At 43.2% G+C, this 130,196-nt stretch overlaps 6 protein-coding genes and 2 long non-coding RNA genes across 12 annotated transcripts; all 8 read left to right on the top strand.

Annotated features, from left to right (window-relative positions):
* The first annotated feature begins 11,383 nt into the window (after positions 1-11,383).
* Positions 11,384-19,213, top strand: LOC142391553 (protein NLRC3-like). Of its 3 annotated transcripts, none has more exons than XM_075477403.1 (8): positions 11,384-11,606; positions 15,004-15,114; positions 15,199-15,303; positions 15,382-15,492; positions 15,976-16,107; positions 16,576-16,654; positions 16,817-17,024; positions 17,172-19,213. In XM_075477403.1, the coding sequence occupies exons 2-8, from the start codon at positions 15,047-15,049 to the stop codon at positions 19,007-19,009; spliced, it is 2,541 nt and encodes an 846-aa protein (XP_075333518.1). In that variant the 5' UTR covers positions 11,384-11,606; positions 15,004-15,046; the 3' UTR covers positions 19,010-19,213. The 3 variants fall into 3 exon arrangements, with proteins under 3 accessions (XP_075333518.1, XP_075333517.1, XP_075333519.1); XM_075477402.1 differs by having other exon boundaries at positions 11,384-11,791; XM_075477404.1 differs by lacking the exons at positions 15,004-15,114; positions 15,199-15,303; positions 15,382-15,492.
* Positions 19,214-19,886: 673 nt separating this feature from the next.
* Positions 19,887-35,211, top strand: LOC142391187 (uncharacterized). Its single transcript, XM_075476964.1, has 8 exons — positions 19,887-19,918; positions 20,410-20,583; positions 21,488-21,661; positions 22,564-22,737; positions 26,194-26,637; positions 33,321-33,482; positions 33,706-33,752; positions 33,879-35,211. Exons 1-5 carry the CDS (start codon positions 19,887-19,889, stop codon positions 26,438-26,440), a joined length of 801 nt encoding a protein of 266 aa, XP_075333079.1. The 3' UTR covers positions 26,441-26,637; positions 33,321-33,482; positions 33,706-33,752; positions 33,879-35,211.
* Positions 35,212-45,877: 10,666 nt separating this feature from the next.
* On the top strand, positions 45,878-47,334 carry LOC142391572 (uncharacterized). The gene is made up of 3 exons (XR_012770587.1): positions 45,878-45,968; positions 47,017-47,127; positions 47,212-47,334. It is a non-coding gene; the product is annotated as an uncharacterized LOC142391572 (long non-coding RNA).
* Positions 47,335-51,334: 4,000 nt separating this feature from the next.
* On the top strand, positions 51,335-67,266 carry LOC142391186 (protein NLRC3-like). Its single transcript, XM_075476962.1, has 9 exons — positions 51,335-51,372; positions 52,473-52,551; positions 52,714-52,921; positions 53,069-54,866; positions 55,860-56,033; positions 64,604-64,849; positions 65,716-65,899; positions 66,017-66,417; positions 67,248-67,266. Exons 1-9 carry the CDS (start codon positions 51,335-51,337, stop codon positions 67,264-67,266), a joined length of 3,147 nt encoding a protein of 1,048 aa, XP_075333077.1.
* A 15,850-nt stretch (positions 67,267-83,116) lies between these two features.
* LOC142391555 (NLR family CARD domain-containing protein 3-like) lies at positions 83,117-107,623 on the top strand. Of its 2 annotated transcripts, XM_075477408.1 has the most exons (9): positions 83,117-83,303; positions 83,611-83,699; positions 84,683-84,793; positions 84,878-85,018; positions 85,097-85,222; positions 86,185-86,263; positions 86,426-86,633; positions 104,974-106,750; positions 106,850-107,623. In XM_075477408.1, exons 7-9 carry the CDS (start codon positions 86,597-86,599, stop codon positions 107,067-107,069), a joined length of 2,034 nt encoding a protein of 677 aa, XP_075333523.1. In that variant the 5' UTR covers positions 83,117-83,303; positions 83,611-83,699; positions 84,683-84,793; positions 84,878-85,018; positions 85,097-85,222; positions 86,185-86,263; positions 86,426-86,596; the 3' UTR covers positions 107,070-107,623. The 2 variants fall into 2 exon arrangements, with proteins under 2 accessions (XP_075333523.1, XP_075333524.1); XM_075477409.1 differs by lacking the exon at positions 83,117-83,303 and having other exon boundaries at positions 83,556-83,699.
* On the top strand, positions 86,710-88,866 carry LOC142391944 (protein NLRC3-like). The gene is made up of 2 exons (XM_075478139.1): positions 86,710-88,062; positions 88,102-88,866. The coding sequence occupies exons 1-2, from the start codon at positions 86,710-86,712 to the stop codon at positions 88,864-88,866; spliced, it is 2,118 nt and encodes a 705-aa protein (XP_075334254.1).
* Positions 99,578-103,092, top strand: LOC142391573 (uncharacterized). The gene is made up of 4 exons (XR_012770588.1): positions 99,578-99,694; positions 102,600-102,710; positions 102,795-102,887; positions 102,969-103,092. It is a non-coding gene; the product is annotated as an uncharacterized LOC142391573 (long non-coding RNA).
* Positions 107,624-119,811: 12,188 nt separating the features above from the next.
* LOC142391554 (uncharacterized) lies at positions 119,812-126,393 on the top strand. 2 transcript variants are annotated; one of them, XM_075477407.1, is made up of 16 exons: positions 119,812-119,873; positions 120,101-120,330; positions 120,769-120,852; positions 121,109-121,501; positions 121,582-121,683; positions 122,039-122,271; positions 122,378-122,556; positions 123,076-123,169; positions 123,364-123,711; positions 124,003-124,120; positions 124,213-124,304; positions 124,470-124,592; positions 124,670-124,771; positions 124,924-125,091; positions 125,521-125,697; positions 125,814-126,393. In XM_075477407.1, the coding sequence occupies exons 2-13, from the start codon at positions 120,126-120,128 to the stop codon at positions 124,742-124,744; spliced, it is 2,046 nt and encodes a 681-aa protein (XP_075333522.1). In that variant the 5' UTR covers positions 119,812-119,873; positions 120,101-120,125; the 3' UTR covers positions 124,745-124,771; positions 124,924-125,091; positions 125,521-125,697; positions 125,814-126,393. The 2 variants fall into 2 exon arrangements, with proteins under 2 accessions (XP_075333522.1, XP_075333521.1); XM_075477406.1 differs by lacking the exons at positions 124,924-125,091; positions 125,521-125,697; positions 125,814-126,393 and having other exon boundaries at positions 124,470-124,763.
* The last annotated feature ends 3,803 nt before the right edge of the window (positions 126,394-130,196 follow it).

The following is a 130,196-nucleotide window of genomic DNA, read 5'->3' as shown; positions in this document are numbered from 1 at the left end:
CAGTCATTTCAGTGATGCGTCCCTCAGGTTCAGCCTCGGTGAACACCTTTACTTTCTCTCACAGCCTGCTGTGTTTCTCACTGACTGATTCCATCTGAGTTATGAAGCCAAAGCAGGAAACCCTGAAAAGATGTGAAAAACATCTGGATTGCACTGATGTGTGTGTTTAGAAAGCCTGAACTTCTAAAGGTCCATGTGGTGACCATGTGTTCTGATGGTGTTGTATGAGTTTTATAAACTCTGAGGTGTCAAACAGAAGCTGTGAACATTACAAGCGGCTCTGCTGCCATTCCTCCAGAAACACTTCCGCTGCTCCGACTTCAGGAGCCAGTAGGAGCTCTGTCCGTCTCTGACGTCACGAGCAATAACCAATGGGAGAGTTTGGAACAAGCCCCGCCCCCTGATTGGCTGCTCCTGCCGGGCTGAAGCACAGAGATGAACCCAGAGAGCAGAGCAGCCTCGTTCCCTCTGTTAAAGACACCTTTATGTCCACTGAATCCAGTCTGAGGAGAACTCTGAAATGTTCCAGCTAACAGGAAAGTTGTCCACAAGAACCAACACAAGAGGCTCCATGTTTTTAAGGGTTAGCTACAGCAGAAAGTTTCAGCGCTTTGGAGGAGCAGACAGGAGTCCAGCAGCTGAGGAGTGAACCCCAAAAAACCCATTCAACACGCCTAAAAGGCAACCTACAGAAACTCAAGTGTCCGCTACATTTGGGATGTTTCCTCTGCTGTACTTAGTGTCGAGCAGCCGCTTAAAGCAGCAACTGACGCCTTCGCTCTCAGCCACCAGACTCCATTGAGAAAACCCCTCATTTTAGCTCCCCGGACACCGCAGTCGTTGGTCCGTTTGTGGGACTCTGGTGTTTCACATGTTGGGTAAAACTCCAGAGTCCCACATTAACAGGAAAACTACCCACTGAGGCAGCTGCAGACCAACGACCAAAGCGGAACTTTGGAAGGTGAAACAGCTGGTTTCCTCTACAGTCTGCTAACCGCGGCCAGAACCACTAAATGAACAAATATATGGGTGAAAATTGTGGAAGTTTAGCCGTAAAGGGATCCAGACTAACCCCTCCATGCAGCCGCTGTGTTTTTATATCGTTTTATTTCACTTTAGTAAAACACGGAATGTTTTTTGTCAGCATTTTACATCAAATTACTTCTCTGTGTGTAATATAACCGAATTATCAATAAATCTCTTTCTTATTGAAATATTCTTCTGCTTTTCTTGTTTGAATCCAGACCAACTCTGACATACTGACACAAATGTGGTCCGTTACGTCCACGTTAACACTAAATAAATCTTCAGGAAGTCATTTTCCGGCTTCAGCTCTGCACCGGCCTATAAAATCCTGATTTTACAGCAGCGACGTTGTCCAATAAGATCAACATCAAAGTCAGTTAAAGAGCACGTCTGTGCGGTTAATTCGGCTTCATTCCCATGGAAAATGATCCCTGAGAGAGAAAGTTATGAGCGATGTTACGTTGGAACTACTGCCGGCTGCTGTTCTACTTCTTCTTCTTCTTCTTCTGTCAGCGGCGGTTACTCAGCAGCTTGTAGGCGCATTACCGCCACCTGCCGGACTGGAGTGTGCATCAGGATGGCGACTCTCTCCAAGCCCTCCTAATTAATCTCTGCTCTCTTCCCAAATCTAAAAGCAGATCCATCGCCTCTATCAGCCGAGCTTCTCTGTAACATCTCTCCATCAGCCGGTTGCTCTTTTGGAGTTTTTAGCGGCTGCCTTTCTGCTTGATATTTGGGACATTCTAAAAACACACGGCCCACCGTCTCCTGCTGTCCACACTGCTCACAGCCACCTGTGGCACGCTCATTCATCACCTTTAACCCTGTATGACCGTCATGTGACCTCAGTGAAACCAATCAGTGATCAGCACCAACACCTGAACTCATTCAGCTCTGATTCTTCACAATGTGGAGAAATGTTCCCAAAAGTGAAGTTCTCAGTTTAGAGAAGGAGCCTCCTGCTTTTCTGAGTTCACGAACTTTTCTGCCAGCACAGTCAGACAGTAAAAAGCTCCTTTTTTCCTCTTTATTTCGTCTTGTTGGCAGTCTTTACACCGCAGTTCCACATGCGTGCTGCTCAGTGTTGCATCTTCACTGTGCTTCTCTTTTTATTCAGTTCCACGTGCCGTGCTGTTAAAGTCTGACATCAGGACGACGCTGAAGTTGGCATCCGATTCGCCAGCCTCCGATTCGCGCATTAAAGGGGTGGGCATAAAGGGCCATTTCACTGCTTTTTTGCATTTTGATCGACCAAAACAAGGTCCTATATGGAAACTACAAAAGTTACACTGCTCAAATCTGGATGGAATTATTCTAAAGAGGCTATAGATTCATTAAAATCTTGTTTGGGATTTGTGAAACCTTTTTCTGATTTGTGAAACTACAGAACAGGGCCATTTCACTTCTTTTTTGTTATTCTGATCACCCTGAACTGGGTCCTGTATGGAAACTACATTACTTAGACAGCTCAAATCTTGATATAATTATTCTAAAGAGGCTATAGATTCATTAAAACCTTGTTTGGGATTTGTGAAACCTTTTTCTGATTTGTGAAAATACAGAACAGGGCCATTTCACTGCTTTTTTGTTATTCTGATCACCCTGAACTGGGTCCTGTATGGAAACTACATTACTTAGACAGCTCAAATCTTGATATAATTATTCTAAAGAGGCTATAGATTCATTAAAACCTTGTTTGGGATTTGTGAAACCTTTTTCTGATTTGTGAAAATGCAGAATAGGGCCATTTGACTGCTTTTTTGGAATTCTGATCACCCTGAACTTGGTCCTGTATGGAAACTACATTACTTAGACTGCTCAAATCTGGATGGAATTATTCTAAAGAGGCTATAGATTCATTAAAACCTTGTTTGGGATTTGTGAAACCTTTTTCTGATTTGTGAAAATAAAGAACAGGGCCATTTCACTGCTTTTTTGGTATTCTGATCACCCTGAACTGGGTCCTGTATGGAAACTATATTACTTAGACAGCTCAAATCTTGATATAATTATTCTAAAGAGGCTATAGATTCATTAAAACCTTGTTTGGGATTTGTGAAACCTTTTTCTGATTTGTGAAAATACAGAACAGGGCCATTTCACTGCTTTTTTGTTATTCTGATCACCCTGAACTGGGTCCTGTATGGAAACTACATTACTTAGACTGCTCAAATCTGGATGGAATTATTCTAAAGAGGCTATAGATTCATTAAAACCTTGTTTGGGATTTGTGAAACCTTTTTCTGATTTGTGAAAATACAGAACAGGGCCATTTCACTGCTTTTTTGGTATTCAATTCAATTCAATTCAATTCAAAAATACTTTATTTATCCCAGAGGGAAATTAAATGTTGATGTAGCTCAATTAAATCAAAGAGTTATTATAGATGCTGATGGCTGTGGGCAGGAAAGATTTCCTGTAGCGGTCCGTTTTGCATCCAAACTGAAGAAGCCTTTGACTGAAGAGACTCTGTTTTCCGATAACAGTCTCATGGAGAGGATGTTCAGGGTTGTCCATTATTCTCTTGATTTTATGCAAAATCCTTCTTTGCATTATTGTCTCCAGAGGTTCCACAGTCGTCCCCAGAACAGAACCAGCCTTCTTTATCAGGTTGTTGAGTCTTTTTAGGTCCCTGGTTCTGATGCTGCTGCCCCAACAGATGACACAAGAGGAAATGACGCTCTCAACAACAGACTTGTAGAAGATCTGCAACATCTTGTTGCAAACCTTGAAGGACCTTAGCTTCCTCAAGAAGTACAGTCTGCTCTGTCCTTTCTTGTAGATTGCTTCACTGTTGTGTCTCCAGTCCAGTCTGTTGTCCACATGAACACCAAGGTATTTATATTCCTCAACCACCTCCACTTCTTCTCCCATGATGGAAACAGGGTTTGATCTGACCTTGTTTCTCCTGAAATCTACAATCATCTCCTTTGTTTTGTTAACATTCAAGATGAGATGATTGTTCCCACACCATGCCACAAAGCGTTCCACCAGCTCTCTGTACTCAGCTTCTTGTCCATCTCTGATACACCCGACCACTGCAGAGTCATCTGAATATTTCTGTAGATGACAGGAGTCTGACTTGTACTGGAAGTCTGAAGTGTACAGAGTGAAAAGGAATGGTGAGAGTACAGTCCCTTGTGGTGCTCCTGTGCTGCTGATCACCTGGTTAGACACACAATTCTTCAGTCTGACAAACTGTGGTCTGTTTGTCAGGTAGTCATTAATCCAGGTGATTGTTGAGGCCTCCACCTGAGTCTTCTGGAGTTTCAGACTAAGCAGATCAGGCTGGATTGTGTTAAATGCACTGGAGAAATCAAAGAACATGATCCTCACAGTGCTGCCTGCTTTGTCCAGATGACAGTGGGTTTGTTGAAGCAGGTGTATGATAGCGTCTTCAACTCCAACTCCATGGCGATAAGCAAACTGCAGGGGGTCCTGATATGTGCTGGTTTGCTTACACAGGTGGGTCAACAGGAGTCTCTCCAGGACCTTCATGATGTGGGATGTCAGGGCAACAGGTCTGTAGTCATTGATATCTGAAGGGTGGGTTTTCTTTGGTACCGGAACCAGACAGGATGTCTTCCACAACAGTGGTACCTTCTCTTGGGTCAAGCTAAGGTTGAAAAGGTGTTGCAGAATCCCACAGAGCTGCTCTGCACAGGCCTTCAGGACTCGGGGGCTGACACCATCTGGACCTGCAGCCTTGTTCCGGTTCAGTCTTTCCAACTGCCTCTTCACCTGACTTCTAGAAACAGAAAAGTGGGAGGGGGAGGCAAAGGGGACAGCAGCATCTCCTGATTGGGTTGATGACAAACTAGTGGAAGCAGAAGAATCCATGACTGAGGTGGAGGTGGAGATGTTACAGGAAAGCTGTGGGTCAGAGGAGGGTGGGATGTCTCTTTGGCTGGGAACAGGAGGGGAGGATGGTGAGCTTGTTCCTGAACTGAACCTGTTGAAGAATGTGTTCAGCTCATTTGCTCTGTCCAGACTTCCATCCATCCGATCCTCCCTCTGCTTGAGGCCTGTGATCTTCTTCATTCCTGACCACACATCTCTGATATTGTTCCTCTGCAGTTTACTCTCAAGCTTCTTTCTATACACCTCCTTGCTCTCTCTGATCTTGACTTTGAGCTGCTTCTGTATACTCCTCAGTAACTCCCTGTCTCGCTCCCTAAAGGCTCTTTTTTTCCTGTTCAATAGTTCCTTTAGCTCACTGGTGATCCAGGGTTTGTTATTAGGGAAGCATCTCACTGTTCTGGTGGGGATGGTGTTGTCCACACAGAAGTTTATATAGTCAGTCACACACTCAGTCATGGCATTAATGTCCTCTCCATGTGGCTTACAAAGAGAAATCCAATCGGTTGCATCAAAACAACCCTGTAAGGCTTCTTCAGCTTCCTCTGACCACTTTCTAACAGTCCTTTTTGTGACAGGTAGTCTCTGGACAAGGGGTTTATACGCTGAACAGAGAAAAACAAGGTTGTGATCTGATTTTCCCAGGGGAGGTCTTGATTTGGAAATGTATGAATCCTTGACATTTGTGTAAAACAAATCCAATGTCTTGTTTTCTCTGGTAGAGCAGCTGACAAACTGTTGAAAAGTTGGCAGTGTAGCAGAGAGTGAGGCATGATTAAAATCACCAGATATTGCCACAAAAGAATTGGGGTGTTGAGTCTGTATCTTAGCAACAACGGAACTGATGACATCACATGCAGTGTCGGCAACAGCTGAGGGTGGAATGTAAACAGCCACCAAAACAACACTGGTGAACTCTCTTGGCAAATAATATGGACGAAAACTTACTGCCAATAGTTCAATGTCAGGACTGCAGAGACGACTCTTCACAGTAACATGTCCTGGGTGACACCATCTGTTGTTGACAAGCACTGCCAATCCACCCCCTTTCCTTTTCCTGCTACTCTTTATATCTCGATCTGCTCGTACAGTCAGGAAGCCCGGCAGAGAGACGCTGGAGTCGGGTATATGATCCTGTAGCCATGTCTCAGTAAAACACATAATGCTACATTCCCGATATTCTTGCTGAGTCCTTATCAAGGCTAAAAGTTCATCCAACTTGTTAGCTAACGATCTTACATTTCCCATTTCCCCATTCTGATCACCCTGAACTGGGTCCTGTATGGAAACTACATTAGACTGCTCAAATCTGGATAGAATTATTCTAAAGAGGCTATAGATTCATTAAAACCTTGTTTGGGATTTGTGAAACCTTTTTCTGATTTGTGAAAATGCAGAATAGGGCCATTTCACTGCTTTTTTGGAATTCTGATCACCCTGAACTGGGTCCTGTATGGAAACTACATTACTTAGACTGCTCAAATCTGGATGGAATTATTCTAAAGAGGCTATAGATTCATTAAAACCTTGTTTGGGATTTGTGAAACCTTTTTTCTGATTTGTGAAAAGAAAGAACAGGGCCATTTCACTGCTTTTTTGGTATTCTGATCACCCTGAACTGGGTCCTGTATGGAAACTACATTAGACTGCTCAAATCTGGATAGTATTATTCTAAAGAGGCTATAGATTCATTAAAACCTTGTTTGGGATTTGTGAAACCTTTTTCTGATTTGTGAAAATAAAGAACAGGGCCATTTCACTGCTTTTTTGTTATTCTGATCACCCTGAACTGGGTCCTGTATGGAAACTACATTACTTAGACTGCTCAAATCTGGATGGAATTATTCTAAAGAGGCTATAGATTCATTAAAACCTTGTTTGGGATTTGTGAAACCTTTTTCTGATTTGTGAAAATGCAGAATAGGGCCATTTCACTGCTTTTTTGGAATTCTGATCACCCTGAACTGGGTCCTGTATGGAAACTACATTACTTAGACTGCTCAAATCTGGATGGAATTATTCTAAAGAGGCTATAGATTCATTAAAACCTTGTTTGGGATTTGTGAAACCTTTTTCTGATTTGTGAAAAGAAAGAACAGGGCCATTTCACTGCTTTTTTGGTATTCTGATCACCCTGAACTGGGTCCTGTATGGAAACTACATTACTTAGACTGCTCAAATCTGGATAGAATTATTCTAAAGAGGGTACAGAGTCTTTAAAACACATTTTATTATTTGTGAAAACTTTATTTGGTCATTGAAAATTCAAAAAGTTCCTCTGAGCTTTCTTTCTTCTTTTCATTTGGACCATCCAAAACCAGAACCTGTATGAAAAATGATTAAATATGGGTTTAATCATTGATCACATGATATAAATGACATCAAACACACTTTAGAATTTGTGAAACCTTTCTTTGTCCCAAAATTCACAGGAGTCCTCGCCTCTCCATGTTCATTTTAATTTCCATGAGGATCTCCTGTCTTTCACTACATAGGAAAAAGAAAAAGTTCATGCATTTTACGTCACTAACTACTTACAAGAGTCTTCTTCACTTGTTGACTTTATTATCATGTTCTTTTATCTAGAAACAATGACTTCTCTCACCTTTCTTCCATCTGCCCGTGGTCAACCTCTGCCACCGATTCAATCCGTTTCATTTTTCTGACTACTTCCAGAGCCTTTATTGTTGCCTGCATCAGACATCCCATAGTCCAACCATTAATATGCCCTATTCTGTATTGGATGCTTTGATGAAATCTGCATCACACATTTATTGCTGTCATCTCATGAATCTTTCCACTAACATGTGCTATCATTTCAGACCCTGCTTGTCTTCTCCTGCTCCCATCATAGTCATCTTACCTCCCATCTGAGTGCAGACAGGACCTTCTTCATGCCATTATTAACACTATCTTAGATACTGTACCACAACTTCCTGATTATATCGTCTATCAAACCCGTAGTATTTTGCCATTATGTGTTATGTACACTGATGAATTGGATATTAAACATTACATTTTGCTGTTAGAGTTCACCCTATACCAGACAATTTGTGAATGTAAGGTTGAAATACATTTACTTAATCAAGATTTGTCTTTCTGGAATGTTGAAGATGTCTTTTGGGTTAAACTATTTCTTCATATCTTCAAGTGGTTGCCAGTGAGAAATAAACTTCTTGTTAAGTTGTTGTAATATAGATAGAACAGTGTGTAGTTTGGTCAGTTAAAAATGTGTAGTGTTGTTGTGGCTCTAGAGTAGAGTAAAATAAATTACAATGGGAAAATGGGCTATTGTAATGAAGGTAATCTTCATTACTGACTTTTGGTCTTTGAGGTCACATGAGTAGTATTTTTAATAATGTGGCATAAATAAATTGTCAAATGTTTTATTGAATGTGTATATTAACAACAGGTGGGTGTGCAGGTCCTGTGTTGCCCTCAGCGGGGAGTGAGGGGGGACCAGGCCTGTAAAGGGAAACATCCAGTCAGTTAGTAGCCTGAAATGCTCTGTGATAAGGATACGTGTAGCTAAAGGATGTGATAAACTGTGAGGTGACTATGCTGTTTGGAATTGTGAATTCTGAAATTTGTGTGTAAAGTCATTCACCAATGTCTCCTCTCCAGGGTGCTCAGTCAAAAGAGTCCCTACATTCAGTCTGCAGCGTTTGAAGGTTCCGGGTCGTACCATGTGCTGATTAGTGTAGCGAGTAGTGCACCAGAATCAGTTAGGGGAAGTCTTTGGTAGATTTGGTACTTTTGTTTAGACATGCTAGGAATTGATTGATTTTATGATAGAGGGTAAATGTATTTTAAGGTTTTTGTGTGTTGTTGTTATGGGGATGTGTAATGGGAGGAGCAGAATCCCCTAGGGGTTTGGTTGGTGGAACCAGAGTAGGATATAAGGCTGCCAGTTGGACCACGTGAGAGAGTTGGTCCTGTTACTACGAATGCTGCTAGGACCACAGTGCTCCTGGTCCGCAGTATGTGTCCATGTTAAAGTGTATGATTGATGTAAATGTTGGTGAATAAAACACCCGGTTGGTTCATCACTACCTCTGCCTCAAGTCTCCTACCTTGCGTATCCAGCTGCTACATGGCCATCCTAACAGATACGTATGTCCATGTACAGTATTCTAAATCATGTAAGCACAACCTAATGATTACTGTTGGTCTTAACCACCCATTATTTTACATTAAATTTGTCAAATAAAATTAATTTTTATTTTCTTGACGTGTCTTGTAAAATGGCAACTGGAAACAAACTTTAGCCAAATAGACAGTTTTTAATCTCATTATTACAATGGCAGGTTATCACATTCACAAATAGGCTAAAGGGCTGCAAGGCAAAGACAATGTTGAACAGTTGTTTTACAGACATCTAAGATAGTGTTAACAATGGGATGAAGAAGGTTCTGTCTGCACTCAGATGGGAGGTAAGATGACTATGATGGGAGCAGGAGAAGACAAGCAGGGTCTGAAATGATAGCACATGTTAGTGGAAAGATTCATGAGATGACAGCAATAAATGTGTGATGCAGATTTCATCAAAGCATCCAATACAGAATAGGGCATATTAATGGTTGGACTATGGGATGTCTGATGCAGGCAACAATAAAGGCTCTGGAAGTAGTCAGAAAAATGAAACGGATTGAATCGGTGGCAGAGGTTGACCACGGGCAGATGGAAGAAAGGTGAGAGAAGTCATTGTTTCTAGATAAAAGAACATGATAATAAAGTCAACAAGTGAAGAAGACTCTTGTAAGTAGTTAGTGACGTAAAATGCATGAACTTTTTCTTTTTCCTATGTAGTGAAAGACAGGAGATCCTCATGGAAATTAAAATGAACATGGAGAGGCGAGGACTCCTGTGAATTTTGGGACAAAGAAAGGTTTCACAAATTCTAAAGTGTGTTTGATATCATTTATATCATGTGATCAATGATTAAACCCATATTTAATCATTTTTCATACAGGTTCTGGTTTTGGATGGTCCAAATGAAAAGAAGAAAGAAAGCTCAGAGGAACTTTTTGAATTTTCAATGACCAAATAAAGTTTTCACAAATAATAAAATGTGTTTTAAAGACTCTGTACCCTCTTTAGAATAATTCTATCCAGATTTGAGCTGTCTAAGTAATGTAGTTTCCATACAGGACCCAGTTCAGGGTGATCAGAATAACAAAAAAGCAGTGAAATGGCCCTGTTCTGTATTTTCACAAATCAGAAAAAGGTTTCACAAATCCCAAACAAGGTTTTAATGAATCTATAGCCTCTTTAGAATAATTCCATCCAGATTTGAGCTGTCTAAGTAATGTAGTTTCCATACAGGACCCAGTTCAGGGTGATCAAAATACCAAAAAAGCAGTGAAATGGCCCTGTTCTGTATTTTCACAAATCAGAAAAAGGTTTCACAAATCCCAAACAAGATTTTAATGAATCTACAACCTCTTTAGAATAATTCCATCCAGATTTGATCAGTGTAACTTTTGTAGTTTCCATACAGGACCTTGTTTTGGTCGATCAAAATGCAAAAAAAGCAGTGAAATGGCCCTGTTCTGTATTTTCACAAATCAGAAAAAGGTTTCACAAATCCCAAACAAGGTTTTAATGAATCTATAGCCTCTTTAGAATAATTCCATCCAGATTTGAGCTGTCTAAGTAATGTAGTTTCCATACAGGACCCAGTTCAGGGTGATCAGAATACCAAAAAAGCAGTGAAATGGCCCTGTTCTGTATTTTCACAAATCAGAAAAAGGTTTCACAAATCCCAAACAAGATTTTAATGAATCTACAACCTCTTTAGAATAATTCCATCCAGATTTGATCAGTGTAACTTTTGTAGTTTCCATACAGGACCTTGTTTTGGTCGATCAAAATGCAAAAAAAGCAGTGAAATGGCCCTGTTCTGTATTTTCACAAATCAGAAAAAGGTTTCACAAATCCCAAACAAGGTTTTAATGAATCTATAGCCTCTTTAGAATAATTCTATCCAGATTTGAGCAGTCTAAGTACTGTAGTTTCCATACAGGACCCAGTTCAGGGTGATCAGAATTCCAAAAAAGCAGTGAATGGCCCTGTTCTGCATTTTCACAAATCAGAAAAAGGTTTCACAAATCCCAAACAAGGTTTTAATGAATCTATAGCCTCTTTAGAATAATTCCATCCAGATTTGAGCTGTCTAAGTAATGTAGTTTCCATACAGGACCCAGTTCAGGGTGATCAGAATACCAAAAAAGCAGTGAATGGCCCTGTTCTGTATTTTCACAAATCAGAAAAAGGTTTCACAAATCCCAAACAAGATTTTAATGAATTTACAACCTCTTTAGAATAATTCCATCCAGATTTGATCAGTGTAACTTTTGTAGTTTCCATACAGGACCTTGTTTTGGTCGATCAAAATGCAAAAAAAGCAGTGAAATTGCCCTTTATGCCCACCCCTTTAATGCGCGAATCGGAGGCTGGCGAATCGGATGCCAACTTCAGCGTCGTGACATCAGGGAGCTTTGATCACCAGCATCAGATCTACCAGAGAAACTGTTGGACATGGAAACACATTTTTCATCTGACTTCAATAAATCCTGTTCTGGAGGAGCAGACAGGGAGAATAAAGTGGAACTGACCTTTCACTGGATCAGAACTCCCTCTCTGGGTGTTTCCTCTCAGTTTAGTTTCACTTCCCATCCCGTTGTGGCGCAGCTGCTTTTCTCCGCGTGAAGCTCCTGAAGGTAATTCCAGCTGTTTTGAATGTGTGACGCGTTAACATCAGCGGTGGGCAGGTCAGTTCCGGCAGAAATTTGCGCTCCAAACTTCACGGTACCGGACTCTCAGCTGGAACCGTGAAGTTGGGACGGAGGAGGCAGCCGCTCGGCTCGGCTCGGCTCGGCCTGTCCGCCATGTTGTCACTTCCAGGGTAAGTCCTGAACGAAACTGTTAAAGTTGACATAACTTCGGGCCTTCAACAGTTGGACTGCTCAGATCGGGACAGAATTGTTGTGATGAGGCTGTAGTAGATCCATTAATACCCGGATGATGGGCAGCACGACATGTTCGTGGAAAGACTCATGAGGTGACAGCGAAACAATTCTCAGCAACGCAGATCTCATGAAAACATCCAGTGCAGAACAGGGCTGATGAATGGTTGGACTATGGGATGTCTAATTGTTAGCTTTTAGAGGGGAAACAGGCGGAGGCTTGCATTTAGTCTCTACGAGTCATGGGCAGTGGCGGTTCCAGAACAAATTTATCAGGGGGGTGCCAGGGTGGGGCCGGGGTTTTTTTTCATGGGGCCCCAGAACAAAAAAAGATATGAAGTGAATTTATTTGGAGCACAAACAAAATGAATTGAACATTTAACAATAAAACATAGAAACGAATTTGAAAGCAAAGACTTCACCTACTGCAAATCTGCAGAATAAACCTTTAAAGAGCAGCTTGGCTGGAAGCTGCGTCTCCTGTCCCCCGTTCATGTGGTCGGATATGTCCTCAGACTGGGCTGCACTGGTGGGTCATCCGTGCACCTGCTGATACCTGAAAAGACACGAATGTAGAGTGTAGCAGCCTGGGTCCTATTTGGGTTTACTGATATTTGGATAGCTATTTGAGTTTACATGTTGAAATATGATTTACGTTAATTGTAATAAAAAAGGAGCTATTTACAGTATTTATAGACAGATAATTCATTTAATAAGTTAACAGTTTAATTCAGGTCATTTATGTGTGCATTATTTAAAAAGGTTAAAAATTGCGAACATTGCCTTTGATTTGTTGTTAATCTCAGGAGAGTTTGGTTACCGGAGTCATTATGGTCAGGCGGCTTAGAGTGGAGCCACACAGTTTTTTTTTTACCTTTCTCTCTCTCTCTCTCTCTCTCTCTCTGTCACTTTCTTTTTTTTTTCTCCCACCTTTTTTATTTTTCTCATATTGGATCATTGCTGTACCATTCTTTATGTTTTTTGGAAGTAAATTGAGGAACAAAAGAGGATCTTGTGGAGTTTTTATTTTGTCGTAGATGTGGATGACGAGAGAGAAGAGCGTCAAGCTAATGGCTTCATTAAGGAACCTACATAGAGTAAACATGAGGGTGTAACTGAGAACAATATTAATTGATCCCCCATCTGAGCCGTCCAACTGCAGTAGTTTCCATCCAGGACCTCGTGCAGAGCCATCAGCATGAAAAAGAGCAGTGAAATGGCCCTTTATGCCCATCCCTTTAATTGCTGAATGGGAAGCCAACTCCAGCGCCGCTGACGTCCGTCAGCAGGAATGATTTTATTGTTTGATCCACACAGTTTGACAGGAAGATGAAGTTCATCTCACTGAGCACATGTGTGTTTTCACAGAGCAGGGGCCTCGTGTACAAAGCGTGCGTAGCGTACACACAAAAAAGTGGCGTACGCACCTTTTCACGTTAACGATCAGCTGTATCAAGAGCGAAAAGACCGTGGAAATGTGCGGTGCCTCACGCCAACTTCAGGGCTGGCGTACGCACTTTTCTACAGCTGTTGATTCTTTGGCGACACTTAGAGGTGATGTTGGGAAACTGTCATAATAAATAAATGTGAAAACAATTAGTCCTCAGACTGTGATGTGCACATCTGAGACACATGAACAATTAATACTGATAAACAATTAATACACCCATGTGTCTCCATTTACACGAGTGGATATAAAAGCAGCTCAAAGTGGTGCAATGCATACCATTAAAAACAATGGCTGCTTTAGCAGTATTAGAAGACTTTGCAAATGGTGCAATTCGAAGAGAGCGCGTGTGAACATGATGGCGACTGGCTCATCAGCTGCTTTAGGTTACCGAGGGCAATCCTCCTGGAACTGTGCAGAGCTGCGGCCGGCGTTGGAGCGCAACACAGGGAGGAGCCGTGCGCTGCCTGTGCTCACATGTGATGTGCACACTGGGGTTCCTATAGCAACCGGAGCATTCCAGAGGGAGCTGGCCAACCGATTGGGACTGTGCCAGTCTACCCTGAGCTGAGCCATGCCAGCCGCGTGGGACAGAATTATCCGCATCTCAGCCACGTATATCAAATTCCCAACAGGCCAACATTAAAGCTCAATTTGCAGCGAGAGCCGGTTTTGTAATCGGAGCTATCGACTGCACACACATTGCTATAAAAGCGCAATCACATGATGAATTTGTATGTTAACAGGAAACAGTCGGTCACCCCCCCACCCGCCTGTTTTGGCCACACTGCAGCGGTAGGCAGCCAGTCTCCGCTTCACATCCACCTTAATGTCGGACCACTTCTTCTTCACCTCCACCTTAATGTCGGACCACTTCTTCTTCACCTCTGCTTGTGAGGCTTCTCAGACCCCACAGCATTAACAGCCTCAGGCTCTCCCAACCACTCCTCTTGTGTTTGCTGCTTATGCCGGAGGACAGCGTGCCAAAGAACACATTTTAGCAGGCCTTCACTTCAGAAAGTAGCACCTCCATCTCGCTTTCCGTGAAGTTCTTCTTTTTTCCCGTCTTATTCATTCTTTTTTCTTTATTTTCTGATCGTGCAGAGAGGGGAATCGCAGGTGCAGGGCTCATTTAAATATGATTTGCGTATTTAAGTCGGGGCGTGGACAGGGAGGAGTCGGGTGCTCCGACATGTGCGCTCAGTTCCACGTTGATTGGGATGTACAAACGAAATGTGCTTGGATTGATGCGTGCGCACAGATTCGTACATCCGACGTTGGAGGGCATTTGGGTTTGAGCGTACGCCATGTTTCAGGAGGAAATCCACGCAAGTCTTTGTACATGAGGCCCCTGGACTTTAACTTTAAGTTTCAGACTGAGAATGTGAAGCTGACATCCTGCAGCGGTTTGGTTAGCTGCCATGTTGGATTCCTGCTTCCTCTGAGGCTCTTCTGTGTGTACTGACCCTGAATTCTAACTTCTAACTGGTGGATCGGGTTTCAGCGCTCAGACTGTGGGATCAGCCTCTAACATCTCCCCCTTAAAGCTGAATGTTGAACATATGTGTCCACTGCGTGTTAAAACAACACATTTCTGACGAGTTTATACTGAAACACGATTTTCTTATCAGAGCACAAGATCTGACACATGGAGAGGAGGATGTGAGCTGCTGTGCAGATTAATGATCTGTGTTTCCACTGCAGAAGAAGGTAGAAAGTGTGTGTGAGCTGATGTGAGTTCAGCAGCATGGATCAGAGTGAGGACACTAAAACCTCTCTGTGTGGGGAACATGAGAGCCAGAGCAAAGCTCAGAGGTGAGGTGACCATCTCTAACTGTCCATGACTCTTCTCCATGTCCCAGCTCAGCGCTCACATCACCAAACCTCCTTTATTCACAGGAACCAACCAGAGCCTGATCCTGAACCAAGCTGTGTGTCCTTTAAGAGCGACCGGTCAAAGGATTTCTTTTTCAATTTCAAAAGAATCTTTTCATCTGACAAAAAGTAAAATACATGATTAAGATATTTAACTTAAAATGCATTCAGCTTTGACATCATTGAGCTGAAATGTTTTTCTATCAGAATCCATCAGACACTGAAACCTGAACCAGAACCCAGCTGTGTGTCCTTTAAGAGCGACCGGTCGAAGGATTTCTTCTTTGATTTCAAACAGAATGTTCCACCAGCCCAGCAGTGAGTAGCTGTCAGTATTCAGTGGAGGCTGCATCATGTTTCAGATGATAACCAGTTTCCAGCTGAATTACTTGAGACTTGTTGATGTCTCTGATGAACTAATGAGCTGCATCATGTGTGTGATGTGATGTTTTAGTTCAGTCCTGCAGCTCTTTATTAAAACAAAGGAAGAATATTACTGAATATCTGCCACTGATGTGGCTTTTTCACAGGATGCTGATTATGTAGTGAACAGGGCGGCTGATGCAGAAATATTATGTTCTCACACGTTGTGTTTAATGACGTCAGTTTAAAATTAGCTTCTGAAGCAACACCCCAATCATGCAGGTAATTGATCTGTTATTAATTATCTCCAAAGAAACCTTGTTAAAACTAACATTGTTCCACAGCAGCCACACTGACTCTCTGACAGGCCGTCTCACTGTAGACTCAAACACCATCACTGATACTTTAGTTTGAATGAAACAAGTGTTTCTCTGTCAGGATCCATCAGAGACTCAGACCTGGACCTGAACCTGGAGCTGAGCCTGAACCCAGCTGTGTGTCCATGAAGAGTGACCGGTCGATGGGTCGTCCTGTTAACTTCAAATCAGCCCAACATCCGTCCCCTCAGAGGTGAGCCGAGTGTAAATGCTGTAACAGAGTAAAATGCAGCAGAGTCAGTTTGAACAGTTTTTACTCCAACATGTGTTTAATGTGAGCTCAGCTCTGCTTCACATCCATTTCTATGTTCATATGTGAAGCGGTGTGTGTTGGATGTTTTCCACCAACACAGCAGTCGTCCAATAACCAGAAGGTCGGTGGTTCGGTTCCCACTCATAAAAAGTTTGGTGAACTAACAGCTGGAGGGGTGTCCACCTCCTTGCCACAGCTGAGGTGCTCTTGAGCAAGGCAGTGTACCCCCATGCTCCCCGGTGCTGTGATTCCAGTGTATATGGCATCTGTCTCTATGAATGTGTGACCCTGTGTGTGTTCAACAGGTGCCAACCTGGATGGGTTAAAAGCAGAGGAGAAATTCTGTGTATATTCCCTGTAATGTAGATAAAAATAAATCTAATCTTAATCTTCATGATTCCTCCACAGAGTGGACCAGCAGAGCTCAGAGGGTCCCAGTGGTCCGTCTGCCCAGCAGCATCAAACACAGCTGGACTCCATATTTATGGTCTGTACATGCACAACAACTACTTTCCCATCTGTTCTGCTCACAGCCATCTCCATGCTGCACTCTGTAGACCAGTGGGTTGTCAGTGTGTCCAACATGGATCTGATGTTTGGCTCCATGGTTTCAGTCTGATTGGCTCATTCATATAGTTTTCTGTTCCAGCTGCTGGAGGACAACATGCTCACTTTTGTGAAGGAGGAGCTGAAGAAGATGCAGAAGGTTCTGAGTCCAGATTACCCAGAATGCTTAGAGAGTCAGAGGGAGGGTGAGGATGAAGAGCGTTGGAGCAGCAGAGAGGCATTAGTGAAGATCACAGTTCACTTCCTGAGGAGAATGAAGCAGGAGGAGCTGGCTGACCGTCTGCAGAGCAGTAAGAGGATTTCTCTAAAGGTTTAACCTGCTGGATAAATGACACATTTTCTGATGTCTCAGCACACAGAACAGCAGATGTTCAGATACTCATTCTTTACAGGGTTGAAATGTCTGTTTACTGATGTTATTTCTTGTCTTCATTCAGAACTTGTTGCAGCAGTTTGTGGACGTAAAGTTAAATCTGCCCTGAAGAAGAAGTTCCAGTGTGTGTTTGAGGGGATTCCTAAAGCAGGAAAGCCAACCCTTCTGAATCAGATCTACACAGAGCTCTACATCACAGAGGGAGGGAGCGGAGAGGTCAATGATGAACATGAGGTCAGACAGATTGAAGCAGCATCCAGGAAAGCAGGCAGAGCAGAAACATCCATCAGACAAGAAGACATCTTTAAAGGCCCACCTGGAAGAGATGAACCAATCAGAACAGTGATGACAAAGGGAGTGGCTGGCATTGGGAAAACAGTCTTAACACAGAAGTTCACTCTGGACTGGGCTGAAGGCAAAGCCAACCAGGACATCCACTTCATGTTTCCATTCACTTTCAGAGAGCTGAATGTGCTGAAAGAGAGAAAGTTCAGCTTGGTGGAACTTGTTCATCACTTCTTTACTGAGACCAAAGCAGCAGGAATCTGCAGCTTTGAACAGTTCCAGGTTGTGTTCATCTTTGACGGTCTGGATGAGTGTCGACTTCCTCTGGACTTCCACAGCAAGGAGCCCCTGACTGATGCTACAGAGCCCACCTCAGTGGATGTGCTGCTGACAAACCTCATCAGGGGGAAGCTGCTTCCCTCTGCTCGCCTCTGGATAACCACACGACCTGCAGCAGCCAATCAGATCCCTCCTGGCTGTGTTGGCATGGAGACAGAGGTCAGAGGGTTCACTGACCCACAGAAGGAGGAGTACTTCAGGAAGAGATTCAGAGATGAGGAGCAGGCCAGCAGGATCATCTCCCACATCCAGACATCCCGAAGCCTCCACATCATGTGCCACATCCCAGTCTTCTGCTGGATCACTGCTACAGTTCTGGAGGATGTGTTGGAAACCAGAGAGGGAGCAGAGCTGCCCAGCACCCTGACTGAGATGTACATCCACTTCCTGGTGGTTCAGGCCAAAGTGAAGAAGCTCAAGTATGATGGAGGAGCTGAGACAGATCCACACTGGAGTCCAGAGAGCAGGAAGATGATTGAGTCTCTGGGAAAACTGGCTTTTGAGCAGCTGCAGAAAGGAAACCTGATCTTCTATGAATCAGACCTGACAGAGTGTGGCATCGATATCTCAGCAGCCTCAGTGTACTCAGGAGTGTTCACACAGATCTTTAGAGAGGAGAGAAGGCTGTACCAGGAGAAGGTGTTCTGCTTCATCCATCTGAGTGTTCAGGAGTTTCTGGCTGCTCTTCATGTGCATCTGACCTTCATCAACTCTGGACTCAACTTGATGGGAAAAGATGAACGACCCAAGAGGCCTAAAGATGAAGATGAAGAACAAGAAGTAACAACCTACAAATGGTTTATATCAAGCAAAGAGACTCTCTTCTACCAGAGTGCTGTGAACAAGGCCTTAGAGAGTCCAAATGGACACCTGGACCTGTTCCTCCGCTTCCTCCTGGGTCTTTCCCTGCAGACCAATCAGAAGTTCCTACGAGGCCTGCTGACACAGACAGGAAGTAGCTCACAGACCAATCAGGAAACAGTTTATTACATCAAGGAGAAGATCAGTGAGAATCTGTCTGCAGAGAGAAGCATCAATCTGTTCCACTGTCTGAATGAACTGAATGATCGTTCTCTGGTGGAGGAGATCCAACAGGCCCTGAGTTCAGGAAGTCTCTCCACAGATAAACTGTCTCCTGATCAGTGGTCAGCTCTGGTCTTCATCTTACTGTCATCAGGAAAACATCTGGATGAGTTTGACCTGAAGAAGTACTCTGCTTCAGAGGAGGCTCTTCTGAGGCTGCTGCCAGTGGTCAAAGCCTCCAACAAAGCTCTGTGAGTACAAACACAGATATATTTCTTTATAAATACATTGTTTACTTATTAACTGGAGAAAAACAGCAGAATCAGCGTTAAACTCAGTTTCAAATGAACTTCAGTTTATTTATGAAGTGTCAGTTCACAACAAAATATCATCTTACAAGTGATGTGAGATGATACTTTGTTGGAAATAGAAACTCAGCAGTTCCTCTGAGGAAGAACTTGGTGGCAGTCATTTATCAATTTTATAATTAATTTGTTTAAAGCTGCAGTCGGCAAGTTTTCAAAATTGCGAGTCTAAAGTCGGAAAATTCGAACTGATACAACTTTCAGGTCCCTCCCCCAACCTCTAACAAGCTCCGAATCGCCCCCCAAACCCCTCCCCCTCTGTGGACGAGGTTGTGCACGTGAGTTCACACCAGTGTGAGCGCACACAAGCTGGGGCAGACTCACGCTCAGCAGCGTGTGCACAAGCTGTGATTGACAGGTAGGATTCCTCCACCCTAACTTGATTGGTTAAAAACAGCCGGGAGCGCTCGGTTTTTGCAAGCATGATTACAGGCTTCAGAGGGAGCTACAGAATTCGTTATTTTTCCTAAACAGCCTATTTAATATTCTACTTCCAGAATCCCATGACAGTTCAAGCTAATATGACTAAAAAAAAGTTGCCGACTGCCGCTTTAATGGATTAATTAATAATTTTATTTGCTCCCATCTTATTAGTTACAGTAGTTATCTGGCTTAACTAACTCTAACAATAAGTCAATAAAGCTTCTCTGACTCTGGATATGTTGTTTTTATCTGATGTTTCCTCCCCAGACTCGTCAGACTCACACTGACTGCATGTGTTCAGTACGTCCTGAAGTGTAGATTTAGTTTTACTGTCTGTTTTGAACATGAGAAACTTTAACAAAGTAACCAAAATTCAGTTTGTGCTTTTTAACTTACTCTTCTGTGGAAACGTTTTAAGTCTTGAGTCTAAGAAAGAGAAAAACATGTTGTCATTCATGTAGTAATTTCTTGGTAGAAAGGTCCGTCAGTCCTACAGAAAGCATGTCAGTCTGCAGAGTGACAGACAAAGGCTGCAGCTACAGAGCCACAGCTGAGCTGGGCCAGACAACACTTTGGTGCTGGAGAAACAGCTGACTGTTAGTGTGAGAAGATGCTTTGCTCACATGGTGTTCTTTGCTGAGCTGATCTGATCACAGGATGAGCCAATAACAGCAGCAGATACATCTTTTAGTTTCTCCATCTACTGAGCTAAGACGGCACATGTAGACATCTTCCATCACACTTTAATGCCTTTAACAAATAAACAGAAACAAACAGGGAAACAGAATTCTTCCACTACTCAAATATGAATGTAGTTTGATTGATTAATAGATCAAGTTATTTCCTTCCATCTCATTCCCTCCTCAGACTGAGTGGCTGTAACCTCTCAGAGAGAAGCTGTGCAGCTCTGTCCTCAGCTCTCAGCTCCCAGTCCTCCAGCCTGACAGAACTGGGCCTGAGTAACAACAACCTGCAGGATTCAGGAGTGAAGCAGCTTTCTGATGGACTGAAGAGTCCAAACTGCAGACTGGAAACTCTCAGGTAAGGATTCATGAACTTTCCAGGTGAGAGCTGATATAATTCTGGGTTATTAGATGAAAAAGCAGCTTCCAGGTACTTTGATCAATGAAACAGGTTGATCTGTTCTGCCCTTTGATTATCTGGCTTAAATAACTCTGATAACACTGATAATGAAATATAACACACACAATTTAAAGAAAAATGCTAAAGTGCTCTTTTACTTTAACTCCTTTCCATTCCTGTAGATTTGTCCTAAAACACAGATCCATCACATACCCAAAGTAAACTACTTTACAGAAATATGAGCAGTTTTTTCCTTTAAAATAGTGCATAAAACCTTTAAATGTGGACACACTGCACTGGGGCAAAGGGATGATATTTGGTTGGTTATTTGGTTTGAGGTGAACCTCCTTTGTGAAGGCGGCTGTGAATTAGACAGATGTGTGGCGACAAAGCCACATCATCCTTTAGTGAATCAGAAGCTGAATTTATTTCCCAAACAGACAGAATCCTTCTAAGTGTTACTGGAAGTAAATAAGACATGTTTGAACTCATTGGAAAGTGTGATTTTTATAAATAGATGCCTTTAGGTGACTACAATCTGGATCTCCAAGTCCCAGCTCCTCACCAAGTCTGACTCTAACTTTTAATATGGCACAAAAAATAATATTTTACAGCTAGAAGCTCTTGAAAAACAGCTCCACACAGACAGCTGCATGTCTTCCTTCTGAACTGAAGTGTGGATTTATTTTAATGTCTGTTTTGTCATCTCTGAGGATGAGAAACTCTAAAAAACTGTTTAACTTCTTTTATTCTATAATTTTTTACTTTATTTCCACGGACAAATAAACTTAACCAAATGGGGAAGAATTCTATAAAGGTTATTTGATTGATTAATTAATTAATGTATTTTCTCCCTCCTCAGCCTGAGTGACTGTAACCTCTCAGAGAGAAGCTGTGCAGCTCTGTCCTCAGCTCTCAGCTCCCAGTCCTCCAGCCTGACAGAACTGGGCCTGAGTAACAACAACCTGCAGGATTCAGGAGTGAAGCAGCTTTCTGATGGACTGAAGAGTCCAAACTGCAGACTGGAAACTCTCAGGTAAGGATTCATGAACTTTCCAGGTGAGAGCTGATATAATTCTGGGTTATTAGATGAAAAAGCAGCTTCCAGGTACCTTGATCAATGAAACAGGTTGATCTGTTCTGCCCTTTGATTATCTGGCTTAAATAACTCTTATAACTCTGATAATGAAATATAACACACACAGTTTAAAGAAAAATACTTAAGTGCTCTTTTACTTTAACTCCTTTCCATTCCTGTAGATTTGTCCTAAAACACAGATCCATCACATACCCAAAGTAAACTACTTTACAGAAATATGAGCAGTGTTTTCCTTTAAAATAGTGCATAAAACCTTTAAATGTGGACACACTGCGCTGGGGCAAAGGGATGATATTTGGTTGGTTATTTGGTTTGAGGTGAACCTCCTTTGTGAAGGCGACTGTGAATTAGACAGATGTGTGGCCACAAAGCCACATCATCCTTTAGTGAATCAGAAGCTGAATTTATTTCCCAAACAGACAGAATCCTTCTAAGTGTTACTGGAAGTAAATAAGACATGTTTGAACTCATTGGAAAGTGTGATTTTTATAAATAGATGCCTTTGGGTGACTACAATCTGGATCTCCAAGTCCCAGCTCCTCACCAAGTCTGACTCTAACTTTTAATATGGCACAAAAAATAATATTTTACAGCTAGAAGCTCTTGAAAAACAGCTCCACACAGACAGCTGCATGTCTTCACTCTGAACTGAAGTGTGGATTTATTTTAATGTCTGTTTTGTCATGTCTGAGGATGAGAAACTCTAAAAAACTGTTTAACTTCTTTTATTCTATCATTTTTTAGTTTATTTCCACGGACAAATAAACAAAACCAAATGGGAAACAGAATTCTATAAAGGTTATTTGATTGATTAATTAATGTATTTTCTCCCTCCTCAGCCTGAGTGACTGTAACCTCTCAGAGAGAAGCTGTGCAGCTCTGTCCTCAGCTCTCAGCTCCCAGTCCTCCAGCCTGACAGAACTGGGCCTGAGTAACAACAACCTGCAGGATTCAGGAGTGAAGCAGCTTTCTGATGGACTGAAGAGTCCAAACTGCAGACTGGAAACTCTCAGGTAAGGACTGTATGAAAACAAGCTTTTCCAAACAACACTAAAGCTCCAGATAATGTTACCTGACTCCGCCCTCTGGTATTCGCATACCATCTGTGACGAGCCCACAACTGGCATGATTTCAAATGGGGCTATTTTTTCTAAAACTCGTGCATGTGATTGGATGAAGAATCTGTCCGTCATCTTGACTGACACGCCACTTCAGCCACTCCCAGTGACTCAACCCGTGACGTAGCTCAGAGCTTACCTGACTCCCGCCCTCTGGAGCATGAATGGGCGGCCATAACGCGGCCATTTCATCCAAAGTCCCACCCAGCGATTAATGACTGGCTCTGATTATTTTCTAATCGGACGAAACACATATGACTCCCAGGCTCCTCAGATGGTTGTGTGAGGAAAGGGAACGCCCCCGCGTGTAGTTGGTGAACGCAGCCAGATGACTTGAGTCAGGTTACAGATAATGTAGATGAGGATGAAATCACGTGTACGCTCAGCTGGGCTCAGATGGACCGAGGTGCTCTGTCGATGTTCCTTCTTGTTGTTTCTTTTAGTAAAAACAGTAAAGTGTAGGTGTATATTAATCCAGCTGAATTCCCAATAAAGCTGCTCTCATTCAAGGATTCACTGCATGAAAAGTGGGATTTTTGTCCCTGTAAACGCCCGAAAATCTCCCTAATTTTCGGCAGTTAACGACAATTTTCAGGCTGCGAATGTGGCGTTTGTCGGTGCCACAAATTGTCGGGAACGAACCATGCTCACGGCTCTAATTAGCATATGAATGCAGAAACCGCGCGCCTGGCGCTGAATGTCCTTACTCAGGATTGGATGAAACCACTACTTTTCAAACAAGTAAAATCACTCGTGATTGGTTGGCAGAGCTACCAGTAGGCAGGCTCAAATGTAAACCCCAATAATAAATTATATTTATTATAATATTTATATTTATTATTATATCTTTATTATTTAATATATATGCTATTATGCTGTATATCATTGTTCTCTTATGTAGGCTACTACACGACATGACTGAATTTATTGAGGCAAGGAACATTTACCAGAAACACGTTTATGCAAAGAAAGAGCTTTTTTTTTTTTTTTTTTTTTTTTTAAACACACACACAGGAGATCTTCCCACACAACATGTATGGGTAGCTGACAAAGAGTCAAAAATGAGTACCCAAAATCCTGGCTACAACTGTGTGAACTGCCACTCTGCAGCCTCGGAGCAGTAGGCGGCGTTCTGTGCGAGGGCTGGCCGTGTTGCAGACGCTTATGGTGGGTCGCTCTGTACTTCGGAGTCCCCTCCAATCGCGACTGCAACGTAGTACAGAGTTCGGAGAGGTCCTGGCTACGGAAGGAGGGAGAACGAACTATCCAGACAAACCCCGCCAACAGTGCAGTCTTCCTCGTCGGACATCAGGTCGACTGTGGCGGACTTCCAGAGTTCCTCCTCGGCCGCTACTAGCCCACTCTGTCTCGCTTCCAACAGCTGTAAAAAACAAATAAATAAAGGCAATCAGCACTGTGCTATGCACTGCGTATGGACACAACACATCTATCAATGCATCTGAAAAATAGTCAACACAAAAATCTTACCCCCTTTCTTCTCGACCTACTCCGAGCTAAAATCTTCGCAGCTTCCGCCTGCTCTGAAAGTCCTGGCTGGTTATATGGGAAACTCCGGCGTATGCTTTCAAAGTACGTCTTACAGGCCGCTGGAAAACAATTAAATGAGAGTGGAATGAATAAAAATCAAACGTAAGTCACAGTAACATCAAGCAAGGAAGGAGAACCAGTAAAAAAAAAAAAAAAAGTTACTTACACACAATTTCGTCATTATCAGCATTGTGTAAATCTGGACAAAAAAAGAAGTGACGGCCTCGTTGTGAGGAGAGTTTAGCCTGTGAAAACAAATTTAAGATCGGTATTTATTAACGTGTCCATTTCCTTATACAGAAGAATGAAAGCATATTATTTCAATCTTACCCTTGCTCCGGATCGTAACGCCTAGTATTGGTCTCCGAGTTGTGAAGCCGGCGTACGGTTTCCTGTAAATTACAAGACAAAAAATACACTTTAATAAAGAAACTTACACTGCTTCTGTTGTTCTTTTGCAAGGCTACTAGGCTACTTTTAGCTTGGGCTACCAACAAAGGCGTGGTTTTATAGTACTGTAACGACCCAGAATGAGGGTAAAAGCACACGGACTGGCTTGTTTCCTCCTCTCCCTTTCAGTCACTGGACCGCAGGTCATGCCACTCAGGTGTGGGCTGGTGATTGGGGAAGGGAGTGGGGGTGGGTCAGTCCGTGTGCAGGTTTGGTGTTCTCCTGGGGTTGGTTGCGGCGCAGGACAGAGAGAGTCGCGAGTGTTCGACAATTGCACTGCTTGTACTGACTGTAAACTTTAATAAAGAGCCGTTCGGCAACCGCCAGTCTAAGAGCCTCCGTGAGGTCATTACACTGGTGTCAGAAGTGATTTTCGGACGGTAGACGGCGTTCTGTCGGACTGGTTGTACACTGCTCTCGGATTAGCCTGTTAGCCGGAGCTAGTGGCGAAGCATGGATGTGAAGCGGAAAGTGCGGGTGAAAGACGAGGTGAGCGGAGAAGAGGAGAAAGACGGCGCCTACAGATGGTCGGCGGAGGCGGTCAGTGATTTCACGAGGGCTGCACAGGAGGCGAGAGACCGCGTAAGGGAGGCCACGGTGGAAATGGCTAACGCGGCCGGGCTGACCCCGACATCGGCGGTTCGCGCCACTTCTTCCCACGCCAGAGGCAGTCTGCAGGTAACTGATGTAAGCAGACGCGACTGCGCTCAGACTCCGTTGGTTGTTTCGTCGGTTAAGACACCCAGGTACGCTGGTAGGGCAGACTGGGAAGCTTTCCTGGCCCAGTTCGAGCTGTTGGCTCAGGCTGAAGGGTGGTCTGTAGAAAAGAAAGCCCTGAAGCTGGCTCTGAGCCTCACTGATGATGCGTTGTCCTGTCTTCTGCTGCTGAGCCCTAATGACAGACGTGATTATGGGGCTTTGGTGGGGGCTCTACAGAGACGTTTTGGACAGTGTTTACAACCAGAGCTCCTGCGTAATGAACTGAGTAACCGCGTCAGAAAACCTGGGGAGCCATTACGGGTTTTAGCCAACGACGTGGAGAGCCTGACACGGCGGGCGTATGCTCACATGCCCCCGAGTGTACAAAGCGAGCTTGCACGTGATCAGTTCATCAGAGCCCTCGCACCCACAGAGCTGCGTGTTCAGGTGCAACTGCTACACCCGCAGACCCTTCAGTCGGCCTTGGAGATGGCGGTGGAGAGAGAGAATGTGTGGGGTGTGGCTGGCGATGGTGGGACCTGTCAAGATAACAGCACACCTGCTGTGAGGGCTGCAGTAGGGAGCCACCTGTTGGAGGAGAAGCCGGCCTGGGTGAGTGAAGTGACTGAACTTTTGAGAGCTGTGTCATTACAGACGACACGCAGACTTCGCCCGGGACCCAGGGTCTGCTGGGGGTGTAGCCAGCCGGGACATTTGGTCAGAGAGTGCCCCAGCTCAGGCAGGTTGCCGGGAAACGGCTCGGGGCCCGCATAGCCGGGGATATGCGGACCCAGATTTCAGCCCCATCTGTACCAATGCAGCTACCCCTCTCGCTACCCCCTGGAGGTGCCCTTCATCACAGCCGGGGAAGCATGGCACCGCTTTCCCCAGAAGCAGATGACAACTCAGATGGGGGGATGGTCGTGGCGGTGGGACGTGCCGGTGCTGGAGACTCTTTTTATGTTCCTGTTACAGTTGAAGGGGTGCCCTGTGCAGCACTAGTGGATACGGGATCGACAGTGACTGTGGTGAGACCTGATGTGGTTCCAGAGGGGACCTGGCTCGAGCCCACTTTGGTACGTCTGCGCACAGTCACAGGTGAGCTGGCTCCTATGACTGGCAGGGCCGTGTTGTCTATGACTGTGGGGGGGAAATCGTTACGTCACACAGCATGGATAGCTGCAGTACAGGACCCATGTATTCTCGGTCTAGATTTTCTACGGGCTACAGGCTGTCAATTAGACTTGTTAAGGGGGACTGTGAGTTTTTACAAGGGGCCAGTTGTCCCTTTGTTCCCCAAGCTTAGTCAGGATGGGCACCCAGACAGGCTAGCAACTATGGCAGCAGAGACTGTTGTTGTCAACGCTCTCCCCGTGCTTTCCTCTATTGTGTCCCCTTTTCAGAGTGACAGTGGTCACGTTACCCCAGACAGGGATCTTTCCACACCGACCCCGCCCTTAGGGGCTCAGGTAGGAAAAGAGGGAATGGTGGCTGCAGTGAGAGAGATATGGAAGAAAAACTGTAGTTGCCTTGATCCACAGCAGCAGGAACAGTTATGGCAGCTGCTGCTGGAGTTTCAAGACTGTTTTGCCATGAGTGATGGGGAGGTGGGGAGGACTCATCTAGTGCAGCACGAGATCGACACGGGCGAGGCACAGCCTATCAAGTGCCGCCCACGTCGTCTTCCACTGGCACGTCAGCAGGCATGTGACGATGCTGTGGACGTGATGCTGCAGGCAGACCTCATTGAGCCTTCAGATAGTCCATGGGCAGCAGCCGTGGTCATGGTTCCTAAGAAGGTGACTGGCTGGCGGCTCTGCTCTGACTACAGGCCAGTGAATGGCGTAACAAAGAAGGACTCCTATCCCCTGCCTCGCATTGACGAGTCACTGGATCTGGTCTCAGGGTCCTCCTGGTTCTCATCCTTGGACCTCCGTAGCGGGTATTACCAGGTGCCCCTCGCCCCTGAGGCCAGACCTAAAACAGCGTTCTGCACTGGGCGGGGCTTATGGCAGTTCAAGGTCCTTTGCTTTGGACTGTGTAACGCTCCTGCCACCTTTGCCAGGCTGATGGACAGGGTGCTAGCTGGGGTGCCTCGTCAGCAGTGTGTGGTCTACCTGGATGACATCCTGGTGCATGGCAATTCCTTTGAGGCTGCCCTGGGGTCCTTGCGGCTGGTACTGTCGCGAATTAGAGCAGCTGGCCTGAAACTACATCCAGACAAGTGCCACTTCATGCAGCGGGAGGTGTACTTTCTTGGACACAAGGTGGGGGGGGAGGGTATCGGCACCGTGAAGGAGAAGGTGCAGGCTGTTACCGATTGGCCCACTCCCACTAATCAGAAACAGCTTAAGAGTTTTTTAGGCCTGGCGTCGTACTACCGGAGATTTGTTCGGGGTTTTGCCAGCACCGCTGCGCCCCTGTTCCAGCTAATACGAAAAGACAAAGACTTTTTGTGGACTGACTCATGTCAGGAGGCGTTCAGTAGTCTCCAGCGTGCTTTGTGTGAAGCCCCGGTGCTGGCTCCCGCTGATCCTGCTTTGCCTTTTATCCTAGACACAGATGCAAGCAGTGTGGGTGTTGGGGGAGTGTTGTCACAGGTGGGGCCAGAAGGTGAGCGTGTTGTCGCTTATTTCAGCCGGGCATTCAACAAGCATGAGAAGCGTTATTGTGTCACCCGCAGGGAGTTGTTGGCAGTGGTATTGTCAATCAGGCACTTCAAGTACTACCTGTGTGGTTTGGAGTTCACAGTGAGGACTGACCACTCCGCCCTGCAGTGGCTCATGACGTTTAAAGAGCCGGAAGGGCAGGTGGCCAGGTGGCTAGAGGAGCTCCAGGCCTTTAACTTCAAGGTGGAGCATAGGGCTGGGGTGCGTCACTCTAACGCGGATGCCCTCTCACGCCGGCCATGTGCAGCAGACAGGTGCCGGTTTTGTGAGAGGACAGAGGCGAGAGAGAGGGAGCTCCTGGAGGAGGAAACCGGGGCATCGGAGCAGTCTCGGGGAGAGCTGATGTGTCGGGCGCTACAGGCTGTAGACATGGCAGAGTGGAAGCAGCAACAGGAGCAGGATGTAGACCTGCAGCCTGTTCTGCAGTGGGTTGTGGCACGGCGGCGGCCGACGTGGGAAGAAGTGGCAGCATTCTCTGCCACAACCAAGGGACTGTGGTCCAAATTTGATGCGCTGCGGCTGGAGCAGGGCGTCCTGCAGAGGGCCTGGAAGGAGCCAGCAACGGGTGAGGATAGGTGGCAAGTGGTGGTCCCCAGAAGCCTGCGTGTAGACGTGCTTAGGGCCATGCACGGAGCGGCGGGGTCTGGGCATTTTGGGGTTGCAAAAACCCTCCGTCGCCTCCGACAGTGCTTCTACTAGGGGCGATGTAGGAGGGACGTAGAGGACTTCTGCCGTCAGTGTGACCCCTGCGTGGCCCGCAAAGGTCCCCCTGGCCGGTCACACGCTGCCCTCCAGCAGTTTTCAGTGGGTGGCCCGATGGAAAGAGTGGCAGTGGACATTGTGGGCCCTTTGCCGCGCTCTTCCAAGGGTAACCGCTATGTTCTCTCAGCCATCGACTACTTCACTCGGTGGCCAGAGGCATACCCGCTGGCTGACCAAGAGGCAGAAACAGTTGTGGATGCGCTGCTGGGAGGCATGTTCAGCCATTTTGGTGTGCCGGAGATCATACACTCCGACCAGGGCAGAAATTTTGAGTCCCGGGTGTTTGCTTCGATGTGTGAGCGGTTAGGTGCTCACAAGACTCGCACCACCCCCTTGTGACCACAGAGTGATGGGTTGGTAGAAAGATTCCACCGCACCTTGGGTCAGCAGCTGGCTATCCTCACATCGAAGCACCAGAAAGATTGGGATGATCATTTGCCCCTGGTGCTAATGGCGTGTCGGTCTGCAGTGCAAGAGACCACGTCTTGCACACCTGCTCTTCTTATGTTGGGGAGAGAGCTGCGCACCCCAGCCATGATGGCGTTTGGTCGGCCGCCAGATTCTGAAGACACACCCCCGGGTCTGGAGTATGCACGGAAACTCCAGGACCGCCTTGAGTCAGCGCATGCTTTTGCTCGGAAGCAACAGTTGAGTGCTGGTCTGAGGCAAAAGCGTAATTACGACGTAAGAACTCAGGGGAGGCATTTTCTGGCTGGGGAGCTGGTGTGGGTCTACAGCCCTCAGCGCAAGAAAGGTCGGTGCCCTAAACTTGACAGCCAGTGGGTGGGCCCTTGTAGAGTGCTAGAGAGGGTGGGAGAAGTCGTCTACCGGGTGCAGTTGCCGGCCAAGGGTAGAAAGGTGGTTCTCCACAGGGACAGACTGGCCCCCTACCGAGGGGTCGCTCTCGCACCTTCACAGACTACATCAGCAGCTCCGTCCCCGCAGGCTTCCCCACCTTCCCCTCCATCTTCCCTTTCCCCATCCCCATTACCAGCGGAAGCAACACCAGCCTGCTTGTCTCCAGCGCCCAACTGGGCTAGGCCGCAGAGACAGACGAGAGTTCCAATTCGGCTCAGGGACTTTGTGGGCCCCTTTGGCCGGGATTCTAGATAGGAGTGAGACCTCTTAGTCTTAGAGGGCAAGAATGGACCCTGGTCTCACTGGAAGGGCCGGTAGTCTACCCAGGCCTTCCTAGTTTAGAGACAAATTTGATTTTGTTATGGACTGGAAAATTTTTTTTTTTTTCCTGTTGCTTGTTAAAAAAAAAAAAAAAAAAAGCATTTATATGGAGAACTGTTTTGTTACTAACTGCATATTGTTGTTACTGTTGTATTTTTTTGTCGTCTCCTCCTGCATGTGGTCGTTGAACTAAATGGAGTTCCCATGTATGCACATTGTTGTTTATTCCTCGTGGGCGAGGAACTTTGTTTTGGGGGGGCAGTGTAATGACCCAGAATGAGGGTAAAAGCACACGGACTGGCTTGTTTCCTCCTCTCCCTGTCAGTCACTGGACCGCAGGTCATGCCACTCAGGTGTGGGCTGGTGATTGGGGAAGGGAGTGGGGGTGGGTCAGTCCGTGTGCAGGTTTGGTGTTCTCCTGGGGTTGGTTGCGGCGCAGGACAGAGAGAGTCGCGAGTGTTCGACAATTGCACTGCTTGTACTGACTGTAAACTTTAATAAAGAGCCGTTCTGCAACCGCCAGTCTAAGAGCCTCCGTGAGGTCATTACAGTACGTTTAGCTTAGCTAGCAGTCATCAAACATATTCTTACCGCAATCTTAGGATTGTGCACCCGTCTTCTTTTCTTGGAGTTAGCCTCTGGACAGCAACCTGGAGTTAACGGCACTGAACTGCTCGTTCATGCCACTAGCAACCCGACTCAACTGACGAGACAGTCCGCTGATGGCAACCAACAGTTTCTTGTGGTCGGTCTGCGGACTGGCTGGAAGTTGGTCGCGTTCAACCAGAGGAGTTGAGGCGGGAGAGCTAAATGCGAGACGCCGTCCAGCCATTGTAGCAAAAATCCTTACTAGCGTGTAGACAAGGCAGCAAAACCACAGGAACTGGAGATGAAGGTCTGAGAACTAGCTAGGTAGGATAATGTTTCTGTATATGCTAGTCGTGCAAGTAGCCGTGGCCATGACCTCTCACTTGATGAGGAGTAGAAGGCTCGTCGGGCTCCTCCAATCACATGTGAGGTTATTGTTGTACGGAAGGACTCGTGAGACAAGCTCGCCCTGGCTCGCGTCTATGATATAAAAAAGGTGTGCCTGTGAAACCCTTGTTTGTTGAAAGATGGAAGTCCCAAGAAGAAAAGACCTCGGCGCTTCTGTGAACATTGCAACTATGAACTCTCTCATTCATAGTATCATAACCACAGAAGGCGCTATTTCAAAAATGGAGTTTGGGAGAGAAAATCCAAAAGCATTCATTAATATTGTGGATGTTAATACATCCACTGTGCATTTAAGTAAGACCAAAGAAAAGGTCACTGTAGTCATGCCACTATGCACAGTGGTTGAGCTCTAGGATGACAGGGACAACAAGAAAGCAGACATTCCCAGCTGCACTCCCCCTCCAGGCAATTGCATTCCCACCCATAGCGTCTTATTCTTATGTGTAGCCTTAATTCTATTCTATTCTGTTGAGTGTTGTACTTTGAGAGCAAAGATTAACCAGAGTCAAATTCCTTGTTTGTTTACGCCAACCTGGCCAAAAAAGCTAATTCTGATTTTGTGTATCTTTTTTTTAAATAACATTTGCCATTGCTAATGACATACACAGTAGTTAATCTAGCATACTTTCATTAAATAAATCAATTCAAGCTAAATGTAATGTAAGAGTCTATAATTAGGCTATACTTAGCCTGATCTATTTGTACCAGAGATTTGACCTTTTAGAAAAATCTCACCTGGGATATAACTCCCCCTGCAACCCTGATTTGCATTTGTATAGCCTCCCCTAGAATTAGGAGCAGGGGGGTCATAGGGGGATGACTGCCAAGCCAGGCCCACGTCAATTTCCGGCAAATTCACGGCAGTTTTCTGCATTGCCTGCAAATTGCCGCAAACAGCCGTAAACCTGAAATTTCACGACAATCTACAGTGCCGCATACTGACGAAAATCCCACTTTTCATGCAGTGATTTTTCTGGGGTTTTTGTCACAGTTTGAAAGTGTGACTGAAAATCAGCCCATTAAGACTACATGTCTGCTGGTGGTCACTTAAAGCATGTAATAAAATCACCATTCAAGTAACTTAAAGACAACAGGTGTACAGTGAGTTCAGCTGTACTTACATGCAAGGGCGTAATAATGGTGTTGACATTGGTGGGGACATAATTTGCCACTCCACCACCACCTAAGGTTGAGGGACACCTCATTTGTGCGGGGGTCTGGGGGTCCTCCCCCAGAAATTTTTTTATTTCATAGATGCAATTTTCTGCATTTTAACCAATTCTGGGCTGAATAATGGCAAATCCCATATGATTCACAGCCCTCTGATTTGTTAAATGTAAACCATAGTGGCAAGATTGAGAATTGAAGTCACTCAAGTTTCTGGTGACTTCAACATCATCACAGGCCCAGGCAGACATTGCCACAGTAAGATGTTTTATTATTACACCCGTTTCTGAAATTTCAGGATCTGTAAGTTGATGAGTTTGGTGCGTTTTGTATAAAATATTAACTGATGAAGTTTTGAAAGTGCACACTGCAAATATAAGTGTGAAAAGTGTGAACAATAAAAGTGGAAATGTACAATTTTTTAAAAATGTAGTCGGATGACTACTTAGCATTAGCAACAAGCATTTATTAGCTCTGCACAGTTCCCACAAAAATAAAACACCAGCAGTCAAAAGATTAAGGTCCAGCAAACATTTATTAAAAATAAAGACATAAACTGTCACATGAAAAACACTTTTCCACGGCTCACTTTTTCCTGAAAAACTATTAAGTTTGTAGCTTTCAGCCTATTAACTAGCCAAATCTTGTATGAATGAGCCAAATGCATGGCGCCTCCGGTCAATGACGCAGACAAACTGCTGGCATATTTGTTTTATGTTAATGCTATTCAACCTGTCCTGGTGGATATGGCAGACAGCAGCATGGTTCAACCGTGCCTGCGTCATTGTTATCCCGAGGATATCCCCCAGGTTTTTCATTCACTGCTGCCATGTTTCCTCTCTGTTTGTCACAGATTGTTTATATTTTCTTCTCATTTTATCTGAAACTGTTACTGGAGCAAAATGATGAAAAGAATCTTTCTCTAAGAATGTTGTTACCATTGGATGACATTCAGCTTGAGTTTCAGAGCAGTTCTCTCAGAGTTTCTGTTGTTGTGTGTGTCTGCAGCCTGTCAGGCTGTCTGATCACAGAGGAAGGCTGTGCTTCTCTGGCTGAAGCTGTGACCTCCAACCCCTCCCATCTGAGAGAGCTGGACCTGAGCTACAACCATCCAGGAGCCTCAGGAGAGATGCTGCTGAGGGCTGCACTGAAGGATCCACACACACTCAGGTATGGAGAGGCCTGCTGCAGCCACACAATGTCTGAGGGAGGAAAAAAGAGTATGTTGGGTGGTCGATTCAGTTTGGACAGATCACTGCATATTAAAGGAACAGTCTGTCATTTTCAAGAGACATATTTTGGTCATCTGACCCTGATAGTAAAGATAAAGCCACCAGTGCCACGTTTGATGCTGAAAGAGACGGTGCTGCTCTGACCCCCCTCCTCCTTTCAGGGTGGAGCCTGCTGGAGAACGATGGCTGACACCAGGGCTGAGGAAGTGTGAGTGTGTTCTTCATCTGATTCATGGCATCCAGCCATCGTCGCACTGTCACATCACTCATTGATCAAAGTGAACAGATGATAGATCAATAACTGCAGCTGGACTGTGTTTGTTCTCTCCTTCAGATTCCTGTCAACTCACAATCGACACAAACACAGTGAGCAGAGACCTGAAACTGTCTGACAACAACAGGAAGGTGACACATGTGGAGGAGGTTCAGTCATATCCTGATCATCCAGACAGGTTTCATGTCAGTCCTCAGCTGCTGTGTAGAAATGTTCTGACTGGTCGCTGTTACTGGGAGGTCGAGTGGAGAGGAGAGGTTTATATATCAATGAGTTACAGAGGAATCAGGAGAGGAGGAGACAGTGTGTTTGGATGGAATGATCAGTCCTGGAGTCTGAGCTGCTCCGATGGAGGTTACTTTGTCTGGCACAATAAAAGAGGAACACCCATCTCCTCCTCCTCCTCCTCCTCCTCCTCCTCCTCCTCCTCCTCCTCCTCCTCCTCCTCCTCTTCCTCCTCTGTCTGTAACAGAGCAGCAGTGTATGTGGACCGTCCTGCTGGCACTCTGTCCTTCTACAGAGTCTCCTCTGACACACTGATCCACCTCCACACCTTCAGCACCACATTCACTGAAGAACCTCTGCATCCTGGATTTAGGTTCTGGTCACCTGGTTCCTGGTTGTCTCTGTGCTGAGTATACAGAGTGTCCTCCTGTCAGAGAATCCCTGCTGAACAGATAGTTCAGTCTGTTCATGTCTGTCTCTTCCACTCCTTGGAAACTTCTTCCTCTTCCAGTCCTTTAAAGATGGAAGCTGCCATTCTTCCAGGATGTTGTTTTTCTGTGTGTTTCCAGTCAAAGCTTCACACTGAGTATCAGCAGGTTGTGTTTCTCTGCAGCTGACTTCAACTGAGCCCATTCAGCTGAAGTCAGCTGCAGTTAGTTTGCTGCACATGTGACAAACTGTGACATCAGAGAGGAATCACTGAGCTGCCATCAGCCCAGATGGATTCCAACCTGCTGACAGATGTTCTCTGATTCTGCTCCAATGAGCAGAGGTCTGGTGAGCAGCCGGGGTTCATCCTGATGTTTCACACATTCACTTCCTGTTAGATGATGAAAGGACACCTGGACTGGAGCTGGTTCCTGATGGCAGAATGTTGCTGAATGTTGCTGTTGAACGCTCACAAAGAGGTCTGAAAGGATCCTTTACAAACAGCATGTGGACCTGAATAGTCCACAACATCTGCTTTGGACTGGAAATATTTACTGTTTACTGTGTGAAATATATAGTTTGCTATGATCACATGATTTAAAGTGAACTGATGTTGAAATCCCAGGGTTTTCATACATTCACATGTTTAATTTGTCCCTTTGTGTACATGTACAGACAGTAATAATACAGAAAGTAAATGTAATGCAGAACTAAATAAACACCAATCTTTATTGATTTATATAGAGAGTCATTTCTGAATAAAATGTGTGTTTAACTGTGTAGCTGGATACCCAAGCAGCTGTAATGTTGGAGTAAAAAAAGACATCCAACCAGGAACAGAATGTGAAATAAAGAGGCAGATGTGCAGGTTTCCAGCCCACAGAGGAGTCCCAGTCCAGCCGGCTGCTGCAAACAGTGAAATCCTCTTTGTAGCTGCCATCAGGAGTGAAAGTCCCGGCTTTGGGCTGGTTTGTTCAGTGAGGTTTTAAAGCCTCCGGGTCGGCATTCAGGCATCCCCGTGTTGGTGCTTATAGAAGTGACTGTAATGGGACGAGCTGCTGACACCACGATGAGTGAGAGAAAAGGTTTGGAGTTGGAATTTAATCAGAGGAGTCGGTTTCTGAATGGAAGTGTTTAAGAAAGCCATCATCCGAAGAAACATTTTAGGGTAAAAACTCAGAGAAGAATCAAATGTGCTCACAGTTTGCAGCAGAATAAGCAGTAAAAAAAATAATTGGGCCAATATGAAACGTTTCAATAACAACAATTAATTAAAGAAAAGTCACATTTCTGGTTTTACACAACTCAGAATATTTCAACACAGTTATGTACGTGTTCGGCACCTCGTGTGTCTTTGTCTGCTATTTGTTTCTGTTCATTCAGTCACATTTCAGTTCATCAAATATTAACACGATTTAGCTCAAATTTAAATTTCTGCCTCTGAACAGTATTAGTATTAGTAGTACAAGTATTTTATATTTATATTCCCACTTTCCTTCATATATTTCCACATTTATTTCCTTCATCTTTGACAGATCTGTCCTGTTTGTGGCAGTTCAGTAAAAATATGGAGTTTCTGCAGTCCGGGGGCTGAACTGACATCATGCAGTTTATCTTTACACCACAAGAGGGCGACACATCACCTTAAGTGAAGAGTCCCCTTCCTTCACAGTTCCAGCAGATATTAGTTACATTAGAGCCGAACTGAACATGGATCAATAACATTTATTAAGTCCTGATCACTGGAGGCGGCCTTGTTACCACATGGGTAGTGAGACAATCAATCTGGCAAAGACTGGTTGCCCCTGCAGCTCCTATAAAGCTGCCCCGAAGAGGGCAGATGAGAAGCAGGTGTGACAGCAGGAGCGATCCAGGGCTTCCAGGAAATCTGCTCAGACCCATTATTCAGCCTTTGAAATAATAAAGCTGAAATTTCCCTCAATTTCAGAAAAAACGGGACTACAATGCTGAAAACATTCAAACTGATAAAGTACAACAATCTTTACGAGAAGTTTCATCCTTAAAGGTTTTTACCAGTTACTGTGCAGGTTTGAAACTGCTCCTACTTTCCATCTTCACTGAGTAATGATGAGAAATGTGAGCTGTGGTAAAACTCCAGCATTAACTAAATATGACAGTGTTGTTAAAGTATTAATATGACTGCTCTCTTCCATCATAAAACCTCATTTTATAAAGATTTCCCACATTTCAATGTTCATCCTGACTGAGGGTGTAGTTACAGCTTTTGGCCACCAGAGGGAAGCACAGAGACAGATGCAAAGAGGTTGTTAAGTTAGCAGAGACGCAGTTAGATATCACTTCCGGTGAGGACATAAAATAAAAGCTTCCAAAATAATTGTAAGAGCTTTTTTTATGTTAGTGTTGATCCTATATTCATGTACATAATAACGTACTTTTCTTAAGAAATTTACTGTTTTTGTATGTAAAATATTCCCAGTTCACATATGTGATGTTGCTTGCTTTGTTTTTATCATTTAGAAGACATGAATCTTGACTCTAGTTTTCCTTTTCCTGCCTCAGCTCATGTCCCACCAGGGCTCTGAAGTGTTGAATGCAGGCAAGAGTGACATCCCAGGCCGCAGGAATGGGGTTCTTTCATTAATAATATTATTATTAGTGTTGTTGTTATTAATAACTGCTTAATAACTCAGACTCATGGGAGACGTGCTTGTTTCCTGCCGTTTCCAAGACCAAAAGGACCACGCGTGACTGTCCCGCCCAACGCGTGAGCCTTGAGAGCCCCGTGTCCCACACTCCAGAGACGCTCTGATCCGGGACCTGAAGGACAGCCTCGGCCTTGTTTCAGTATCAGATGTGAACGAGCCCAAATACAAGAACAGAGGCTGCAGGAAATAACTGAGTTTACCATAAAAATGTGGACAAATGAAAGTTTTGGCCTGATGGTGTTAGCAGAGAACAGCTCAAGCTGATTCAGAAGGAAACACAGATGTGTGCACAAAATATAAAATTTCCTTTCGTTCCAGGCTGATTTTGACCAACAGCAGCCACATCCTGAAGGAGCTAAAACATGATTTCAGCTCCACTGAGGTCAAAGGTCAGAGCAGATGATCTAAATGAAGTGTGTTGAAGGCTCTCCTGACTGCAGTTAAAGCAGAAAGTCCTCTTCAGATGTATTAATACTAAATCAGTTCCTGTCGCACATCTCTCTGGGTTTAGGGTGTTTTATTCGTACCTGAGACGGTAACCCCTGTGAAACCATCACAGGTTAAAGTTGGACTGTTCAGATTCAGTCCATTCTTGTCCTGATAGCATTTAGCTTTAGACTTTTTCTCATGTTTCATGTCTCATCTGTGTGGCTGTTTTCTCTTTTTGTTAACAACATGGATGCTTCTTTAGAGCAGTCTGAATGTTTGCTTTGGGACCAGTAACAGAAGGATGGACATTGTTTACATTCATACGGGACACAAAAGGCGTCTGATTCTGATCATTGTGCCAACACAGTTTCTGCAGTGCAGCACTAACTCTGTGTGGGGGTGTCAGCAGGGACCCCTTCAGGGACATTAGGTCAGACGAGCTCTGATGATGACCACATGAGGATTTCTGTCTCTGTATCTGCTGATGGAGAGGAGGCAAAGAGCCGCCGGCAGCGTTTGTCTTACTGGATGTTTCTGAGCGGCTGCAGCTTCTTCTTCTTCTCTGGAGCTCATATTCATGACGGCACCCTGTGACCATCATCCTGACGTTCACACTTCTGACTGCTGGCTTCAGCAGGAAATCATTTTGTTGTTGTGTGAAACAAAGAGAAGCCATAACTGTTGCATCAGTGCTGTGAGGAGGCTGATTTATTTCTGCTTCTCTGTATTTATTCTGGAGGTCGTCTCAGGGTAACGATGCAGCAGCTGAACACTCAGGAAAAAACAGGTTAAAACCACTTTAACTGTAAGAAAGGATCAGAAGGATGAGTTTTAGTTCAGTTTAGTTTACAGCCGAGTGACTCTGTGGCAGAAACAGAGCTGGATCTCAGAGGCCTTTTCTGTACGAGCCAGTTTACAGCAGAAACACTTTGATCTGCTGCTGAGGAGAAGAAATGTTCCAGCGTGTTCATGAGCAGCTGCTGATGGACTCATTCAGAAAGAGGCAGATCCCTGAAGCTTCCAGCTGTTGGCTTTCACACATCATTTCATCAGGTGTGACAGAAGTCACGAGTCAGCTTTTAAACAGCAGCAAACAGGTGTGCACGCTAACATTTAGAAATGCAAAATAAAAGAAGATATCAGACATTTCTCAGTGAAACTCTCATTCTGGAAGTCGGTGGTCAAACAACACTGAGAGTCTGCAGGCTTGTTGGCAGCTCTCAGCTAAATGCTGACAGCACTCAGTCTGCAGCAGGCCTCCAAAGACCTGAGAGTCCAGGCTCCAGTGCGGATCCTCTGGGACCAGACAGCCTGCAAATGGACAAATCAGTCATTTAATATGGTTTCTCTTTCCTTCTGAACAGGAAACCTTTTTCTCAGTCTCAGGAGCCGAATCCTGTTTGTTTCTGGCTTTGGACCGACTGACTCCACGATGGTGAGATCAGGACTGAGGCTCAGATCTGTGGCCAAGCAGTGTCCTTCATCACGTAGAGGTCTGATTATGATGCAATATGTCTGAGTGACCTCATATTCAAAGAGTCAAAACTGTCAAAACCACTGAAAAATAATAATTCCATTTTAAAAACAAGGTTTTTCAGGAGAGTTTGCAGCTTCTGCATCCTGTGCAGCAGAAAGGCTGAAAGCAGAAAGTTGTTGGAGCCTCAGAAGAGTCTTAATTCTACCTAAACACATGTTACAGTCGAGAAGTTCATCATGCATCATGTTTGTGTTCCACAGACCTTATTGTGTGTGTTTATTCATTCATATCTGCCATGAAGAAGCGCTGGGAAATGAAACGGGCGTTATTACTGCCCTCTAGCGGTTAAACCGCACAGCTACATCAATCAATTTCATGATTTAACCGGAAGTCAGATCACAGTACCATGGTACAGCGAGAACTATAAAGTCTGCTCTGTTTAAATTTACTGTCACATGAAGTAGCCACGTTTTAGCACCACATTCACTCATTCTCTACTTAACCTTTAAACTAAATATAACCGGAGCTAACAGAGATGCTAGCTAACTGCTGCTAACTAGCTAGCGTTAACTGTAGCTTAGTTTACACTTGAAGAAAAAACCTGCGCCTTTCGCACAAAGAGGCCACCAACTTATTTACATTCAGTCTCTCCTGAGTAAAACAAGTTTCAGCTGTTATCAGATCAAACAGCTTTATATTACGTCTGTTAAGTGCAGCACAGCATTAATAGCATTTTATTGTGAAAGGTCTCACCGGAAGTGTAAGTCATTTTTAATCTCTAGCTTTACCTTTCCTGTAGATACCATCTGTGGCCACTAGAGGGCAGAAACGCCCTGCTCACAGCATAAAGACTGAATCTGCAGACTGCAGCTGGCTGCCTTCATCATATGAACAAAATGACTTTGGAACAGATTTCCCTCCATTTCAGACACAACGGGACAACAATGCTGTCAGTAAAACATTCAAACTGACAAAGTACAACAATCTTTAGGAGAAGTTTTGTTTGAAACTGATCTATCTATCTATGACAGTGTTGTGAAAGTATTAATATGACTGCTCTCTTCCATCATAAAACTTAATTTTATAAAGATTTCCCTCATTTCAATGTAGTGATGGGATACTCGATTCCTTTTACTGACTCGAGTCACTCACTAAAGTGAATCGGGTTCTCGAGTCACTTGAATCAGTCACCCAGAGTGTGCACAGGAATGTACAAACAAGTTCCAAACCACGTCCCAAATCATTGTGAAAAAGGCTAAAAGTCCAGAAGTCTCCAAGGCCAAACATTTATTTTTCTTTCTTTCTCTCTAAATAAATTCTAATAACCCAAACAGCCAATAAATAAACATTCAGTGCTAAACAGTGCAAAATTATAATAAAATATATTAAACTGTTCACAAATAGAACATTTAAATAAGCTGAACTATAGTGCAAAGTAATAATATTCTAACATTCAACACTGCACCATTAGAATAAAATAATTATGTACAGAATGAAGGAACTCCCGCTTCCATCAAAATAAAGCCGAGAGGGAGAGAGAGCTGTGAGCTGTGAGTCGGGTAAAATAAATCATGGAAATATAACTACTGTTGGAGCTATTTATTCCTGATCTTCATTACTTTGAATTTTGTTCAAATGTATTCTTAGTTTACTTTATATTTTTGGGGAGTTATTAACAGAGTTTATTTGTAGGTTAATAATTGTTTGTTTTGTGTGTGGGGCGTTATTCAGACGCACTCAGCCCGAGCAGCAGAGCTCCTCAGCTGGCGTGTTACTCAGAAGATGACGTCATGAAGCTGCTGAATAAGGCTTCGGAGGTTTGGATGAGACCCAACGCTTGAAGTTTCCTTTCTTGCTGCCCTTGAGTTAACGCGGCCAATGAGGTCTGCAGAGTGGTGTTCACATGATGTTCCCACGTGTTTAAGATGCTGCACCGACGCTTTCACATCACCTGTTTCACTGCATGCAAACACGGCACATTGCAAGCAAATGGAGCGCATTATGGAAGCTGTTTGGGCTCAAGATGTTTCTTTAATGTTTATTTGTTTGTTTTCATTTCTCTAGTTCTCACAGCATGACTGACCACAGCCATGTGCAAATAAATGCCCGTGCATGAGAGGAAGGACTTGTGTTGGTGATTCCAACTGAAGGGAGTAACACTCAGTCATTTCAGTGATGCGTCCCTCAGGTTCAGCCTCGGTGAACACCTTTACTTTCTCTCACAGCCTGCTGTGTTTCTCACTGACTGATTCCATCTGAGTTATGAAGCCACAGCAGGAAACCCTGAAAAGATGTGAAAAACATCTGGATTGCACTGATGTGTGTGTTTAGAAAGCCTGAACTTCTAAAGGTCCATGTGGTGACCATGTGTTCTGATGGTGTTGTATGAGTTTTATAAACTCTGAGGTGTCAAACAGAAGCTGTGAACATTACCAGCGGCTCTGCTGCCATTCCTCCAGAAACACTTCCGCTGCTCCGGCTTCAGGAGCCAGTAGGAGCTCTGTCCGTCTCTGACGTCACGAGCAATAACCAATGGGAGAGTTTGGAACAAGCCCCGCCCCCTGGTTGGCGGCTCCTGCCGGGCTGAAGCACAGAGATGAACCCAGAGAGCAGAGCAGCCTCGTTCCCTCTGTTAAAGACACCTTTATGTCCACTGAATCCAGTCTGAGGAGAACTCTGAAATGTTCCAGCTAACAGGAAAGTTGTCCACAAGAACCAACACAAGAGGCTCCATGTTTTTAAGGGTTAGCTACAGCAGAAAGTTTCAGCGCTTTGGAGGAGCAGACAGGAGTCCAGCAGCTGAGGAGTGAACCCCAAAAAACCCATTCAACACGCCTAAAAGGCAACTTACAGAAACTCAAGTGTCCGCTACAACATCGTTGTGTCTCCTCTCTTTATGATGATCCACAGACATGTACGGGAGGCTGCGCAGCCAAGAGAAACGGTACAAAGAAGAGAGAATAGACTATTTGAAGTAGATTCATAAAATCCCCCCCTCCTCTCTCGTGCAGCGCCGCTATGCAACGCATATAGTGCATCAAACAAAATAAACTACTCAGGTAAGGAAAACGTTTGTGTTATTAATATTGCGGATGTAGCTTGAGTTTTAGTTGTAACTTTTCTTTCTTGATGCCGTCTTGTTCAGTGGCGGTTCTAGGATTTTTCTGAAACAGGGGCCACCATGGGGCCAAATGTAACCTTCAGGGGCCAACAGTGTCACCACCATCTGATATCCAGTGATGACGCTGCTTAAATAAACATCAATTGGCGACAAGGCAATACATACATTATCCAACAGGTGGTGAGAAAACATCATAGTCTTACTAAATTAATTTACCAATCATAGCCTCATGGTAAATAGGCTACCAACCTGATTTGGATATTTTGTTTAGTTTATTGCATACTGTAATACATCATACCTAAAAAAAATTTAAACTTACTCTTCTACAGTATACTGACAGTAAAGAACATCTACTTCTAGTCTACTATCCAAAAACAAAAAGGAATAATTCAGTATCCCTTTTGAAACTGAAATAAAAAAAATCATGAATCAGTAACGTTTGTAATAATAATTTTTTTTAATTCAGTGTGCATTAAGGGCACATAAAACACACAAAACATAACAGCTTTTAACTGTATATACAACAACATATTCAATCTCATTCTCCCTCCCTCCCTACCTCCCTCCCACACACACACACCTTACTATATTTGTGAGCACCTTCCATTGACTCCAATGCATTTTACTAGCATTCAGAATTAGTGAATGCTGAACTGTGCCCTGACCAAAACAATCCCTAACCCTAACCTGTCAGTAAATAAATGTTTTTGCACTTTTAGTACTTTCATCAACAACAAAACATATTTATAGCAGCTTTTCCTTCTTAGGTTTGTTTATAGTCGCTAGTCCTAACAAGGTAGCAAAAACCATGTATACAACTGCTCAATTCCCTTTCTTTTCATGCTGTCTGCTGCTATCTCTGCCAAAATCTTAATATTACTCAAAACACAAAATTACATATCTTAATGTTAAGCGTTGAACAAGCAGGTCAAAGCTATTGCTATCCTACCAACAAAATAGCAACTTATGACACAAGTGCAGTGGATAACAAGTTTAAAGCCAACCGTTTTATGTAGTCACAGTTTAATTTAATATAAACCTAAACTTAACAACAAACAAGAAGATTTGACTCACCAAATAACAAAGTCACCTTCTTAAGCTTCCAGCTCGAATTCAAGTAATTAATATGCCATGCACACTAAAACATGAACACTGAAGTAAAGTGCACCATTTGAGATTTAGTACTTTTCTTCTTCTATTCAGTTGTATTGACACAACCAGCGCACTGCCACCCACAGTTTGGGGGTGGAACTGCAGCAGTGATCATTTAATTCTCCACTTGTTTTTCTCGCCTGATGATTGACAGGACAGGGGCACTTCAGGGGCCAATCAAATTAGAGGCTGGGCCTCGGCCCCTCTGGCCCCGCCTCTAGATCCGCCCGTGGTCTTGTTGTGTGTGAGCACAAATTAACGCCACTGCCGAGCTAAGTTAACAAAGAGAAACACCTGCGGTTAAAGAGGACTTATTTTATAACATGTCAGAACTTGTATGTGAACAGTACTGCTATATGCCTACTGCTTTGTTCGAAAAACTGAGTTAATCATATAATGAAAGCTGCATTAGTAAAGGTGTTTGTGTTATATTTGCCAACATGATACTGAGTTGTATCTGGACGCTAAGATCTGCGCATGCTCCAGAAACAAAACAGCGACACGTCACAAAACTATTTTATTTAATGGCTGAACAGTTTGACTTTGTAACACATACCTTTAAATTTTACTTTTCTGATAAAGCTTTGGGGGAAAAAGCCACTCTGGTCCAGTGAGATTGGGGACTGTTTTCTGGTTGTTTCTACTGTTTTCTCTCTTTGTTCTGTGATGTGTTATCATCCTGAAAAATGAGCTCAGCATCATCAAACCTCCTTTTGATCGATGGAATGAAAAAAGTTTCCAAAAAAGTGTCCCCTCGAGGGCCAGAGTTTGACATCCCTGGTTTAGGCGTTAGTGACGGTCCATGTTTGGCTTTTTCCAGCTGGTTTCTTACAGTTTGGTCACAAACATTGACTCCTGTTTCAGTGAATTTGTTTATTTCTTTTCTTTTCTTGTTAATTTTCTCCTTTCAGTCATGTTTCTTTTCGTTTTACTGTTGGCTGACTGAGAACAACCAACATCTTTTGTCACACTCTGTGACTCTTGATACTTAATGTATCGATGTTACCACTAAATGCAAATAAACACAGAGAGACAGCTGTGAGATGACTTTCTTCTGCAGGTTTCCTTCTGATTTCTTTTTTTAAAAGCGGCAGGATGTTCATTCATCAATTAGCCCACTAATAATTTTGCGTATTAAGAGCGACTCATTTATATTTATTATTGAATGTTTACATGTGTAACAAGGGTTAATTTGGCTTGTGTATAATTCCACAAAATTATTGTTTTTAATTGTTTTTATGACATTTATAAGACTAGTCGGGTGGAACTTTTGTTTTCTTTTTCGGTTTCTGTACATTCTTTCATGGGGGGGGCAACATCTGTGACAAAAGACATGGTCCCGCCTAAACTCTTCCTCTTTTTTCTGATGTTCGGTGAGGAAAGGTGGAGGAAAATAAAGACCTTCGAAAGCGCAGCGGTGTGGTCTCCATTCGTTCTAACCTTAACACAACCCAGAGGTTTCATACCGGTTACACTTGTGCAGATGTGTGTGTGTCAATTATCTGCCGAGCCCAGGATCAAGAGCCCCACGTACCCAAGGGTGTGCAACATGCTGTGTAATTTGACTGTGATAGCTAAAGTGCAGCTGAAATGGGGAGGAGGGGAGATGCAGCAGAGCTATCCCCACTGCTCGTACACCGCGGACGAGTGTTACTCTCCACAAACACAGTCATCATGAGATAAGGCATGCTATGTGTGAAAGCAGTGTGGACTCAGAGAAACACAAGTATCAGACATGTCAGAACACTTTTAAAGCTTTAAAATTAAGAAGGAATTGTTAAGGGAATGCTCAGCCAGGTCACCTGTTTCAGTCCTGCTCAGATGGAAAGAAAATGCTCTCTTTCTTTCCAACATCAGCGATATTAATGAGCATGTTCCCCCCTCCCTCTGATTGTTGCTTCAGAGTCAACATGACCAGTCTACCTGATTCCAAAGCAGGATGCCTCCCAGTCCCAGACTGGCTGTTAGATGCTCAGTTACCATTTTGACCTCCATCGGGATCCCTCCCTAATATGAGATAACTCCTCAGTGAGGACATGATGGAGAAAATAAGCAGATGATGGCTGATAGGAGTCAGGAGTGAGAGTAAGACTGATGAAGTTTATTCATTTTAAAACAAATCCCAACAAGGTTACAAGCTGCTGTTAAACTCAGATGAAAATGAAATCGGATCCTGTTGCTGCCCGTCCCTCCTACCTGTCCTGTCCCAACCTCCTCCTACCTGTCCTGCCTCCTCCCTCCTACCTGTCCTGCCCTCCCTCCTACCTGTCCTGCCCCTCCCTCCTACCTGTCCTGCCCCTCCCTCCTAACTATCCTGCCCCCCCTCCTACCTGTCCTACCCCTCCCTCCTACCTGTCCTGCCCCCCCTCCTACCTGTCCTGCCCCTCCCTCTTACCTGTCCTGCCCCCTCCTCCTACCTGCCCCCCCCCCCCCCTCCTACCTGTCCTGCCCCCCCTCCTACATGTCCTGCCCCTCCCTCCTACCTGTCCTGCCCCTCCCTCCTACCTGTCCTGCCCCTCCCACCTGTCCTGCCCCCATCAGGGTTAGAGCTCTGACTGATTCCAGGAAGCAGCTCACCTGTGTCTGTGGAGCGGAGCGTCATCTTCTTAAACACTTGGCTTGAACAAACTGTGAGTTTGAACTTTGTCTTCAGTAACCTTCCTGTTTGTTTCTGCTCTGTAATGTTTGGGGAACATGTTCACTTCTTATTTCAGGTCCAGTTTGATCACTCGAAGAACTTTGAAGAAAAATCTGCATGATTATCATTTACATTGTTGTTGATTAGAAACATATTATTTATTGTTTTATTCCCAAAATAAATCACATTGTGTTTTAATTTGTGGGGATAACTGCGGTTTCTTCCACTGAAGTCAGACACAGAAACTCTCTGCTGTTTTTCTCTTAAAGACTAAAGGTAACACCCTGATGGAGGTGTGGCTTTCTCGTTGTGTAACTCAGTGAGTCAGACAGGTTTTTCAAGGTTTTTAAATTCCATCACCTTGATCATAACCCACCTCCATGTTCCAGCACAGTCGGTACACGTCAGGACAGTTTCCCGTCTTCACTGAATAAAAATGTCCCTTTATCCCACAAACAAACTTAAATTTCAGCACGTTTTACATCTGCTTTATTGTGTCGCTGAATTAGAGCTGCAACAACACGTCATTTATCTGGAGATTAGCTGAAAATGATTGTTTCTCTTGTTACCTTTTCAAGTATCTTAGAGAGTTTTCTTTATACTTTTGTTAGATCGATTCTTTCAATGGCAGCTCAACAACAAGCCGGAGGAATCTCAAGTTAAATAAAGTGTTTATTGGTAGTCACATGTCAAAGCATATCAGCGCTGGGCTTTTGAAAATCTGTTGAAAACATCACCTGAAAAACAGGTTTAGTGGCGTCTCTGATGTAAGTTTCTCTGAATGTCAAATTACTGGAACTGGAGTTTTGAAAAGTTTTCTGTTTCAATTTTGACCTTTTATTGAATCTATTCATTTAAAATATCTGTTTTATTCTATAGCATCACTTTGCTGAGAAACACATTTAATGACAATAATAATTAAACTGAAACTGATGTGGAACAGAGTCAATCAGAGGAGCAGCTGGTCTTTTTACAGAAGAAAAGGTGGAGAGGAGGATGTGAGTTGCTGTGCAGATGAATGATGTGTGTTTCCTCTGCAGAAGAAGGTAGAAAGTGTGTGTGAGCTGATGTGAGTTCAGCAGCATGGATCAGAGTGAGGACACTGAAACCTCTCTGTGTGGGGAACATGAGAGCCAGAGCAAAGCTCAGAGGTGAGGTGACCATCTCTAACTGTCCATGACTCTTCTCCATGTCCCAGCTCAGCGCTCACATCACCAAACCACCTTTATTCACAGGAACCAACCAGAGCCTGAACCTGAGCCAGAACCTGAACCAGAACCTGAACCCAGCTGTGTGTCCTTTAAGAGCGACCAGTCAAAGGAGTTCTTCATTGATTTCAAACAGAATGTTCCAACAGCCCAACAGTGAGTAGCTGTCAGTATTCAGTGGAGGCTGCATCATGTTTCAGATGATAACAGTTACACCCAGGGAATGGAGGACGTAGAGCAGGAGTTGTAATTCCAAAGCTTTTATTTGTGAGGACAGATGTTTAACAAGTTCCTCCAGAGAGAAACTAGTCAGGCTATAAAATATTATAATAATAATAATAATATAGAAATTATCAAAACTCAAAATCACTCCACTAAACGGAGGAACAAACAAAGAACTATGAAACGTTATGGTAAACTAAAGATCACTCACGCTGTGGAGGAAAAACAAAACACCTCTCCTTTAAAAATGGAGGAACTACACAATGAGAAAGATTACAAACAAAAATCACTCCAACTAGGAGGAAAAACAAGAAGGCTATAAACGCAGCTATCACTGTGTCTCTTTCAGGATTTAATAATCAAATTTAACATGAAAACAAAAAACTCTTTTGAGGATAAATACCAACAGGTAAACTTGAGAAACGAGGCTTGGGTTCAGGCTTGGACAAAGGCGAGAATGATGCACTACGTGCGGACAGATACAACACACTGGCACAAGACAGGGGGAGACGCAGACTCTTAAGCACACCGGGCAGGGCCGTTTCTTGCTTTGTGGGGGCCCTAAGCAAGATGCCGTTTGGGGGCCCCTAGTACAGCCCTGCACTCCCGCGGGACTCGCGGGACCCAACGCAAAGCAGTGCGGCGCAGGACACATTTTGAAAGCTCATTGCGGGAGCGGTGATAAGCTGCAGTCCCGCTGACTAAAAACGTGAGGCACAACGACGAGGGACAGGGCATGGTTAACCTACTTAAATAATAATTGGATTAGCCTACATGTTACATTTTCAACATTCTGGGTTTAGAAAAGGTAGGGTAATTAATAACACATATTGTTTTCATTCCACTTGTTTGCATTTAAATCAATGCAACGTGAGCTGTAGGCTTAGATATTTATGCTCAAATCCACTCAAAGTAGGAGGCGGGGCTCCATCACGCTGTGTTTAAAATCATATTAACTAAAGATATATACTTTTACTTTCAAGAATGGAAATGTGACGAGTGGCATTAAACATATGTGCAATGTATTATTCTTAATATTCACGGTAGATTTTGGTAGGTATGTTGGGTAGGCTTATTGCTGTAAATAAGCCGATGGAAGATGGCAATCTGATGCGCTCCTGCACTATGTGCCCCACATGAAGGATCGGACAGTGGTGTGCGCAGCTAAGATCATGTTTCTTTCCTCAAGCCAATGACAAATCCTATCTTTTTGCGGGAGCGGGCGGGAGCGGGAGTGCACAATGCGGGAGCGGGCGGGCGCGGGACTGTAAATTCTGTCCCGCGCAGGCCTCTAGCCCCTAGTTTGTCAAACTACACTGAAGAGATTCCTAACCATTTAGATGGAACACTAAGATCTATTACACTTTATGAGCAAAACAGGCTAGAGTTTAAATTAAACATCTTAAGTTGAACCACTCAGGCAAGTTAAACTAATAAGAATATATAATACAAAGAAAACAATAAATAAAAGATTTTGAGTTTTTTTTAAATATTAAACTGTAATGTACAGCGTCCCTTTAAAGATTGTACCCAATTACAAAGTAGATAGATACTTTATTGATCTCGAAGGAAAATTCAAGCATCCAGTAGCAAGACATAAAGCAATAAAAAATGTTAATAAAATTATAAACACTTTAAAAACAATCTAAGAATTTAAAAAACTATTTAAAAAACGGTTTAAAAATCTAAAGTGACCAATGAAATAAGACCAAAGGGAAGCGCCATTACTTTAAGCTGTTGTACATCCTGATGGCCAGAGGAACAAAAGAGTTTTTGAAGTTGTCACTTTTAAGAAGTTTCTGCATTTATCTACACATTGTACTAGTTAAAGTAATAAAACTAAGAAAAATGATCCACTGCCACAATATTCTAAAATAATCAACAGGATACCTAATATTTGTATATCACTTAAAAAACTAACAGTAGAACACTTCTAATTAGAGGCCTATAAATAACACACCAAACAGTAAATTAATCCTAAGTAATGCCAAAATCGTGTCAAATACCTGAGAGACAACTTCCACTGAACAATGACAGAGCAGGACAACAACATGCCTCCCTCCCTGCTAGAATCTGAATAAACTGGAGTCAGTCAGTCATTCCCGTGGCAGGACTGACTGTCATACTCATCTTATATAAGCAAACTTTCATGAGGCAAACACTGAAGCCGAGTTTATAACGAACAAATCCCAGCCAGCTACATAACATTTATCCGAGGCTAACTAGCAGGACAAATAAACACAAAAAACGTCCCACCTCCAGCTATCCAGCCCACATCACCCAACACATGCCTTGCCTTTATCCTCGGGCCGTTTTTCTTCCTACGTTTTTCCGCGCCACTAATATAACTTCTTTATGATGCCATTACGGCGTTTGTCTTGTTAACTTTTCTCGCTTTTTAGGGGAATGATGGGTAGATGTCAATCATTCCCGTCACACCTGTTGGCGGCCTGCTACGCCACTCAACGTGTGACAGTGCTGTACTTTACACAAACTCTACACACGGTCGCCAGCATTCGTAGATTTTGTTCGTAACTTCAAACTTTTCGTCAAATCCAATCCCTAACCAAGCCTAGGTTGCTGACGTTAGCTGGCAGCAATATCACTGAACGTTAGGTTAGCAAAACAATTACACCAAAAACACAAACTTACCAGCAAGGGATGCACGAGCGTCATCTCTCCGTTTTCTTTTCTTTCTTTTGTCAGCGCCAGAATCATGTGGCCTTTTACTTGACATTCTAAATCTTCTTCACTGTTAACGGGCATAACTCGGAAAACGTCAGGTAGGAGGATGCTCCACCACCTCCGATGCGGTAACTTTGAAGACTGTACCATTCAGGAACCATTGTACCATTTCAGGAACGGGGGGGGGGCCCCCGCCAGGTACTTGGGGCCCTACGCGCTCTGCGTACTCTGCGTACTCTGCGTACTCTGCGTACTCTGCGTACTCTGCGTACTCTGCGTACTCTGCGTACTCTGCGTACTCTGCGTATGCGGAGCGGCGGGCCTGACGGTAGGCGTCCATTGTTCCGTCAACGCAAGCCGTATCCAACGCATTCAGTTCATTTTCAATGAAATCCGGCTGATCGTTGTCGCCGTGCTCGCAAAGCATGCTGGGATTCCGGCACGGCGAGCGACGGACCTGTGGCACGTCAAAAGGTTGGGCTCGCTCGAAGTTTATGCAAATTTGCCACGGCAGACGGAGTGCGTTACCCAATGACAGTAGATCATGTAGTTTTTTTTTCCTTTGTTTATTCACCCCTGAACGTTTCGGGTATTGCTCATGTCATTGCTATTGCGGGCAAAATGAACCGCAGCAGTGGCCAGAATGGCTGTGCTAAAACGATTGTAGGCGAATAAACACACCTAAAACATCAGGCAATTGTGTGAGCATCTCCACTTTTGCAGTCAAGTAATGACCATCAAGGAATAGAGGTTCAATCCAGTGCATCAAATTCTTTCATGGGCAGAGGTGGAGTAGTGGATTAAACGTTATCAATAATTGTGATAGGCATTCATTTCAACAAAAGAACCAAATCACACCCATGGCCATGTTTTCACAAGATGTCTTGTTCATGTTTCATTTTTAAATCAGAGAAAAGGTGCAGGGACAGGTGATGCAGCGAGAAGGAGATCTCCTGTGTCGCAGCAGCAGCACAATAGCAGCTCTCCTCGCTCGCAGATCCACATCCATGGTGCAATATGAAATAATGTTCCATTGCTGATGATTTATACACATTAATTTCCCTCCAAAACTCAAATTTTTAGAGGGAGAAACTTCGGTTGGTTAAAATCACAAGTTATTTACTTTCCCCCAGAGCCATTCTACCGTATGTTCTATCTACAACTTCGTATACACGCCCACTGTAGTAGCAACACGGCGACACTAGGCATCCAATCCGGCGAGTTAAGTTGACGTGACGGAACAATGGACGCCTACCGTGACACCAGGGTAATGGGAAACAGGTGGATTCATTCATACGACAATCATACTGGAGCACGAGAGGAAGGGCAAGTGACCTGAAACGAGAGGGAAGTTAATATTTCAAAATAAAACAGGAAATGACGAAACAATACATGAGACCCAGCTTGACCTCACCGCGGTGTGACAATAACGATGAGTAGCTGTCAGTATTCAGTGGAGGCTGCATCATGTTTCAGATGATAACCAGTTTCCAGCTGAATTACTTGAGACTTGTTGATGTCTCTGATGAACTAATTAGCTGCATCATGTGTGTGATGTGATGTTTTATTTCAGTCCTGCAGCTCTTTATTAAAACAAAGGGAGAATATTACTGAATATCTGTCCACTGATGTGGCTTTTTTACAAGATGCTGATTATGTAGTGAACAGGGCGGCTGATGTAGAAATATTATGTTCTCACACGTTGTGTTTAATGACGTCAGTTTAAAATTAGCTTCTGAAGCAACACCCCAATCATGCAGGTAATTGATCTGTTATTAATTATCTCCAAAGAAACCTTGTTAAAACTAACATTGTTCCACAGCAGCCACACTGACTCTCTGACAGGCCGTCTCACTGCAGACTCAAACACCGTCACCGAGACTTTAGTTTGAATGAAACAAGTGTTTCTCTGTCAGGATCCATCAGAGACTCAGACCTGGACCTGAACCTGGAGCTGAGCCTGAACCCAGCTGTGTGTCCATTAAGAGTGACCATTCAATGCTTGATTTTATTGACTTCAAATCAGCCCAACATCCGTCCCCTCAGAGGTGAGCTGAGTGTAAATGCTGTAACAGAGTAAAATGCAGCAGAGTCAGTTTGAACAGTTTTTACTCCAACATGTGTTTAATGTGAGCTCAGCTCTGCTTCATCCATTTCTATGTTCATATGTGAAGCGGTGTGTGTTGGATGTTTAAAAAGACAGGAACTCTGCTTCTTCCAGTTAACTAAACACAGCTTTGGAAGCTACAATGAAAGTTTCTCAACAGGGAGTCCTCTGACTCACTGCTCACATCCACACATCCCTTCATGGAGCTTCACCTTGTGTTGCTCTCTATGTGGACAGACACAATGTGAGCTCATTCTTCATGATTCCTCCACAGAGTGGACCAGCAGAGCTCAGAGGGTCCCAGTGGTCCGTCTGCCCAGCAGCATCAAACACAGCTGGACTCCATATTTATGGTCTGTACATGCACAACAACTACTTTCCCATCTGTTCTGCTCACAGCCATCTCCATGCTGCACTCTGTAGACCAGTGGGTTGTCAGTGTGTCCAACATGGATCTGATGTTTGGCTCCATGGTTTCAGTCTGATTGGCTCATTCATATAGTTTTCTGTTCCAGCTGCTGGAGGACAACATGCTCACTTTTGTGAAGGAGGAGCTGAAGAAGATGCAGAAGGCTCTGAGTCCAGATTACCCAGAATGCTTAGAGAGTCAGAGGGAGGGTGAGGATGAAGAGCAGAGGAGCAGCAGAGAGGCATTAGTGAAGATCACAGTTCACTTCCTGAGGAGAATGAAGCAGGAGGAGCTGGCTGACCGTCTGCAGAGCAGTAAGAGGATTTCTCTAAAGGTTTAACCTGCTGGATAAATGACACATTTACTGATGTCTCAGCACACAGAACAGCAGATGTTCAGATACTCATTCTGTACAGGGTTGAAATGTCTGTTTACTGATGTTATTTCTTGTCTTCATTCAGAACTTTTTGCTGCAGTTTGTGGACGTAAAGTTAAATCTGCTCTGAAGAAGAAGTTCCAGTGTGTGTTTGAGGGGATTCCTAAAGCAGGAAAGCCAACCCTTCTGAATCAGATCTACACAGAGCTCTACATCACAGAGGGAGGGGCCGGAGAGGTCAATGATGAACATGAGGTCAGACAGATTGAAGCAGCATCCAGGAAAGCAGGCAGAGCAGAAACATCCATCAGACAAGAAGACATCTTTAAAGGCCCACCTGGAAGAGATGAACCAATCAGAACAGTGATGACAAAGGGAGTGGCTGGCATTGGGAAAACAGTCTTAACACAGAAGTTCACTCTGGACTGGGCTGAAGGCAAAGCCAACCAGGACATCCACTTCATGTTTCCATTCACTTTCAGAGAGCTGAATGTGCTGAAAGAGAGAAAGTTCAGCTTGGTGGAACTTGTTCATCACTTCTTTACTGAGACCAAAGCAGCAGGAATCTGCAGCTTTGAACAGTTCCAGGTTGTGTTCATCTTTGACGGTCTGGATGAGTGTCGACTTCCTCTGGACTTCCACAGCAAGGAGCCCCTGACTGATGCTACAGAGCCCACCTCAGTGGATGTGCTGCTGACAAACCTCATCAGGGGGAAGCTGCTTCCCTCTGCTCGCCTCTGGATAACCACACGACCTGCAGCAGCCAATCAGATCCCTGCTGGCTGTGTTGGCATGGTGACAGAGGTCAGAGGGTTCACTGACCCACAGAAGGAGGAGTACTTCAGGAAGAGATTCAGAGATGAGGAGCAGGCCAGCAGGATCATCTCCCACATCCAGACATCCCGAAGCCTCCACATCATGTGCCACATCCCGGTCTTCTGCTGGATCACTGCTACAGTTCTGGAGGATGTGTTGGAAACCAGAGAGGGAGCAGAGCTGCCCAGCACCCTGACTGAGATGTACATCCACTTCCTGGTGGTTCAGGCCAAAGTGAAGAAGCTCAAGTATGATGGAGGAGCTGTGACAGATCCACACTGGAGTCCAGAGAGCAGGAAGATGATTGAGTCTCTGGGAAAACTGGCTTTTGAGCAGCTGCAGAAAGGAAACCTGATCTTCTATGAGTCAGACCTGACAGAGTGTGGCATCGATATCTCAGCAGCCTCAGTGTACTCAGGAGTGTTCACACAGATCTTTAGAGAGGAGAGAGGGCTGTACCAGGAGAAGGTGTTCTGCTTCATCCATCTGAGTGTTCAGGAGTTTCTGGCTGCTCTTCATGTGCATCTGACCTTCATCAACTCTGGACTCAACCTGATGGAAGAAGAAGAACGACCCAAGAGGCCTTCATTTTTTAATAAACTAAAACTAAAACATCTCCATCAGAGTGCTGTGAACAAGGCCTTAGAGAGTCCAAATGGACACCTGGACCTGTTCCTCCGCTTCCTCCTGGGTCTTTCCCTGCAGACCAATCAGAAGCTCCTACGAGGCCTGCTGACACAGACAGGAAGTAGCTCACAGACCAATCAGGAAACAGTCGATAACATCAAGCAGAAGATCAGTGAGAATCTGTCTGCAGAGAGAAGCATCAATCTGTTCCACTGTCTGAATGAACTGAATGATCGTTCTCTGGTGGAGGAGATCCAACAGGCCCTGAGTTCAGGAAGTCTCTCCACAGATAAACTGTCTCCTGATCAGTGGTCAGCTCTGGTCTTCATCTTACTGTCATCAGGAAAACATCTGGATGTGTTTGACCTGAAGAAGTACTCTGCTTCAGAGGAGGCTCTTCTGAGGCTGCTGCCAGTGGTCAAAGCCTCCAACAAAGCTCTGTGAGTACAAACACAGATATATTTCTTTATAAATACATTGTTTACTTATTAACTGGAGAAAAACAGCAGAATCAGCGTTAAACTCAGTTTCAAATGAACTTCAGTTTATTTATGAAGTGTCAGTTCACAACAAAATATCATCTAACAAGTGATGTGAGATGATACTTTGTTGGAAATAGAAACTCAGCAGTTCCTCTGAGGAAGAACTTGGTGGCAGTTATTTATAAATTTTATAATTAATTTGTTTAATGGATTAATTAATTATTTTATTTGCTCCCATCTTATTAGTTACAGTAGTTATCTGGCTTAACTAACTCTAACAATAAGTCAATAAAGCTTCTCTGACTCTGGATATGTTGTTTTTATCTGATGTTTCCTCCCCAGACTCGTCAGACTCACACTGACTGCATGTGTTCAGTACGTCCTGAAGTGGAGACTTAGTTTAGCTCTCTTTTTTGTCCATTTTGAACATGAGAAACTTTAACAAAGTAACCAAAATTCAGTTTGTGCTTTTTAACTTACTCTTCTGTGGAAACTTTTTAAGTCTTGAGTCTAAGAAAGAGAAAAACAGGTTGTCATTCATGTAGTAATTTCTTGGTAGAAAGGTCCGTCAGTCCTACAGAAAGCATGTCAGTCTGCAGAGTGACAGACAAAGGCTGCAGCTACAGAGCCACAGCTGAGCTGGGCCAGATAACACTTTGGTGCTGGAGAAACAGCTGACTGTTAGTGTGAGAAGATGCTTTGCTCACATGGTGTTCTTTGCTGAGCTGATCTGATCACAGGATGAGCCAATAACAGCAGCAGATACATCTTTTAGTTTCTCCATCTGCTGAGCTAAGACGGCACATGTGGACATCTTCCATCACACTTTAATGTCTTTAACAAATAAACAGAAACAAACAGGGAAACAGAATTCTTCCACTTATCAAATATGAATGTAGTTTGATTGATTAATAGATCAAGTTATTTCCTTCCATCTCATTCCCTCCTCAGCCTGAGTGGCTGTGACCTCTCAGAGAGAAGCTGTGCAGCTCTGTCCTCAGCTCTCAGCTCCCAGTCCTCCAGCCTGACAGAACTGGGCCTGAGTAACAACAACCTGCAGGATTCAGGAGTGAAGCAGCTTTCTGATGGACTGAAGAGTCCAAACTGCAGACTGGAAACTCTCAGGTAAGGATTCATGAACTTTCCAGGTGAGAGCTGATATAATTCTGGGTTATTAGATGAAAAAGCAGCTTCCAGGTACTTTGATCAATGAAACAGGTTGATCTGTTCTGCCCTTTGATTATCTGGCTTAAAGCGGCAGTAGGCAACTTTTAGTCATATTAGCTTGAACTGTCATGGGATTCTGGAAGTAGAATATTAAATAGGCTGTTTAGGAAAAATAACGAAATCTGTAGCTCCCTCTGAAGCCTGTAATCATGCTTGCAAAAACCGAGCGCTCCCGGCTGTTTTTAACCAATCAAGTTAGAGTGGAGGAATCCTACCTGTCAATCACAGCTTGTGCACACGCTGCTGAGCGGGAGTCTGCCCCAGCTTGTGTGCGCTCACACTGGTGTGAACTCACGTGCACAACCTCGTCCACAGAGGGGGAGGGGTTTGGGGGGCGATTCGGAGCTTGTTAGAGGTTGGGGGAGGGACCTGAAAGTTGTATCAGTTCGAATTTTCCGACTTTAGACTCGCAATTTTGAAAACTTGCCTACTGCAGCTTTAAATAACTGATAATGAAATATAACACACACAGTTTAAAGAAAAATACTTAAGTGCTCTTTTACTTTAACTCCTTTCCATTCCTGTAGATTTGTCCTAAAACACAGATCCATCACATACCCAAAGTAAACTGAGAGCTGTTCTACAACCATGTGTAGCAGTAGCAGTAGTGTTGTGTCTGGCATTATGATGCTTTCATCCTGCAACAGTCACTGCTACCATGATAAATGGGAAGTCTGACCGTGCAGAAACATAGATTTTAAATGTCCTGCAACTACTACCAACTCTGAGGAGATGTTAGACATTTAATTTAAACTGTGTGTGGCAAACAGAGCTGATCTTTTTGAGAACTGGATGCCACAGCACTGACTGACATCAATTCTAGCTGTTTTTTTCCTTACATCTTGTACATAAAACCTTCTTTAAATGTAGACATACTGCACAGGAACAGGGATATTTGGTTGGTTGATTGGTTTGAGCTAAATTTGACCCTTTGTAAATTAGACAGATGTGCGGTCGAAAAACCCACGTTATCTTTTTTTGAGCCAAGGCCAAAATGTATTTCTCCGCACAGTCCACTGGAATGTTGTTGTTTTTATCTGATGTTTCCTCCCCAGACTCGTCAGACTCACAGTGACTGCATGTGTTCAGTACGTCCTGAAGTATAGACTTAGTTTAGCTCTCTTTTCTTGTCCATTTTGAACATGAGAAACTTTAACAAAGTAACCAAAATTCAGTTTGTGCTTTTTAATTTACTCTTCTGTGGAAACTTTTTAAGTCTTGAGTCTAAGAAAGAGAAAAACATGTTGTCATTCATGTGTTAATTTCTTGGTAGAAAGGTCCGTCAGTCCTACAGAAAGCATGTCAGTCTGCAGAGTGACAGACAAAGGCTGCAGCTACAGAGCCACAGCTGAGCTGGGCCAGATAACACTTTGGTGCTGGAGAAACAGCTGACTGTTAGTGTGAGAAGATGCTTTGCTCACATGGTGTTCTTTGCTGAGCTGATCTGATCACAGGATGAGCCAATAACAGCAGCAGATACATCTTTTAGTTTCTCCATCTACTGAGCTAAGACGGCACATGTAGACATCTTCCATCACACTTTAATGTCTTTAACAAATAAACAGAAACAAACAGGGAAACAGAATTCTTCCACTTATCAAATATGAATGTAGTTTGATTGATTAATAGATCAAGTTATTTCCTTCCATCTCATTCCCTCCTCAGCCTGAGTGGCTGTGACCTCTCAGAGTTAAGCTGTGCAGCTCTGTCCTCAGCTCTCAGCTCCCAGTCCTCCAGCCTGACAGAACTGGGCCTGAGTAACAACAACCTGCAGGATTCAGGAGTGAAGCAGCTTTCTGATGGACTGAAGAGTCCAAACTGCAGACTGGAAACTCTCAGGTAAGGACTGTATGAAAACAAGCTTCTCCAAACTACACTAACACTCCAGATAATGTAGATGAGGATGAAATCACGTGTACGCTCAGCTGGGCTCAGATGGACCGAGGTGCTCTGTGGATGTTCCTTCTTGTTGTATCTTTTAGTAAAAACAGTAAAGTGTAGGTGTATATTAATCCAGCTGAATTCCCAATAAAGCTGCTCACATTCAAGGATTTTTCTGGGGTTTTTGTCACAGTTTGAAAGTGTGACTGAAAATCAGCCCATGAAGACATTCAGCTGGCGGTCACTTAAAGCATGTAATAAAATCACCATTCAAGTAACTTAAAGACAACAGGGGCCTCATGTACAAAGACTTGCGTGGATTTCCTACTGAAACATGGCGTACGCTCAAACCCAAATGACCTCCAACGTCAGATGTATGAATATGTGCGCACGCATCAATCCAAGCACATTTCCTTTGTACATCCCAATCAACGTGGAATTGAGCGCACATGCACCCAACTCCTCCCTGTCCACGCCCCTACTTAAATACGCAAATCATATTTAAATGAGCCCTGCACCTGCGATTCCCCTCTGTGTACGGTCAGAAAATAAAGAAAAAAGAATGAATAAGACGGGAAAAAAGAAGAACTTCACGGAAAGCGACATTGAGTTGCTACTTTCTGAAGTGTAGGCCCGAAAAAAATGTGTTCTTTGGCATGCTGTCCTCCGGCATAAGCAGCAAACACAAGAGGAGTGGGTGGGAGAGCCTGAGGCTGTTAGTGCTGTGGGGTCAGAGAAGCCACACAAGCAGAGGTGAAGAAAAAGTGGTCCGACATTAAGGTGGATGTGAAGCGGAGACTGGCTGCCCACCGCCGCAGTGTGTCCAAAACAGTCGGGTGGGGGGCTGACCGACTCTGTTTGAACAGAGAGTCGGGGCAACTATGGGTGACACTGCTCTCTCTGGGGTGGTGGGAGCACATGTGGGTGACTCTGATTACCCCCAAGCTAAATACCCATGTTTTTTCTGTAACTTCCCAACAACGTGTTCATACAGTAACGTGCAGAAGTGCGCCGGGGAAAAGGTGAGGCTGATGAAGACGTTTCACACTTTACGCACGGGGTTATTAACATTTGCCCACAGAGACGATCAGAGGCTTGTTAGAAAGATCTTAAGCTGAAGTTTAACCAGCAAAAAAGCAAAAAACTAACTTTAACCACTGACTATGATGCTGTGAAGACGGGATAGAAATTGGGGGCGCACATACTCAATGCGCGTCACGGGGAATAATATTAGGACAATTACAAGAATAAAGTTACTCACCAAGAAGCCACCCATCACAGTGCCAGCTTGTAGTCTGTTCCCAACGATGCTGTTACTCAGAATGTAGGAATCGTGCATTGAACCAGCCACAATGTTGGTTAATTGCATTTACGCATCACAAATGATCTGTACATCGAGCGAATGAAAATGTTTCCTGTTAACATACAAATTCATCATGTGTGTAGAGGCAGGGATATGTTTCTCAGTTGTCACTGGGGGTAATAGGTGTGTGTGTGGGCGGAGCTATGCATGTGTGTGTGGGTGTGTCACTGGGGCTGAGTGATTGCCTAATGAATATCACCTGCATCTATCTGTGAATCTGTTTGTTTGAGACAGGGAGAGAGGAGGCAGGGTGCTGACATTTCTGTTGACCGCTAAATCGCTAAATTGCTAAACTGCTAAACTCTTTCCAACATAGTCAAGTACAGCAAGTAACTCAACAATAGAATGTGTGTTAGCGCATATGTTTTATTGTAAAGGAAATAAAACATCTTCAATTGCAGTACAGCTTCATGTTTCCTCCTTGGATTCAGCGAGTCAGGCAGAGCCCTGTTCCCCTCTCTGTGACTACTTTAGGGCTTGATAGTCACTGAACAATGTGATTGCGCTTTTATAGCAATGTGTGTGCAGTCGATAGCTCCGATTACAAAACCGGCTTTCGCTTCAAATTGAGCTTTAATGTTGGCCTGTTGGGAATTTGATATACGTGGCTGAGATCCGGATAATTATGTCCCACACGGCTGGCATGGCTCGGCTCAGGGTAGACTGGCACAGTCCCAATCGGTTGGCCAGCTCCCTTTGGAATGCCCCGGTTGGAACCCCAGCTGTGAGCACAGGCAGCGCATGGCTCCTCGCTGTGTTGCGCTCCAACGCCGGCCGCTGCTCTGCGCAAAGTTCCAGAAGGATTTCCCTCAAAACGGCTAATGAGTCAGTCGCCATCATGTGCCAGTAAATCCTCTCTGTCTCTGAACACATGCTCTCTTCGAATTGCACCATTTGCAAAGTCTTCTAATAAAGCTGTTGAATAGGAGCTGTGCTGCTCCTATTCAACAGATCTGGTATGCATTGCACCACTTTGCGCATGCTTTTATATCCACTCGTGTAATTGCAGACACATGGGTGTGTTAATTGTTTTAATTCATTAATTATTAATTGTTCATGTATCTCAAATGTGCACATCACTGTCTGAGGACTAATTGTTTTCACATTTATTTATTATAACAGTTTCCCAACATCACCTTAGGTGTCGCCAAAGAATCAACAGCTGCAGAAACGTGCGTATGCCAGCCCTGAAGCTGCCGTGAGGCACCGCACATTTACACGGTCTTTTCGCTCTTGATACATCTGATCGTTGACGTGAAAAGATGCGTACGCCACTATTTTGTGCGTACGCACGCTTTGTACATGAGGCCCCAGGTGTACAGTGCGTTCAGCTGTACTTACATGTACCCTGAAGCCAAACTGGCAGCTGGTTCCACAGAGAGGGGCCTGATAACTGAAGGCTCTGCCTCCCATTCTGCTTTTAGAAACTCTGGGAACCACAAGTAAACCTGCAGCCTGAGAGCAAAGTGCTCTGTTGGGAACATATCCAACAATGAGATGTTCTCACTCAGGCCGCAGAGTTGCAGCGTCAGACAGACTTCAGTCAGTAACTGGATTCTGCTCCTCTGCATGTGAACAGTTATAAGGAAGGTGTTCCAGTTAATGCTCCAGTCAGGCTGTGAGCAAAGCTCAACTCAAATGTGGAGGAACTGTGCATGATACAGCCAACAGCTGCAGAGTCATCAGAATATTTGAGGAGATGACAGGACTCTGGGGTGTGCTGGAAGTCTGAGGTGTGCAGAGTTCAGTGAAGAGTGAAATGTTGAAATATTCACAATAATCTAAAGTTTTTATTCTTTTCATCCAGGTTTTTCATTCACTGCTGCCATGTTTCCTCTTTGTTTGTCACAGAAGATTGTTTATATTTTCTTCTCATTTTATCTGAAACTGTTACTGGAGCAAAATGATGAAAAGAATCTTTCTCTAAGAATGTTGTTACCATTGGATGACATCCAGCTTGAGTTTCAGAGCAGTTCTCTCAGAGTTTCTGTTGCTCTGTATGTCTGCAGCCTGTCAGGCTGTCTGATCACAGAGGAAGGCTGTGCTTCTCTGGCTGAAGCTGTGACCTCCAACCCCTCCCATCTGAGAGAGCTGGACCTGAGCTACAACCATCCAGGAGCCTCAGGAGAGAAGCTGCTGAGGGCTGCACTGAAGGATCCACACACACTCAGGTATGGAGAGGCCTGCTGCAGCCACACAATGTCTGATAGAGGAGAAGCTGGGAACATGTTCTCTGTCCTGCTCTCAGCCCTGTGCTTCCTGCTGAGTGTTGCATGAACAATCACGCATGTAGGAGCCTTTTTACCTTTAACCCTAACCCATTTGTAGAGGAGGTCTGCAAGGAGAACATCTGCAGGAACAACAACGAGAAGTGTCTGTTGGTCAGAGTTGATTTAGTTTGGACAGATCTCTGCATGTTAAAAGAACAGTCTTTCATTTTTAGAAATGTCTTTTTGGTCCTCTTACCCTGATTCAATTACAAGGATGGGTCCAGGACATGTTAGCGTAGCTTAGCACAAAGATTTATAAACCCCTGTGGTTCAGGTAAAGTTTCCTTCATAAATCCTGCTTATTGGAGGTTCCTGATGGTGAAACACAGCAACAGACCCAGAAAATTCATTTAAATGAGACAGACATTTAAGCATCATAAATATTTTGGTCCTGAACGCTCATTCCCTCCAAACTCTTTCATCCATGTTGTCTTCTATTGGTGCCAGTGCTCCGTGTAACATCACACACGAGTGGCATTGCAGCATTTATCTGTTTAGTTCAATATGAAGGAAACAGACGAACAGACAGAGGGACGTGCTGCCATCTTGGATATCAGCTTTGTGACACTCTGGCTTTGAATAGAGATCTTTGAGCAGATGAAGTTGCTGCAGCTCGTCTTGTCCAGGCAGCAGATCTGATAGATGCTGAAAAGCTGCTTGATCATACATCAGATTATCAATCAGGTTCAATAACAGAGTGGATGTTGGACTAAATAGAAGCTTGATGATGTGACTGCACTTCAAAGTGGAAATGAATCCTTGATAAGATTTGGAAGGAGTGTGGTGAGCTGATGCTGCTGATCCCTCTGAAATGTGTTGCTGTCCTCACAACAGCAGGATCTGCAATGATAATGTGAGGGGACAAATCCTCAGTGTGATGATGAAGCAGCTGTTAGTGGTCAGTGTGGAAACAAGCTGTCACAGCTAAAAACCTGCCTCAAACTGTCTCTGACAGTCACTTAGCTTCATGTGCACGGAAAAGAAGTCACTTTAACATTTCCCAGCTGAGTCAGAAAAAAGAGCAACAGTGAAAACAATGTGAAGAATCTGAGGCAGGCTGCTGTGCAGAGGATGTTCCTGTCAGAAGCAGATCAGTCAGACTTTAGGGCAGATAGAAGGTTGCAGCTCTGGGTCAGATCAGGAGTTTTTACAGTGTTCTTCATATGTGACGAGATGAAAAGGAGGAGACGGCTGAAAGAAGAAATTGTGACTTCCACAAAGCAGTTTTGTACGCGTCAGTGTTGATTCTGCTCATTGTAGTTTCCAGATGATCCACTCCAGTGGATGTGTCCAGATGTTGGACTGTTCCTTTCTCAGTGTAGAACAATGTGTGTGAGAGCCATGTAATGTCCATGTTTGATGCTGAAAGAGACGGTGCTGCTCTGACCCCCCTCCTCCTTTCAGGGTGGAGCCTGCTGGAGAACGATGGCTGACACCAGGGCTGAGGAAGTGTGAGTGTGTTCTTCATCTGATTCATGACATCCAGCCATCGTCACACTGTCACATCACTCATTGATCAAAGTGAACAGATGATAGATCAATAACTGCAGCTGGACTGTGTTTGCTCTCTCCTTCAGATTCCTGTCAACTCACAATCGACACAAACACAGTGAGCAGGAAACTGAAACTGTCTGACAACAACAGGAAGGTGACATATGTGATGGAGGTTCAGTCATATCCTGATCATCCAGACAGGTTTGATGTCTGTCCTCAGCTGCTGTGTAGAAATGTTCTGACTGATCGCTGTTACTGGGAGGTCGAGTGGAGAGGAGGAGTTGAAATATCAGTGAGTTACAGAGGAATCAGCAGGAGAGGAGGAGGAGACAGTGAGTTTGGATGGAATGATCAGTCCTGGAGTCTGAGCTGTTCTGATAAAGGTGAATACTCTGTCTGGCACAATAAGAGAAATACACCCATCTCCTCCTCCACCTCCACCTCCTCCTCCTCCTCCTCCTCCTCTGTCTCTAACAGAGCAGCAGTGTATGTGGACCGTCCTGCTGGCACTCTGTCCTTCTACAGAGTCTCCTCTGACACACTGATCCACCTCCACACCTTCAGCACCACATTCACTGAAGAACCTCTGCATCCTGGATTTAGGTTCTGGTCCTGGTCACCTGGTTCCTGGTTGTCTCTGTGCTGAGTATACAGAGTGTCCTCCTGTCAGAGAATCCCTGCTGAACAGATAGTTCAGTCTGTTCATGTCTGTCTCTTTCACTCGGAAACACCTTTTCAGATTCATGGACTCAGTCAGTTTCTGTTTGAAACTCTTCTGAATGATTCCTTGGAAACTTCTTCCTCTTCCAGTCCTTTAAAGATGGAAGCTGCCATTCTTCCAGCATGTTGTTTTTCTGTGTGTTTCCAGTCAAAGCTTCACACTGAGTATCAGCAGGTTGTGTTTCTCTGCAGCTGACTTCAACTGAGCCCATTCAGCTGAAGTCAGCTGCAGTTAGTTTGCTGCACATGTGACAAACTGTGACATCAGAGAGGAATCACTGAGCTGCCATCAGCCCAGATGGATTCCAACCTGCTGACAGATGTTCACTGATTCTGCTCCAATGAGCAGAGGTCTGGTGAGCAGCCGGGGTTCATCCTGATGTTTCACACATTCACTTCCTGTTAGATCAGTGGTTCCCGAAGTGGGGGTCGCCGAGGGGTGGGTCGCGAAATGATTTTCATAAATCAAATAAATAATAAAAAAACAAAATACAGAAAAAAATCAGTCAAAGTTGTAAAAATGATGAAACATGGTGGTTAAAATTATAATAAAACTACAGGTTTTCCTCCTGAGGTGATTACGACAGATTAACGATTGCATCAATTGCAGGTGTCACGTCACGTCTCCACGGTAACCATCACAAAGCGGACCAGTAGAGTACTCTACTGGTGTTTCTCTGAATCAGCTCATCGAGTATTTTTTAAATTTTTTTCACAATGAAACGTTGGTTAATACCCAGCAAAAAAGAGGCAGATAAGCCAGCGGAGAGGGCAGAGAAGGCAGGGAAGGCAGATAAGCCAGCGGAGAGGGCAGAGAAGGCAGAGAAGGCAGAGAAGCTAGCGGAGGAGGCAAAGATGCCAGCGGAGAGGGTAGCAGAGGAGAGCGCGAGCTCTGGCGGGGGAAGAGGTTCCCGCCATAAGGGGGTCCATAAGCAGTCGGATCAGCCTTCCTCCAAGTGTCGCAAGTATCGAGAGGAATATTTACAGTACGGATTCACATGCGCCGTTGTCAATGAAATTCAACATCCCCAATGTGTAGTGTGTACAGAGGTGCTTGCACATGAGAGCCTAAAACCCGTAAAAATGCTCAGACACATGAACACTAAGCACCCCTCTCTTGCCGCTAAACCGCTAGATTTTTTCCGCAGAAAGGAGAAAGAGTTGCAAGGCCAGAAGAAAATTCTAATAAATCAAACAACAATCCCAACCAAAGCTCAAAAGGCTTCATATGAGGTGGCATATTTAATTGCACAGGCCAAAAAGCCACACACAATCGGGGAAACACTCATAAAACCAGCTGCCATCGCACAATGCATGGGTATAAACTGGCCCGTGAGCTGGAATCAGTGCTGCTCTCTGATGGGACCATTTCCTGGCGCATCACCGATATGGCCCAGGACATAAAGAGTCAGCTGATTGACAGAGTGAAGAAAGTTAAATATGCTTTACAGTTAGACGAATCCACGGATGTATCAAACTGTGCCCAGCTGCTTGTTTTCGTTAGATATAGTTTTGATGGAAAACTTAACGAGGACCTGCTATTTTGCGCCCCGCTGGAGGGAACATGCACGGGCGAGGATATTTTCACAAAACTTGACAACAAACTGAAAGAAGAGGGACTGTCTTGGGATGAATGCATCAGTGTGTGTACAGACTGTGCTGCAGCAATGCTGGGGAAAAAGAAAGGACTTAAAGCAAGAGTCTTACAAGTGGCACCCCACATAAAATTCAAGCACTGTATTATCCACAGAGAGGCTCTTGCGAGTAAAACGCTCGGCCCAGAGCTGAAAAGTGTTCTTGATACTGCAATAAAAATGGTCAACCACATTAAATCGCGTCCACTCAACACCAGGCTGTTTGCCACTCTCTGCAACGAACTGGGATCACAGCATGAGGGCCTGCTGTTCCACACAGAAGTCAGATGGCTTTCACGGGGAAATGTTCTCAGCCGCCTGTTTGAGCTGCGGGACGAAGTGCGCTTATTTCTGATGGAGCATGGGTCCCAGCTCGCTGACCACCTGACTGACCCTGCCTGGGTAACAAGGCTAGCGTATCTGTCTTGCATTTTTGACAGACTGAATGGACTTAACCTGTCATTGCAAGGTGAAAACACAAGCATCATGTCAATGAGTGATAAAATCCGTGTATTCAAGAGAAAAGTGGATCGCTGGACTGCACGAGTTGAAATGGACAGGATTGACATGTTTAATGAGCTGGACGAATTCATGGAAGAAAATAATCTGAGTGTTCACATTGTGAAGACATCAACTACTACCCACCTTCAAGCCCTCCTGGAACACTTTGACAAGTATTTCCCTGAGGAAACGGCTCCGGAACAAAATGACTGGATAAGATCACCATTCACGGTAACCACTGCAAGTCATCTGTCAGCCAGCATGGAGGACGCACTGGTTGAGCTGTCGTGCGACCGCAGTTTAAAGAGAGAGTTTCATTCTAAGACGCTTGCTGAGTTCTGGATTTCAGTCGAGAGGGAATATCCACAGCTGTCCAAGGCCGCGATGGACGTAGTGACGCCGTTTGGCTCCACATACCTGTGCGAAAAAACTTTCTCTGCACTGACATATATTAAAAATAAATACAGATCACGGCTAAATGTGGAGGATGATCTCCGTGTGGCCATCTCCGCAATTAAACCGAGAATTGACTTGCTGTGTTCCGCGCATATCGCGCATCCATCTCATTAGATGAGATTAACGCTGAAATATAGTTGCCAGCAAGAATGTACATATGTTTATAACAGTTTGTGGAAATTACCCTGAGATATTCTTCTGTTCAAATGGAAATGAAAGTAATGTTTCAAAGTTAAGTTTGCACATGACAGTAATACTGTGCACTCATGTTACATGGATATTATTTTGACTGAGGTATTTTGCTTTTATCAATCAGTAAATTTCAATATGTAAAATCATAACAGGCTGCTCTGTTCTTTTGTGTTGTCGTTAAGCCCGTGGGTATGGCCTGTGCGCACATTTTTTTCATTCAGTCACATCCGGGGATGGTGGGGGTCGCCAGTCTCATGGCACCGTTATTTTGGGGGTCGCGGGTTGAAAAGTTTGGGAACCCTTGTGTTAGATGATGAAAGGTTCCTGATGGCAGAATGTTGCTGAATGTTGCTGTTGAACGCTCACAAAGAGGACTGAAAGGATCCTTTACAAACAGCATGTGGACTGTTCAGGTCCATCTGCTTTGGACTGACAGTTCCTGATGTGGAACATGTCGGCCGGTTTTCCTCGCTGCTGCTGTTTGGATCCAGATGTTGCAGAGACTCTTCCTGCTTCTCTCAGTACGTGCATGTGTTTGTGAACGCTGGTGTGAAAATGAGCTTTTTCTGAAGTGGCAGCTGAATGTGCTGATGTCCTGCAGACAGATGGACAACAGCTGACCTGATGGCTTTAAAGTGAGTAGCTGGCTAAGTCTCCATGTTATTTTCTTCTGGGATTGTTTCATGTTCAGAGGGAAGAGTTGGAAAATATTTACTGTTTACTGTGTGAAATATAAAGTTTGCTATGATCACATGATTTAAAGTGAACTGATGTTGAAATCCCAGGGTTTTCATGCATTCACATGTTTAATTTGTCCCTTTGTGTACATGCACAGACAGTAATAATACAGAAAGTAAATGTAATGCAGAACTAAATAAACACCAATCTTTATTGATTTATATAGAGAGTCATTTCTGAATAAAATGTGTGTTTAACTGTGTAGCTGTATACCCAAGCAGCTGTAATGTTGGAGTAAAAAAAGACATCCAACCAGGAACAGAATGTGAAATAAAGAGGCAGATCTGCAGGTTTCCAGCCCACAGAGGAGTCCCAGTCCAGCCGGCTGCTGCAAACAGTGAAATCCTCTTTGTAGCTGCCATCAGGAGTGAAAGTCCCGGCTTTGGGCTGGTTTGTTCAGTGAGGTTTTAAAGCCTCCGGGTCGGCATTCAGGCATCCCCGTGTTGGTGCTTATAGAAGTGACTGTAATGGGACGAGCTGCTGACACCGCGATGAGTGAGAGAAAAGGTTTGGAGTTGGAATTTAATCAGAGGAGTCGGTTTCTGAATGGAAGTGTTTAAGAAAGCCATCATCCGAAGAAACATTTTAGTGTAAAAACTCAGAAGAATCAAATGTGCTCACAGTTTGCAGCAGAATAAGCAGTAAAAAAATAATTGGGCCAATATGAAACGTTTCAATAACAACAATTAATTAAAGAAAGTCACATTTCTGGTTTTACACAACTCAGAATATTTCAACAGTTATGTACGTGTTCGGCACCTCGTGTGTCTTTGTCTGCTATTTGTTTCTGTTCATTCAGTCACATTTCAGTTCATCAAATATTTACACGATTTAGCTCAAATTTAAATTTCTGCCTCTGAACAGGGATACAAGTATTTTATATTTATATTCCCATATTTCTGTATATATTTCCACATTTATTTCCTTCATCTTTGACAGATCTGTCCTGTTTGTGGCAGTTCAGTAAAAATATGGAGTTTCTGCAGTCCGGGGGCTGAACTGACATCATGCAGTTTATCTTTACACCACAAGAGGGCGACACATCACCTTAAGTGAAGAGTCCCCTTCCCTCACAGTTCCAGCAGATATTAGTTACATTAGAGCCGAACTGAACATGGATCAATAACATTTATTAAGTCCTGATCACTGGAGGCGGCCTTGTTACCACATGGGTAGTGAGACAATCAATCTGGCAAAGACTGGTTGCCCCTGCAGCCAGTGGCGGAACTACACTTTTTTTCTTGGGGTAGCAATGGGGTGGCCAAGTGTTTTTCAGGGGGTCAATGGTTTACACCACACACAAATAAGTTTATGCGCTAACAGTAATGTGGCACCAGAAGAACATCAAACCATCTGTTAGTAATTGAGTAATGTATATCTGTTATTATTATTGTTATTGTTTTATTATTATTTATTCCTATATGGACTTACGCATGTTGTTCTCTTGTCTTGTGTTCTTCTTTGATATGTCATGACTTGTGATCATTTTTGTCTTATACTATATATATACATATATACACACACACACAATTTCCAGGGACTACAGATGAAAGATGTGAAGTGATTATTTCTGGTGCCTTTACAAGTTAATTAATGTGTATTGATCTTTCTTATATAAACCTATAAACAGTAATTTCAATTTGCAATAATGTTTAAGTAGCCACATATTAAGCAGACAGAAGATGCCATTTTGAGTGCAATTTTTAGTTCATTTATGTACAAAAGGAATATGGTGCATTTACCAACACCCTGATACCATTGACAGAAACTAAAATGCACATAATAACTGAGTCACACAGTTACTCAGACACTGGGTCTGTTACACAGTTACTCTCACACACAGATAGTCAGTTGTTCACACAGTCAGCAGTCCCTCAATTGTCAGCAAAAAAACAAACAAAAAACCCAAAACCAAAACAAAAAAGTAAACTGCCAACAATTTGACATGACATACAAAGACTGACAAGGTTTTAACTAAGCAAAACATACTACACAGGTAAGTAGGACACAGTGCAGAGCATGGCCATAACCAGAGACAAACAATACCCATCTTAGCTTCAACAAAGCATAGATCTTCTACCTTCTAGGGCAGGGGTATTCAACTAAAATTTAAAGAGGTCCAGTTAGAGCAAATTTCTCGAAGCAAAGGTCCGGAAGATCATAATGTCTAACTATTTAGTGTGATACATATTTAAGTTTAGTGTGATATATATTTAAGTTTAGTGTGATATATATTTAAGTAGCCAAGTAGTTGTATCAACATCTGCATGAAATCAATACCTGACGGTTAAATCAAATGAATTTAGTACAATTCAAAAACTTTTTGACAATATTTATTGTCACGTAACATAGAACTGAACATGTATGTATGACTGCAGATAAGTATAATGTTCTCGATCATAGCAGGGGCTCCATCTGTGGTTATTGAAACCACTTGTTTTGGCTCTATTCCTCTCTTTGTTAACATCTCCTTTATGGCCAGGTAGATGTCTTCTCCTCTTGTACTGGTCTGAAGGGGAGTGACACCTAACAGGTCTTCACAGAACGCTTTCTGGACTGGTCATATTGGGCTGTGAGACCACTTATTTTCTGTGATCTCACTTCAGATTTGAGTGGGTACGTTTGTTCAAAACCTTTATGTTTCGTCTCATAATGGCGTTTCACATTGGCACCTTTTTATAAGTGTCACAGTCTCTGAACATATGAGACACACTGTTTTAATGCTCCCAGTGGGAAGTATGAACAGAAACGAGTCTGTCCATTCCGGATTAAATGCTCTATTTTCGCTGTCCACTTTTCTTTTTTTGGAGAACGCCATTTGTTACTTAATTGTCTACCTTTCTCTGGCTCCGTCGTCCGTTCCTCTCCCTTTCTCCGTCTCACTCCTGTTTCTCAACTTTCTTCAAGTCAGTCGTCTGTATATCTCCCTTTGTTTTCTCTAAATGTATGCTATCTATCGTCTTTTCATGTGTGACTTGACTCGTAGATTCGCAATGTTTACCGCCTGTAATGCACAGACTTGATTGGAGAGAGGGCTAGCGCATTTTGTGGCCGTGGCCGCGGCCACGACCGGTCTTGACTCTCCAAGGCCGCGGCCACGACCAGCCATGACTTTCCGAGGCCGCGGCCACGACCAGCCATGACTTTCCGAGGCCGCGGCCACGACCAGCCATGACTCTCCTGGCCGCGGCCAGCCGGCCACGACCAGCCATGACTTTCCGAGGCCGCGGTCATTACTGAGGGAGCAGCCATTAATGACGCTGAGACAGACGTTGCGAACAGGAGTCAGGAGATTACCTTTCACAGGTAGGATTCAACATTATTATTGGTTGTATTTTGTCAATAGAATATTATTGTACTGTATTTGTGTCTGCCGAAATCGTAGCCAGCAAACGTTAAACTAGGATATGTTTATAGCCGGTGTTATGCCGAGAAGTGCACCCCCTGCTGGTCGTACTTTAAAGCGAGTCTGTGATGGAATGATATGATATAACTACATCATAATTTGTTTGCCTGATTGAATTAACGGATGCGAATCTCAACAAGTCCAAATTTGTATATAAAATTAAAATAACCAAATTTCATAGTTTCAGGTTAATTTTTATATAATTTCATGTGGGCTATAATGAGTTGAGATTGTTAATAGAAAATGTATCCAACCGTCTTTCGTGTTGACTACAAAAGTATTAGTCACGGCCCTTACTTTTGAATATATGTCCAATGATATAACAATAGTTAGGAATAGGAATACTCTAAACTGTACAATTGTCGGATTATCATAATTGTACACGTATTATTATTAATTTACATGAAGAGATGTGAAAAAAAGATGCACGAATGAAACACCATTGTCAGCTCAATATTATTTTTTTGGATAAATGTAATAATCCACACCTGAAACGGTTTACGCGCGCTCCCGTGAATGGGAATGCACTTCTCGGCATAACACCTCTGTTCACACGGCTATTAGGCCAACGGAGACTTCATAAATCATATATTCCATAACACAGGCTTAGATTACAACTAACACAAGAATGCTACTTTTGAAATAATGCAAATATTACTGTTATAACATTGACCATCACATTTTACTCAGGTTTATTAATGACGTTTATTATGCCTGTATTATTCACATGTAATTCTTTCATCCTAACAAAAGTATTTACCTCATGTCTCATACCCACCCCACAGATTGTCCGACTGAGAGTTGGTGTTATTCCCTCCATCTTCGGCTTACAGGTTCACCTACAAAGAGTAGGTGTATCATCATAAGGCTATTAGCATTCATAAATTGAAATATTATCAATAACAGGGCAGGGTGAAATGCTTATCCCTGTGTATGTATGTGTGTGTGTGTATTTTTATATATTTTAATATTATGCTTCTTCATTTTAGCCAGAAAAGGGCAGGACAACATGTTCTTCCAGAAAAGATGAAGAGAGCCTGTCTGTGACCACTCAGGATGACAGCAAGTGCTAGTGTTTCTCAATCCCGGTCCTCAAGTACCACTGCCCTGCATGTTTTCGAGGTATTTTGGCATTTGCCGGTTACATCTCCAGGTGTTCACACAGCTGCCATTGAGTTGCCATGGCAACTGCTACTGTTTTACCTACAGTAAAGGTGTCAAAACCTTTATGTATTTGAATTAATTAATTAATTATTTTTCAGGTTGGAGGATGTTTGTGTTGTATGTGTATTTATTTGACGATTGCCTATGGTGCCCTACGAATGAATGAGTATGTATATATACACACTGCTTGAAGATCATTCAAGCTGTTGACCAAACGAATTTTCCAATCATGTACTACAAGCTTTGTATCATTGAAGAGGAATAAAGACACTATACAGCTGTTAAGATTTTTATGTAACATCTTTATCAAATCTGTAATAAAGTATTTCACAAGGCCAAAACAATGTAAGAAAATATCTTTGATTTTTGCTTTTTTGGCTTCACAGCATAACTTTGTTATGACCATAGCATCAAGGTACAAGGTGCAATGTTTTTTAAATTGCCAATTGTGCATGAACCGCAGTCAAGACACATGCATTTCTTGTTCGGGGATCTCTCTGAGTTAACAGTCTAGAAAAATAGAAATACTATAATAAAATATAAAAAACACTGTACAAGAAGGTAGTTGTATATACACAAGTTTTAATATTTTGAATGGTATCAACCTAAAGCAAAACAAAATAAGCTAAAAGCCCTGAAAGAGGAGTGTTTTGCAGAGCTTCTGTCTCGTGCTCCCTTTTATGCAGGTCAAGAGAGCTCAGTTTGCCAACGTGGTGGAGCCTTATTTTCAGAAACACAGACAACAAGTTGGAATAATGGTTGTTGATGCCAAACTTTGTCTCCTCAATGTGTTCCCCAAGCTGAAAAACATCCTCCGTTCCAATCTCCTCCCGGATGATGTACGTGACTGTCGCCGTCTTTACAGCTTTGCTGAAGCTTGGCGAATCACCCACTCTGCAGCTCTCAGCACCTTCACTGTGCCACATGATGGAATCACTAGTACACTGTTGTTTTTCAGGGCTAGAAAGTGGTAGCTATCATGAAATGATGAAGGTACAGAATCTCTGACCAAGCTTGCATGGCACACACCACAGGACAGCTTTTGCAGAATCTGGAGGACTACAAACCCTGCGATGTAGTACAAAGCATTGTCCACAACATCCACCAGTATAAATATTGAGAAGTAGCTATTTAACATATTTAGAACGGTAATTTTTATGATGTTTAAAAAAGAAATACTCACATCATTAGGCTGAGTTAGTGAGTTTGAGGTTGAAGCTTCTGGGTCATCCTGAGTGGTCACAGACAGGCTCTCTTCAGCTTTTCTGGAAGAACATGTAGTCCTGCCCTTTTCTGGCTAAAAGGAAGAAGCATTATATTAAAATATATAAAAATACACACACACACAGGGATAAGTATTTCACCCTGCCCTGTTGTTGAGATTTGCATCCGTTAATTCAATCAGGCAAACAAATTATTATGTAGTTATATCATATCATTCCATCACAGACTCGCTTTAAAGTACGACCAGCAGGGGGTGCACTTCTCGGCATAACACCGGCTATAAACATATCCTAGTTTAACGTTTGCTGGCTACGATTTCGGCAGACACAAATATAGTACAATAAAATTCTATTGACAAAATACAACCAATAATAATGTTGAATCCTACCTGTGAAAGGTAATCTCCTGACTCCTGTTCGCAACGTCTGTCTCAGGGTCATTAATGGCTGCTCCCTTAGTAATGGCCAAAGTCATGGCTGGTCGTGGCCGCGGCCTCGGAAAGTCGTGGCTGGTCGTGGCCGCGGTCGCGGCCACAAAATGCGCTCGGCCTTGCTGCTTGATTGGCTGAGTAGTATCACGTGGGATTGGTCTGTGTGTTTCCACAGCAGCTGAACTGCTACCGTAAAGACTGCAAAAGCTGCGCCGGTTAAAATGGAAGCGCGCCGTCAGGTTTTATCACAGCAGCTAAACTGCTACCGTAAAGACTGTCAATCATCTGGGGGGGCACTTGGGGTAGCCAATCAGATTTCAAGGGGGTCAAATGCCCCCGTAGCCACCCCTGTAGCTCCGCCCCTGCTCAGAAGCAAAGCAACAACACAGCCAAGCATGATCGGGACAATTAAGGGTAAACTTCATGTAACCCCTGTTAGATTTGTAGCACTCAGAAATACAGGTTTCCTTGAATGCATTGTAGTTTCCCTTATCATAGTTTTCTCGTCTGGTAATTGAATTTCTGTAGCTTGCCCTGAACGCATCACCCGCAGTTCTCTGTGTGGGTGAAGGTGTGCGAAAGATGAAAAAACAGGAGGGAAAGAAAGGCAGAAAAACTCCATGCTGCCGTGAAGCCCGCTGTTCTCCAGTTAGCATGAAGAGAGTTTTCCATGAACATTGGTGAGAGAGCTGCTGTTAGTGGTGAACCATAAACGAGTACCTGCCTCCAAGACGTATTCTGTGAAGAGCAGAGACAAATGTTTGATGAAACTGAACAACGAACGGCTTCATTCAAAGAGACTTTGGACTCTCACATGAGCAGCAGCATCGTGGTGTTTCAGCCCTTTGATGGGGAGTTGGACACATTTCCCCTCCTGTGGGCTCATTCACTCCTTCAGTCATTAAGCTGCTGCGCTGCCAAATAATATATTCATTAATATTCATAATTTCAGCCTTTGAAATAATAAAGCTTAGATTTCCCTCCATTTCAGACACAACGGGACAACAATGTTGAAAACATTCAAACTGATAAAGTACAACAATCTTTAGGAGAAGTTTCATCCTTAAAGGTTTTTACCAGTTACTGTGCAGGTTTGAAACTGCTCCTACTTTCCATCTTCACTGAGTAATGATAAGAAATGTGAGCTGTGGTAAAACTCCAGCATTAACTAAATATGACAGTGTTGTTAAAGTATTAATATGACTGCTCTCTTCCATCATAAAACCTCATTTTAGAAAGATTTCCCACATTTCAATGTTCATCCTGACTGAGGGTGTAGTTACAGCTTATGGCCACCAGAGGGAAGCATAGAGACAGATGCAAAGAGGCTGTTAATTTAGCAGAGACGCAGTTAGATATCACTTCCGGTGAGGCCATAAAATAAAAGCTTCCCAAATAATTGTAAGAGTTTTTTTATGTTAGTGTTGATCCTATATTTATGTACATAATAACTTACTTTTCTTAAGAAATGTACTGGTTTTGTATGTAAAATATTCCCTGTTCACATATTTGATGTTGCTTGTTTTGTTTTTATCATTTAGAAGACATGAATCTTGACTCTAGTTTTCCTTTTCCTGCCTCAGCTCATGTCCCACCAGGGCTCTCAAGTGTTGAATGCAGGCAAGAGTGACATCCCAGGCCGCAGGAATGGGGTTCTTTCATTAATAATATTATTATTAGTGTTGTTGTTATTAATAACTGATTAATAACTCAGACTCATGGGAGACGTGCTTGTTTCCTGCCGTTTCCAAGAGCGAAAGGACCGCGCGTGGCTGTCACGCCCAGCGCGTGAGCCTTGAGAGCCCCGTGTCCCACACTCCAGAGACGCTCTGATCCGGGACCTGAAGGACAGCCTCGGCCTTGTTTCAGTATCAGATGTGAATGAGCCCAAATACAAGAACAGAGGCTGCAGGAAATAACTGAGTTTACCATAAAAATGTGGACAAATGAAAGTTTTGACCTGATGGTGTTAGCAGAGAACAGCTCAAGCTGATCCAGAAGGAAACACAGATGTGTGCACACAATATAAAATTTCCTTTCATTCCAGGCTGATTGTGACCAACAGCAGCCACATCCTGAAGGAGCTAAAACATGATTTCAGCTCCACTGAGGTCAAAGGTCAGAGCAGATGATCTAAATGAAGTGTGTTGAAGGCTCTCCTGACTGCAGTTAAAGCAGAAAGTCCTCTTCAGCTGTATTAATACTAAATCAGTTCCTGTCACACATCTCTCTGGGTTTAGGGTGTTTTATTCCTACCTGAGACAGTAACCCCTGTGAAACCATCACAGGTTAAAGTTGGACTGTTCAGATTCAGTCCATTCTTGTCCTGATAGCATTTAGCTTTAGACTTTTTCTCATGTTTCATGTCTCATTTGTGTGGCTGTTTTCTTTTTTTGTTAACAACATGGATGCTTCTTTAGAGCAGTCTGAATGTTTGCTTTGGGACCAGTAACAGAAGGATGTACATTGTTTACATTCATACGGGACACAAAAGGCGTCTGATTGTGATCATTGTGCCAACACAGTTTCTGCAGTGCAGCACTAACTCTGTGTGGGGGGGGCAGCAGGGACCCCTTCAGGGACATTAGGTCAGACGAGCTCTGATGATGACCACATGAGGATTTCTGTCTCTGTATCTGCTGATGGAGAGGAGGCAAAGAGCCGCCGGCAGCGTTTGTCTTGCTGGATGTTTCTGAGCGGCTGCAGCTTCTTCTTCTTCTCTGGAGCTCATATTCATGACGGCACCCTGTGACCATCATCCTGACGTTCACACTTCTGACTGTTGGCTTCAGCAGGAAATCATTTTGTTGTTGTGTGAAACAAAGAGAAGCCATAACTGTTGCATCAGTGCTGTGAGGAGCCGGATTTATTTCTGCTTCTCTGTATTTATTCTGGAGGTCGTCTCAGGGTAATGATGCAGCAACTGAACACTCAGGAAAAAACAGGTTAAAAGCACTTTAACTGTAAAAAAGGATCAGAACGATGAGTTTTAGTTCAGTTTAGTTTCCAGCCGAGTGACTCTGTGGCAGAAACAGAGCTGGATCTCAGAGGCCTTTTCTGTACAAGCCAGTTTACAGCAGAAACACTTTGATCTGCTGCTGAGGAGAAGAAATGTTCCAGCGTGTTCCTGAGCAGCTGCTGATGGACTCATTCAGAAAGAGGCAGATCCCTGAAGCTTCCAGCTGCTGGCTTTCACACATCATTTCATCAGGTGTGACAGAAGTCACGAGTCAGCTTTTAAACAACAGCAAACAGGTGTGCACGCTAACATTTAGAAATGCAGAATAAAAGAAGATATCAGACATTTCTCAGTGAAACTCTCATTCTGGAAGTCGGTGGTCAAACAACACTGAGAGTCTGCAGGCTTGTTGGCAGCTCTCAGCTAAATGCTGACAGCACTCAGTCTGCAGCAGGCCTCCAAAGACCTGAGAGTCCAGGCTCCAGTGTGGATCCTCTGGGACCAGACAGCCTGCAAATGGACAAATCAGTCATTTAATATGGTTTCTCTTTCCTTCTGAACAGGAAACCTTTTTCTCCGTCTCAGGAGCCAAATCATGTTTGTTTCTGGCTTTGGAGCGACTGACTCCACGATGGTGAGATCAGGACTGAGGCTCAGATCTGTGGCCAAGCAGTGTCCTTCATCACGTAGAGGTCTGATTATGATGCAATATGTCTGAGTGACCTCATATTCAAAGAGTCAAAACTGTCAAAAGCACTGAAAAATAATAATAACATTTTAAAAACAAGGTTTTTCAGGAGAGTTTGCAGCTTCTGCATCCTGTGCAGCAGAAAGGCTGAAAGCAGAAAGTTGTTGGAGCCTCAGAAGAGTCTTAATTCTACCTAAACACATGTTACAGTGGAGAAGTTCATCATGCATCATGTTTGTGTTCCACAGACCTTATTGTGTGTGTTTATTCATTCATATCTGCCATGAAGAAGCGCTGGGAAATGAAACGGCCGTTATTACTGCCCTCTAGCGGTTAAACGGCACAGCTACATCAATCAATGCTTCATGATTTAACCGGAAGTCAGATCACCAGTACCATGGTACAGCGAGAACTATAAAGTCTGCTCTGTTTAAATTTACTGTCACATGAAGTAGCCACGTTTTAGCACCACATTCACTCATTCTCTACTTAACCTTTAAACTAAATATAACCGGAGCTAACAGAGATGCTAGCTAACGGCTGCTAACTAGCTAGCGTTGACTGTAGCTTAGTTTACACTTGAAGAAAAAACCTGCGCCTTTCACACAAAGAGGCCACCATCTTATTTACATTCAGTCACTCCTGAGTAAAACAAGTTTCAGCTGTTATCAGATCAAACAGCTTTATATTACGACTGTGAGGTGCAGCACAGCTTTAATAGCATTTTATTATGAAAGGTTTTACCGGAAGTGTCAGTCATTTGTAACATCTCCAGCTTTACCTTTTCTGTAGATACCATCTGTGGCCACTAGAGGGCAGAAACGCCCTGCTCACAGCATAAAGACTGAATCTGCAGACTGCAGCTGGCTGCCTTCATCATATGAACAAAATGACTTTGGAACAGATTTCCCTCCATTTCAGACACAACGGGACAACAATGCTGTCAGTAAAACATTCAAACTGACAAAGTACAACAATCTTTAGGAGAAGTTTTGTTTGAAACTGATCTATCTATCTATGACAATGTTGTGAAAGTATTAATATGACTGCTCTCTTCCATCATAAAACTTAATTTTATAAATATTTCCCACATTTCAATGTAGTGATGGGATACTCGATTCCTTTTACTGACTCGAGTCACTCACTAAAGTGAATCGGGTTCTCGAGTCACTTGAATCAGTCACCCAGAGTGTGCGCAGGAATGTACAAACAAGTTCCAAACCACGTCCCAAATCATTGTGAAAAAGGCTAAAAGTCCAGAAGTCTCCAAGGCCAAACATTTATTTTTCTTTCTTTCTCTCTAAATAAATTCTAATAACCCAAACAGCCAATAAATTAACATTCAGTGCGAAACAGTGCAAAATTATAATAGAATATATTAAACTGTGCACAAATAGAACATTTAAATAAGCTGAACTATAGTGCAAAGTAATAATATTCTAACATTCAACACTGCACCATTAGAATAAAATAATTATGTACAGAATGAAGGAACTCCCGCTTCCTTCAAAATAAAGCCGAGAGGGAGAGAGAGCTGTGAGCTGTGAGTCGGGTAAAATAAATCATGGAAATATAAATACTGTTGGAGCTATTTATTCCTGATCTTCATTACTTTGAATTTTGTTCAAATGTATTCTTAGTTTACTTTATATTTTTGGGGAGTTATTAACAGAGTTTATTTGTAGGTTAATAATTGTTTGTTTTGTGTTTCTTTGTTTCTTTGTTAGACAGGAAGAACTGTGGGTCCATTTCCTATAAGCACAGGGACTGGTATAGGACCAGGATGGGTTGGGCTGGGGCCTGTGGTTTTTTACCAGAGCAGGAGAAGCAGCAGAGGACAAAGAAAAGTTACATCTGTGTTATTTGCTTGTTGAGTTTATATTTTTGAGTTGTAAACCACGTCCCGGAGAGATGTTCCAATAGTGGAAGGAGTGTTGTTGTGTTGTAGAGGGGCGGGGCGTTATTCAGACGCACTCAGCCCACGAGCAGCAGAGCTCCTCAGCTGGCGTGTTACTCAGAAGATGACGTCATGAAGCTGCTGAATAAGGCTTCGGAGATTTGGATGAGACCCAACGCTGGAAGTTTCCTTTCTTGCTGCCCTTGAGTTAACGCGGCCAATGAGGTCTGCAGAGTGGTGTTCACATGATGTTCCCACGTGTTTAAGATGCTGCAGCGACGCTTTCACATCACCTGTTTCACTGCATGCAAACACGGCACATTGCAAGCAAATGGAGCGCATTATGGGAGCTGTTTGTGCTGGAGATGTTTCTTTAATGTTTATTCTCTTTGGAAAGGCTTTGTATCCTGTGAAGTTCAGTTTATGATTTGTTTGTTTTCATTTCTCTAGTTCTCACAGCATGACTGACCACAGCCATGTGCAAATAAATGCCCGTGCATGAGAGGAAGGACTTGTGTTGGTGATTCCAACTGAAGGGAGTAACACTCAGTCATTTCAGTGATGCGTCCCTCAGGTTCAGCCTCGGTGAACACCTTTACTTTCTCTCACAGCCTGCTGTGTTTCTCACTGACTGATTCCATCTGAGTTATGAAGCCAAAGCAGGAAACCGTGAAAAGATGTGAAAAACATCTGGATTGCACTGATGTGTGTGTTTAGAAAGCCTGAACTTCTAAAGGTCCATGTGGTGACCATGTGTTCTGATGGTGTTGTATGAGTTTTATAAACTCTGAGGTGTCAAACAGAAGCTGTGAACATTACAAGCGGCTCTGCTGCCATTCCTCCAGAAACACTTCCGCTGCTCCGGCTTCAGGAGCCAGTAGGAGCTTTGTCCGTCTCTGACGTCATAAGCAATAACCAATGGGAGAGCAGCTGAGCGTTTGGAACAAGCCCCGCCCCCTGATTGGCTGCTCCTGCCGGGCTGAAGCACAGAGATGAACCCAGAGAGCAGAGCAGCCTCGTTCCCTCTGTTAAAGACACCTTTATGTCCACTGAATCCAGTCTGAGGAGAACTCTGAAATGTTCCAGCTAACAGGAAAGTTGTCCACAAGAACCAACACAAGAGGCTCCATGTTTTTAAGGGTTAACTGCCTACAGCAGAAAGTTTCAGAGCTTTGGAGGAGCAGACAGGAGTCCAGCAGCTGAGGAGTGAACCCCAAAAAAACCCATTCAACACGCCTAAAAGGCAACCTACAGAAACTCAAGTGACCGCTACAACATCGTTGTGTCTCCTCTCTTTATGATTATCCACAGACATGTACGGGAGGCTGCGCAGCCAAGAGAAACGGTACAAAGAAGAGAGAATAGACTATTTGAATTAGATTCATAAAATCCCCCCCTCCTCTCTCGTGCAGCGCCCCTATGCGCCGCATATAGTGCATCCCCACTTTTTGCGCCACAGCCTCTAAATGCATTGAGTTGCGGCCATGCGATCAGCTGTTTGTGTTAAAGAGCAACTGAACAGGTGCACCTAATAAAGTGTCCGGTGAGTGTATAATGAATAAGTGCTGGGACCACTGATGAATGGCAGTGGTCCCAGCATTGAGCCCTTAGACAGTCCTACTAATAGGTCTAAATTTGCGCCACTGATTCAGGCTATCAATATACTTAAGAATAAGTAAAAAAATAAAATCTATTACATAAGATAAGAACGGCTGTGTACGATGTAGCTGATATACAGTTGAGACAGTGGGGACGGAGCGCATTTTCATGTAATACCACTTTGTACCACTGGGTGGGGTGTGAGTCGTCACGGTGTCACTCTGCGATGGAGCCAGCAAATGAAGACGAAGAAGAAGACAAATTAAACCGTTGAACTAGCTAACTGGCGGTAAACCTGAGCTCAGGTAAGTGTTAAAATGAGGAAAAAAAGTAGTAATTTCAACAAAAAAAAAAGGCTCAAGGCTAGAGAATAGAAAATGTAAAACATGTATGTAAAATGTGAAACGAGTATTTATTGGTGTTTTTTGCACTTGAGACAGCTTTTGGGCAGTAAAGGACTGAAATGTGACGAGGAACTTAAACAAATAAACTACTCAGGTAAGGAAAACGTTTGTGTTATTAATATTGCGGATGTAGCTTGAGTTTTAGTTGTAACTTTTCTTTCTTGGTGCCGTCTTGTTGTGTGAGAGCACAAATTAACGCCGCTGCCGAGCTAAATTAACAAAGAGAAACACCTGCGGTTAAAGAGGACTTATTTTATAACAACATGTCAGAACTTGTATGTGAACAGGACTGCTATATGCCTACTGCTTTGTTCGAAAAACTGAGTTAATCATATAATGAAAGCTGCAGTAGTAAAGGTGTTTGTGTTATATTTGCCAACATGATACTGAGTTGTATCTGGACGCTAAGATCTGCGCATGCTCCAGAAACAAAACAGCGATACGTCACAAAACTATTTAATTTAATGGCTGAACAGTTTGACTTTGTAACACATACCTTCAAATTTTACTTTTCTTATGAAGCTTTGGGGAAAAAAGCCACTCTGGCCCAGTGAGATTGGGGACTGTTTTCTGGTTGTTTCTACTGTTTTCTCTCTTTGTTTTGTGATGTGTTATCATCCTAAAAAATGAGCTCAGCATCATCAAACCTCCTTTTGATCGATGGAATGAAAAAAAATTCCAAAAAAGTGTTCCCTCGAGGGCCAGAGTTTGACATCCCTGGTTTAGGCGTTAGTGACGGTCCATGTTTGGCTTTTTCCAGCTGGTTTCTTACAGTTTGGTCACAAACTGTTTCAGTGAATTAGTTTATTTATTTTCTTTTCTTGTTAATTTTCTCCTTTCAGTCATGTTTCTTTTCGTTTTACTGTTGGCTGACTGAGAACAACCAACATCTTTTGTCACACTCTGTGACCCTTGATACTTAATGTATCAATGTTACCACTAAATGCAAATAAACACAGAGAGACAGCTGTTAGATGACTTTCTTCTGCAGGTTTCCTTCTGATTTCTTTTTTTAAAAGCGGCAGGATGTTCATTCATCAATTAGCCCACTAATAATTTTGCGTATTAAGAGCGACTCATTTATATTTATTATTGAATGTTTACATGTGTAACAAGGGTTAATTTGGCTTGTGTATAATTCCACAAAAGTATTGTTTTTAATTGTTTTTATGACATTTATAAGACTAGTCGGGTGGAACTTTTGTTTTCTTTTTCGGTTTCTGTACATTCTTTTATGGGGGGGGGGCAACATCTGTGACAAAAGACACGGTCCCTCCTAAACTCTTCCTCTTTTTTCTGATGTTTGGTGAGGAAAGGTGAGCTCCCTTTTTGTCATTTATATTTGTCATTTTATTTTGTCATATGCTCCATGTTTTACTTTTTTGTGCTAATGTTTGCGTCATTGTAATGGCGGTTCTTTTTTCTGATGTTCGGTGAGGAAAGGTGGAGGAAAATAAAGACCTTCGAAAGAGCAGCGGTGTGGTCTCCATTCGTTCTAACCTTAACACAATGCAGAGGTTTCATACCGGTTACACTTGTGCAGATGTGTGTGTGTCAATTATATGCCGAGCCCAGGATCAAGAGCCCCACGTACCCAAGGGTGTGCAACATGCTGTGTAATTTGACTGTGATAGCTAAAGTGCAGCTGAAATGGGGAGGAGGGGAGATGCAGCAGAGCTATCCCCACTGCTCGTACACCGCGGACGAGTGTTACTCTCCACAAACACAGTCATCATGAAATAAATAAGGCATGCTATGTGTGAAAGCAGTGGGACTCAGAGAAACACAAGTATCAGAGGTGTCAGAACACTTTTAAAGCTTGAAACTTAAGAAGGAATTGTTATGGGAATGCTCAGCCAGGTCATCTGTTTCAGTCCTGCTCAGATGGAAAGAAAATGCTCTCTTTCTTTCCAACATCAGCGATATTAATGAGCATGTTCCCCCCTCCATCTGATTGTTGCTTCAGAGTCAACATGACCAGTCTACCTGATACCAAAGCAGGATGCCTCCCAGTCCCAGACTGGCTGTTAGATGCTCAGTTACCATTTTGACCTCCATCGGGATCCCTCCCTAATATGAGATAACTCCTCAGTGAGGACATGATGGAGGAAATAAGCAGATGATGGCTGATAGGAGTCAGGAGTGAGAGTAAGACTGATGAAGTTTATTCATTTTAAAACAAATCCCAACCAGGTTACAAGCTGCTGTTACACTCAGATGAAAATGAAATCGGATCCTGTTGCTGCCCCCCCTCCTACCTGTCCTGCCCCCCCTCCTACCTGTCCTGCCCCCCCTCCTACCTGTCCTGCCCCTCCCCCTCCCTCCTACCCGTCCTGCCCCTCCCTCCTACCTGTCCTGCCCCTCCCTCCTACCCGTCCTGCCTCCCCTCCTACCTGTCCTGCCCCTCCCTCCTACCTGTCCTGCCCCTCCCTCCTACCTGTCCTGCCCCCATCAGGGTTAGAGCTCTGACTGATTCCAGGAAGCAGCTCACCTGTGTCTGTGGAGCGGAGCGTCATCTTCTTCAACACTTGGCTTGAACAAACTGTGAGTTTGAACTTTGTCTTCAGTAACCTTCCTGTTTGTTTCTGCTCTGTAATGTTTGGGGAACATGTTCACTTCTTATTTCAGGTCCAGTTTGATCACTCGAAGAACTTTGAAGAAAAATCTGCATGATTATCATTTACATTGTTGTTGATTAGAAACATATTATTTATTGTTTTATTGCCAAAATAAATCACATTGTGTTTTAATTTGTGGGGATAACTTCGGTTTCTTCCACTGAAGTCAGACACAGAAACTCTCTGCTGTTTATCTCTTAAAGACTAAAGGTAACACTCTGGATGGAGGTGTGGCTTTCTCATTGTGTAACTCAGTGAGACAGACAGGTTTTTCAAGGTTTTTAAATTCCATCACCTTGATCATAACCCACCTCCATGTTCCAGGACAGTCGGTACACGTCAGGCCAGTTTTTCCTTGTTTCTCTGTGTTCAGTTTCCTGTCTTCACTGAATAAAAATGTCTCTTTATCCCACAAACAAACTTAAATTCCAGCATGTTTTACATCTGCTTTATTGTGTCGCTAAATTAGAGCTGCAACAACACATCATTTATCTGGAGATTAGCTGAAAATTATTGTTTTTCTTGTGACCTTTTCAAGTATCTTAGAGAGTTTTCTTTATACTTTTCTTTTGAAAATCTGTTGAAAACATCACCTGAAAAACAGGTTTTAGTGGCGTCTCTGATGTAAGTTTCTCTGTATGAAGAGTCAAATTACTGGAACTGGAGTTTTGAAAAGTTTTCTGGTTAATTTTGACCTTTTATTGCATGTATTCATTTAAAATATCTGTTTTATTCTATAGCATCACTTTGCTGAGAAACACAATTAATGACAATAATGATTCAACTGAAACTGATGTGGAACAGAGAATCTGAGCCAATCAGAGGAGGAGGAGCTGATATTTTTACATAAATGATGGAGAGGAGGATGTGAGCTGCTGTGCAGATGAATGATGTGTGTTTCCTCTACAGAAGAAGGTAGAAAGTGTGTGTGAGCTGATGTGAGTTCAGCAGCATGGATCAGAGTGAGGACACTAAAACCTCTCTGTGTGGGGAACATGAGAGCCAGAGCAAAGCTCAGAGGTGAGGTGACCATCTCTAACTGTCCATGACTCTTCTCCATGTCCCAGCTCAGCGCTCACATCACCAAACCTCCTTTATTCACAGGAACCAACCAGAGCCTGAACCAGAACCTGAAACAGAACCTGAAACTGAACCTGAACCAGAACCCAGCTGTGTGTCCTTTAAGAGCGACCGGTCAAAGAAAGATTTGATTAATTTCAAAAGAATCTTTTCATCTGACAAAAAGTAAAATACATGATTAAGATATTTAACTTAAAATGCATTCAGCTTTGACATCATTGACCTGTAATGTTTTTCTATCAGAATCCATCAGAGACTGAAACCAGAACCTGAAACACAACCAGAACCCAGCTGTGTGTCCATGAAGAGCGACTGGTCGATGGGTCGTCCTGTTAACTTCAAATCAGCCCAACATCCATCCCCTCAGAGGTGAGCTGAGTGCAAATGCTGTAACAGAGTAAAATGCAGCAGAGTCAGTTTGAACAGTTTTTACTCCAACATGTGTTTAATGTGAGCTCAGCTCTGCTTCACATCCATTTCTGTGTTCATATGTGAAGCGGTGTGTGTTGGATGTTTTCCACCAACACAGCAGTCAGAGAGGAAAGAATGATGTTGGAGCAGGTGTTTCTGAGTGTCTGCAGGACAGCAGCTGGTCCAGCAGGGGGCGCCTTTGTGCTTTGGCTCTAACACAGTGGAGGCAGGAGCTTCCCCTCAGGGGGCCGGTGCTGCTGGATGGAGGAGGACAGACAGATTTATTTAGAATTAAAAAGCTGAACGTCTGAACCACATGGAGCTGATGGAGGTGTGATGTGTTCCAGGTTCAGCAGAGGAACAGTCAGCAGGGTGCTGGTTAGCTGCTTAAAGCTTTGACAAGTTCAGATTAGTGAGCAACAGAACTAAAGTTTGTCCTGGGAGGCTGAAATGAAACTGGGTAAACAGACAGGAACTCTGCTTCTTCCAGTTAACTGAACACAGCTTTGGAAGCTGCAATGAAAGTTTGTCTCCCGTCTTTGGGAAACAATCATCAGATGATGTTGAACAGTCATCGTCTGAGGCCTTCACACTGGGAGCTGCCCAGTACAAGCAGTCTGATCCCAGCACACACTGGCTCTGGCTGCCTTGCTCCAGGGCACTTCAGCAGGGAGGGAAGGTTTCTGAAGGGGTTGGTGAGAGCTGCTGGGACCCAAGCAAAGTGAGCTGAAAGCTCCAAGCAGCTGCAGACTGAGCTGTTGGTTCTCAGTGGGATCAGCAGGACCAGTAAAGCTTTCCCACTACAGGGAGTCCTCTGACCCACTGCTCACATCCACACATCCCTTCATGGACCTTCACCTTGTGTTGCTCTCTGTGTGGACAGACACAATGTGAGCTCATTCTTCATGATTCCTCCACAGAGTGGACCAGCAGAGCTCAGAGGGTCCCAGTGGTCCGTCTGCCCAGCAGCATCAAACACAGCTGGACTCCATATTTATGGTCTGTACATGCACAACAACTACTTTCCCATCTGTTCTGCTCACAGCCATCTCCATGCTGCACTCTGTAGACCAGTGGGTTGTCAGTGTGTCCAACATGGATCTGATGTTTGGCTCCATGGTTTCAGTCTGATTGGCTCATTCATATAGTTTTCTGTTCCAGCTGCTGGAGGACAACATGCTCACTTTTGTGAAGGAGGAGCTGAAGAAGATGCAGAAGGTTCTGAGTCCAGATTACCCAGAATGCTTAGAGAGTCAGAGGGAGGGTGAGGATTAAGAGCAGAGGAGCAGCAGAGAGGCATTAGTGAAGATCACAGTTCACTTCCTGAGGAGAATGAAGCAGGAGGAGCTGGCTGACCGTCTGCAGAGCAGTAAGAGGATTTCTCTAAAGGTTTAACCTGCTGATAAATGACACATTTACTGATGTCTCAGCACACAGAACAGCAGATGTTCAGATACTCATTCTTTACAGGGTTGAAATGTCTGTTTACTGATGTTATTTCTTGTCTTCATTCAGAACTTGTTGCTGCAGTTTGTGGACGTAAAGTTAAATCTGCTCTGAAGAAGAAGTTCCAGTGTGTGTTTGAGGGGATTCCTAAAGCAGGAAAGCCAACCCTTCTGAATCAGATCTACACAGAGCTCTACATCACAGAGGGAGGGACCGGAGAGGTCAATGATGAACATGAGGTCAGACAGATTGAAGCAGCATCCAGGAAAGCAGGCAGAGCAGAAACATCCATCAGACAAGAAGACATCTTTAAAGGCCCACCTGGAAGAGATGAACCAATCAGAACAGTGATGACAAAGGGAGTGGCTGGCATTGGGAAAACAGTCTTAACACAGAAGTTCACTCTGGACTGGGCTGAAGGCAAAGCCAACCAGGACATCCAGTTCATGTTTCCATTCACTTTCAGAGAGCTGAATGTGCTGAAAGAGAGAAAGTTCAGCTTGGTGGAACTTGTTCATCACTTCTTTACTGAGACCAAAGCAGCAGGAATCTGCAGCTTTGAACAGTTCCAGGTTGTGTTCATCTTTGACGGTCTGGATGAGTGTCGACTTCCTCTGGACTTCCACAGCAAGGAGCCCCTGACTGATGCTACAGAGCCCACCTCAGTGGATGTGCTGCTGACAAACCTCATCAGGGGGAAGCTGCTTCCCTCTGCTCGCCTCTGGATAACCACACGACCTGCAGCAGCCAATCAGATCCCTGCTGGCTGTGTTGGCATGGTGACAGAGGTCAGAGGGTTCACTGACCCACAGAAGGAGGAGTACTTCAGGAAGAGATTCAGAGATGAGGAGCAGGCCAGCAGGATCATCTCCCACATCCAGACATCCCGAAGCCTCCACATCATGTGCCACATCCCGGTCTTCTGCTGGATCACTGCTACAGTTCTGGAGGATGTGTTGGAAACCAGAGAGGGAGCAGAGCTGCCCAGCACCCTGACTGAGATGTACATCCACTTCCTGGTGGTTCAGGCCAAAGTGAAGAAGCTCAAGTATGATGGAGGAGCTGAGACAGATCCACACTGGAGTCCAGAGAGCAGGAAGATGATTGAGTCTCTGGGAAAACTGGCTTTTGAGCAGCTGCAGAAAGGAAACCTGATCTTCTATGAATCAGACCTGACAGAGTGTGGCATCGATATCTCAGCAGCCTCAGTGTACTCAGGAGTGTTCACACAGATCTTTAGAGAGGAGAGAGGGCTGTACCAGGAGAAGGTGTTCTGCTTCATCCATCTGAGTGTTCAGGAGTTTCTGGCTGCTCTTCATGTGCATCTGACCTTCATCAACTCTGGACTCAACCTGATGGGAGAAGATGAAGAACAAGAAGAAACAACCTACCTGATGGAGGAACAACCAAAGTCTCAGGAGTCTGAAAGTAAAACAGAAATAAGTGCACAAGCTCCTCTCGTTGAAGCACAAAGATCTTTTTCTTTAAAGTCTTTCATTAATAAGTTTGGTTTTCGTGTCAATCAAAGAAAGAAAGAACAACAAACATCTGGAACAAGAAAAGATCAATCTGCAGATTCTCTTCGACTCTTCCATCAGAGTGCTGTGAACAAGGCCTTAGAGAGTCCAAATGGACACCTGGACCTGATGGAAGAAGAAGAAGGAGAACAAGAAGAAACAACCGACATTGATCTGAATGATCTCAATCAATGTGCTGTGAACAGGGCCTTAGAGAGTCCAAATGGACACCTGGACCTGTTCCTCCGCTTCCTCCTGGGTCTTTCCCTGCAGACCAATCAGAGGCTCCTACGAGGCCTGCTGACACAGACAGGAAGTAGCTCACAGACCAATCAGGAAACAGTCGATTACATCAAGAAGATGATCAGTGGGAATCTGTCTGCAGAGAGAAGCATCAATCTGTTCCACTGTCTGAATGAACTGAATGATCGTTCTCTGGTGGAGGAGATCCAACAGGCCCTGAGTTCAGGAAGTCTCTCCACAGATAAACTGTCTCCTGCTCAGTGGTCAGCTCTGGGCTTCATCTTACTGTCATCAGGAAAACATCTGGATGAGTTTGACCTGAAGAAGTACTCTGCTTCAGAGGAGGCTCTTCTGAGGCTGCTGCCAGTGGTCAAAGCCTCCAACAAAGCTCTGTGAGTACAAACACAGATATATTTCTTTATAAATACATTGTTTACTTATTAACTGGAGAAAAACAACAGAATCAGCGTTAAACTCAGTTTAACCAGCTGAGCTGGGCCAGATAACACTTTGGTGCACGGGAAACAGCTGACTGTTAGTGTGAGAAGATGCTTTGCTCACATGGTGTTCTTTGCTGAGCTGATCTGATCACAGGATGAGCCAATAACAGCAGCAGATACATCTTTTAGTTTCTCCATCTGCTGAGCTAAGACGGCACATGTAGACATCTTCCATCACACTTTAATGTCTTTAACAAATAAACAGAAACAAACAGGGAAACATAATTATTCCACTTATCAAATATGAATGTAGTTTGATTGATTAATAGATCAAGTTATTTCCTTCCATCTCATTCCCTCCTCAGCCTGAGTGGCTGTAACCTCTCAGAGAGAAGCTGTGCAGCTCTGTCCTCAGCTCTCAGCTCCCAGTCCTCCAGCCTGACAGAACTGGGCCTGAGTAACAACAACCTGCAGGATTCAGGAGTGAAGCAGCTTTCTGATGGACTGAAGAGTCCAAACTGCAGACTGGAAACTCTCAGGTAAGGATTCATGAACTTTCCAGGTGAGAGCTGATATAATTCTGGGTTATTAGATGAAAAAGCAGCTTCCAGGTACCTTGATCAATGAAACAGGTTGATCTGTTCTGCCCTTTGATTATCTGGCTTAAATAACTGATAATGAAATATAACACACACAGTTTAAAGAAAAATGCTAAACTGCTCTTTTACTTTAACTCCTTTCCATTCCTGTAGATTTGTCCTAAAACACAGATCCATCACATACCCAAAGTAAACTACTTTACAGAAATATGAGCAGTTTTTCCTTTAAAATAGTGCATAAAACCTTTAAATGTGGACACACTGCACTGGGGCAAAGGGATGATATTTGGTTGGTTATTTGGTTTGAGGTGAACCTCCTTTGTGAAGGCGACTGTGAATTAGACAGATGTGTGGCCACAAAGCCACATCATCCTTTAGTGAATCAGAAGCTGAATTTATCTCCCAAACAGACAGAATCCTTCTAAGTGTTACTGGAAGTAAATAAGACATGTTTGAACTCATTGGAAAGTGTGATTTTTATAAATAGATGCCTTTAGGTGACTACAATCTGGATCTCCAAGTCCCAGCTCCTCACCAAGTCTGACTCTAACTTTTAATATGGCACAAAAATAATATTTTACAGCTAGAAGCTCTTGAAAAACAGCTCCACACAGACAGCTGCATGTCTTCACTCTGAACTGAAGTGTGGATTTATTTTAATGTCTGTTTTGTCATGTTGGAGGATGAGAAACTCTAAAAAACTGTTTAACTTCTTTTATTCTATCATTTTTTACTTTATTTCCACGGACAAATAAACAAAACCAAATGGGGAAGAATTCTATAAAGGTTATTTGACTGATTGATTAATGAATGTATTTTCTCCCTCCTCAGCCTGAGTGGCTGTAACCTCTCAGAGAGAAGCTGTGCAGCTCTGTCCTCAGCTCTCAGCTCCCAGTCCTCCAGCCTGACAGAACTGGGCCTGAGTAACAACAACCTGCAGGATTCAGGAGTGAAGCAGCTTTCTGATGGACTGAAGAGTCCAAACTGCAGACTGGAAACTCTCAGGTAAGGACTGTATGAAAACAAGCTTCTCCAAACTACACTAACCCTCCAGATAATGTAGATGAGGATGAAATCACGTGTACGCTCAGCTGGGCTCAGATGGACCGAGGTGCTCTGTGGATGTTCCTTCTTGTTGTTTCTTTTAGTAAAAACAGTAAAGTGTAGGTGTATATTAATCCAGCTGAATTCCCAACAAAGCTGCTCTCATTCAAGGATTTTTCTGGGGTTTTTGTCACAGTTTGAAAGTGCGACTGAAAATCAGCCCATTAAGACTACATGTCAGCTGGTGTTCACTTAAAGCATGTAATAAAATCACCATTCAAGTAACTTAAAGACAACAGGTGTACAGTGAGTTCATCTGTACTTACATGTACCCTGAAGCCAAACTGGCAGCTGGTTCCACAGAGAGGGGCCTGATAACTGAAGGCTCTGCCTCCCATTCTGCTTTTAGAAACTCTGGGAACCACAAGTAAACCTGCAGCCTGAGAGCAAAGTGCTCTGTTGGGAACATATCCAACAATGAGATGTTCTCACTCAGGCCGCAGAGTTGCAGCGTCAGACAGACTTCAGTCAGTAACTGGATTCTGCTCCTCTGCATGTGAACAGTTATAAGGAAGGTGTTCCAGTTAATGCTCCAGTCAGGCTGTGAGCAAAGCTCAACTCAAATGTGGAGGAACTGTGCATGATACAGCCAACAGCTGCAGAGTCATCAGAATATTTGAGGAGATGACAGGACTCTGGGGTGTGCTGGAAGTCTGAGGTGTGCAGAGTTCAGTGAAGAGTGAAATGTTGAAATATTCACAATAATCTAAAGTTTTTATTCTCAGAGGTTTTCTTTTCATCCAGGTTTTTCATTCACTGCTGCCATGTTTCCTCTTTGTTTGTCACAGAAGATTGTTTATATTTTCTTCTCATTTGATCTGAAACTGTTACTGGAGCAAAATGATGAAAAGAATCTTTCTATAAGACTGTTGTTACCATTGGATGACATCCAGCTTGAGTTTCAGAGCAGTTCTCTCAGAGTTTCTGTTGTTGTGTGTGTCTGCAGCCTGTCAGGCTGTCTGATCACAGAGGAAGGCTGTGCTTCTCTGGCTGAAGCTGTGACCTCCAACCCCTCCCATCTGAGAGAGCTGGACCTGAGCTACAACCATCCAGGAGACTCAGGAGTGAAGCTGCTGAGGGCTGCACTGAAGGATCCACACACACTCGGGTATGGAGAGGCCTGCTGCAGCCACACAATGTCTGATAGAGGAGGAAGAGCTGGGAACATGTTCTCTGTCCTGCACTCAGCCCTGTGCTTCTGCTTCCTGCTGAGTGTTGCATGAACAATCCCACATGTAGGAGCCTTTTTACCTTTAACCCTAACCCATTTGTAGAGGAGGTCTGCAAGGAGAACATCTGCAGGAACAACAACGAGAAGTGTCTGTTGGTCAGAGTTGATTTAGTTTGGACAGATCTCTGCATGTTAAAGGAACAGTCTTTCATTTTTAGAAACGTCTTTTTGGTCCTCTGACCCTGATTCATTTACAAGGATGGTAGACCCTCCAGAAAAACGCGGGCATAAATCCTTGATTACACGGGCTAAAATCCTGGATTTTGCGATTGAGTATGCAGGTTTTTTTAATGATTTTATGCTGTGAAAGTGCGAGAAGTTGCGGAAACTTGCGAATTATGCAAAAAGTTGTGAATTATGCAAAGTTGCAAAATATGCTGCTACTGAATGAAAAAGAGTCATTTTAAAGACCTCCTATGATAAACAAGCATACTGGAACCAAGTTACTTCACAGAAGGTTTTTTTATTTTAACAACTTGAGCAGTTTCACAATGAGTCGTAAAAAAGAAAACATGGCTTAAACATTCCTGAGTCACCAAATTGTAAAAGATAAAATAAATGCTACCTCGTTTATGGTAGCCCTCGCAATGGTTTTGGAGGTTGATGCCTCGGTGAACGTCAGCTGTCTGGCTTTGGCTTGCACGGGGTGCAGAATAGTTTCCCCCCGCTTTCGTGCAAGACATCTGGGTACTGGTTTGCCCGGTCTTTGGCAGTAATGTGCGTCGGTAGGTGAGATCGATTAGCTTTTTCATTTTGTCTCTCGTTAATTTTCTCTTCACGCTACGGTGCTGTTTTCCTTGTGTGTGTCGGTGGCAATGACGTCGCAAGCAGCGAGTCGGATATAAATTACATCACCAGTTAATTTGGTTCATTTAGACTTTTTTTCTCTTCCCAACTTTATGCAGAAAAGTGCGGAGATTGTGAAATCAAGCGAGTCCTGCATATTTCGCATATTTTGCGCAGAAAATGTGATTATTGTGGTGAATATGCGGCTTTTTTGAAAAATATTGACCACCGCATAATCAACAGTATTTTGCTGATTTTGCAATAAAATCAGCGATCGCAAAATCGCGTTTTTCTGGAGGGCCTAGGGTGGGTCCAGGACATGTTAGCCTAGCTTAGCACAAAGATTTATAAACCCCTGCGGTTCAGGTTAAGTTTCCTTCATAAATCCTGCTGATTCCTGATGGTGAAACACAGCAACAGACCCAGAAAATTAATTTAGTCTTCTATTGGTGCCAGTGCTCCGTGTAACATCACACACGAGTGGCATTGCAGCATTTATCTGTTTAGTTCAATCACCTGCAAACACCTGATCAATATGAAGGTAACAGACGAACAGACAGAGGGACGTGCTGCCATCTTGGATATCAGCTTTGTGACACTCTGGCTTTGAATAGAGATCTTTGAGCAGATGAAGTTGCTGCAGCTCATCTTGTCCAGGCAGCAGATCTGATAGATGCTGAAAAGCTGCTTGATCATATATCAGATTATCAATCAGGTTCAATAACAGAGTGGATGTTGGACTAAATAGAAGCTTGATGATGTGACTGCACTTCAAAGTGGAAATGAATACTGGATAAGATTTGGAAGGAGTGTGGTGAGCTGATGCTGCTGATCCCTCTGAAATGTGTTGCTGTCCTCACAACAGCAGCATCTGCAATGATAATGTGAGGGAACAAATCCTCAGTGTGATGATGAAGCAGCTGTTAGTGGTCAGTGTGGAAACAAGCTGTCACAGCTAAAAACCTGCCTCAAACTGTCTCTGACAGTCACTTAGCTTCATGTGCACGGAAAAGAAGTCACTTTAACATTTCCCAGCTGAGTCAGAGAAAAGAGCAACAGTGAAAACAATGTGAAGAATCTGAGGCAGGCTGCTGTGCAGAGGATGTTCCTGTCAGAAGCAGATCAGTCAGACTTTAGGGCAGATAGAAGGTTGCAGCTCTGGGTCAGATCAGGAGTTTTTACAGTGTTCTTCATATGTGAAGAGATGAAAAGGAGGAGACGGCTGAAAGAAGAAATTGTGACTTCCACAAAGCAGTTTTGTACGCGTCAGTGTTGATTCTGCTCATTGTAGTTTCCAGATGCTCCACTCCAGTGGATGTGTCCAGATGTTGGACTGTTCCTTTCTCAGTGTAGAACAATGTGTGTGAGAGCCATGTAATGTCCATGTTTGATGCTGAAAGAGACGGTGCTGCTCTGACCCCCCTCCTCCTTTCAGGGTGGAGCCTGCTGGAGAACGATGGCTGACACCAGGGCTGAGGAAGTGTGAGTGTGTTCTTCATCTGATTCATGACATCCAGCCATCGTCACACTGTCACATCACTCATTGATCAAAGTGAACAGATGATAGATCAATAACTGCAGCTGGACTGTGTTTGTTCTCTCCTTCAGATTCCTGTCAACTCACAATCGACACAAACACAGTGAGCAGGAGACTGAAACTGTCTGACAACAACAGGAAGGTGACACGTGTGAAGGAGGTTCAGTCATATCCTGATCATCCAGACAGGTTTGGTGTCTGGCCTCAGCTGCTGTGTAGAAATGTTCTGACTGGTCGCTGTTACTGGGAGGTCGAGTGGAGAGGAGAGGTTTATATGTCAGTGAGTTACAGAGGAATCAGGAGAGGAGGAGACAGTGTGTTTGGATGGAATGATCAGTCCTGGAGTCTGAGCTGCTCTGATGGAGGTTACTCTGTCTGTCACAATAAGAGAGAAACACCCATCACCACCTCCTCCTCCTCTTCCTCCTCCTCCTCCTCCTCCTCCTCCCCCTCCTCCTCCTCCTCCTCTGTCTCTAACAGAGCAGCAGTGTATGTGGACCGTCCTGCTGGCACTCTGTCCTTCTACAGAGTCTCCTCTGACACACTGATCCACCTCCACACCTTCAGCACCACATTCACTGAAGAACCTCTGCATCCTGGATTTGGGTTCTGGCCACCTGGTTCCTCAGTGTCTCTGTGCTGAGTATACAGAGTGTCCTCCTGTCAGAGAATCCCTGCTGAACAGATAGTTCAGTCTGTTCATGTCTGTCACACCTTTTCAGATTCATGGACTCAGTCAGTTTCTGTTTGAAACTCTTCTGAATGATTCCTTGGAAACTTCTTCCTCTTCCAGTCCTTTAAAGATGGAAGCTGCCATTCTTCCAGGATGTTGTTTTTCTGTGTGTTTCCAGTCAAAGCTTCACACTGAGTATCAGCAGGTTGTGTTTCTCTGCAGCTGACTTCAACTGAGACCATTCAGCTGAAGTCAGCTGCAGTTAGTTTGCTGCACATGTGACAAACTGTGACATCAGAGAGGAATCACTGAGCTGCCATCAGCCCAGATGGATTCCAACCTGCTGACAGATGTTCACTGATTCTGCTCCAATGAGCAGAGGTCTGGAGAGCAGCCGGGGTTCATCCTGATGTTTCACACATTCACTTCCTGTTAGATGATGAAAGGACACCTGGACTGGAGCTGATTCCTGATGGCTGAATGTTGCTGAATGTTGCTGTTTAACGCTCACAAAGAAGACTGAAATGATTCTTTACAAACAATATTTGGACTTTAACAACATCTGCTTTGGACTGAAAGTTCCTGATGTTCAACATGAAAATCCTCTCAGTATTTCACTGTTAGTTTGTTTGGTTCATTCTGTCTTTATTTGGACTTCCTGACATTTTCACATGTTGAATTATTGATTTTTCATCTCAGAAATTTGACTTTTTGCCTCATTATTCACCACAATGTTCATTTTTTTTAATTCTGTCTCAAAGACTTTACATGTGAAATGTGGACTTTTAATCAACATTCAGATTTTTTTGATGAAAATTTCTCTTCTATATCAAATTTGTTCTTCATATCTGAACATTTCGATTTTTAAATGGTTCCAGACTTTCTGGTGTATATATTGTTTTATCTGATTACTTTCACTTTGTTCATTAAAATATATACATTTCTAAAATCTCAGATTTCTTTTCTCAGATTCTTTTTTTAAATGTTTTTTTTCTGAATATATTTAGCCGTCAGGTTTTTCTTTTAGAATATTTTTGTTGTGTCGAACCGCCTCACAAAAACTGGCCCGAGAGCAGACACAGGACTCGGGGAGAATCAGAGTTAGAACAGAGTTTATTTAAAAGCGGTGGGTGTTGAAAGCCAAAGGGAGGACCTGGGTAGACGTGTAACTCTGAGAGAGGAGGGAGATGATTAGTGAGGTTCGGAATAAGGAATGTGGGAAAAAGTTGGGATGCTGTGTAACATTAAATAAAAACGGAATGCAGTGATTTGTAAATCTCATAAACTAATATCTTATTCACAGCAGAACATAGAAGACATCTCAGATGTTGAAAGTGAAGTGGGAGAAGATCGTCCAGGCTTGCTAATTTGTTAAAGCTCCCATTTCCTCCTCTCCCAGATCCTCCAAAGTCTCCAGCAGCTGCAGCTTTACAGTCTTCTCCATCTTTACTTCCTGATAACAGCACAAGACATTTTCAAATGTGAGTCACTGACTGACATAAACAAAGGCAGCACATGTGGAGTGCCCATCAGCTGCTGTTCAGCTTTATTAACTCAGACTTTATCTTTAACTCTGACTTCACTCCAGCTTGTGTTCTGTCTGCATGTGTGAGCAGGATGTTTTTACTTGGCTCTAATATTTGAATCAAAGCTACAAAGCAGAGAACATCCTGTCTTTTTATTCTGCACAATGAACAGGAGAACTACAACATTTTTACTGAATGATGAAAAACATTCTCACTGCTGACATCAGCTTGGTAGTTTTTATAGTTGAACACTTCCGGGCTCATTAAACTGACATTATGCAGTTCATCCGTTCACCACCAGAGGGAGACACATCTCCATCACTGCAGAGTCCCGCTCAGTATCACTGACAGAACTTCACAGCTACTGAGAGGACACTTTTAGATCAATACAATTCAAATACATTATATCTATATTTAAACCCGGCTTCCCACCTCCATATATGACAGACATTCTGTCCTCATACAGCAAGCAGATCTCCTGTCTGAGCTTCACGTCTTCTTCTGTACACACAGCATCATCTCTTGGTAAACAGATACCACCTGGAGGTTCATCTGTAGGAGCATGGCAGGGCGTCCACTTTCTCTGCATGGAAAACATTTTCATTTATGAATAACTTTGGTATATTTTCAGCATTTATTGATATTGTAGCTGTTTATGATCAGCTGCCACCACCTCACATAAAATACCAACCCAGTCTCATAGAAAAACGTGTAATAGCTATGTTGGTCCACAAGGGAAAACGTGGTATTATCACAATTTGGCCCCCAAAATTCTGATCATACTAAGTTTTCTTTGGCCTATACATTTACATTGCCTTAAAACCAGATCATGTGACTATCAAGTTTCCCTCAGCGAAAAAAAAAATGGCAGACTGTCGACCTATTTTCTGTGAAAAACATAAAATTTTAAGAAATCATCTGCATTTGTATGCATTTTGATGGCATTTCTAGTGAGAACGATGCATAATATTTTCAGAATATTTGTTCAAGGAATGTAGACGATCTTTCGTTTTATTAGTTTAGCCGAAGATTTTAGTATCTCCTTAAAAAAACGTAAGAATACCGTTGTTAAGGTGGTTGCTATGGACGCTGCTATCTCTACGTCACCGACCTGCGCCAACATTCCCCGTACTTTCTTTTTTTTTTGTTTTTCAACTTAATTGACCAAACGTGTATCTTTCATAATATATTCATCATAAATATATTATACGAACCAAATATATACGTATAATCTGTCTTTTTGCGACTATAAATAACCTTTGCAAACCGGAAGTACTACGAGTACAGTGTTGATTTTGTATGATGTTACATGGTGCGGCTCTAAAAGTATCTGAAGTAAATTTGTTAAATTCTTCTTCGTATTGATCATTGAGATCAAGTGTAATTAATAGTTCGGCTGTACTTGATATTTGATATATTTAGCAGATGTATGTTTTTCCAACCCTACTTTGCAAAACGGAAGAAGCTGCTAACCCAAAACCACATTTCTACAATAACAGTTAGAATATCTAACATATACCAACAGCTTGACTTTTTTTCAACGTCAGTCGTATAGATGAAGTGTAATTACTAATTCGGCTGCACTAGATATTTGATATATTCAGTATATATATGTTTTTAAAACCCTACTTTGCCAACTTGAAAGAACTACCAATATGGCGCTAATTTGTATCAGATACATAGCTCGCCACAAGGAAATTGTATTTTATTTTAAATTGAGCGTATTTCTTATAATTTGGAGTGGTAAATACTAAATTGAGATTACAGGGAAAGGTTTAAAGGGGTAGTAAACACATTTATGTGATCAGATTTTAAATATGCTATTGTGAAATTGGTGAAAATAATTTTTTACCATATCTGATAGCGCCCCCACTTGGTGGCCACACCCATATGGGTATAGTCACATAGCTGAAGTCAAGAGCTCTCCATAACAGTTGGTCCCATATCTGTAGCTTCTTCTGTTAATGATTAACAAGCCTTCTAAATTGCACTGAGGTCAATGTTCAGAAGTTAATATTTCAAGGCAGGACTAATTTAGAATCTTCACACTGGCATATGTTACTCACCAGGTCAAGGTCTTTTTAAGAAAAACTAATAAACTAAAGATCGTCTACATTCTCTGAAGGAATATAATGAAAATATTGCATAGTTCTCGCTAGAAATGTCATCGAAATGCATACAAATGCAGATGCTTTCCTAAAATGTTATGTTTTTCACAGAAAAAAGGCAGAGAGTCGGCCATTTTCTTTTTTTCGCTGAGGGAAACTTGATAGTCACGTGACCTGGTTGCGATGCAATATGAATAGGCCAAATAAAACGTACCCTTTCCCTTGTGGACCAACGTAGCTTTTACACGTTTTTCTGTGAGACTGGGTTGAAAATACTCTCTATGAAACATGCAGATTTGTTGTACTAATACAATGTTCCAGCTGTGAGGTAGAGAGCCAGATCTCACTAATATGTTTATGCATTTGGCCGACGCTTTTATCCTACACTGGAACCACCTTACACTGGTAGGTGGGTAGGGTAAGGAGGTCTTGCCTCAGGACCCCTACTGGAGGTGGTACCTTTCATAAAGGGGATTTGAACCCAGATGAAATGCAATCTTACCACTACACTATCCAGTCCCAGTACAATCCAGTAATATAAGTGGGTAAAAGCCCTTTTAACTGATAATGTGTGATTAATAGTCAGAATTAGTTGTAATCAGATAGATCTGCATTAATGTCCACAATAATGGAAACACTCAAAGCAACGTGATTTGGAGAAGAAGGCTTGTTCAAAGCAGGTCTGTTTAAGTGTTGTTCTTCATTCAGATAGCTTTCATAAGGTGTGTGCACATTAAGAATGATGAACACGTGATCACATCATGACCTCACAAGGCCACACGATCCATGTTGGATTATTGGAGCGGCTGCCACTGCATGCTCTGACTGGATATAGAAGAGTGGAAGCTGATGCCTGAACGCCTCCATGACATCAACATCTGAGTGTGAGCAGCAGAAACTTCCAGATTCCACTTAAAGAAACTGTTGGTGCTGCCAGAGAGGAGGAAAATAAAGCTGTTTGTTCTCAGCTTTTCTCAGAGTGGCAGCAGGAAGCTGCTGCGGGTTAATTATTGATGAATTAAAGTCATATAAAGCTGCTAAAGCAGCTGACCTTTGATCACTTTAAGAGTCTTTAAGGGTTTGAAGAGTTTCAGTGACGGCAGCCTGCAGACACAGAGGACTGATGTCGGAGAAGAAGCAGAGGATTTCCTCTTCTTCTACACAGACCTGGTCCACACAGCAGAGAGCTGCAGAGGGAAGAAGTTTGTGGAAGAAGCTGAGTAAGTGACACTTTGATTCATTTAAGGCGAGACACGGTGGGCAAAAACAGTGATTTTTCATGCAGTGGTCAATTTTTAGATTTTGGGCCAGTCTACTCCTTCAATATGTGTTATTTAAAAACATATATTAAAATGTTTATTTCATCACATTTTGTTTAATCGTGGCGGTACATTTTGCCCAAATTTACCAAAATGAATTCCCTTATTTAAATCTTTAAATGCCGTTTTCTCAAAATCAGTTTTTTGTATTTTTTTAGTATCAATATCTCAGCCTATGGAGCACCTACTAACACCAAACTTTCCAGTGATACACTTAGCAGTATTCTGAAGCTATTTACAGAAGGATTTGTTGATAAATCATTCCTGACCTGATTTATGTGACATTATAATCAAAAAATATTGCGAAAATCAATGTTTTTTAGGCTAATCAGTATATTTGTAAATATATCTGTAATTTTCTTTTCATTTTGTGTGTAAACCAAATGAAAAAAGAATTTTGCACCTGGCTTTATCATATGTTCAGATCTATCTTCCGGAAATGTATGCAAATGTGCGCATATTTAATGAGATAATGCCTAATTTGCTAAATTAAACATACAAATTTTTAAAATTTGTAATACATTTTTTTTCATACTTGTATAAGTAATCAACTGAGGAAGTTTCATGGTGGTATCTATTATTTTAAAATATTACCCTATTCACCTGTAGTGTCTGGCCTTAACAAAGCCTCAGAACAGAGAGAGATTTCCTCTGCTGATGAGACACAAGTTATGTGAGCTGAGAGTAAACAGCAACAATCAGTGTGTTGATGAGGAGCTGCAGCTTGTTAGCGACATGAAATGTTTCCCACTCAGTCTGCTGCTGTTTTCTCCTCCAACAGAGGAACTCTGACTGCAATGTGCTGTTCACTCACACTCTGTTCATCACTGCTCTCTGAACACACTCACAGTAAAACTCTGAGTCCTGAGATGAGATGCAGATTAGTCCTGGACTCTGATCCTGTTGGATTCTCAACCTGTTTTATAAAGGATCATAATTCATGTGGGTCAAAGTGTGATCATGTAGACTCATCAGCGGGTGAATAATATTTAACAGTGAGCAGTGAGCGCCCCCTGGTGGTTCCTGTCAGTCTGCAGTGATCCTGCAGGATGGATTTATGAAGTCCTGCTGCTACTTAGCTACAGTGTAGCTGTTTATGTGCACTTCATTCATTTATTACTGTTCCTTGGGAGGAATTGGTAGCAGAAGCATATGAAAGGAAAAAGCTTAGGTATGTGGAGTTGGGGGCAAAAGCAGAGCAGCGAGGATGGAAAGTTAGAATCAGTCCAGTGGAAGTAGGATGCAGAGGATTTGTTGCAAAGTCTGTTGTCTCATTGTTGAGGGAGCTGGGTGTAAATGGACAGAGTGTGAGGAAAATAGTGAAGGAAGTGTCAGATGAGGCAGTAAAGTCCAGTCAGTGGATTTGGATTAGAAAAAGCAATAGTAGCTGGGGGCCCAGAAGGGGGAGCACTTAGGGAAAACAGACTCTTTGAAGAAGCAAAGAAGAAATCCAGGATTTTTAAGTGGAGGGTGTGGCCCATGTGAGCCTTTTGAAACCAGGCGGCCATTTTTGGTGAGTTGGCATGTATGGCCTTGTTTTTGATGGCATTTTTAGTGATTGTAGGACTGTTTAGGTGAGTTTGTCTGCTGAATCTGCTAGTGTGTCTTGTCCTGCCTCCACCTCATGCACCCTCTCTACTTTCATTACCCCCTACCCAAACCAGGGTTTGAATCCCCACCCTGCTGTGACTGGTGTGCAGTTGGTGAGAGGCTGGGGTAGCTTGTGATGGAGGAGCAGTGATGGCTGGCAATAGGGGAGTGACTGTGGGACACCAGTGATCACTGTCTAGCCTCCTGGAGGTGTCGCGGGCCCAACTAGACAAAACACTGATGCAGTGACATCGAGCGGTGCCTACACCACGCTTAAGACCATCCGGACTCTTTTCATGTGTCATTCCATGATGGTGGAATGACCTACCGAGCGCTACCAGAACAGGGGCGTCCCTGAATATCTTCAAGAAACTCTTGAAGACCCAGCTCTTCAGAGAGCATCTCCTATCCTAGCACTTAGCCTGTACTTCCCTCTATGCCTGCTCTCTATCGCTCCACTGTCACCTCTGACAGGGTCTGACTGGTGGTTTCCTTCTAGGCAGCTTATTGTTAGCTTTGATGTTAGCTGTAATGTTATATATTTTTTCAATTGTAAGTCGCTTTGGATAAACGTGTCTGCTAAATGCATAAACATAAACATAAAGGAGGTTCCCACCTGATGACCCCAATGACATGTCAGCACTGCTCACTGATCAATATTATAGGGATTATAGGGAATTATTCACTGAGTCTGGTCCATTTTTTTCTTTAGCACAAGTTTCTTGTGTTTACCTTAAATTAAATTCAGCTGATACTTTGAATCCTGTCACTTGACAGCAGCTGAGATCTAACATCTGTCACTGTTTGTATTTCATGTTAAAAAGTCCTCTGAAATCTAAACAGTAAGATTCCTTCTGAGACTTTTATCACTGATGAACCTCTGCTGCATCATCTATCAGCTGAAATGGTTCAAATGTTCAGCTGACTGAAGCTTCCAGCTGGACTGAATCAGGAAATGTTGCTCCATCATCAGGATCATGATGTGTGCTGGGCTGCAGCTCCGTGCCTCCATCTAGTGGACTGATGGTAGAAGTACAGCAGCTGATGGCAGCTTCCTCTGCCTCACTCTGCTGTCTGACTGCATGAAACCGACACTGATATGAAACAGAGAATAACAGCCAATCAGAGGAGGAGCAGCTGGTCTTTTTACAGAAGAAAAGATGGAGAGGAGGATGTGAGTTGATGTGCAGATGAATGATCTGTGTTTCCTCCGCAGAAGAAGGTAGAAAGTGTGTGTGAGCTGATGTGAGTTCAGCAGCATGGATCAGAGTGAGGACACTAAAACCTCTCTGTGTGGGGAACATGAGAGCCAGAGCAAAGCTCAGAGGTGAGGTGACCATCTCTAACTGTCCATGACTCTTCTCCATGTCCCAGCTCAGCGCTCACATCACCAAACCTCCTTTATTCACAGGAAGGGACAGAGACCTGGATCCAGGAGTGGGTCCTCACAGAGCGAACTGCAGAAGGATCTCCCACTTTTCAAATTACGGGCCTCGAAAGCAGAGTAAGTTAACATCAGGTCATTGATTTAGAGGTTATTAAGTATATCATGCATACAGGTTGAAAAAGCACTTTTCCCCATCAGGATCCACCAGAGGCCTGAACCAGAACCTGAATCAGAACCAGAACCAGAACCCAGCTGTGTGTCCTTTAAGAGCGACCTGTCAAAGAAAGATTTTATTAATTTCAAAAGAATCTTTTCATCTGACAAAAAGTAAAATACATGATGAAGATATTTAACTTAAAATGCATTCAGCTTTGACATCATTGACCTGTAATGTTTTTCTATCAGGATCCATCAGACACTGAAACCAGAACCTGAACCAGAACCCAGCTGTGTGTCCTTTAAGAGCGACTGGTCGAAGGATTTCGTCACTAATATCAAACAGAATGTTCCATCAGCCCAACAGTGAGTAGCTGTCAGTATTCAGTGGAGGCTGCATCATGTTTCAGATGATAACCAGTTTCCACCTGAATTACTTGAGACTTGTTGATGTCTCTGATGAACTAATGAGCTGCATCATGTGTGTGATGTGATGTTTTAGTTCAGTCCTGCAGCTCTTTATTAAAACAAAGGGAGAATATTGCTGAATATCTGTCCACTGATGTGGCTTTTTTACAAGATGCTGATTATGTAGTGAACAGGGCGGCTGATGCAGAAATATTATGTTCTCACACGTTGTGTTTAATGACGTCAGTTTAAAATGAGCTTCTGAAGCAACACCCCAATCATGCAGGTAATTGATCTGTTATTAATTATCTCCAAAGAAACCTTGTTAAAACTAACATTGTTCCACAGCAGCCACACTGACTCTCTGACAGGCCGTCTCACTGCAGACTCAAACACTATCACTGATACTTTAGTTTGAAGAAAACAAGTGTTTCTCTGTCAGGATCCATCAGAGACTCAGACCTGGACCTGAACCTGTAGCTGAGCCTGAACCCAGCTGTGTGTCCATGAAGAGTGACCGGTCGATGGGTCGTCCTGTTAACTTCAAATCAGCCCAACATCCGTCCCCTCAGAGGTGAGCCGAGTGTAAATGCTGTAACAGAGTAAAATGCAGCAGAGTCAGTTTGAACAGTTTTTACTCCAACATGTGTTTAATGTGAGCTCAGCTCTGCTTCACATCCATTTCTATGTTCATATGTGAAGCGGTGTGTGTTGGATGTTTCCCACCAACACAGCAGTCGTCCAATAACCAGAAGGTTGGTGGTTCGATTCCCACTCAAAAAAAGTTTGGTGAACTAACAGCTGGAGGGGTGTCCACCTCCTTGCCACAGCTGAGGTGCTCTTGAGCAAGGCACTGTACCCCCATGCTCCCCAGGTGCTGTGATTCCAGTGTATATGGCATCTGTCTCTATGAATGTGTGACCCTGTGTGTGTTCAAAAGGTGACAACCGGGATGGGTTAAAAGCGGAGGAGAAATTCTGTGTATGTTCCCTGTAATGTAGATGACAATAAATCTAATCTTAATCTTCATGATTCCTCCACAGAGTGGACCAGCAGAGCTCAGAGGGTCCCAGTGGTCCGTCTGCACAGCAGCATCAAACACAGCTGGACTCCATATTTATGGTCTGTACATGTACAACAACTACTTTCCCATCTGTTCTGCTCACAGCCATCTCCATGCTGCACTCTGTAGACCAGTGGGTTGTCAGTGTGTCCAACATGGATCTGATGTTTGGCTCCATGGTTTCAGTCTGATTGGCTCATTCATATAGTTTTCTGTTCCAGCTGCTGGAGGACAACATGCTCACTTTTGTGAAGGAGGAGCTGAAGAAGATGCAGAAGGCTCTGAGTCCAGATTACCCAGAATGCTTAGAGAGTCAGAGGGAGGGTGAGGATGAAGAGGAGAGGAGCAGCAGAGAGGCACTAGTGAAGATCACAGTTCACTTCCTGAGGAGAATGAAGCAGGAGGAGCTGGCTGACTGTCTGCAGAGCAGTAAGAGGATTTCTCTAAAGGTTTAACCTGCTGGATAAATGACACATTTACTGATGTCTCAGCACACAGAACAGCAGATGTTCAGATACTCATTCTGTACAGGGTTGAAATATCTGTTTACTGATGTTATTTCTTGTCTTCATTCAGAACTTTGTGGACGTAAACTTAAATGTGCTCTGAAGAAGAAGTTCCAGTGTGTGTTTGAGGGGATTCCTAAAGCAGGAAAGCCAACCCTTCTGAATCAGATCTACACAGAGCTCTACATCACAGAGGGAGGGACCGGAGAGGTCAATGATGAACATGAGGTCAGACAGATTGAAGCAGCATCCAGGAAAGCAGGCAGAGCAGAAACATCCATCAGACAAGAAGACATCTTTAAAGGCCCACCTGGAAGAGATGAACCAATCAGAACAGTGATGACAAAGGGAGTGGCTGGCATTGGGAAAACAGTCTTAACACAGAAGTTCACTCTGGACTGGGCTGAAGGCAAAGCCAACCAGGACATCCACTTCATGTTTCCATTCACTTTCAGAGAGCTGAATGTGCTGAAAGAGAGAAAGTTCAGCTTGGTGGAACTTGTTCATCACTTCTTTACTGAGACCAAAGCAGCAGGAATCTGCAGCTTTGAACAGTTCCAGGTTGTGTTCATCTTTGACGGTCTGGATGAGTGTCGACTTCCTCTGGACTTCCACAGCAAGGAGCCCCTGACTGATGCTACAGAGCCCACCTCAGTGGATGTGCTGCTGACAAACCTCATCAGGGGGAAGCTGCTTCCCTCTGCTCGCCTCTGGATAACCACACGACCTGCAGCAGCCAATCAGATCCCTGCTGGCTGTGTTGGCATGGTGACAGAGGTCAGAGGGTTCACTGACCCACAGAAGGAGGAGTACTTCAGGAAGAGATTCAGAAAAAAGAAGCAGGCTAGCAGGATCATCTCCCACATCCAGACATCCCGAAGCCTCCACATCATGTGCCACATCCCAGTCTTCTGCTGGATCACTGCTACAGTTCTGGAGGATGTGTTGGAAACCAGAGAGGGAGCAGAGCTGCCCAGCACCCTGACTGAGATGTACATCCACTTCCTGGTGGTTCAGGCCAAAGTGAAGAAGCTCAAGTATGATGGAGGAGCTGAGACAGATCCACACTGGAGTCCAGAGAGCAGGAAGATGATTAAGTCTCTGGGAAAACTGGCTTTTGAGCAGCTGCAGAAAGGAAACCTGATCTTCTATGAATCAGACCTGACAGAGTGTGGCATCGATATCTCAGCAGCCTCAGTGTACTCAGGAGTGTTCACACAGATCTTTAGAGAGGAGAGAGGGCTGTACCAGGAGAAGGTGTTCTGCTTCATCCATCTGAGTGTTCAGGAGTTTCTGGCTGCTCTTCATGTGCATCTGACCTTCATCAACTCTGGACTCAACCTGATGGGAAATGATGAAAAATCCAAGAGGCCTAAAGTACTTGATCTGAATGATCTCAATCGATGGGCTGTGTACAAGGCCTTAGAGAGTCCAAATGGACACCTGGACTTGTTCCTCCGCTTCCTCCTGGGTCTTTCCCTGCAGACCAATCAGAGGCTCCTACGAGGCCTGCTCACACAGACAGGAAGTAGCTCACAGACCAATCAGGAAACAGTTTATTACATTAAGGAGAAGATCAGTGAGAATCTGTCTGCAGAGAGAAGCATCAATCTGTTCCACTGTCTGAATGAACTGAATGATCGTTCTCTGGTGGAGCAGATCCAACAGGCCCTGAGTTCAGGAAGTCTCTCCACAGATAAACTGTCTCCTGATCAGTGGTCAGCTCTGGGCTTCATCTTACTGACATCAGGAAAACATCTGGATGTGTTTGACCTGAATAAATACTCTGCTTCAGAGGAGGCTCTTCTGAGGCTGCTGCCAGTGGTCAAAGCCTCCAACAAAGCTCTGTGAGTACAGATATAGAGGGATGTGTATGAATATCCTGCTGCTGTTTCTATAGGAGAGAAAGTCCCAGATTCCTACTTCTCTCATTATTTCCTCCTCAGACTGAGCAGCTGTACCCTCTCAGATGAAGGATGTGCAGCTGTGTCCTCAGCTCTCAGCTCCCAGTCCTCCAGCCTGACAGAACTGGACCTGAGAATCTACGGCTCAGGAGTGAAGCAGCTGTTTGATGGACTGCAGAGTCCTCACTGTAACCTGGAAGCTCTCAGGTCAGGTTTCTCTGCTGTTTCAGCTTCATACAGTCTCTGTGATGCAATAATCTGAAAACCTCTTCACATCTGTTTTAAATCCACAAAGTAAAACATCTCCAGATCTGTGTCACTTTCCTCTGATCTAGTCTGCGCAGCGCAGCACACACACATGAACTCTGGTGGAACATTTATTTATATTCTGGTAGAGTTACAGGAAATGATTCAGTATATCTGTTGTAGTTTTCTCAAAGCGTGTCATTTCCATCCACAAACACGTGTTTAACATCATGAAGACAAAGATGTGCAGAAATGTGAAAATATACATCAGATACGTGCAGAGTGATTTTTATGTTTGTGGATCCCTTTGTTCATGTTAAACATGTGAAATCTGGAGAAAACACCTTGTTTCCATCAGATAACAGGATAAGTATGATAAAGTGGAACATCCAGCTGATTTCAGCTCGGACTGTTGGAGGATCCAAACTGAACTGTGAGTCGGGCTGTTGGTGTGTCGTCTGTTTTACTGCAGTTATCAGAACAGACACAATCACTTTGGAGGCAAAGATGAGAGGCTGAACAGGTCCTGCTCCTCTGCTCCATCCAGCAGCTGCTTGGTCATGTGATCAGTCATGTGACCAACATCTTCTCTCTTTGTTTAAAAAAAAAGCCAAAAAAGCCTTCAGAGAGCAGAAAAAGCTTTTGGTGACATTCAGAAAGTTGTTTTCTGTTTCCATGAAGCTTTTCAGAGTCGCTGCTTTAAAACATGATGTGATCAAAGATTAGGACATAAATGAACAAGTTATCGTGAAAAGCTGCTTTGATTTGTTAACATAATGAGATAATTCACGACCGATCGAGGATCAGCCATCTTTATTGGTCACCTGCAGCTGAACGCCGGCAGTGAAATGTACACTGCAACCAGCTCAACTGTGCAAGGCAGCAAAATAAGAATAAAACAGGGTGAGATGAATCTGACAGAAATGAAAATATACAAGTAAACATGTGAGTAGGAGCGGGGTCTTCCTGCTCTGGTGGTGCAGCGCCTGGTGTTGACCTCCTGCAGGGTGGGCAGTGCTGACCTCACTCTGTGGAGAGCTCTGCACATCACATGGATGCATGGTCTCTGCAGGTCAGCTGCAGTAAAACTGCACAAAACGGAGCAAAGTCACAAACTACAGAGAGACAGGAAGAGATTCACAGATGTGCAGAACACATTTCACATTTTAAATTAGTGTTTTTCTTCCATTTTAAAGCATGAAACTACAGATTAATCTGTATATCTGTGGATCAGCCTTCATAAATCCCTAATAAAGTGTTTCTGTGTATAGTGAGATATTTGTGGGCGATGGGAGACATTTTCATCATCTCTGCTGTGGATTAGTAATTAAAGTCCATTAAAAACATGAATATAAAATACCAAGAATGGAACCATAGTGCACATCACCAGATTCAGAGACTCCTAAGTAGAAGTTACAGAGATATTGTGGCTGCAGAGCAGCTTCACCTCATTATTGTCCCTTATTTGACTGTCCTTATTAAATGTGACTGAATGTAAGACTGTTTAACATCTTCTCCTCAGGCTGAGCGTCTGTAACCTCTCAGATGAAGGATGTGCAGCTCTGTCCTCAGCTCTCAGCTCCCAGTCCTCCAGCCTGACAGAACTGGACCTGAGTAACAGCAACCTGCAGCAGGATTCAGGAGTGAAGCTGCTGTCTGGACTGCAGAGTCCAACCTGTGGGCTGGAAACTCTCAGGTGAGGCTGTTTTCATGCTGGAGCAGAGTGCTGATAAATGTTAGCCTTTGTTCCCGGTGGGCAGCTCTGAAGTCAGCCCCACCATCAGTCTGATGGGAGCAGTTCCTCAGCTTTGTTCCCCATGAAAGCCTCTGCTGTTTGAATCAGATTCTGAGACTGTCTCTGATGAACTGCAGCTCCAGGGTGGAAAGGCTCAGCCACCGTGTGGACTCCTTGTTTCACTCATGATGCGTCTCTGAGCATAAAAACCACCGCACGGACACGATCACAGGCTTCTAACCCTGATGTTCCCTCTAAGTGGGCTTTCAGTCCACAGTCAGCATTAGAGCTGATTGATTGTGATCCCAGCTGTTCTTTTTCTCTGTAACTGTCTCCTCAGGCTGAGCGTCTGTAACCTCTCAGATGAAGGATGTGCAGCTGTGTCCTCAGCTTTCAGCTCCCAGTCCTCCAGCCTGACACAACTGGACCTGAGTAACAACAACCTGCAGGATTCAGGGGTGAAGCAGGTGTCTGCTGGCCTGAAGAGTCCAAACTGCAGACTGGAAACTCTCAGGTAACAGAACACCTGTGGATGCTCTTTTGTATGATTGTTCCAGCAGCTTTAGGCCTCTGACACCACAGGAACTCACCTGAACCTGGAACCTGAACCTGGAACAACCTGGAAAGTCTTTTTTGGGTCATTTGGTCAGTTTCCTTTTGGTTGTGTTCTCATCCAATAAATAATGTAGAGTGCAGATTCCTACAAAGTTCTTTGAGTGAGTTGTCCTCCTGAGCCCACCTGATGGGCGGGGCAAACAAGCTATAAACAAGCGTTGGACCTGGTTCCTTCTGACTGAACTGATACGCATGACATTACGTTCCCTTTCAGTGGATTCACTCGCTACAACACATACAGTATGGGACATGTATACTCGCCCCGCAGAGCAGCCGTCAAACCTGGCTCAGAACCATATTCAGGCTTCTAGGGGCCCATAATTAAGAGGGAATAATCTAACAGAATTATAATACTGACAAAAAATAATATGACACTAAATTATTAACTAACTTGTAAAGTTAGTTAATACACAGTTACCCCCGCAGCGGGTAAGAAGGCAGAGAAGGCAATATGCCTCAAACTCAGGCTGCCAAAAACTAAAAGAAAGGAAAGAAAGAGGAGAAGGAATAGGGATACTTCAGAAAGCAAGGTGGGTTTGTTAGAGGTTCATGTGATGGAAAGTTCTGGAATATTAACTTTGTCCAGGTCTATAAGCTGGCTCACTTTCTCCCCATGTTGGCTCATATTTCTGAAGAAAACTCTGGATTTTTACACTTCACTGCTGTTTCTGTTAAATAATGAATGCAGTCAAACGTTTAGCAGCAGTTCTTGTTCAGTCAGTTGACCTCCCCTCTGTTAAAATGACGCCTGGTTCCGAATACATACGTCAAGTGCAGCGGCAGCAGCAGCTGTCAGTCAGCCCCCAGCTCCACCTGCCCCAGAAACAGCCCCAGTGCCCCCACATGAGGAAGGAGGTGAGCAGCTGTGTGTTGAATTAATAATGATGATAAACTTTATGACAATCTCAAATATTAGATTAGAACAAAAAACAATTCACACTGTGGGCTACTGTGACTTTATTATATTCAGTTCACTGTCACTGATGTGATGTACCATATGAAGCCCTGTTGTGTTTTTATGTATGAGCCGACTTAGCTTAACATCTGCTGCTGATGTTCTTCTTTTGCTTGTTTTATCATTCTATAGATGATGATGTTGAAATGATGAGAAATCATGATGGGTAATTGGCCTTTTTTTTTTTTTTTTTTTTTGCTGAGATTTTATTTGGTTCTCCACAGATGATAATTGCTATTATTTTCATGGAAGAGTTTATTTTATATTTAAATGTATTTTTCAGGTGGCTTAATTTTGAGTTTAGAATTAGATTTTCAATGTTGCAGAAAATAAATTAATCTGAATTAATTCCATCAGTGCTTACCTACCTGTTAGCTGTCATGTTGTTCTTTTCTCACAAATAAGGGAATGATAGTCAAAAATACCATCAAAATGCATAGTTTTATGGAAAATAGCATCATAAATTCATCATAATTCATCATAAAGTCTCCTGATCGGCTGTTTGGGGCCGATGAAAATCATTCTTAAATCCCTAGCGGCGCCCCTGCTGACGAGCGTCTCAGTTTCACATCAGTGAAATCAGCTTCTTCTTCACTGCTGCTCTCACTGTGGTGCAGACCATAGTTTTATCTGAACAGGACTCAGTGGGGAGTGTCTGCATGTGTTCGGGGCTAAAATGGGAGCAGAAATCAGGTCGATCCACGTGTTTGTAGTTTGATTGTGACTCAGATTTCTGAAGACACAGAGTCAGTAATGTGAGACAGTTGCAGACATTCAGCTTCAGCTTCAGAGCAGTTCTCTCAGAGTTTCTGTTGTTCTGTGTGTCTGCAGCCTGTCAGGCTGTCTGATCACAGAGGAAGGCTGTGCTTCTCTGGCTGAAGCTGTGACCTCCAACCCCTCCCATCTGAGAGAGCTGGACCTGAGCTACAACCATCCAGGAGACTCAGGAGAGAAGCTGCTGAGGGCTGCACTGAAGGATCCACACACACTCAGGTATGGAGAGGCCTGCTGCAGCCTCACAATGTCTGATAGAGGAGGCAGAGCTGGGAACATGTTCTCTGTCCTGCACTCAGCCCTGTGCTTCTGCTTCCTGCTGAGTGTTACATGAACAATCACACATGTAGGAGCCTGTTTCCTTTGCTCACAGCACCAACGCTGGTTGGACATGAACAGCAGATATTTGTGGAGGAGGTCTCCAAGGAGAACATCTGCAGGAACAACAGTGAGAAGTGTCTGTTGGTCCTCTGACCCTGGATCAGACGCACAGATGGGTCCAGGACATGTTAGCTTAGCTTAGCACAAAGATTTCTAGAACCATGTTCAGCGTACATCTGGAAATGCGTACATGTGGGTTAGACCTGCGTCCTGAGAGAGGATCTGGATGTTTGGCTGCCCTGAAACATTCTGAGAGAAGTCAGCAGAAACAATGTGACCATCAGGAGAGACCATGATGTCAGAGACTGAAGAGATTTCAGCACAGTGTTTGAAGCTCATATTTGGCTTCAGAAATTAGTGAAAAATCAAAGTGAAAATTCTTCCAAAGTTGAAGACAGAAACTTCATCATCTCCATCATCTGACTGCAGAAAACATTTAGTTTGAACTTGTTTTTTATTGGGTTTTCAGCGCCGACATTCAGTTTCTACACTTTTCTCTATCCAGCTGGAGATGATAATTACACACATTATATCCAAATTAAGATCAAAAGCAAACAAGAGACGAACAAAACAAATATCCACTCCCAATTAAATACATTAAACATCCATCCATCCACCTTCTACACCCGCTGAATCCGTCGGTCGGGTCGCGGGGGGGGCCGGAGCCCCTCCCAGCGGGGCCAGAGGCGGGGTTCACCCTGGACAGGTCGCCATCCATCACAGGGCCACATTAAATATGTTAAATCAAATATACACATTCAGACATTCATATGTACAAGCCCACACAGAAATAAGTGATGAGGAAACCAGCACTGAAACATTGTGAGGCTCTGTGTGGATGATGGGAAACAGGTGGCAGAGGAGGAAGGCTAACCAGTCTCATTATGTTCATAAAGAGCCGACAGGACTCCAGCGGTTAGTAAAGATGGACTTTAGGAGCCTTCATAGATATGTAAAGTGCTCCATCTGATGGAGGTCCCAAACCTTCTGGATCCATATGTAAATGAAGGAGGGGTTCAGCCATCTAATAGTTCTACACATCAGTGCTGCTGTGAGTAATATACAGTGGGGTGCGAAAGTTTGGGCAGCCTTGTTAATTTTTCTGATTTACCTTTATAAAGCATTGATTGTTTGGATAAAAAAAATTCTGTTAAATATATTATATAGGGGACAAACACAGTGATATTTGAGAAGTGAAATGAAGTTTATATGATTTACAGAAAGTGTGCAATAATTGGTTAAACAAAAGGAGGCAGGTGCATACATTTGGGCACCAAAAAAAAAACCTTCACTCAATATTTAGTAGATCCTCCTTTCGCAGAAATAACAACCTCTAAACGCTTCCTATAGCTTCTAATGAGAGTCTGGATTGTGGCTGAAGGTATTTTAGACCATTCTTCTTTACAAAGCATCTCTAGTTCATTCAGGTTTGAAGGTTTCCGAGCATGGACAGCTCTCTTTAAGTGACACCACAGATTTTCAATAATATTTAGGTCTGGGGACTGAGATGGCCATTCCAGAACGTTATACTTGTTCCTCTGCATGAATGCTTTAGTAGATTTTGAGCAGTGTTTAGGGTCGTTGTCTTGTTGGAAGATCCAGCCCCGGCGCAGCTACAGCTTTGTCGCTGATTCCTGGACATTGGTCTCCAGAATCTGCTGATATTGATTGGAATCCATGCGTCCCTCAACTTTAACTAGATTCCCAGTCCCTGTACTGGCCACACAGCCCCACAGCATGATGGAACCACCACCAAATTTTACTGTAGGTAGCAGGTGTTTTTCTTGGAGTGCTGTGTTCTTTTTACGCCATGCATAACGGCCCTTGTTATGCCCAAATAACTCTATTTTAGTTACATCAGTCCACAGCACCTTATTCCAAAATGAAGCTGGCTTGTCCAAATGTGCTTTAACATACCTCAAGCGGCTCTGTTTGTGATGTGGGCGGAGAAAAGGCTTCCTCTGCATCACTCTCCCATACAGCATCTCCTTGTGTAAAGTGCGCCGAATAGTTGAACAATGCACAGTGACTCCATCAGCAGCAAGATCATGTTGTAGGTCTTTGGTGCTGGTCTGTGGGTTGACTCTGACTGTTGTCAACATCCTTCGCTTCTGTTTATTCGAGATTTTTCTTGGTTTGCCACTTCAAGCCTTGACTTAAACTGTGCCTGTGGTCTTCCATTTTCTCACAATGTTTCTCACAGTGGAGTAGGGGTGGGCGTTATGGAAAAAATGTTGTATCACGATTTTTTTGCATAAAATCACGATTTCGATTTTTTAATCACGATCTTCCATCCAAAAAAAAAAAAAAAAAGACCAATTACAGTAGAGTTAAGTCGACATGCTGAACCAAAGAAGAGCTAAGGAGTAAAAGAAAGAATTTGGCAATCAACACATTTTAATTCAACTGTAACCCAATTCAAGATGAAAAATAATGATCTAATTGATGACAACTGACACGCAACCGGAAATAGAAAAACGAACCACTGATGACGACTTGACTCCATGATGCCAATTAGCCACAGATGAGCAACGCTGCATGTTCATTTACTGCAGCCACAGTCACGCACTGTCTTCACCAGAGCGCCCTAAAAGAATACTTTTCAACTGTGTAATGTTTGTCACGGTCGCGGTGCATCCCTTTTCTCTTGCACCGTAGTTGACTTACGAGCTAGCGGTTTCCTCATCCGACCCGAGAGTGCTGCTGCTGGCCGTGAGTTTCTCCCGTGCGCCGCCATGGATGTGCTGTGGATGGTGCCGCTGCTGCTGTTGCCATTCCTGATGTGGACCAGCAGCAGTGGGTTAGGGTAGAAGAAAACCCGAACCAATTCCAAATTACAGAGGTGGATTTCCTCTTCTTCACCAGCTCGTCGGCTGCTGCATCGGCGGGAACCAGCATTAAAAAAAAAAAAAAAAAAATCATTATGCTGATTGGCAAAGGCGAACTATACGGTTTCTCTAATTTGGTAGATCGCCTGCGATTCTCCACTCTTCCTCGCCAGTCACGATTTTAAATCGTCAGATCGCGCACCCCTACAGTGGAGACTGAAAGCTGAAATCTCTGAGATATATATCTGTATCCTTCCCCTAAACCATGACGGTGAACAATCTTTGTTTTCAGGTCATTTGAAAGTTGTTTTGAGACTCCCATGCTGCGAATCTTCAGAGAAGATGCAAAGAGGAGAAAAACTTACAATTGCCCCCCTTAAATACCATTTCTCATAATTGGAGTCACCTGTGTATGGAGGTCAAGGGTCACTGAACTTACCAAACCAAATTTGAGTTCCAAAAATGAGTTCGAAAGGTTTTGAAATCAATAAAATGACAACAGTGCCCAAATGTATGCACCTGCCTCCTTTTGTTTAACCAATTATTGCACACTTTCTGTAAATCATATAAACTTCATTTCACTTCTCAAATATCACTGTGTTTGTCCCCTATATGATATATTTAACGGAATTTGTTTTATCCAAACAATCAATGCTTTATAAAGGTAAATCAGAAAAATTAACAAGGCTGCCCAAACTTTCGCACCCCACTGTATTTACAGATGTTTCTCTGACCTCCCATTCAGCCCTTTAGGCATCACTCCTAATAGAGCCACAGTAGCATCCCAAGGTACAGAGCATCAGATACCTCTCCCCAGAGTGTCTTTAGTTTGGGACATAACCAGAATATATGGGTATGACTGGCAGCATGTGCTCCACCATTCCTCAAGCATCAGCTGGAATGGGACCGGCTCATTCTAGATACTATTTCTGGAGTCCTGAAAAATCTGACAGTTATTTTCCTCCTTTCAGGGTGGAGCCTGCTGGAGAACGATGGCTGACACCAGGGCTGAGGAAGTGTGAGTGTGTTCTTCATCTGATTCATGACATCCAGCCATCCTCACACTGTCACATCACTCATTGATCAAAGTGAACAGATGATAGATCAATAACTGCAGCTGGACTGTGTTTGTTCTCTCCTTCAGATTCCTGTCAACTCACAATCGACACAAACACAGTGCACAGAGAACTGAAACTGTCTGACAACAACAGGAAGGTGACAAATGTGAGAGAGGTTCAGTCATATCCTGATCATCCAGACAGGTTTGATGACTATCAGCTGCTGTGTAGAAATGTTCTGACTGGTCGCTGTTACTGGGAGGTCGAGTGGCGAGGAGGAGTTGATATATCAGTGAGTTACAGAGGAATCAGCAGGAGAGGAGGAGACAGTGTGTTTGGATGGAATGATCAGTCCTGGAGTCTGTTGTGCTCTGATGGAGGTGAATACTGTGTCTGGCACAATAACAGAAAAACACCCATCACCTCCTCCTCCTCCTCCTCCTCTGTCTGTAACAGAGCAGCAGTGTATGTGGACCGTCCTGCTGGCACTCTGTCCTTCTACAGAGTCTCCTCTGACAAACTGATCCACCTCCACACCTTCAGCACCACATTCACTGAAGAACCTCTGCATCCTGGATTTAGGTTCTGGTTCAGTTCACCTGGTTCCTCAGTGTCTCTGTGCTGAGTATACAGAGTGTCCTCCTGTCAGAGAATCCCTGCTGAACAGATAGTTCAGGCTGTTCATGTCTGTCTCTTTCACTCAGAAACACCTTTTCAGATTCATGGATTCAGTCAGTTTCTGTTTGAAACTCTTCTGAATGATTCCTTGGAAACTTCTTCCTCTTCCAGTCCTTTAAAGATGGAAGCTGCCATTCTTCCAGGATGTTGTTTTTCTGTGTGTTTCCAGTCAAAGCTTCACACTGAGTATCAGCAGGTTGTGTTTCTCTGCAGCTGACTTCCACTGAGCCCATTCAGCTGAAGTCAGCTGCAGTTAGTTTGCTGCACATGTGACAAACTGTGACATCAGAGAGGAATCACTGAGCTGCATCAGCCAAGATGGATTCCAACCTGCTGACAGATGTTCACTGATTCTGCTCCAATGAGCAGAGGTCTGGTGAGCAGCCGGGGTTCATCCTGATGTTTCTCACATCCACTTCCTGTTAGATGATGAAAGGACACCTGGACTGGAGCTGATTCCTGATGGCTGAATGTTGCTGTTGAACGCTAACAAAGAGGACTGAAAGGATCCTTTACAAACAGCATGTGGACCTGAACAGTCCACAACTTCTGGTTTGGACTGGAAATATTTACTGTTTACTGTGTGAAATATAAAGTTTGCTATGATCACATGATTTAAAGTGAACCGATGTTGAAATCCCAGGGTTTTCATGCATTCACATGTTTAATTTTTCCCTTTGTGTACATGTACAGACAGTAATAATACAGAAAGTAAATGTAATGCAGAAGTAAATAAACTCCAATCTTTATTGATTTATATAGAGAGTCATTTCTGAATAAAATGTGTGTTTAACTGTGTAGCTGGATACCCAAGCAGCTGTAATGTTGGAGTAAAAAAAGACATCCAACCAGGAAGAGAATGTGAAATAAAGAGGCAGATGTGCAGGTTTCCAGCCCACAGAGGAGTCCCAGTCCAGCCGGCTGCTGCAAACAGTGAAATCCTCTTTGTAGCTGCCATCAGGAGTGAAAGTCCCGGCTTTGGGCTGGTTTGTTCAGTGAGGTTTTAAAGCCTCCGGGTCGGCATTCAGGCATCCCCGTGTTGGTGCTTATAGAAGTGACTGTAATGGGACGAGCTGCTGACACCACGATGAGTGAGAGAAAAGGTTTGGAGTTGGAATTTAATCAGAGGAGTCGGTTTCTGAATGGAAGTGTTTAAGAAAGCCATCATCCGAAGAAATGTTCCCAAAGCTGAGCTTTTAGTGAATTCTCAGGAATATTGCGTGTGACCTGTTGGCTCCGGGCGTCAGACTGATTCTGAGCTGTTTAGGAGCTTTGGGCTCAATCCCCAGGCAGTAAAAAAGTATTTAAAGCTCAGCAGCACACAGGTGAGGAAGAAATGAAGCGGAATGGTTGTTTATCACTGTGGTGAGACAACTCAGAGTGATCGAGTGTTTCAGTTCTCACAAGTTGTTTACAATTTAGGGGATTTGATGAAAATCATTTTAGGGTAAAAACTCAGAGAAGGATCAAATGTGCTCACAGTTTGCAGCAGAATAAGCAGTAAAAAAATAATTGGGCCAATATGAAACGTTTCAATAACAACAATTAATTAAAGAAAGTCACATTTCTGGTTTTACACAACTCAGAATATTTCAACACAGTTATGTACGTGTTCGGCACCTCGTGTGTCTTTGTCTGCTATTTGTTTCTGTTCATTCAGTCACATTTCAGTTCATCGAATATTTACACGATTTAGCTCAAATTTAGATTTCTGAACAGGGATACAAGTATTTTATATTTATATTCCCACTTTTCTTCATATATTTCTGTATATATTTCCACATTTATTTCCTTCATCTTTGACAGATCTGTCCTGTTTGTAGCAGTTCAGTAAAAATATGGAGTTTCTGCAGTCCGGGGGCTGAACTGACATCATGCAGTTTATCTTTACACCACAAGAGGGCGACACATCACCTTAAGTGAAGAGTCCCCTTCCTTCACAGTTCCAGCAGATATTAGTTACATTAGAGCCGAACTGAACATGGATCAATAACATTTATTAAGTCCTGATCACTGGAGGCGGCCTTGTTGCCACAAGGGTAGTGAGACAATCAATCTGGCAAAGACTGGTTGCCCCTGCAGCTCCTATAAAGCTGCCCCGAAGAGGGCAGATGAGAAGCAGGTGTGACAGCAGGAGCGATCCAGACTCCGCCCAGGGCTTCCAGGAAATCTGCTCAGCCCCACCTGAGACTCAGAAGCAAAGCAACAACACAGCCAAGCATGATCGGGTCAATTAAGGGTAAACTTCATGTAACCCCTGTTAGATTTGTAGCACTCAGAAATACCGGTTTCCTTGAATGCATTGTAGTTTCCCTTATCGTAGTTTTCTCGTCTGGTAATTGAATTTCTGTAGCTTGCCCTGAACGCATCACCCGCAGTTCTCGGTGTGGGTGAAGGTGTGCCAAAGATGAAAAAACAGGAGGGAAAGAAAGGCAGAAAAACTCCATGCTGCCGCGAAGCCCGCTGTTCTCCAGTTAGCACACGAAGAGAGTTTTCCATGAACATTGGTGAGAGAGCTGCTGTTAGTGGTGAACCATAAACGAGTACCTGCCTCCAAGACGTATTCTGTGAAGAGCAGAGACAAATGTTTGATGAAACTGAACAACGAACGGCTTCATTCAAAGAGACTTTGGACTCTCACATGAGCAGCAGCATCGTGGTGTTTCAGCCCTTTGATGGGGAGTTGGACACATTTCCCCTCCTGTGGGCTCATTCACTCCTTCAGGCATTAAGCTGCTGCGCTGCCAACATTTGGACACAATACAGATGCAGATGACTCTGAGAGCGTGTCCGAGGGCTCAAATGAAAAGTTGATCTGTATGGCTGGGGAACACTTTGCTCAGTTTAACTGAACGCTCACATGTAAGGTAGAAACACACAGTCTCATGTGAGGGAAAGTAAATAAGTGTCCCAGTTAGAATTCATTTGGACAAATAAAAATCATGGTATGAATGAATAAGCACTAAAGACGTTGATCTGATCCGTGATTGAATACAGTCGAGACTGATGGACAATCCCTGCACTTACACACATCTCAAGTAGTTTGTAAAAGGGGGAATAAAAGGAACTTTAATACTTTTCAATTCTCATATTGTTATGTTTCCATGTTGTTGTAGTGGCTCAGGTTTCTAGTATCTAATAATTAAGCTTTGATTTAACTTTATTCCTCCCTGTCTCCAGCCAACACATTCTCATTCCCAAAGCGTCAAAAACTGCAGCTTGGGTAGTGGTCCTACGCTTCAAGAAGTGACGCTGTAGGCACCATTCTAGCGTCACTTTAAGACGCGCAGTGATGTTGGATTGATACGAGACCGTGGCACTGTCAAGTTAGCAACAACACATTTACCCACGTCCGGGTGGAATGAATTAGGAAAATAAATATGCAACCTCCGTTTACACTTTCAAAATAAATCCCGAAGAGAAACGTTTCATATTTTATGAGCAAGAATAATACTACCACTAAAGACTCTAGTGGTTTCTTCCTATTTCATAAATACAAATCATGTTGCAACATTATTAGGACAAACAAAGTTAAACGTTGAGTAGTTAGTTGCACAATCTCTCTATATAAATGTATATTTTATTTATCAAATCACGTGGCTTTACATGTACAATTATGATTATACATCACGGTTATTTTTTTATTTTATTTCTTTGCCGTTGTTGTCGTACGCACAGCTATAGCTATAGCTCTGCGTACATGTATGACGTGTCGACGTCATCTCCTGCGGCGCGCACGTTTCTGCATTTCGATGGATATCGGGAGCTTGGAGCTGTTGAACTTGGAACAGTTGAGGTAAGAAGACAAGTTTTGTTGAAAAGTCAGCGACAAAGCAAATGCAACGATGCTGAGTTATAGATTTGCTCATGATTTGCCCATGAAACATCAACTAGTAGCTATCTGTAGTTAAATACAATAACCTAAAACAGCTAACGTTAGTTTGCATCGCTAAACTAGCCCTTTAACTAGCCAAGTGCTCGCGTTAGCAAGCTAACCCTGTATTTTTCCATCCCTTCACGTAGAGATTGAGGTTTTCCGTGTGTGAGGATGAGTACGCAAGAAGAACGCGATATGTTGGAAAGCTTGGATGAACTGGTTCAGCAGCAGGAGTTTGACGACCTCCTTGGGGGGGTTGAGGCAGGGGCCGCAGCAGCACCTCAACGACCGCTGAATGTGCGGTGGACGCAGAGAGACGCAGACGGAAACACGATTTCCAAGAGGCCAAGTGCGACGCGGAAGCAATCCAGTCATGGTTAGCGTTTTATATTCTAGATATTTTAAATGGTTTCAGTCCTGAATGTCAGCGTAGACCGTTTAGACCAATTCAGTTCTGTCAAGTCCACATGATCTCTACGGGTTTGGTTTTTAACTGATCACAGCAATATCACTTGTCTATAACCAACATTTTGAATTCATTATCAAAATTTTAAGCTAAATGATACCAGGTTAGATCAATGTGCCATTGCTGATAGATCTAAAATCCTGAAAAAAAGAAACGCATGATTTGGCTCACATGAATTATTTTTCCAAAAGAACCCCACCCAAAAATTGTACTGTTAGGTTCTCTATTTATCAACTAATAGTGTAATATAGAGAGTATACATTTAGATTGTGTACAGGTACATTGAAAACAAATATAAGTGTTAGACAAATATGCTGCTTTAAGAGATGTTTGTTTTCTGCATTACAGTTGAACGCCGTCGTAAGACTGGTCTTATTTCGCACCCTAATCCAGAGGTGACCTTTGGTCCAGAGACTGCTTCAGTCTCGGCTGGTATGTATAGCATTACATATGTTCTGTGCATAATGTCTTATATTAATATATATTATATGCAAACTTAACTCTTGAACAAAACAAATTCTCCAAAACAAGCTTTATGAGAACGTATCCTGCTGTTGTTATATATCTGTCATATAATAATCTATTATTGTTATCTGTGTAACAATGAGGTCCATGTTTTTTGCTAGTTGTATGTATATGATCCAAAAACAACCTTTGCCCACTGATACCATGTATTTTCTTGCAATAGAATGTCTTCTGCAAGATCTGCAACACTCCCTGAGCTGTTCTGATGAAGAGCTTACTGAAGTAGCAGCAGACCAAAGGGCTCCTCTCGCTTCTCAGGATTGGAGCATTCGCAATGCTCTCTTTTCTGAGAGATGGAGGGAAAAAAGACCATCTCTTCTTAATAGCATGCTGGCCAAGGAGAATGTGGCAACAAATATCTGCAGTCAATGTGGGAACAACTGCGTGGCTATTAGATGCAGAGATTGCCTCCCTAGTCCCTTTCTCTGCGCTGAATGTGACATCAGCAGACACAGTAAGGCCTCAGTCCTTCACAACAGAGAGGCCATGTGTGCTGGCTTCTTCCAGCCATTGCCTCCAACCACTTGTGTTGTTGAGAAGGCTCTTACAAACTGTGGTAAGTTCCATACTGCTTTTTCTGAGTGAGTTTGTGTCAGTAATTATGAATTAGTCTAACCTATGTGTAATGTCTTTCAGTCCGATTTTTACCTATTGAGATGCCTGTCATCATCTGTGGCTGTCCCCCAGAAGCACTGAGGGTGATCCAAGGGAAGGGAGTTGCTTTGGTCACAATAAATGGTAATGCAAAAGATTTTGTTTGTCCAGTTTAAATATTTATTTTGGTTGTACTCATTTTATTCCTAATTATGTATTTACTTTTGTATTGCAACTGTTGCACAGCAGTTTCCCTTGGGATAATTAAAACTTCTTGAATCTTGAATAAAACTCTGTACCTTTATACAATAACTCCCACAAAAACTTAATGTCTCAAAAATGAGCACATTATGGTTTTACAAATAACTTAGACATGATAGTACCCATCAAGTCAGCAGGCTTTACTGAATCACTTGGAAATACAGTATATGTCACATGCTGCATAACATTCCAAGCATGGCAACTTTAACATTACAGTGATGTAAATGTTATTTTGTAGGACGGTATGATCTCAACATGCCTGAGCTGACCTGTGAGGGATGCCAGGCACGTTGGACTGCAGGACTGGATGACCTCGTAAACAGTGGATACTGGCCTGCCACCCTTCACTTTTCAACAATTTATGAGACAGACCTGTTTTATACATTTGAGGACATGAAGATGGCATCGCCAGGGATGTCCTTTCAGGCCTACTTAAGAATGCTTGAGAAGCGGACTGTTCGCTTTGGCCGCGTCAGTATTTCTTTCTTCATTCTACAAGATCATAAATATGCTGGTGTTTTGAAATGGAAAGGTCTTTGTTTTAAAATGTGTTATGTGCTTTTTCCTTTTAACATAGACTGGTAAGATCTCGTCAGACAGCTTCCAAAAAAGCTTTTTTGAATGGGCTGCTGTACAATATGAGGTCGACTCCACCTGCAAGGAGGAGAAATTCATCTGTCCTGCTTGTACCCCAGCAATGCTTGCTGTCTCGGTGGATGGAAACCGCAAGCATTACCGCTTCAAAAGTACAGCAAGGTATACAATAATGAACACACCCACACTGTTTAAATGGCAAAATAGTCAGTTATGTTTTGTACAAGTAACCTTTTACTATATGACATGTTAAAAGTATAGTTTAGGTGTTTTGAAGTGGGGTTGTATGAGGTACTCATCCATGGCCAGTCTGTTACCTACAGCAGACAGTGGTCAGCCCATCCCCTGCTTGTAGTTTGGAGAAGCAGACAAATGTGTTTTAGCCACATATAAAAGGCCCACCTGGGAAAAAAACAGCATCCAGTATTTAAGTGTATGCTATATCAAGTATATTCCAACCACTTTACCTTGCTATCAGATCTGCAGCATTATGCGTTGTGCGTGGCACAGTTAAGGTTAGATGAAGGAATATGCAAGTTCTACGTTTGAGGCTATGTAGTGCCGAGGAAAAGGGCTGTTTGAACACTGTGTACTGTAGGCCAAACACTGACTATAGATAAGTACCTCACCACCTATCCCTTTTGAAACGTTGAAGTCTTTTTATTTCTTTTTTTTTTTTAGATCTCAGGAGCCAGCCATCTTTGAAGGTGTCTTCATTGCGAAGGATGAAGATGTGACCAAATTTGTGGATCACATCCACAGCAAATCTAAACATGTAAGAGCAGACATGCATTTCTATCTGAATATTATAATAACAATATAATTTGTAGTCTCTCAGTACTCTCATATATTGTGATAACTACCTGTGTACCTAATCTGTTCCTTGTCTCCTTGTCTCCAAATGTATAATTGTTCCCTGTAATTTCTATTGATGAGATTATTTGTCAATTATGATTTTCTGCGATGTAGGTCACTGGACGGAGCAGTTGTGGTGGGGAGTGGTCGGCTGCCAGAGAGACCTCCCAAAGATCAAGCAGCAAGGTGGATGAGGAGGGACTGGAGCTGGCAGTGTGCAGGCACGGGGTCTTGCTGGCTGCCCTTAATATGTTCAGGGGTGAAATATTTGCATACCCAATGTTTTTGCAGCAGCTGCTGGCACCCAGGCATGACATCACCTTTTTTTGTATGGATGTTGTGTGCAAGTATTGGCCATACTTACAAAGAGTAAGCACCAACTGTCCTGAGCTCCAGCCCCTTCAGAAAATGAGACCCTTCCTGTCAGTTGTACATGCCAAAGCACATGACTTCAAATGTGAGGTTGGTATAATACATACATACATACATACATGTATTGTAATGTTATCAAATGACTTCTGTTTATCTGTCTGTATATCTGTTTGTTTGTAAGCAATATTACTCGTAAGGTTTACAACTAATTTACACAATACTTACCCTCCCCCATGGACCAGGAAGGAGCATATTAGATATTGTGACAGTTTCCATTTTGATTAGGCTTTAATTTAATTAGAAATGACTGTTGGGCATTGCTTGAATTGTATTTGCTGTACTAAATATCTTTGATGCTTATGTTTGTGTCCCGCTGTCCAGGTGAAATGGAGTGGTGCAAATCAAGAAGGTGCTGGTAAAACACTGGGGGAGGAAGTAGAGCAGTGTAATGCTTTCCTCTCCAGGATAGCAGTCACCACAAAGCATATGTCAAAAGCAGGTGTGATATAATTGTACCTCTGTATATAGAATTAAAGACATTCATATTATCACAAGTGAATTTTTACAGAACTTATCTTTGTGTACCTGCAGGACGCAATGACATGCTGACACTTCTGGCCATAAGATGGAACCAGCAGAAATGTCAAAACCTGGCTACTGCACTTTCTCAGAGATACCACAAGGTAAACGGAAACAATATTATTTCCCAGCAATGGCCCAGTGTAGATAAATGAAATGCACATGGGCTTGCCACACATGTTATATTTGCATGACTTGAGTGGCATTCATGCACTGTACATGTTGTAATGACCTTTAGGCTATTGTCATGATTTTGCTTGTCATTTTAGACTTCTAAAGCTCTAAATATCCAGATGGGGGACCTGGAAACCCTGAAAGCCCAGCATCAACTGGATGAACAAACTGTGGAAGAATTTGTGCAAGAAGTGAAAGAATGGGCAGATGGCAAGAAAGTGAAACATTATCTGACATGGAAAAACATTTGTGTTGTTTGTGAAGTTGACACTGACTGCAATCACTTTTTTTCCAGGAGAAACTGAGCATCAAGGCACACCAGAAGCTTTGTGCAAGAAGATTGAGGCCCTCACAACCAGCATCAAGATGAGAACTCAACTCCTATACCGGAAAAATGGTATGTTAACATTTTAGACCTTTTCAGATTACAATCTGAAATGTCTCCATACTTACTTTACAATAACAATGTTTATACAGTTCTATAAAGTAGTGTTTCATGTATTGGACCCCCACCTTTGTATTCAAATGAGTTATTTCTCTGGTTTCCAGACAGCAACAAAGGTCGAAATAGGATTCGCCGAAAAATAAGACAGCAGAAGACCACTTTGAAGGCCATGGTCACAGAGTACAACAGTCTTGTTCCAGCCAAGCAAGCGGTGTCCATGGACATTATTCTTGACACAGAACATCCCTGGCCTTGGCAAATTACACAGAGTGGTATGCATTTCATGTACTGTGCGTATTCTTCAGTGATGGAGGATCATATCCTGTACTTAAAACTATATACAAAGTAAAAATACTAATACTACACAGTAAAAATATACTCCGATTACTGATATGAGTTAAATGTTACTTCAGTAAAAGTATAATCAGTAAAGTAAACTTAAAAGTATTAAAAGTTGAAGTTCAATAATTGAAATTAAGTAAAATAAAGGAGCATAAAGAGAGAAGTACCACTTCAAATTTATACTTACTATATGTACGGTACTTCAGTGAATACACATTTCATCACTAGTATTCTTATATTTAGGTGTTCCAGTGGACATACATGCATACCGACATAGTATGCATATGTATGATAGAAATTATCTCTAAGGCCACATGCTATTTACAGTGGTCTGAACTTTTCATATCAATGCATTACAGGCTCTGCTGATTTCAGCACAAAGAAGGACGTCTTCGACAGGGTCATGGGTGTTCGAAGGCTTCAAGAGGAGAAGAAGATCCTTGTCAAAGAAATGAAGCAGCACTGGGAGTCCCTCAAAGCCCATGCCAGGGTCTTGTCTGAGTTGTCTCATCATCAGAGCGAAGACACCATGCAAAGTAAATACAGCCGTGTACTTGAATTTTTGTATCTCCTATGATTCATCAAGTTATGTTTATATTTTGAAAGACTTTGTTGTTTGTCTGGATAGTGACCCTTTTTATCCCTTCTTAAGGACTTCTAACAGAGAACGCAAAGAAGGGTCGCACCTCCCTCATCCGCAGGAGGCAGTGGGAGATGAGAGAACTGCAGCGGCATACAAGAAAACACTACCTGCATGTGCTGTCATCAGCAGCTGACAGAATGGACACAGATGAGAGTTCAGATGAGTTTGAAATTAGCTCTGAAGATTCAGAATCGGATGTGGATGTAGTGGAATAAATTGTAGTGCTATTGGCCTCATGCTCTAAATGCACCTGTACTATAAATATGACTGAATGTTTGACAGTATCCATAAAAATAACTTGTGTGTTCATTGTCAGGTTTAAGTTGGAGATGACAGTTTTTCTTGTTTGTATTTAGTTGCTTTTTGTTTTTGCGATGTTTCATAAAGTTTGATTGTTGTTCTGGGTTGTGGGAAGTTCCTGTTTAATGTTGTATTTACACCTTTACTACACAAATCACTGTCCTGTACAGTCTTATCTTTGATGTTCTTTCTTAGGGGTTTTGTTTCCAGTTGATCTTTATTGTTTAATTGTGAAATTAAAAAAAGCACAGTGGAGCTACTTTTGTGATTGTGTCTATGAATGTTACTGCTATTTTAGGTTGGACTTAGTTTTTATTAAGTGCATATTTGAGCAATTCCCACATGTTTTCAGAGTACATTAATTCAGTATATGGCAAGAGGAGAGATTCAGAGGACGTACATAGGATTTTCATTATATTAACAGTGTTTTGATGTAATTATATATTACAACATCTAACTGGACAAGGGTTGATTGTGTTAGCAAACCACATTTCATCATCATATATCAACTCTTTCATCACATCTATTAATCAGCCTGACTTTTTCCATTAAAGCAGACATGTACATCAATGGTTATGTAGGCTTAAGCAAGTATCAGAATCAGAAATACTTTAATAATTATTAATAATTATTAATATTTAATCCCAGGGGAATTACATTTCCGTAGCAAATATAGTGGACGGCAATTTGTAGTGGAATAAAAATGACTATTTTACTCTGAAGTGTAAGGGTGTAAAAGCATAAACTGACACGAAGAAAAGATAAAGTAAACTACAACTACTGTACTAAATTACAGTACTTTGGTTCTTCGTTACATTCCACACATTGACACAGGGACATAGGGAAAGCACCCAGTATATTCAAATGACTATAGTTATGATTATGACTATATATATAATTTTATACATATATATATATATATATATATATATATATTATTTATATAGATAGATAGATAGATAGATAGATAGATAGATAGATAGATATGGATATATAAATATATAGATAGATATAGATTTTACTATATAGATCAATACCTTGAAGGTTTTTACCAAGTATAAGCAAAAATTTCCAGGCTGGAGTCTCAAAGGGTCTCAGGAGCTACACCTGATAGAGGCTGTCACCAAACAGAGGTGAAGATTAAACTTTGTGGTAGGCCAAAATTAAAGACATTTTTGGAAAGGCCTTGACCTGATGAGTAACATATGTCATTGTGAAGATCCTAAGTGGCTCCTACCCTGAGATATTGACCTCTGAACCATGACCTTAGTGCATGTTGGAAGGCTTGTCATTCAGCAACAGAACAAGCTACAGACATGGGACCAACTATGATAGAGAGCTCTTGACTTCACCTATGTGACTATAGCCATATGAGTATAGTCACCAAGTAGGGGCACTGTCAAATATGATCAAATTTAACAATAAAATATTTAAAATCTGATAACACAAACGTGTTTCCCACTCCTTTAAATCTCCCATTATACTTTATTTATAATTTAGTATTTACAACTTCGATTTCTAGGAAATATACAATTTTAAAAAATAAACTACAATTCCCTTGTGCCGCGCCATGCAGCTTGATACAAATCAGCACCATGTTTGTAGTTCTTCTGGTTTGTAAAGTATTGTTGAGAATAGGGTTGTAAAAAGATATATATAAAAAAGATATCAAATATTAAGTGCAGCCGAACTGGTTTTTACACTTTATTTAGTTGATTGATGTTTTAAAAAAGTAGAAATGTTGGTCTATATAGTGTATATATGTGTGTGTGTGTGTGTGTGTGTGTGTATGTATATATATATATATATATATTTTACAACATTTTTTGATGTACAGTGCAGGCGACTAGAAGTGACGTCATTCACTGCGTCTCTTTCGCGGTATTTTGGTATCGCGGGTGCTCAAACTGTCCCTTGCGCGGCAGGTAGAAGAGGAGACAGATGGAAGACGCAGGTAAGAAAGGCACTGTTTTTTATCCAAAAAACAAATTAACTAACATCATTTCAATAAGTATTTGTTTTTTTTAAGTATTTGCTTTATATTATTAGACCCTGAGATGGGTCAAAAACATCAATATAATAATATAAATATAATTAATTAATAATTTTGATAGCATAGCCATTTTAGGTTTAATTAAAATACTGAGATTTCAATTTTGTAAACCTTTTTTAAAAAATGTTCTGAAAAATTTGAGCTACATTCATTCAACACAGCCAAAATGTCAACACCAGGGTGGCTGGAAATATCCCCAAGAACACTAAAGGGTTAAGATGCAGCAATTACTTTTGTGCTACATACAGGTATAACACATTAACATCAATTTTGGCTAGATTATGTATTGTATTTTATGTACATTATGTATTATTACGTTGCCTATTATTACGTTAATAGGCAACTGGTATGCACTATCTAGCTTCCTAGCTGAATTAAGACAGCCCTTTGCACTGAATTGTAACTTAGTTATTTTTATGTGTCACACTGATTTGCTTCTCCATTCACCTTACCCTCTAAGAAATGACCAAGCCTAAAACAAGGAGCTGTCCCAACTGCGGCAGAAATAACCACGCCAGCCACAAAACCTGCACGAGCTGCTATGCTTGCCTGCTAAAAAGAAAAGATTTTAAGGAGAGAGAAAATGCAGTCAGGACGGGCAACTGGGGTCAGAATACCCTAAAACATAGGAATGGGGCCAGAGTGGTGGCCTCAGCCCATGTCATGGTAAGTATTTCATCAAATTTTCTTCTAATTCATTATAAGTGGCTGTAGGTTGAGGCACAGTGTAGATCCATCGAAAATATTAAATATTATTTACTTTGATGTGTTGTATGTAGTTGCATCAGATTTGCAGTCCATAATATTTGTGAAAGGTTATTTGACATAATGCTGCCAGACACATATGAACCCCCCCTGAGCTTAAATTTAACTAATGATTCAAAATGAGTTGCCTTATTAGTGACATTCAGGCTTGGTCCATATAGCAGTTTTGTTCATGCTGTGACGCTCTGAATCGTCCTGAACCATCCAGACATTTCCTGACATGAAGATTTTGTTTGTTGAGTTGTTGCACATAACATTGTTCAACTGTGATGAGTACAGCTGTTTCAGAGCTATGAGATCAGTGATGTGACAGGCTGGGAGAGTATTTAATAATCACTACATGCCGACCTATATCAATCTTCATTCAGCTCTTTTGCACATTGAGTTGCTGGTAAGCATTAAGATGCCCATGCCTATGCCCTAGTCCATGTGCCAGACCACCTTATACTTGTTATTTAATGTGCAAATTTGAACTGAACAAATTTGCCTGGACAAAGTGGATGCATGATAAAGCTTGTTGTTCTTTAAGCGAAATAAGACTTTTTTTGTGGGCAGGACATCACCCTGGTAACTAAAAAGAAAAGTAAGGAAAACTTCTGCCAATGTCTATCTCCTGAGCTTAACTGATATTTCAGACAGAAACTATTATAGCATAGTCTCTCAACACACAAGTGCTTCATGCCAGTGCTCCACAGAACCCTGTCCACACTTCTCTGGCTGAAAAAATGCTACATGGACACACACTAACAGGTCATTTCTCAAGAAACCCTTGAAAAAGTTTGTTGACATTAACAAACACTGGTGCAGACATAACATTCAAAAAAGTGAAACAAAATGTAACATCTCAGTGTGCAATAGTAGCCATGTTAACATTTTGTGTAATTTATTGTGTACATTTCAGGTGAGCAAGCTTGCTGTGTTGGGGTACAACCCAATATTATTTATTGGGAAAAAAAAGCAGGGGGTGAGCTCAGTCACTGCTGAGGTGGTGACACAAATGTGCCCTGGAGGGGACGGGCCTGCAAAGCCATTTTTAGAAAAAATGAGCAAGGCATACGAGTACCTTGTGAAAAGTAAGGCAAACATCTGTTCTTATTATCTGATTTATGCTTTGGGATGTGCTGTCATTGTGACTGATATGCTGACATGTATTATTTCAGACTCTCAAACATCTCAGTCTCAAGAGGACCCCAGCCCCACAACTCCACTGCCCACAACATCCCAACCCTGTTCTTCTCCTCATACCCCAGATCCTTCCACCTCTCTCCCTCCAT

This window comes from Odontesthes bonariensis, chromosome 11 (assembly GCF_027942865.1).
Source record: "Odontesthes bonariensis isolate fOdoBon6 chromosome 11, fOdoBon6.hap1, whole genome shotgun sequence".
NCBI lineage: Eukaryota > Metazoa > Chordata > Actinopteri > Atheriniformes > Atherinopsidae > Odontesthes > Odontesthes bonariensis.
This window is presented reverse-complemented; position numbering and strand designations above follow the sequence as displayed.

Coding starts and splice junctions, on each gene's coding strand:
- LOC142391554 (XM_075477406.1), top strand. CDS start 120,126: ATGAGTACGCAAGAAGAACGCGATATGTTGGAAAGCTTGGATGAACTG. Junction 121,502..121,581: donor GAAGGCTCTTACAAACTGTG/GTAAGTTCCATA, acceptor AATGTCTTTCAG/TCCGATTTTTACCTATTGAG. Junction 122,557..123,075: donor CGCTTCAAAAGTACAGCAAG/GTATACAATAAT, acceptor TTTTTTTTTTAG/ATCTCAGGAGCCAGCCATCT.
- LOC142391187 (XM_075476964.1), top strand. CDS start 19,887: ATGAGAAACTTTAACAAAGTAACCAAAATTCA. Junction 19,919..20,409: donor AACAAAGTAACCAAAATTCA/GTTTGTGCTTTT, acceptor TTCCCTCCTCAG/ACTGAGTGGCTGTAACCTCT. Junction 20,584..21,487: donor TGCAGACTGGAAACTCTCAG/GTAAGGATTCAT, acceptor CTCCCTCCTCAG/CCTGAGTGACTGTAACCTCT.
- LOC142391553 (XM_075477403.1), top strand. CDS start 15,047: ATGGATCAGAGTGAGGACACTAAAACCTCTCTGTGTGGGGAACATGAG. Junction 15,493..15,975: donor AATGTTCCACCAGCCCAGCA/GTGAGTAGCTGT, acceptor TTTCTCTGTCAG/GATCCATCAGAGACTCAGAC. Junction 16,655..16,816: donor AGCTGGACTCCATATTTATG/GTCTGTACATGC, acceptor TTTCTGTTCCAG/CTGCTGGAGGACAACATGCT.
- LOC142391186 (XM_075476962.1), top strand. CDS start 51,335: ATGGACGCCTACCGTGACACCAGGGTAATGGGAAACAG. Junction 52,552..52,713: donor AGCTGGACTCCATATTTATG/GTCTGTACATGC, acceptor TTTCTGTTCCAG/CTGCTGGAGGACAACATGCT. Junction 56,034..64,603: donor TGCAGACTGGAAACTCTCAG/GTAAGGATTCAT, acceptor GTTAATACCCAG/CAAAAAAGAGGCAGATAAGC.
- LOC142391944 (XM_075478139.1), top strand. CDS start 86,710: ATGTTCAGATACTCATTCTTTACAGGGTTGAAATGTCTGTTTACTGAT. Junction 88,063..88,101: donor TCATCAACTCTGGACTCAAC/CTGATGGGAGAA, acceptor GAAACAACCTAC/CTGATGGAGGAACAACCAAA.
- LOC142391555 (XM_075477408.1), top strand. CDS start 86,597: ATGAAGCAGGAGGAGCTGGCTGACCGTCTGCAGAGCA. Junction 86,634..104,973: donor GGCTGACCGTCTGCAGAGCA/GTAAGAGGATTT, acceptor GTCTTCATTCAG/AACTTTGTGGACGTAAACTT. Junction 106,751..106,849: donor AAAGCCTCCAACAAAGCTCT/GTGAGTACAGAT, acceptor TTTCCTCCTCAG/ACTGAGCAGCTGTACCCTCT.